This window comes from Lissotriton helveticus, chromosome 6 (genome assembly GCF_964261635.1).
Source record: "Lissotriton helveticus chromosome 6, aLisHel1.1, whole genome shotgun sequence".
In the NCBI taxonomy this organism is placed as follows: Eukaryota; Metazoa; Chordata; class Amphibia; order Caudata; family Salamandridae; genus Lissotriton; species Lissotriton helveticus.
The window spans coordinates 1,815,800,568-1,815,944,746 of record NC_136067.1 but is presented as its reverse complement, the minus strand read 5'-3'; the positions used below and the strand labels follow the sequence as shown (position 1 = coordinate 1,815,944,746).

The following is a 144,179-nucleotide window of genomic DNA, read 5'->3' as shown; positions in this document are numbered from 1 at the left end:
CGACCCGATTGAAACTGTTTTTACAGTGCTATCTAAAGGCACACGACTAAACTGCGAGTTGTAGCTCCCTGCTGTATTATAAAGTACAGCTGCCCAATTTACATGAACGCTGCTGCAGGGGAAAAACTGGAATAATGTAAAGGTAAGGGAGGACTCCGAGCAGGACGCCGCCTTCTCAAGGAGTACTGGAAATACAAAATGGAGACCCCCATGCAAGAATTGCAAATATCGCTTCCGCTTAATCGGCACGAAATTTGCATCCCCATTCGCCGAAAATATTATGGAACGGAGGGGAACATAATTCAGTCCCATCGACTTTCGTGAGACAAGACCTACATTCTTTTCTAATGGTACTGACCTCCAACTGGAACGTCTGTACCTGACGAATCAGTCCTGCCACAAAAAGGTCTGTGAGCAAGAACTCGAAAAGGCTTACAACTACTGACTGTCTTTCGGGTGAAGTTGCCACCCATTGCCATCTGGAGATACCCAAAGTACCAGTCTGTCACTGTCCTTTTCGCTTTGGGATGTATTCTGCAATGACCTAAATCTGAGAATTTCGGCAGAATGCCATAGGTCTTGGACCAAGTCCACTAGGAAGGAGACCTTGTATTCTTATACTTGTTGATAGCTCTCGCAGCCGAGATATTGCGCATGCTGAGCAGTATGTGTCAAGAGGCCTGGGCGGTAAAGAACCCGAATGACTGAAAGGTCGGAAAAAAACTGTTTGATTGACGATGCTAAATGCACCACTACTTTGGCACTCGCCAAAGTAGTGGAACCCTCTGCATGGATAACATCGGAAAAGGCTCTTCGTAGCTCTTTAATTTGAAGCGTGCAATATATAACTGAGTTGCGTAGGAATGAGATAACCCTGGAAATCTAATCCAAGAGACACAAGTGTATCAAGGTTATAACCGGAATAGTCCAGTACATAATTTCGCCAAAGAGGGAATCTGACGTCGGGAAAGGTGTGAGGCCAAGGCCTATGTCTGTGTTAAGATAAACCTATATATATCCCGCTAAACACGAATGGTAGGATGCCTTGTTCCCTTGGGGAAGTAATCACCTATTTAGTAACTTGGTGAGCACTAGAGAGCTGAAGGGGCCTGGGAGAAAAATATATCATCAACCATCAGGCCCGTCATCAGAACGGCCAAATGAAGGGAAGGGAAGGTGCCGACAACTAGATGCTCTCCTGAACGCTATATGTTCGAATTTGTGGAATATGATGTGAATGGAATTGATAAAACTAGTAGGAATCCCTAAACAGCCCGTCAAGGATCGTCATCGTGAAAGACCCTCCTAATTCCAGAGGATGGGACCACAAGCACAACATGTCTACCTATTATAGATGCGACCAATAACGAATCTGTCCCAGAGGGGATCTGTCGCAAATGGCCAGCGTAGTCAGGATGTCAAGTTGTCCATCCTTATGAAAGGAGTTGCGACTCTCGGAAGAGCTGGCGCAGCTGGCGTCATACCGACGCCTATAACCGTTTGTGGCCGACTATTACTAGGATTTTGTCTTTGCATCCTGTCAGGTCTGGGTAAACCCTTTCTGAGACAACTAGAAAAGAAGGAGACTGGCGTAGAAGTCGGGCAATTCTTCAACCGTAACCAGAAAAAACAGGCAGCAACGCCTCTAACTGTAAGCTAATGTGCCCTTGTCTAAACCCCGTCGAACGCGCGCGGATGCCCTAATATCCGTTGTGTTGGTGAGGTAGGAAAAAATACAAAATAAAAAATCATGCCCAAGTATTTGTGGTAGGAGAATGATGATCGGCGTCAATCAAGCCGTGCTACCCTGAGTTAGGGATTGTTATACCTAGGGCCCGGTTGACCACTCAAGGACGTGGAGAACCCGAATGTCAACAGAGTTATTTTAGGAGACTTGTGCGCTCCTCTCGACTAGGTGGCATCCTCCATTTATATCCCAACCAATCATCCTGAAGGGATATCCGTAGTCAATATTGTAGTGCAAAGCACAGCGTAATGGAGGAGTAGAGGGGGAGCCAACCCTGTGCACACTAAAATTGAAAATTAATAATGTATCGGCTCCTCAGCATCCCTCAGCGTCCGAGTCATAGTGAAATATCAGGAGCGTGTGCGCACTCCAAGGGCCAGCCTATTGTTACAGCATGGAAGGCGTACCAGGAAATCTGCACATATAAAGCGCGAGACAGTGTGAACCTCGAAGCAAACAGGGGACGCGTGCGACATGCGTAGACCAAAATCGCCTAAATGAAGCCCAATTGGGTTACGCACACCTGAGCGTTATGACTCCATAACCGAACTCGGCTATTAGGGAAAGCCTTTGGCGGAGAAAGCGCGAGACCGCGCAATGATCAGAACAACCCTATGGAAGTGATAGGAATAATGTTAATTCAGAAACCATAATCATTGAAACACCTAACCTTTGAGCAAAAAATCTAGACACAAACCACAGTGACTCATTTTTTAATGCTGCAACGATAGCACAGTATCGCAGCTCTTGAGGAAGCGTTTGATTCTGTGTGCGGCCGTGCCCAGGCCGTACCATGAAGATCAAGCGCAGGCCCAATCAGGTATGTCGCAGGCATCATCAGCGCGACATCCCACTCCCCGGCAGCGATCTTATTGTGGACTCCAGTGGGTGAAACCAATAGCGCTACCACGCGCACAAAATCCAGTGCAGTATAAATACTGAAAACATTCATCAGAGGAATATCAATCCTAAATTGTAATAAGAATTTAAATATAAAATTTAAATATCATTTCGTAATTGGAAAGAACACAACCCAGAGAACCTGGGGTCGAACCCTGAACCTCTGGGATAGGAGGCAAAAGCCTTGCCCCTAGGCCACATTGACTCCATGCAAACCAATAAGCGGGTAAACCTGAGGAGGCATGTGGACCCTGTCAAGCGGGTGGGAGGCTATCGAGGGCAGTGCAGCATTTTGAGGTCAGCGGGAGCACAATTAAGCCTGATCGGGTCACCCGTGTTAAAGATTCACCGCTGTACCCGCAGTCAAAGAATATAATAAATGGCGGCGTGCGCCTGCTTAAGATCTAAATGAGCCATGAAAGCAGCGCAGTACTCAGCGGCCAGCAGGGAGTGAAGCGAAGCCCAAACGGGCCGTCGGTGCAAATACTAAAGCACTGCTCCGGGCGGGAGCGCATCACCATTACGCCACTCCCAGCGGGAACCTCTAAGATGCCTGCAGACCATCGGGGGAGGTAAAACATGCCAGGAGGGGCCGCACAGTTGATTAAGTACAATGCTTCAGCGGGAGCGCCCCACAGATCACGCCGCTCCCAGCGGGAGACTCTCAAGCCGTTAATAATCGGAAAACAATAGTGCCAGCGAGCGCTAATCGAGAAACATATGGCAATTTAAAAGGAAGACATAATGGCCCCTAGTACAACCAATGCACATACTTAAACACAATTATTCAACATAGCGCGATATAAGCGCAAACATAATCGCAACATCGCTAAAGATAATTCAACAGTCAACTAAGACATAAATCATAACATAATGTTCTGAGCACTTAACTGTCTGCGTGAGCAGCAAAGAAAGAGGAGGAGAAACAGGATACAGTAGCTCTGATAGGGCTATACAGGATGTGATGTATGGACAAGCATCATCGGAAATGTAGTTTTATTTGCATACAAAACGTTTTCATTGGCTGCTGTGAGTAGCAAATAAAAGAAAGAGGAGCATAATCCGAAGCCTTGGGTCCTGTAATAGAATTGGTAGTCGTTGAGGGATTTATTGAGGTGTCTGTTGATAATATTGTCTAACACCTTGGCTGGGAATGGTAGCAGGGAGATCGGTCTGTAGTTGACGAGCATTGAAGGATCCGCTGAGTGTTTCAGCAATGGGAGGCCAGTTGCATGATTCCAAGAATCTGGGAAGGTCACAGAAGAGGTGAAGGCATTCAGAATGGGTGTAAGCGTGGTTCTAATTGGGTGGTTTTTTTTTTTTTTTGGTTTTTTTTTTATCCTCATTTTGCGGATGAAATGTATAAGGAGTATGACGGGAGGCCGCGACTTCCATAATTTGTACCTTCACTCTCCCAACTTTACTGATCCGGCAACGGAGAGTTTACCTTCGTTAGAAATAAGTCAGGCTTAGCACTCCTGCATCCTTTACCATAATCAATAATTCTTTGGAAACGGGGGGGGGGGGAACTAGCCTTCCTGGCTACTCGGCGGGAATGATTCCTGTCTGAATTATTGTCACTGCTTTAATCATAGGATTTGTTGTGTTTACTTGGGTTTGTTCCGTCCCTTACATGTTAAGTGTATAGTGACTTTCCCAGATCCCCTAGAAGTTTGATTTTTTTTGAGGGTTTTCCTTTCCTGTCCAATTTATGTGTTTTTATTATAGAGTTTAGCCATTCCCCGCGTGTTGGTGGTACTGGTTTAACCCAGTTTAGGCATATCTCCCTTCTTGCAAGTAATATTAATACAAACAACAAGTTTTCCTGTTTTCTTGTTAGCTTCTCTTTACTTAACTCAGCCTTGGTGTTATTCCCAAAAATAATTAAAGATGTACTTACTTCTAGGTGTCTTCCCAGTACCCGGCATATCGTCTTACCCACTTCTTGCCAAAAGGAGTCAAGGAGAAGGCAACCTTGGAACATGTGCAAGTCGTTCGCCTTTTCGAGCCCACATTTAGGGCAGTGCTTTACACTGGCTCCTTTAAACTTTGATAGCCTTTTGGGGGTCCAATATGCCCGATGTATTGTGAGTAAGTGGTTTCTCTTTAGGCGAGCTGGTTTGACGGTTGACCAGCATTTTTCTAATGACCTCTAATGACCTCTGCCATAAACCTTGAAGGTCCGGCTCTGCTATGTCACTCTTCCATACTGTTTCTGGGATCAGGAAGTTCTCTTCACCTGCAACGATTAGAGCCCAGTACCACTTTGATATTTCCTTTTTAACTGGGGTTGACTTCATCATTTCTTTCTCCAGCTCTATGCTGCCCATTTTTTTATCCGTTAGTGTGCTTGCCCAGCTAATGAGTTGATAGTATTTGAATTTTGACACTGATGCATTGGTGATTTCTGTTAAATACTCCCATGATTCTATTGCGTTTTCTGTCATCAGTTGGCCCCATTCGTTGATTCCAGCCGCTTTTATTGGTAGTGCCAAGGAGTCTTTTAAGCATTCTGGTGTCCCCGGAGAATCCCATATGGGAGCCATAGAGCTATAGTAGGGAGTGTTCAGGGTGCTTCTGACATGATACCAGAGTTTTGCTACGTTATTTAGGATCTTTAATTTTATTTTCTTGAAAAATTTCGGGTGTCCGAATTTGATTAAAAAATGGTCAGTTTTGTTAGTCATTGTTTGAAGGAAATCGGGGTAAAACTCGTATTTTTTTAGTAAAGGTCTCGCGTTTTTAAACTGAAAAGCCCTATAATATTCTATGAGATCCGGGCTTGCTATTCCCCCTTGTTCTTTTTTCCTCCTTAACTTGTGCCAAGCAATCCTTGACCCTTTGGATGCCCAAATGAAACTCGCGATTTCTCCCTGGATCTTTTTCAAGGAATCTCTCTTGAATTCCAGTGGTATAACATTGAACAGGTAGGTACATTTGGGAAGTATTGACATTTTTATCATATTCGATCTTCCCAGGAAGCTTAAAGGTAGTTCATCCCAAACTTTAAGGATTTTTTTGGTCTCAGTGGCAATCCTACTGAGGTTTATCTGAGGTATTTTTTCCAGATCCTTTGTCAGCGTTATGCCCAGGTATTTTATTTTATCCTTGGAATATGGGATATTCTGATGTACATTCCAGCTCATGGATTCTGTTTTACTTTCATTGGTCAAATATCCAGACACTTTGCCAAAATCCGCAATTGTGTTATCAATTGCCGTGGATGAGTTTAGGTAATTATCCGTAAAGATCATTAGATCGTCCGCGTGTAATGCCACCTTTTTGGCCCAATCACGGTATCTGAAAGGAGTTATTGACCCGTTGCTCCTGAGTGTATTTGGCAGTGGTTCAATATACAAATTGAACAGCAACGGTGACAGGGGGCAACCTTGCCTTGTTCCTCTCTGTATGTTAATATTGTTGGTGAGACCTCCGTTGGCTAGAATCTTTGCTCTTGGTTTTTTGTATATCTCACACACCAGGTGGCTAAAGCACTGTTCGAGGTTGTATTTGGAAATGGCTTTATATAGAAAGGACCAGTTGACTCTGTCGAATGCTTTAGCCGCATCGAAAGTGATTATAGTCAGGGGGATCTTTTTGCAAGTCGCTAAATCTATCGCGGAAAAGAGCTTGTGCGTTATCTCGTAAATTTGCCTTCCCTTTATAAAACCCTTTTGGTCCGGGTGAATTAGATTTGGCATTACCCTGGCCAGTCTCCCTGCAATAATCTGCATAAAGATTTTATAGTCGCAGTTTAGCAACGAAATGGGTCTGTAAGATTCACAGACTGCAGGGTTTTTCCCTGGTTTTAAAATTATACTAACTGTTGCGTCGTTCCATGAGTCGGGAATCTTACTCTATTCCTTAAATATTGTATTTAAAAGCCTTGTTAATGGTGGAGCCAGGACTTCACTCAAAGCGGAATAAAGTTCATTTGGTAAAGCATCAGGGCCAGCCGCCTTCCCTCTTTTCAGCCCCTTTAGTGTTGTTTTGTTTTCACTACTTCAATCGTTATTTCCGCATTTAGCTCATCTTTTTCTTCTTCCGATAACTTGGGTAGTATTAAATGATCCAGATACAGTCCAATTTGTTCTTCTGGAAGGATGGAGTCTTCTTTATATAAATTGGAGAAGAAGTTTTCGAATTCTTTCATTATTATCGACTCTTCAGAGGTTAAGCCGCTCTGATTGTTAAGCTGAATACTCGCTATTTTATTTCTGATTTGTTCAGTTTTTGCTTTCCACGCCAGTAGTTTCCCGCAACCCTCTCCATATTCGTGAATGGCGAGGCTACTGGCTTCCCACTTCATCTTTACTCTGTTTTCTAGGTAATCCTCCAGTTTTTCTCTTAATTCTCGCCTTTCCTCCTCCATTGTATTATTTTTTACCTGTATCGTTTTCTGCATTCCTCTGTGGTAGGAATGATGAGGGAAGGATACTGATCGGGACACTGAGTGGGTGGACTTCATCATGACTGAGGTTTCTTCTGGGGTGACAACGAGCCATTTGGTTAGCATTGGTTCTTTGCATAAGATCGGGAGGCTTTTGGCACCATCTGTCAGGTCCGGTTGTGTGTTCAACTTATATATAGGAAAGCATAGTGAAACTTATAACAGTTTTTTATTCTTTAAAACATTATTTAAAATATTTTAATATAAAATATAAACATGGATTAATTTCAAATATTTAATTTTAACCTAGAACTACTCAAATATGTTAGAGCATAACACTTCACTAAATTAACTGTGTTTTAAATAGTTAGTTCATTTAAATATATTAATTTAATTTATAAATATTACTTATACCATATTTAAGAAAACAGCTTCATTCTTTTTTGATTTCCTATAACACATTTGTTTAATTATGTGCTTCATAAATTTTTATTTTTTTATTTTTAAATAACAGTTTAAAAGTAAGATTTATTTTCTAATTTAAGTTTTATTATTACATTTTCAAAGAAAAAATAATTATTTAATAATTGTCATTTTAATAGTAGCAGACTTCATATGAATTGGCATCATACAACAAAGTAATCTTTTTTACTATGTTTCTCTATATAAACAATAAAAACACAATAAAACAGTAACGATTAGTCCTGAACGTCGGTCAATAAAAGCTTAAATGTTTATGGATTGTCTGTAGTAATTTTAGAGCACTTAGGAGAATAGCTGCTTGGGTTCTCTAACTAAGACATTAGCTCACACTCAGACAATATATAGTTTTGTGGTCTGATAAGAAATACAATATGTATTGATGATTATTGCATTGGGTGAGTAATAATTACACATTGTTTTATTGTTTAAGATGCATCAACTTTTAATGACCATGAGGAACCTTATAGGTGTTTATGACGATTACATTTTTAAAAATCCCCCTATTTTTTTCTGGACTAATCAAACAGTATGTGATAACCATAACAGCTATAGTTTGTGTATCTTATTTTAGTATATGGGAAGTAGTTCTAGGGGGGATATTCTTATACATCTTCTTAATCTCCTTTGTGAATCAGCCCCGAAATGGCCATTTATCTAGTAGTAAAAGTGCAAAGAGGGTACAGTCCTTGCTAGTTGTAATAATTGTTTATGAATCGTCCTTTAATCTTCGCATTTCCCTCCCCAATTTAGGTGTTTTGGGACTAATTCACAAAGACCTGTAAGAGTATGTTAAAAAACTACAGGAGTACGACTTTTCCTACTCCTAAATGATTTCATGAATAGGTCTTCAAAATTATAAGACTTTACAAATATCTTGTCTTTAGCATTTAATATTAACATTGTGAAGAATTGAAAGAATCAGATTATTTTAGAGTAGTGACCAGATATGTGTTTATAAACAGGATATGTTTGTGTTTCAGGAAACCCTAGTGTGAAATTCAAACTATCTGCCAGGGTAGGTGTTATTTATAATTATTGGCAACGAAGTGTAGTGGGTGAGCTATTTTGTATCCTCTCTTGAATAACTAACTAAATGGGGAACTCCATGGCATACTTCTGAAGACATTGACAGATGTAGGATCATGTAATGGCTGTTTACGCTAACTCTTTTATGTAACTCTCTTACCACAGGGCTAAAAATATACTCTTGCTGAACAACATTTTTTTTTTCTGTGAAATACCTATATTTAGCATCCCATGTATTGTTGTAAGTAGGCTTTTTAATGTTATATTTACTTGCAAGATATTTGAGCAAGAAGATGAAAACTCCTCACGCATTTGTTTTTAAAACTCATGGGTGGATATTCTCAAGAACGTGGTATAATTATTACAAAATTAGCTTAACGAAACGTTGCACATCGCAGTCTATCGCGCCACAATAATACCATGTGATAGTCTCACGATAACGCGCCAAATGACGCGTTAAAATTAATGCTATGCCGAAAAAACGTGAAACACGAACGCGAAAAACTTTGTGATGTGGCCAATCGCGATACAAAAATCAGCGATAATCAGCAACAGGCCTGCACTATAAAAGCAGAACAAAAAAGGCAAACAAAATAAACTATGTAACACCATGGATGCACCCGGACCGAGTGCAGAGGACAACTCGAACCCCACAAGCCCCACAGATGACCAGCAAGAAACCTCAGGGTCGGGGAAGGCCAAGGAGAAGAGGAAGAGTAAGACACAGGTCAGTCTGCAGGAAAACAGGATCATCGTTACGGAGGTGATAGAACACTACCAGCAACTGTTCGGCACCTCCAACGTGTCATTGGCAACAAAGACGCAAATATGGCGTACTATCTAGGACAGGGGTCTCCAACCTTTTCTGTAGTGGGAGCTACTTCTGATCAGTGAAAATCGGAGTGAGCTACTAAAGGCTAAGCAACTCGCAAGTCTTCCGAGAGCCCGCTCCACGGCCAGCGTCATTGACTTTAAGGCTGTCACGCACCTCATCATCCACCGCGCTGCATCCCATTACATGTTAACCGCACCTTGGTGTTTATTAGTCAAGACATGGAAACGCTTCCCACACAGGTTCACAAACCTAAGAAAACACTTCCACCCTACACATGCCATAGCTTGCTCCCCATGTAGGTAAGTACTTCAGTGACATACATTGGGTTAGTAAGAACTATGAAAATGCTCCAACAAAATTCCTCTCTTTTTTTCGTTATCAAATAAGCTACAAATTAATACATATGATTTTCCTTCATGTCCGGGCCTATGCAGACTATTAAAACAATAAATATCCGGTATTTGGAAAGGTGGCAACCCTAGTTTCTTTATGTGCTTTATTTCTTTTAAAATGGCAATGCATGCATGCTGGTCATGTTATGGTTCCATATCAGCAAACTAAGTGGATTAATGTACCTGCTGCAGAAATGTGTATGTGTTAATGCGCCTGCTGCAGAGATAGGCATGCAACCTTAAGGTCGCAGGTTCAAACCCAGTGTGAAAGCTCAGGGGTTTAGTGCACTTGCTGCAGAGCTACAGATGTAACCCACAGGTTACCAGTTATTGCCAGAGTATAATAGTTGAATAGGTTAACTCAGGGCATCTCCCTATCTGCAGATCACAGTTTCCTGAATATACATCGGAGATCAATGCACCTCCTTCACTAATCTGTATTAAGGAGTCCCGAACTATTAGGACAAAGACCTGATGAATGTGTGCGATGACTGGATAGGTAAATGCAGAAAGTATTTATTTGGAAAAGCGGTGAATGAGCCCTCCTGTGAAAGTTTAATCTTGTTTAAGTATCGCAAAATAACGTTAATTAAGCTATAATAATCACATCATTCTAGCATTCAGTACATTGGGAGAGACACCAATGCAAGTTCCATGAGTCACATACAGAATTTGTACTAGGCCTTTAGGTACTATAACTGCCATTTTCCCCCCCAGCATCAGGTCAGATGGCGTAACAGGTTAGTGTCCGTGTGTATTACGAAGTTCCCGAAATTCCCCCTTTTCACCCTCTGGGTCACATGATAAGACCAAAAGCTGTGTACACCCAGGGGACTCTTGGAATAAAGAGATGTGCAACTATTTGTGAAACTCAACACTTGCGAGACACTAAACAGTAGATGTCGAATACAGAATTTAAAAAGAAACAAAAAAACACACGCACCTGCTGCCAATGACTTGCACTTCACCCAACACTTAAAGAAGCAAGGCTTACTTTCTTCCTGGGTGACTAACACTAAAGAAAACCATAGAAATGGGAAATACGACTTTCCCCAGAGGCCAAACTGTGCTAAAATACCATATTAAGCTTAAAAGAGCACAAGGTCACATCAATCTCTGAGATTGAACCCTAAATCCAAAAACAGAAACACTGCCAGTAAGCAATAATAAACTATAGGTATAGTAGTTAAATCACTGAACACCCGACCGCTCCAACAAATGAAGTAATAACCCAGAAAATATTGTCAACATATCGCAGGACATAATATATGGAGCACACAGATTCATACAAACGAAGCACAACACTGGAGTGTAAATTCTATGCTTATGGTTGAGCATCGATGTTGAGACCTAATTGATAATGCTCAGTATTTACTGTCAACATACTGGGGCTTGCTAATCTGCTTCTGTGCTCCGCTCCACGCAGGATCAAAAGGCAGCTGCTGTGCTTCTCGAAAGGGGAAGGTACATCGATAGTGCTTCCGCCACCTGCATTACAGCTATTAGGCGTTCGGTCCTGATTATCTGCGCACGTCTTGCAGGCTGTAAAGTGCGGAGCCAGCCTGGAAATGGCAGGGGCCGCGGTTCCTGCTTGTTCCGGAGTACAGGAAGAACGTCATGTTCTTCTGCCCGCCCGCTCCAGCTAAGCTCCGTTTCAGCCAATCTGAGCTGCTGGTTTGGGTGAGGGCGGGCAAGCCCTCACAAAAGGCCGAAAGAGAAGGAAAGGATAATAAATGGATGCCAGAGCTTAGAGTGATACAAAATAATGAAATGACGGCGCGAGCTACTCCTGGAGGGTCGGCGAGCTACCGGTAGCTCGCGATCGACCGGTTGGAGACCCCTGATCTAGGACCATGTGAATGCAGTTGCAGCATTGAGGAGGACAATGGAAGAGGTCCAGAGGCGCTGGAATGATGTGAAGGGCAAAACCAAGAAGAAACTCGATGCCAACATGAAAGCAGCTACGCTTATTGGAGGTGGGGGTCCAGCAGCCCACCAGGAGCTAGATGACATGGAGAGTCCACAGTCATCAGTCAGGATACAGTGCCAGGAGTTGGGAATCTGGACACTGCTCAACATGACCTGACACAACATCAACAGGGTGAAGACCGACCAGGGACTGAGGGAGCGGGGGATGGGCACAATGGCACACATGCACAATTAAGTAGAGCACACTGCACACCCACAATGACTCTGGATCATGTCCCTGATCCCCGTGGCACACTGCAGCACACATACAAACACCAAGTATTCCCCTGTACCCCATGTCCCCAAAGGGGTCCCACACCACACATCACCAATCTCACCACCAACACATGCACACGTGCGAAAACAAGCAAAGATGCAAATTTGTGAGCCACATTGTTAATGCATGTAACACTACATGATGATTAGCATGGCTGCACGCCCCTCATCATGGCATTGTGCATGCCACGACACCAAGGTGGCTGAGTGTGGACCACATCCATAAAGGAGCAGGTCACACTCTGACACATACACGTGCACAAACAACCCCTGACGTCCTGAAAGGGAGGAGGGACCGCCAAATCAGAGCTGCAGGGGCGACTCACCCACAATGCAGCACACACACATAAGAATAAGAGCACCTCAACATTGACAACAATGTGGTACAAACTGCAACACTTTCACAACAGAACACAGGATACACTGGTGCTGCATGTGTGTCCAAAATGCCCAATCACATCTGGCATAGCAGGAAACTGTGAGATGACAAGGTACGAGTACCACCTCACATACCTGATGTAGCACAAATGCCCACTGTCCCGCATCAAATAAGCATCTCCCCACAAACAGTCAAAATGTACATTGTCATGTTAATGTTAATGAGCCACAAACAGTCAAAATATACATTGTCATGTTAATATTAATGAGACTTTTAAAGCGTACGTATACCCTAAAGTGTCTTGGCGCTGAACTGGAATAGAACCTTAAGAAATGGAGAAAGAGGGGGACTAGTATGAAAATAACCAAGTCTTTAATTTTTTCTTGAAGGAAGAGAGAGAATTCAACTCTCTCATGGCAACGGGAAGAGTATTCCATAGTTTCGCTGCACAATAGGCCGTATTCCGACCTCCTCAGCTAGCAGTTAGGATGTTAGGAACCAACATTATTCTGGTATATTTGGTAACTGTCTGCCTGTGTGATACCATGAAAAAAGGTGTTTCAGAGGTACCTGTCCTGTCCCATTCAATGTTTTGTAGGCAAGGCAGAGTACCTTAAACTTGGAACGTTGCACCACAGGCACCCAGTGGAGCTTCCACATCTCTTCTTTAATAGATTGGTGCTTGGGTATATTCAATAGGAGCCTGGCTGCAGCGTTCTGCATCATCTGAATTTTCTTTAGATGTTGTTTCTGTAATCCAAGGTATAAACCGTTACAGTAATCTAACTTAGGCAGCACCAAGGTCATAACTACTGTTTTTCTAAGATCCTGGGGAATATATGGCAAAACTTTCTTGAGTTGTTTTTTCAACAGATAAAAAGAGGCTGAAACTGTGGCATTAGTTTGAAGAGCGTAAGCAAGATTATTATCTATCAGAACTCCAAGGTTTCTAGCCTTCTCCACTGGTTCAGGGGGCTGTCCTAATTCGCAGGCCACCACAGCCCGTCCCATTGTGGCTGAAGATTACCAAAGGTTACCACTTCGGTTTTGTCCGAATTAAGTTTTAAACAGTGTCTTCCCATCCAGAGGCTAATTTCCCTCATGCAGTGTTGAAACTGCGATGCCAGGGATAGAGTGTTTTTATATGCCACGACGACAATCTGCGTATCATCGGCATAAGATGTCAAATTGAAGCCGAATAGCTGTATTAAAGGTGCAAGTTGAAACATAGACATTAAACAACGTGGGACTTAACAACGAGCCCTGAGGGATGCCACATGGTAGAAGGTAGGGAGTTTCCTGATACTGATCAAGGGACACTCTCTGCCTTCTATTCTTCAAAGAAGTTGATATTACAGCCAGGGCATGGTCCTTGATCCCTTTATGTTCAAGGCGTAAAATCAATCTGTCGTAGTGCACGGTATCAAAGGCAGCTGATAAATCGAGGAGAATCAGAACAGTGGCGCCACCCTTGTCCATCACTGTTCTGATCTCCTCGGTGGCCTTGATGAGAGCTGTCTCCGTGCTACACCCTGAACGAAGCCGAACTGGGAAGGGTCGAGTAATTCATTCTCCTGAATGTACTGAGTGAGTTGACTGTTCATTATTTTCTCGACTATTTTAGCGGGGAAAGGAAGCCTTGCGATAGGGCGATAGTTACTGGTTATGGAGTGGTCTAAATTGGCTTTTTTTAAAAGAGGGAGGATGATTGCATCTTTCCCGATTGCTGGGAAATTCCCTGATAAAAACATGGTATTAAAAATATTGGTTAAAATTGGACTTACCTCCCCTGTCATGCTTTTAAGAACTGCCCGGGGGCAAGGGTCTGAAGAGGTTCCGAATTTAGTATCCTGAATACGTTTTCCCACCAACTCATTAGATACTTGTGAGAAGGTCAGCAGCTCATTTTTTTGGGACTCGTTAGTGGAGTACACTTCAATTACCTTATTGGAAGTGGTGGTAAAGATATTATAAATGTCATTGACTTTATTCCTGAAAGCACCGTCTATATCATCACATAAAGCTTGGCTGTACTTTGATAATGAGCTATTGGGAAGAGTTGCAAGATTCTTCACAAACTGAAATAGCTGTTTTCCTGAATTTTTTGATGAGTCTATCTGTTCGATGAAGAAGGTATTTTTCTCCGTTGCTAATAGATTTTTATAATGAGCTAAAGTTTATAGCTCTCTTTTCCCTCGGCTTCATAATTTATTCTCCAACGCCTTTCCAGTCTGCGACATTTTTGTTTCTCCAGTCGCAGAGCTTCCGTGAACCAGGGAGCTGAAGGTTGGCTACGTTTTCCGGTGTTTTTAGCATTTGGCACCGTCGCCGCGAAGGCATTGTTCAGCCAGTCAGTATATTTCCCTACTGCTTGATCCACCTGTTTACTCAGACTCGGACGTGTCTAATTAAGTTGGAGTTCAAGCATATCAGTATCTAGTTTATTCCATGCTTTAAAAGAATTTCCCTGTGCTTTAATAGTGAGGGCTACTGGTATGATTTGGGAGGGGAATTCAAATAAGACCAAAGAGTGATCTGACCAGGCAATAGGAAGGATGTTTTTTGCTATCATTCCAGGAACTGAGGTAAAAATACTATCCAAAGTATGCCCTGCCTGGTGTGTGGGTTTATGTACCAGCTGAGTGAGCCCCGGCGGGCCCAGGGATTCAGTGAACATTAATGTGTCTTTGTCTGACAACAACTCAAGGTGTATATTAAAATCCCCCAGGATTGTAAACCTTTTCATAGTAAGATGAGGTTCTAACAGTGAGTCTAGACTGGTAAGGAAATTAGTCCTTGACCCCGGAGAGCGATATACCAGAATACCAATGAAGGTATTTTTCGGGTTTAATTCTATCGAGAAATTCAACCCTTCATAATAAGGACTGAGCACTGGAGAGAAAGTATTTCTAAGATGTTCACCCCCTCGCTTTAAAGGTATGTCAAATCTCGATGAAACAAAGACCTGGGGCACAGCGACCACAAAATCAGGGTTGGATGATGGACCTGTCCATGTTTCTGTAAGGAATAGATATGAAAATCAAAATTGAAGTGTGGGAAACGCACTCTTTTAGTGTTCAAGTGTCGTATGTTCACGAAGTCGGTGGTGCTGCTGGAGTTAACCCCCTGGGCCCGGGGTAAGATGTATGTATCAAGCGTCACTGCCCTCGAGAGTGACGTCCCTCCAACGCACTCGAAAGGATATGTTCATTGGATTCATTCAATGACAATTTTCTTCAAGTTTTATCCATATGTGGTTTATTTTCTATGGTACATTTATCTGCACATTATTTCATCATAATGTTTCAAAACATGTGTTTTGTTCTGCCCAATGCATTTCGGGCATTCGCCCTTCTTCAGGGACTTGTTCCTGCAATCGATCCTTCACTTTGCGTAACAATCCATGTAACGGTCAGGTCGACTTTCTAGTGTTGGTGAAGGTAAGCCGGATTAAGGTGCTTCGTTCTGCTACGCTATGCGGCAGTGTTCCGAGGATGTTGCAGGATGGTGTCTGCAATTTCCCCTTTGGGTTTTGCGAGTGACCTTACATTAATCAGACCACAGTGACTCTCTATCTGTTTAAAGGTCTGTAGAGGTTTTGGCTTTATAATAGCTGGCAAACCGGATTCTATCTGATGAAGGTCAGGGAGAGCAAAACCCTAGGGACATATAAACTGGAAAGACCCAGGTCCTTTGTCCAATATACATCTGGTGCAGCCTAGATTTAGGTCAAATTTATAAAGATTATGCATCTCCGTGCTAGTGTACTGCACAACCACCGCATTTAAAGGGCCAGGGATTATGGCCCTAGGCCTGGGCCAGGCACGGACGGACGCAGACGGGCTTGCCTGTGGCGCGCCTTTGGCGCAACGCCGGCGCACCCGCTGCGCGCATCAGCTGCGCGTCCTTTGCATGTGCGTTTAAATATGGTGGTGGTGGAAAGACTAGACCGCTCACCACCTGAAGTAGGGATTCCTAACCCAGCTCAGCCCGCCAGAACTGTCTGAGCGATCACCGTGGCCTCTGCGCAAACAGCACACAGCTGCGGCAGACCGGGGCGTGATCGAGTGCAACCCGAAGGTATGTTACATGAGGATACAGTAATTGTATTAAGAGTCCCCTACCCTAATGTGCAAATTACGCAATAGTAAATGTGGCAGCAGCAGCAGTGAATGGCAATTTTAAAAACAAAGTTAAAATAATGAAGACCAGTGCCCTCAATATGCCTGCAGGACTTACTCAGTCTGTATGTAAACTTCACCAATGCGTAAACATACATGGAACACACTGTGAAACTGCATCTCCCCTTTACATTGCAGAGGAACAATCAACAACTCCTGCAGAGCAGACCCTACATCACGTCAGGATGATGGAGATGACCCCCAGGCATCATCGACCTAGATGAACTCCATGGACACCCTCTGCACCCCACCTCCAGTAACAGGTCAGCTCAGCACCCTCGAGGTGAGCCCACCCCCTGCACAGACCACACAGCAGGAAGCACCCACAACCACGCCTTGCTCCAAGCACCTCACCGAAGAACACATGGCGTTCCAACGCCGTGTGTTAGGCTGCCAGAAGGAGTTGGCTGAACAGGTGAGGTGGGGTTTGAACTCATGCCAGTCAAACTAGATGCCATACGTGGGTGTCTAAGTCCCATCAGGGACCACTTACACTCCTTAACGGACACCCACAGTCCGCCCCATGCCCTCCAACAATCCATGGCGGGCGTCGCTGGAGTCATGACTTGGAGACAACAACAACTGCCCAGTCGGAGTGGCTACAGCAATGTCATCTGTGATTTGGGAAACATAAGGAGGGTCATGGAGAACATGGTGTGGATGCAGGCGCAAAGAATGGCTACCACGGCTGCAAATGAGAAAGCTGTAGATGGGATCTTCCATGCCCTGCAGATCCTCATTATGGGAGTGATGCCACAAGACATTGCACAGATGAATGCTGCTGCTACTTCTACATCCACATCTCCGGCCCCGGTCAGTGTCACACAGTGCTGCAGACCAAACACCACCACCCACATGTGAGGCACATGAAACGTCAGAGGCCAAAGATGAGGATGAATCTGCCTTAGTGGTAAGTAGGAAGCAGTAGCATTCATCTCTGCCATATGGCTTCTTTCTGCTTGGTTCTGCCCTCTGCATCATGCCATGGAATAACACCTTCCACTGTCCCCCGAAACACTAACCTTTCACCTTGACATGGACTGCCATATATTGTTTGCAAAACAATGACACTGCAATCAGCCTGCATACTGGACTCTTTCCCTTCCGAGTAACTTGTCAAGCCCTAAAGGACTCTGGCTGGCCCTCCTTGGGGCAACATTCTAAAGTGTTGTCTGCATTGCCCAGTACTAAGACAGCTTCAACACTCCACTGATCATGAATAATACATTCCAATACACACAGATGTGTCATGTCCATGATTAATCAAGTATGTAAGCATGGATGAATTTAGGGGCAGTGATTCCCCCTTACGTCCATGTTGCTCATGTTGTGGGACTTGAGTCACAGGGTGCATACCTGCATCATGGTGGTACATATCTGACCCCAAAAGAAGCCCTGTTGTCAATTGGAGGTCACAAATGACAGCCTATATGTAATGAATTGGGACACATGTGACACGCTGATGAGTGGGATTCCGTACTATCTTTGACACACAGAAATAGCATTTCGAATACGTGACACCCCAACACCCTCTCTGTACAGAGGTGACACACCCACCAGCTATTTTCAATTTTTGCGGTTGTTAGCATTACATGTTGCACTTACACTTGGCAGAGTGATGTGCCTCTACAGAGGAGTGACATGCACTCAGGGAATGTGTGTTTGAATGAATTCATTTGCACATGCTGTGCCTGTGGTCATTTTGTACTGTCCCATGATTGCTAAGGACTGTGACAATGTGACGTGCTCATGTGAAGAAATTGTCAATGACGGTGTTCCTACGGGCTATTCCTGCTGCAGTTGCAGTGGGGCGTGGTCCACCTGCCTCATCTTCCTCATCATCGTCCAGTGCATCTGGCACTTGTAGCCATGGGGCACTGGTGCATACACATATGTTGTGCAACACACAACATGCAACCATCATCTTGCATATTATGTCTGGGCTGTACAGGAGCCTTCCACCTGTGATGTCCAGACACCCGAAACATGACTTAAACAAGCCAAATGCACGTTCCACAATGCCCCTGGTGCGTTTGTGGGCTGCATTGTACTGCCTCTGGGTCTGTGTGTTCGGGGCTCGGGGGTGTCATCATCCAAGGGCAGAGTGCATATCCTTTAGAACCTGTGACAGTGCAGAGAAACATGACTCAATAGTTGGTTCTGCATGATGTGTTGGCAGGCTCACTGGTTCATTGGTGTGTGATATGTGTGACTTAGAGATTCCTGTTTGACATGTACTGCTTGCGGCAAATGAGTGGCATCAACGTGTATTACGTAGCCTCACTGCTGCTCCTCCCTCCCCTGAGTCTATTTACAAGTGTGCGCAGCGCGGTTGCATCACTTGCACTCCTAAGGCACACCATTGTCAAGCCTGTCTGAGCATGTCCACAAGCCTGATAAAGACGCTGTGATTTTATGCGTTGAAAGTAGGCGGCCACGTGTGTGTAGCCCTATGGTAAGGAAAGTGCGGACACAGATGTAGAGTTCATGGCTGGCTGAACTCGCGATGCGATTGAGGGTAGACCGTTGGCTAATGCTGCGGTAATAGCGAAACACACAACAGTTGGCATGTATGATCCTAGAACCCGAGCGGGCTTGTGCTCCCTCATTTACCCCTTCTGCCGAGCCCGCACTCCGAGGGGAATGCTACATTGCAACATTGTCCATTGCGGGACGGGTGGCAACGACACTACAACATTAGCATTAGCTACTTCTTAGGCAAGGCCAAAACTTAACCACGCCCAGATTAATCACACCCCTACACTGGACTGTCGTACATCAGTCCACTCCGCTTACGCTTACAGGGGGGGGTACGACACAGCTACATGTCTCAGGTCTACACAGCTGCCTGAGGTGACATGGTTGCGTCTGCTGTATACAGCACAATGTTACGTTTTCGGGCCCGGGGCCCTCGTGCATACATAATGACCACACGGACACACTTAGATAGTTTGTGGAACTGGGTAAGTTCATGTGCGCCCGTCCCCTGTTATTTTACCAGGGTCACATGTCCAGTGATGCCTGTGCTGGATGGTTGTGGGGTGAGTGTAAGCCAGCCCTCAGGGAGTGGTTTGTGCGGGCAACAACTACAACAGTGATCAGACAATCAGAAGTTCAAAGTTCAAACAGCAAGGGTCCATGACTTGAGCTGCACAGAGTTAGCGGCCCCAGATGCACTGTCTCCAGCACAGGCACACCGCCACGGGACGGTGACTTGCGGTGCACTGAGGCAGGGCCACTAGAGCTGAGTGGGTCCTCTTCGATGTCGAAGGTGAATGTCGCAGAGTGTTTCGGGGGACAGTGGACGGTGTTCTTCCAGGGCATGATGTAGAGGGGAGAACCCAGCAGATACAGGCTATATGGAGGAGATGAATGCTACAGACTCGTCCTTAACACCAAGTCAGTATCAGCTACACGATGATGAAGACAGCCCCCAGGCCATATACTCAGATGCCACCAAAGTTCAACCAGAGCTGAAAGGGAATGCAGTCTGTGATAAGGCCTGTGCAATGATATAAACTCTACCATAAATAAATCAAGGCTCAGTTATAAATGTGTGACCTACTTGATCGCAGTGTAGGCCGAAGGCAGTAGTCAGCACGGGACCACAGACACATGTTGTTGGAATGCTATGCACAGAGTTGGTGGTACCACATAGAAGGGAGTACAGTGATATCAAACGTCCCATTAACATATTAACTCGGCCATCATGATATCAAGACTCAGTTCCAAATGTGTGACCGACTAGACCGCAGTGTGGAGTATGTCAACGAGAAAGGAGTGCTGCAGGCCTGTCTCGCGAAGCCAGCGATGGTCTGAGGAGGCTGCCACGGTCGCGGGCCTCGGGTTTGGAGCTTGCACCGGCATGTGGTGGGCCCTCTTTGACACCCGCCGTGTCGGCAGTTGAGCAGTGAGGCCTGGGTGCGCAGGGGCGGCCAAGATGGGTCTGGGGACCAGCGGCCTGGGGTGCAGCAAGCGCACAGAATCGCCAGCACCACCGCTAATGGCGTCGGCCTTGTGGTGGGGTGAGAGGCGCCGCCCTGGCAGACACGTTGGCCATTCTAGAAGAGAACCACACCTGGAGCAACATGTTTTTATTCACACTAGCCTGGCATACGCCGGGCCAGGCCACTCTGCTCACGCTTGAAGGGAGGACATAACAAGCTACATTTCTGCGTTCTTCCCCACTGGCTGAGGTAACATGGTTGGGTCCACTACACTTCAAACACCAGCAGTGTATGTCAACATGGACATGTCTGTGGTCAGCATACTGCAGTCTGGCCAGCGCACCACGCCACACTTGGCATTGTGTACATTCTCATTCATGGGTCACTTGCCTCCTTTGCACATGCCTAGTTACCACCTCTCACCAAATTCTGCTGTTGTGTGGCTGAGGTGCCATGCCGTTGATGGCTTGTGTACATGGCTAGCCCAGGTTACCACAGCAAGTTGTGCTGTTGTGTCTGCTAGGTGGGCATGTTGTTTGGCGTGTTGTATGTGAGTTTGTAACATGTGCATTCTCAGAGTTGTGAGTTGCATGATTGTGCAGTTGAGGTGTGTGGTGTGTTAATTTAGTACTTACCAAAGAGCAATGCATTCCCATTGGTGCCACCCTCAAAACGCTAACTGATGATGGACTGTCGGAAGATGAAGGAATCATGCACACTGCCTGGATAGTTGGCGATGACATTGGTCAAGTGCCCTAGGTGGTCCACTATTGCCTCCATATCGATGGAATGCATGTGCTTCCTGTTGCTGTAATTGTGTGCATTGACGGCAGGGGGCACGAGGAGTACATGTGTGCAGTCGATTGCCCCCAACACGTGCGGGAAGCCAGCTATGGCATAGAAGACTTGCTTGGTCTCCAGCTGTTGCTTTGCAGCATGGGGGAAGTGAAGGTGCTGGGGTACCAAGCTGATGATGGCATCCAAGACAGGTGTGATGAACTTCGATAGGGCTGGCTGTGAGACTCCTCCGACTCTGGCGGTTGTTGGTTGGAAGGTACCAGAGGCCAACAGGTGCAGCACAGCCAGCATCATTGTCTGCAGAGGGATGTTGGTTGTCTGCTGTGTTGGTACCATCAGCGTGTGGGCAATGATGGTCAGGATGCGGAGGATGGTTTTCCTTTTGAGCCTGTAGTAGGCAATCCTCTGGCGTTAAGTCTGTGAGGCTGGTGCGTTTTCTGAAGGTCCCCCATCTTCGTCTGCGCTTCTCCTGTGGTAATCCAGGGGGTTAGCGGGTGGCGGGGTCCTGGGTGGGGGGTGGCGGGCCTGGAGGCGGTGGGTGTTGTGGCCCTCTTGGGGCCCGATCTGCATGATCAGTAGCTCCATGGCATATGTTGTTCTTCAGGTGTGGCTCTGGCCTGGGCTCCCTTTTATGGTGTAGGTTGTCGTCCGACTTAACACCAGGTAAGAGCAGATGTTAAATCCCTGCTGCTAACGTGCCTTATCGCATGTTTTGTGATCTTATTGTCGATCTGGCTGGCCGTAACCTCCCAAAGGAAGAATAACAAGCATCAGAGGTGGAAGCCCCCTTGCTACCATCTTTTAAACAACCACCCTCGAATTCTTGATGCAGCACCCTCCATGGCCAAATCACCTCATGTTGAACCCAGATTTTGTAGCTCAATTAGTGAAGTCCCCAATTCAATACATTTCACAGGACCTCCGGATGTAGAAGTGGCCCAGCATCAATATTTCCTGTGGAGATAACAACTGGATGCACAGGCAAGAGATAGGTATGGGAGGAAAATCACAGATTGCCCTGCACCCAAGGGTTACGCCATGCTGAGGTAAACATATATTTGAAATAGTCTGATTTCCACCCCTTCTTCACTATATGATTCTCAAAACCAGAACCAGAAGCGAACAGGACTGTGCCAATGTGAAATGAAAGCAAGCTAAAGTTACACTCTAAAAACCACATAAAAGGCCAGGCTGAAGTCAGCCTTATCTTCACATTCGGAATAGCACTCCCACAGCGCCCGCTATGGTGACCCCAAGCGCAGTTATATCAAGAGGTGACCTATTATCAGGCCTCACCCCTTCAAGACTTTGCCACCCCTCATAGCCCACTGAATGAGAAAGGAGCTCACCATATCCCTAGGCAGTCAACTTGGTAAAAAAGGACAGTGCCAACAAGTGACACCTCGCATAAGCAGCCGATCTGCCCTCATGTGTCAGTAGTTTGAGGAAACCCACCCAAGATGTCTGAGAAAATGGCTCCTCTCACCCGCTTGTCCCATAAAACACAAATAACGCTGGATTGCCCTCCAAAGGCTCTTGTGGACTTAGGCGCCATGCTGGCTGCCAAGTCTGGTAGCATACATCCCCAAGCATCCATAGTTGATTGGAGAATGGAGTAGGTACTTCTGCTGCCTCTGAATGGAACTGTCAAAATTCATATAACTTGAAGTGAGACAATGTGTCAGCACCAATGATAGATGCTTAGACTTAAATGTGACATTATTCTTTAAGAGAACAGAATGATCTGTTTCAGCACTCTCAGCAATATTGTGCAACGCACACACTTCTGGTTTATGATCATCTTCACCACTGCCATGCTATCAGACCAGAATACCATTGACTGGTCACAAAGATTACTAGGCTACAACTCAAAGATACTGAAATGTTCAATAATTCCAGAAAGGCCACATTCTTCAACAATCTAGACTCAAACCATCCAGAAGACCATTCTGTGCACACCATTCCTGGCCCAGGATCGCTCCAAAACTTTAACCCCTTCACTGCCGTCGCGAGCACTACCTCTGTAGTGCCGCGCACGTCCGTTGGCCAACGCGGCCCCACCTCATTCAACCGCCGCACCACGGTGGAATTCGCTCCGCGGTTAAGCGGTTATCTAGCATCCGAGAATAGCTTCAACTCTGGATTTAGATGGAGCGAGCCAGTCAACTGATCCAATTAATTATTCTAAAAAGACTCGAGGTTCTCAAATTTTGCTTTACCTCCACTCACAACCTTGTCCGGTGATCCTTTAGCTTAAGCCCGAACATTGCCTGTGCAACAGATCTAGAAAAATGATGGCCTATGAGTGTGATGCGGGATGTGAAATTCAACTGTTGCACTAACACCAGGAGCTGATGCAATGTTCCCTTCCTTACCTCCAAACACACATGTATGTATTCCTTGAAAGCAACCATCTTCTCATGATGAAACCTGCATACTCCTACAACAGAGTCTAAGTCAATCCCTTAAAAAAAGCAGACTCGTGATGGACCTAAATGTCTTTTCTAACACCAGCAGCACCCCAAATTGGTCAAGTAGATTCACAAATGCCATCAGTGATTCCCCAGAATGACCTGATGCTGGGGGCCCCAGAAACAGAAAATTATCAAGGTAGGAAATACCCATGGTAAACCTGTTACCTTCTTGAAAACCCACTCCAAAAGTGTGCTGAATTTCTCAAAATCAGAACATGATAGAGAATAGCCCAGTCCTCTGCTTTGGAATCCTGAAACCAAGTCTAAAAACATCATATAGATATTGTGTTGTTTGGATATTGCTGTATGTGCTCTACAATTGATAAAACCTGCAACTCAACTAGGGAAGGAGCTTTGTGGAAGAGAAGCTGCTCCTCACTGCTCTGGGGGGGCTTATCTCTTACATTTTATTTTTGCGCGTTTAGTATGAAGGAATTACATAGAAGAAACAATTATGCTTGAATTTGCAGCAACCTAAAGGTCTGCTCCATGTCTTTTTGTTGAAAGCCCAACATGCCCGTCTCCTTTCTCCCTCCCGGTGAAGAGTGGAATGACTTGTTGTGGGACACATCTGTTAGTTGCATTCTAATCCGAAAAATAAATTCTGCTAAGTGGCCCTCTTCCTCCTAAAGGCCCTGCCATAATCCTTTCAACAATTGCCATAAAATACCTCATAAGTATGCACCATTTTGTTTGGAAAAAAAGGCTATTTATCTACCAGTACTAACTAGAAAACTGTGAAAGCTCTCATTTAGGGGGTCATTATGATGGCGGATTTTCCACATACTCCGGGCCGGCGGAAGCCACCGCCGGCCCGGAGTATGCGGGAAATCCGCCGAGGAGGCCTGAAAGACCCACCGCCAAATCAGGATGGCTGGTGGGTCTCACAATGTGTCCGCCGCTTTTCCGCCGCAGTCGGAATGCGACCACGGTGGAAAAGCACTAACATGGCTGGCGGTGTCTATCAGACACCGCCAGCCATATTAGGATGTAGGGAAAGTAATGCTTTTCCGCGGCGGCTTTTCCGCCGTGGAAAAGCATACGGACAATCACTTTGGGGGCCCGTTGCGGGCCCCCTGGGTGAAGGTTGCGTGGGGGGTGCACATGGGGGGTACCTATGGTACCCCCCTGCCTTTGCGTGCACGAAGCGGCAGGCACCGCGCGGTGCCTGCCGCTTTGTGCATGCAAATGCACAGCTTTCGTTTTTTACATTGCGGCGGGTGCTGCTTCAAGCTGCACCCGCCACAATGTAAAACATACAGGATGTGACCGCCAGGGTGGCGGTCACATCCTAATTGCCATGGAGGGACCGCCGCTGCCCATGCGGACGGTCCCTCCTACTCAGGGGTGGCGGACGGACGCAAGTCGTCCGCCATCCTAATCGGCCCCTAAGTTTGCCAAAGTTGTATCTACCTTGGGGTTGTGCTCCCTGTTTGAGCACCCCTTAGAATATGAGCACTCCTTACAGTGGTTTGCCTCAACCCCCCAGGTCTGGTCACTTAGTGGACTAATGCGTTCACTGCAGCAGCCTGTGTTTGACCTCATGGCCACACGTTCAAATCCCGGTGGGTCTACTCAGACTTTGATCCTTCTGAGATCGATAAAATAAGTACAGTTTGGTAATAATGAACATCTGTTATTCAGTACCAAAATACCCTTCTAGGTGAATGTGTGCTTTACAAATAAATATGTTATGTTTTCGACCCATTGTGGGCTCCAAAATCGGGTACAAATCTCAGCAAAGAAACCCTTGATAATCTTTTTTATCATTTCCACAGACAAATGCACACCCAACTGGTCCCCCCCCTCAGGCTACACAGAGCCCACATCCATACTAAGTAAGGGAGTTTCAGTTAATTTTGAACATTTATCCTTGGACACAGGCTTCTGAACTTCTGCTATGGAGAGGCCAATATGGACACTAGGAGAAGGCTTGCCGCTTCTACCTCAGAGGCCTTTTGTGCTGCTGGCCCAGATGCAGGCCCAATCCACAGCGTGGAGCCCACCTAGGATGTATTTTGCACCACGGCCCCTGTCCCTGTTCTCTGTTACCAAAAAGAGCCACCAATCTCTAGCTTTGCCAAGCTGTCTTCCTCAGGCATCGCTCCATTGAGGACAGTCAATAGCCCCGACCTTCGACTACCATGGCAGAATGCTCACCAAACTGGATACTAAATCAGGCTAAAATACTAGGGCAATGCTTCTTGTTGCCCACTACCATTATGCACCAAAAATAACATGTACTTTTATATGAATGTCCAAGATCATCATAATCAGGTAAGTATGAATTTTTTTAGTTTTCAAACGTTTTCTGTGTACTTTTTGAGTGCATCCGAATGAGGTCGCACACTGCTCGTCCCATCAGCGTGTGACCCCGGAGCATGATGGTCGATGTAGTAGGTATCAGCGGGTGCGCTTCTACCCGAGTCTTGAGTCTTGAGGGTGTTCACTCATGTGCTTGCCATCCCTGGACACGTGTTTCGCGGTCATTCCCGCTCGTCAGCAGGGATTAGGCGTGAGCATGGGGTTGCTGTGTGGGCTGCCGAAAATATTCGTAGGTCCAGATACCTCTTATGGCACGCAGGTGCGTTATCTCGAGGTCGTCACCTCAACCGGCTCAAGGGAGCCTTTATAAATAGTATTTCCGAATGAGGTCGCACACTGCTCGTTCCATCAGCGTGTGACCCCGGAGCATGATGGTCGATGTAATAGGTATCAGCGGGTGTGCTTCTACCCGAGTCTTGAGTCTTGAGGGTGTTTACTGATGTGCTTGCCATCCCTGGACACGTGTTTCGCGGTCATTACCGCTCGTCAGCAGGGATTAGGCGTGTGCATGGGGTTGCTGCGTGGGCTGCCGAAAATATTCATAGGTCCAGATACCTCTTATGGCACGCAGGTGCGTTATCTCGAGGTCGTCACCTCCACCGGCTCAAGGGAGCCTGTATAAATAGTATTTCCGAATGAGGTCGCACACTGCTCGTCCCATCAGCGTGTGACCCCGGAGCATGATGGTCGATGTAGTAGGTATCAGCGGGTGCGCTTCTACCCGAGTCTTGAGTCTTGAGGGTGTTCACTGATGTGCTTGCCATCCCTGGACACGTGTTTCGCGGTCATTACCGCTCGTCAGCAGGGATTAGGCGTGTGCATGGGGTTGCTGCGTGGGCTGCCGAAAATATTCGTAGGTCCAGATACCTCTTATGGCACGCAGGTGCGTTATCTCGAGGTCGTCACCTCCACCGGCTCAAGGGACCCTGTATAAATAGTATTTCCGAATGAGTTCGCACACTGCTCGTCCCATCAGCGTGTGACCCCGGAGCATGATGGTCGATGTAGTAGGTATCAGCGGGTGCGCTTCTACCCGAGTCTTGAGTCTTGAGGGTGTTCACTGATGTGCTTGCCATCCCTGGACACGTGTTTCGCTGTCATTACAGCTCGTCAGCAGGGATTAGGCGTGTGCATGGGGTTGCTGCGTGGGCTGCCGAAAATATTCGTAGATCCAGATACCTCTTATGGCACGCAGGTGCGTTATCTCGAGGTCGTCACCTCCACCGGCTCAAGGGAGCCTGTATAAATAGTATTTCCGAATGAGGTCGCACACTGCTCGTCCCATCAGCGTGTGACCCCGGAGCATGATGGTCGATGTAGTAGGTATCAGCGGGTGCGCTTCTACCCGAGTCTTGAGTCTTGAGGGTGTTCACTGATGTGCTTGCCATCCCTGGACACGTGTTTCGCGGTCATTACCGCTCGTCAGCAGGGATTAGGCATGTGCATGGGGTTGCTGCGTGGGCTGCCGAAAATATTCGTAGGTCCAGATACCTCTTATGGCACGCAGGTGCGAAATCTCGAGGTCGTCACCCCCACCGGCTCAAGGGAGCCTGTATAAATAGTATTTCCGAATGAGGTCGCACACTGCTCGTCCCATCAGCGTGTGACCCCGGAGCATGATGGTCGATGTAGTAGGTATCAGCGGGTGCGCTTCTACCCGAGTCTTGAGTCTTGAGGGTGTTCACTGATGTGCTTGCCATCCCTGGACACGTGTTTCGCGGTCATTACCGCTCATCAGCAGGGATTAGGCAAGTGCATGGGGTTGCTGCGTGGGCTGCCGAAAATATTCGTAGGTCCAGATACCTCTTATGGCACGCAGGTGCGTTATCTCGAGGTCGTCACCTCCACCGGCTCAAGGGAGCCTGTATAAATAGTATTTCCGAATGAGGTCTCACACTGCTCGTCCCATCAGAGTGTGACCCCGGAGCATGATGGTCGATGTAGTAGGTATCAGCGGGTGCGCTTCTACCCGAGTCTTGAGTCTTGAGGGTGTTCACTGATGTGCTTGCCATCCCTGGACACGTGTTTCGCGGTCATTACCGCTCGTCAGCAGGGATTAGGCGTGTGCATGGGGTTGCTGCGTGGGCTGCCGAAAATATTCGTAGGTCCAGATACCTCTTATGGCACGCAGGTGCGTTATCTCGAGGTCGTCACCTCCACCGGCTCAAGGGAGCCTGTATAAATAGTATTTCCGAATGAGGCCGCACACTGCTCGTCCCATCAGCGTGTGACCCCGGAGCATGATGGTCGATGTAGTAGGTATCAGCGGGTGCGCTTCTACCCGAGTCTTGAGTCTTGAGGGTGTTCACTGATGTGCTTGCCATCCCTGGACACGTGTTTCGCGGTCATTACCGCTCGTCAGCAGGGATTAGGCATGTGCATGGGGTTGCTGCGTGGGCTGCCGAAAATATTCGTAGGTCCAGATACCTCTTATGGCACGCAGGTGCGTTATCTCGAGGTCGTCACCTCCACCGGCTCAAGGGAGCCTGTATAAATAGTATTTCCGAATGAGGTCGCACACTGCTCGTCCCATCAGCGTGTGACCCTGAAGCATGATGGTCGATGTAGTAGGTATCAGCGGGTGCGCTTCTACCCGAGTCTTGAGTCTTGAGGGTGTTCACTGATGCGCTTGCCATCCCTGGACACGTGTTTCGCGGTCATTACCGCTCGTCAGCAGGGATTAGGCGAGTGCATGGGGTTGCTGCGTGGGCTGCCGAAAATATTCGTAGGTCCAGATACCTCTTATGGCACGCAGGTGTGTTATCTCGAGGTCGTCACCTCCACCGGCTCAAGGGAGCCTGTATAAATAGTATTTCCGAATGAGGTCGTACACTGCTCGTCCCATCAGCGTGTGACCCCGGAGCATGATGGTCGATGTAGTAGGTATCAGCGGGTGCGCTTCTACCCGAGTCTTGAGTCTTGAGGGTGTTCACTGATGTGCTTGCCATCCCTGGACACGTGTTTCGCGGTCATTACCGCTCGTCAGCAGGGATTAGGCGTGTGCATGGGGTTGCTGCGTGGGCTGCCGAAAATATTCGTAGGTCCAGATACCTCTTATGGCACGCAGGTGCATTATCTCGAGGTCGTCACCTCCACCGGCTCAAGGGAGCCGGTATAAATAGTATTTCCGAATGAGGTCGCACACTGCTCGTCGCATCAGCGTGTGACCCCGGAGCATGATGGTCGATGTAGTAGGTATCAGCGGGTGCGCTTCTACCCGAGTCTTGAGGGTGTTCACTGATGTGCTTGCCATCCCTGGACACGTGTTTCGCGGTCATTACCGCTCGTCAGCAGGGATTAGGCGTGTGCATGGGGTTGCTGCGTGGGCTGCCGAAAATATTCGTAGGTTCAGATACCTCTTATGGCACGCAGGTGCGTTATCTCGAGGTCGTCACCTCCACCGGCTCAAGGGAGCCTGTATAAATAGTATTTCCGAATGAGGTCGCACACTGCTCGTCCCATCAGCGTGAGACCCCGGAGCATGATGGTCGATGTAGTAGGTATCAGCGGGTGCGCTTCTACCCGAGTCTTGAGTCTTGAGGGTGTTCACTGATGTGCTTGCCATCCCTGGACACGTGTTTCGCGGTCATTACCGCTCATCAGCAGGGATTAGACGTGTGCATGGGGTTGCTGCGTGGGCTGCCGAAAATATTCGTACGTCCAGATACCTCTTATGGCACGTAGGTGCGTTATCTCGAGGTCGTCACCTCCACCGGCTCAAGGGAGCCTGTATAAATAGTATTTCCGAATGAGGTCGCACACTGCTCGTCCCATCAGCATGTGACCCCGGAGCATGATGGTCGATGTAGTAGGTATCAGCGGGTGCGCTTCTACCCGAGTCTTGAGTCTTGAGGGTGTTCACTGATGTGCTTGCCATCCCTGGACACGTGTTTCGCGGTCATTACCGCTCGTCAGCAGGGATTAGGCGTGTGCCTGGGGTTGCTGCGTGGGCTGCCGAAAATATTCGTAGGTCCAGATACCTCTTATGGCACGCAGGTGCGTTATCTCGAGGTTGTCACCTCCACCGGCTCAAGGGAGCCTGTATAAATAGTATTTCCGAATGAGGTCGCAGACTGCTCGTCCCATCAGCGTGTGACCCCGAAGCATGATGGTCGATGTAGTAGGTATCAGCGGGTGCGCTTCTACCGGAATCTTGAGTCTTGAGGGTGTTCACTGATGTACTTGCCATCCCTGGACACGTGTTTCGCGGTCATTACCGCTCGTCAGCAGGGATTAGGCGTGTGCATGGGGTTGCTGCGTGGGCTGCCGAAAATATTCGTAGGTCCAGATACCTCTTATGGCACGCAGGTGCATTATCTCGAGGTCGTCACCTCCACCGGCTCAAGGGAGCCTGTATAAATAGTATTTCCGAATGAGGTCGCACACTGCTCGTCCCATCAGCGTGGGTTTTTGAGTGCAGTAATGTTATTCTATGGAGGAAAACATGTACTGCATTCAGCAACTGAACAGAAACTTACGGGACAGTTCTCTGAGACTTAAGGCGAGTATGGGGCACGGTCCAATGCCACACCAACAGGTTACCTCGGGAGGGTCTGGGGCGCCTGGGTACTTCAATGGAGAACGCTCCGGTCAGAAAGAGACTGCAAGTTGTGACTGGGGAGCCAGTCCGGGAGAACCTACAGGGGGGCTTGACACTTGAGATGCTTGAGCACTTAGAGATACCATTGGTCCACTATTCATCAGGCTATGGCGCTTGGGTGCAGTGGTGTCTTTTGACGTTGGGACACGTGCTTGAGTCACTCACGTTTGGAAGGGGCCTGCAGAAAGAGGATGCAGACGATGACTGGAAGTCCAGTCAAACTAAACCCAAGGGTGGGCTCAGCTCTTGTAGGTCTCAGGACCCCATGGGCACCATCACCTAACCCGGACTCAAATTCTGGAGCACATGTGCAGGGTTGCTTGGAGGTGTCCGGGATGGCGGTGGAGGACTCACTCTTTGTCTTTGGTTTCTGCAGAAGTGGACAAACAGGACACCTGGGCCGCTCTCATTGTTGGTCTCACTGTCCCTGAAGTCCCTCGACATGCAGGCCAGCTTTCCTCTGCTTGGTGTCCGGTGTGGGCACAACAAGCCCTGGTTGCTGCAAAGGGTCCGCTGTACCCACAGGTATTAGTGTTGGGCTGCTCTGGTCAGTCCTGGCATCTCCATACTTGGAGGGAGGATGGATCTGACCTATAGGAGCATGGCTTCCTCTTCCTGGGTGGCTGCTGCATCGGTAGTCCCCATAGGAGGCAGGTCGGTGTACAGGGTGTTGCTTCTTTGGTGCATGCGGCTGCAGGGGAGTAGCTCCTCAACTTCAATGGAGTTTCTTTGGCAATTGGCAAAGCTCTGGCAAACCTCCAGGTTTCTTGGAGTCTGCACAGTGGCAGGACGAGTCGGTTGCTCCACGAGGGTTGGGTGCAGCAGGCAGGCTACCAGGGTTTGAGCCAAGTCAGTCGTGTTCCTCGGTTCTCAAGTTACCAGTCTTCTTTGTCCAATCCTTCTTTTGTGTCCATTGAAATCTGAGGTTCTGGTATCGGGCCCCCTAAATACTCAATTTAGGGGCATTAAAGGGAGTGAGTGGTAGTAGCCAATGGGCTACTTACCCCTGAGTTCACTACAACCCCTGTAATATAATGCACCCTGCCTTAGGGTTGTAAGATTGCTGTACCATGTTGTGTTTTCACTTTTTAGAGCACCTTGTCAGCCTGCAGAGGCAGTCTGTATGAGTTTGGTGCTTGGTCCCTTAGAGTGGCACAAGATATGTTGCAGCTCTTGGGAATCCTCTTTAGTAACTATACCCTAGGGGCTAGAGGTAACACAGACTAGGAACTTACAGCGGAGCTAAAGGCTTGTCACTTGGGGATCATGTGACCAGGTGTCTTGTTTTGGGGAAAGGACAGAGGCACTGGGGGCCTGGTGAGCAGGAACTCAGTGCACTTCAGTCAAATTTTCATCAAATACCAGGCAAAAAGTGTGGGGACTACTGCAACAAAAACTCAGTTTTCTACAGCTATCACATCAAAAGCTACAGAGTACTCAATATAGTAGTTATGTTGCCTATGTGCTATGGGTGACCAGTCAGCCAGCAGAGAAAAAGCCAAAATGTAATTTATACTTACACTACTGCTATAAAAACCTCAGGAAAAAGTCTTGAACCTTAGTCTCAAAGGACTTGTTTATTCAACCAATGGTCTATAAATTACACATCACTGGTCTATACATTACCCATCACATGCGACTATTAACCCGTTAACCGCGGCGTAAAATCCGCCGCGGTGCGGGTGTTTCTGTGCGCGGGCGGGGCCACGTCGGCCAACGGACGTGCGCAGCACTACGAAGGTAGTGCTCGCGACGGCCGTTGGCCGACGCCAGCAACGAACGGGTTAAACTTAAACAAGCAGGAGAACTGTAGAAATTGTCCCAGATATAACCTCTCCTCTTCCATTTGGCTCTGCAAGGATTTAATTGTTCCCCCTTCATAACAGTCTCCTGCTGTCAACAATCCTACATCCATTCGCAGTGCCAATTATGCCAGAGTAGAGTAACCATTGTCTCTGCTAAGTCTGACCAATAATATGGCCTGTGCATGAGACTTGACCAAGTGTGCTTTATTGAGGCTTCTCTTCCAGCATTTCAAGGCGACCTTGAGTTATTTAGGTTGATCTTCAGTGTATAGTCAGCCACCTAGTGGCCAATAGGTCGGTTTATCTTCTAGCACTTGAGTTTGTACCTACCAGGGCTATCTCTTCCGTGCTAGCCCCTCAACCCATCCAGCCACCCACTGTAGTTGTGCAGCGAGATAGCAAAATTCAAAATGTGGGGCGCTCAATACCTTCATTGTTTTAGCACAATTTTAATTTATTCAAAGCTACCCAATAGCAGGGAACTCTACATATTAGCTCAGTTAAGGGTTGTATGATGAAATATCAAAGGCAAAAATATTGAAATATAAAAATATTGCCCAAAAAATATTGAAAATATTGAAGTAAAAAATATTGTATTTCCATATTTTGTGTGCAAAGCGGAAAATACTGACTAAAAAAATATAGAAGGCCAAAAAAGTCACTAAATAGTTACATTTTAAAGGAAGTGTATAAAGCCAAAAAAATATATCTTACATTTACAAAGTCTAAAAAATATAAAACTACATTTCATAACTTAGCAAATAAAAATAAAAAACATAGGCTTTAAAATGCATGTTTAAAGATAGCAAACATAATAAATAAATATTATGAAATAAACATTAATAATGAAATAAAAACACAAATAATAACTAAGAAGCAATCTTGGTTTTACATATTAATGAATTTATTCAGATATTAATTGGTGTTTGGGAGACTTTAAGTGTGCATATTGATTGTCTTCCTTCCTGCCTCAAACCCATGCCAGTGATACGTAGTAATAGTATTTTTTCCATCTCTATTTTTATCACATGGTGTGCACTAGCACTTTAAAAGTTCAGGCATGAGGGGTTAAGATTTGACTGTGATCAAGGGCATCCGTCCGAAACTCGTCAGTTTTTGCTTCTGTCCAGCTTTGCTCAATAAAGTCACCTGCCTCAGATCGGATTCGTTGAGTCATCTGTTCGGCCCTGGGGATCCGGGGCTGCAGTCTGGCTTTTTGTTCTGAAGATATATATATATATATGTATAAAATAAAATAAAATTTAAAATAATATTACTTCAAGACATAAAAGTACATGTGTGAAAGAAATTATTTGAAATAACCCCAAAATGACATCATACAAATAATAAAATACAAATTTAAGAAAATAGACATGTAGGGGTGAGATTTACTATTCTCACTCCAACATAACTGACAGTAGGGAAAGTGTTGGACCTTGAAAGGGTGAGATTTATTATTTCCACTCTAGCGTAAACAACAGTAAGAAATTTATTGGAATTTGGAGGGGTCAGATTTACTATTTCCATTTGAACCTGAGCAACAGTAGGGAAAGTGCTGGACCTTAAAGGAAAAATATACCATTCGAAATCCAACATAAGCAATAGTGGAGAAACTGCTCCAATTCAAAGGGGTCAGATCTAGTATTCCTATTCCAGCCTGAGAACCAGTTGGGAAAGTGTTGAACTGTGGAGGGGAGACATTTACTGTTGCCACTCCAAAGCAAGCAACAGTAGGGAAAGTGTTTGAGACTGGAAACTTAAACTTACTATTCCTCCCCTAAATTGAAAAAATATGTACTTAAAAAAGTAACATCAATATATTTTTAACGTATAAAAAAGGGTTTTTTAACATTACAAAATGTATAAAAATTGTTTTTAAAAACATATTGAAACCAATTAATATACTATTTATTACAATCAAGCAAATAATTTGAATAATTAATAATCTAATTATTCTGTTAACAATTACAGCAATATAAGAACCAATTTGTTTAAAAAGATGTATTAAATAATTTGCCATTAAGATAAGTAACATAATTAATTGTCAAAATTAACAAATTGGAAATAAAAGATAAACATTTACAAAAAAATAATAAACAAATGCCTCACCATATTTCCCTACAAACCCAAAAAACCTCCAATGCATAACTTTAAAAAAGACATTTAATGTAATATATTATCAAAAAAGAGAAATAAACCATTCAAAATATATGCACACAACATTAAATTAATAACAACTTACAAAACAAAAACTAATAAAGCACAACAAAATAATTACAGAACAATATTACATCTATATTCTGTCTCACAATATTTTGACATCACTATATTTTTGGCACAATATGTGTGTCAAAAAATATTTTTGAAACCATATGTTGGCAATACACCAGGTTAAGATGTTATCTGGTTCCTGAAAGGTGGGTCTAGAGATCCAAAATGGCAGAAGAGCACTAGAGTAATATAAGAGCTGCTGAAGCATAGCCAAATGTCCCATAACTGAAAGGAGGAGGGCCTTCCAAAACTCCAAACTATATCTTATTGAGGTAAGTACCCTGCTGAGGATGTCCTCTTTTGTTACTTATTCAGTTGCTATATTTGTATCCCATTTACCTGAAAGGGCTAGGATCCCATGTCAAATTCCACGCCAATGCTGTGGGCGGCTCCACATAAGATTTTGCCAGAGAGGAAACACACATGATTTGGCCCAGTTAACTTCTAAGCCAGACATTTGAACAAAGGGGATGATTATAATGGCGGACTGACTTTAGTCCATCCCCCATCGTTTCGCATTTGGGACCTCCCGCCTACAAGATGGCAGTCCCACAGTATGAATTACAATGTGACTGCTACTGAGGTTGTCGCAATGCCTAAGTTTTGCATTGTGGTGGGTGCTGCTGACTGCAGCACCCACCACAATGCAAAAGAGGGACAATTTACTTTTCCCTGCACTTCGTGGCAGACACCATCCAGTTCCTGCCACATGGTGCAGGGATATGAAGGGGGCAACCATAGGTGCCCCCAAGGTCCTGTGCCTAGGGGCCAGAGTGTGAGGGGGGAGCACTATGGGCCCCCAAAGTCCCTTTCCGCCTGCCTGTTCATGGTAGGTTAACCGCCATGAACAAGCAGGCGGAAAGGAACATTGTAATCCCTACGGCGGTGTCTGGTAGGCATCACCACCATTGTAGGGATTATGAGCTCCTTCGCCGCACCGGCGGGCTCAAGGAGCTCGTTGGATGCGTGGCGGTCAGTCTTTACGACAACCACACATCCGCCTGCCATCATAAAATGGCAGGCGGTAAAGTTGGTTACAATGGCGGGGAGACCGCCACCGACAGCCTGTCGGTGGCGGTCACCCCGCCATTGTATTCACACCCAAAGTCTTCTAAAGTTTGGGTTATTGTATATATCCCCTGAGCACTATTTTTCCTTAACAGTAGTAAGTCATCTGCAGAAAGTAAAATCTTATGGCCTCTGTCATGGAGCTGAACAACCTGGATGGTCTGCTGCAGCTAATCAGTTCTGCCAGGGCTTCCAAAAGCCAGAACAGATATTACAGGACTCAGTGGACATTCTTGTCTGCTGCCCCTGCATATATGGAATGAACGTGATATCCATTGCCCCATTCTAAACCTGGAAATAGGGGAAGTCAGTGGTTGACATGGAAAATAGAAGTGCAGATACTCTGTAGCAGAGTACCTGCTTGTTTCTGAGAGGTGTTGGTTCTCTCCAATTAAAAGTATTACGTCACTCTTGAGAAGTACCGGTACTCTCCCTCTCAAAATAAAACAGTGCCGGTACTTCGTACCAGGCAGTACCGGCCCATTTAAAGTACTGGGGGAAGTATATAATAGTTGGATCCATTTTGTTATGCTGTCACCTAGTGCCATTCTACTCAAGGCTGTTAGGAGGAAATTCCACTGCAAGGAATCAAAAGCCTTCTCCATGTCTAATATTGCCAAAGGATGGATCAGATCAGTAGGACTCTTTGTTCATAAGTTTGTATAAACTTCTTATGTTTAGGGCTGTGCTGCATCACAGGATGCAAGACTTCTGGTCTGGGTGGGTCAGTATGAGAAGCAAACCAGTGCAGTCTCCTAGATATTTATTTCCTAAGCATTTTCTCATCATAATTTAACATGGAGAGGGCCAAATAAGATTATTTCTATCCATGGGATATCGTTCCAGTGCAAGGAGTGGTACTATCATGGCCTCAAGTTGATGGAGGAAGTCAGCTTTTTTCCAGTGCCACTGTACACACTTTAACAACTTTGGGCACAATTATAACTTTGCGCAGTTGCGCCGGCTCTCCGCTGTCACAGCTGCGCCAAAACCGTGCAAGGACCACCCACCTTATAACAAGTTGAACAAGTGTAAGGTGGATGGTCTTTTGCCTTTCCCATGGCGGGGCCTGGTAAACAGGTGACTTCCATGCCGTGCTGGAACTTTGAGGGAATACAGACAGGGGGCACATGTTGTGCCCCCCTGAATGTATCCCTATGACAGAGCGGCATGGGGGCCCTGTAGGCCCCCCTTTGTTCCTGCACCACCAGCCTTTGCATGGTGGGGCTCCCGCCATGAAATGACTTGTGGTGCAGGAACTTGTAATATGCTCAGCAGGATGGTGCAGTCCCTCTGAGCATTTTACATTGTGGCGCAGCTCTGCCTCCACCGGTATAACTTTGAAAGACGTAATCTGGTGGACAGTGGAGAGCGACTTCTGTCCCATCATGAGTGCAGCGTTCGGAAGACCACCTCACTCATAATCAGGCCCTTAAAAACTATTAAATCTGTATAGGTTTGGTAGTATTTGATCAGGAGACCGTTCAATCAAAATGTCTTCCCAGGTAGAGCAGCAAAACAGTTGATGTGGCTGTGTTGCCAATGACATACAGCAGAGAAGACATCAAGAGATATGCAGACACCATAAATCTACCAAAAGTACATTGGCGTGTATTGCCTCTGTGCTATCAAAAGAGGGCGCAACTATTTGTGAACATCAACCACTTTCAAATTTGTTTCCCACGCCTGTGTTTCTCCCACTCCAACCCTTGTGTGGAGATATTTATAAGTATCTTGTTCATTGTGTTGTCTATTGGTGTCTACCATTGATAATTTTTCTTGTGATGAAACATTAAAAGCAGCAGCAGAAGCTAAAGCCTCAGAAAGTGTTATTATAAGGCAAGGTCTGTGACACAGTTTTAACCTGAGTGGTATCATATAAAGTGCATGGGCCATATGCGTGGTATGTTACCATTTTTTGGCCATGGTAAATGGTTGTTTTTCACTGGCACTTTCCTGGAATGTGTTGCTTTCAACTGGAAACAAAGCAACCTTAGTTAGAGACTGGACAAGGGACCAGGCACCGGAGACAGGCAGGCATCGGAGACAGGTTTGGGCTGGATCGGACTGGTCAGGTAAAGTGACCAATGGTGGCCATGTTTTGAATTTCGCCTGGGCGGTCTTCAGGGGCGGCAGGACGGGTTAAATAATGGGCAAGGTTACCTGAGTACACATCGCAGCTGCTTGGTTGCCCCTGGTGGCTGCTGAGGCAGCCCTTGCCCTTTCAAGTACCAGAGTTCTTATTTTCCCCACCCTCCCTTCCCTGTATTAAGTGCACTTGGTGGGTACCTTTGATCATCGTGGTAGTGGGTAGACACAGGGGAGGAGTCGTGTTTGGCCACAAAAGTAGTAGACAACCTGGGCATCAGGAATACAAGTAGGCTAACTGGTTTTAGGTTTAAACCTATAATAACTGATAAAACCCCACCAAAAGGAAAATAGCCATCACCAGTGTAAACATATAGACACTGAAAAAACACCTTTGCAACCACAAACTAAGTGCCATTCAAAGAAAGGAAAAGATTAGTGAAAGAGTCATTTTTATTTCTTCCTGAAGGGGCCCATACAATGTAACTTTGTTATACAAGGAGCATCAAAAAAGACATGCCTAACATTATTCTGCTTGAGTTCTGTTTAGGGATGTTACTATAACATTGTCTCTTCTTCCTTCTGCTTATCTCAGTTTTGTGGTTTTTGGTCTAAAGATGCAGTGTTTAGATGCATGTTTTAGGTCGTATTTAGTTATTTTATAAGCTGTCGAGAATTTGCAAATATTAAAATAATTTTGATATTTTGGCTACATTTGATTTCACTGATAGGTAGAATGGCTGGTTTCATAAGAATCTTTCCTAATTTGTACCATCACATTTACCCACACACAGAAAATGGGTAAAATATTTTGATACATCAGCCCCCTTTTCTAGCGAGTCAGTATTGATTGTAAGTGAATTGCCAAACACCCTAGGCTTTAAACATTCAATGCACGAAGTAGTGACAGGTATATGTAAAATGAATGTTGTCACCAAGAATCTGAGATAGTGGGGAAAACATGACACCAGACGTTTGGGAAACATGGAACGCAGTGTCACTTGGAAGGCTGCTGAAAAAAGTTCCTACCAGGTTCAAAAAAGATTGGAGTGATATTGCTTGTATTTGCCGTAATTCAGCTATGTATATGAAAAAGTTGAATGATGGCCTGTCAAAATCAATACCTGAGGTGAAGTGCTTCCGTGAAAGAGATCCTTGTCACTTGCTAGATGGTATGCTGAAAGCATATTGACAATCTTCAGAAATAATGAAGAATGCTATTGACTTTGTAGTCAATTCTGGTGCAGTAAAAAAATGTGGGGACCTCATATACCCTGGGCACACGCTATCTATACACATGCACTATCAAGGCAGAAGGCAAGCAATAATGAAAATTACATTAAAATTCCATAAACACTTGAAAAACACTGTTTCTGTTGTTTTTAATGGCGCGAAAATGTGTAACCACTGATAACCACAGTTTTTTTAAGGTATTGAAAAAACTGAAAAAACCCCACCAGAATTTACCAAAAATAGAAACTGAAAACAGGAAATCCTAAATATAAGTGTAGGCTAATTCAAGATGGAACTCAAGCTCGAGCTGGGGCAGGGGTACTACAGTCTCTAGTGGAAGGTTGGGGACGCTCACTACAGCAATTGTCCATAGCCGGCCAGGGTACTCCATTACATGACTCTGAGGATACTGGGGAATGGGGGCCGTGTCAGAGGACCAAGTTATGGCCCGGTTGCCAAGGCCCATCTTCCAATGGGTGCAATGGGAAATCCCTGTATTGGGTGGCTCTGGCATGGTTGTTTGGGGGACCAGCTGTTATGCTGACCCAAGCTCCCTCTGTTTTGAAGAGACACATGAGTCTGCCTTGCTGAGGATGACTTATGGAGGGACACGCGTCGTTTTTGTCTTGGATCCAAGTCAATTGAATCAGTCAATGACACATGGGCCTGAGGGCTGGTCACCCATGACTCCTTTCGGGTATTTCATAGGAAATGTAATGTATTAGCTATGCAGTATTTGCTAGGAAATGTAATGTATTGATCACAATGCTGTTCTGTACATATTGTAACTTTATATGAAAAACATTTAAAAAAATGTTATGTTAATGATGTATAATAAATCCTTCCAGAGAATGGTATATTCTCTAACACACAAATGTTGGCTTGCATTGGGACTTTTTGTAGAATCAGCTATATGTTTATGAGTGTGTAAATGTTTGTCTGGTTTGAGATATGACCGGTCTCGCTGCGGTCCCCCACCTGTGCAAAGAAACTACATAGCACAACAGGAAAAAAAATAAAACAAAAACACAGCCTAACACAAGAAAATTGCCTTGTTGAATTGTAGAATGTTTTGTAGTGTATTATTGCATTGCGTTGTATCTGTAGGCTACTGTGGTATTGTTGTGAAGTTGTGTCACAGTGTTGCATTGTGTTTTGATATGTTGTAGTGTGGTGGTTGTGTTACACATTTTATGTTGGTGTGTTGTGATGTTGGGTTAGCGTGTTGGGTTACTTTGTTGTGTTCTTGTCACTGTTGTATTTTGTAGGTGTGATTTTTAATTTGGTTGGTGTGTTTAATTGTCTTGCTGTATAACGTGCCTTGTTTTGTTATGCTTTTGTTGTTGCATTGAGATGTCTTGCATTGCTTTTTTGTTTGTGTGCTGCTATTTTATTTTAGCTGTTGTCTTGCTTCAGTGCTGTTGTGATGGTATACCTCAGCTGCACCATGCTGCTACAATAGGCTCACACATTATTGTGATGCATAAGCATCTCCAGGAACAAGCATTCGTCATTCAGTGGTAAAATGTGTTTGCACCCAGCTACTTGACACCAGAAACATCTTTAAAAAGGCCGATATAAAATGTTTTGTGCATTTACTACGTATCGAGTTAGCAGAAAATTCCCTGGCTACTGTAAAGTTTCTGTCTCTTCCATGCGCGTGCCTGTTTTGTTGACCAATAGCAGGCACCTCTTACCCGATGGAGCAACATTAGTGCTGGGCTGGCTGTTTATTTGTTGTGCACTGCGGCGCCATTTCTGGCGCCTGCCCCGAAAACAACCACTTTGACAAGTGTTACTTGCTGGAGAGCCTCCCGCGGATGCCAGCATGTGAGGGACCATCCCTCACATGCTGGCATCCGCGGGAGGCTGGTGGTTGTGGGGCGGGGGCGGCTTGTGGAGGCAGTTTGAGCAAGGCAGTAAAATCGTTTTGGACTTTTCCGACTGCAAGCTCCTCCCAGGCCCTTTGTAGTATTTTATCGAATTATTCTGGCATGTGATCGCTCTTCTGTGGATGTATGTACATTACTACAAACTATTCATCAGACGTGTGGAGGATGCATGGAATAATGTTATTGGGAGCTGTATGCATGCAGTCGGTGGACCCTTTGACGCATTTATTCCCTCGACTGCGTGGCTCTGTCCCCTCCAGTGTCTACACAAATTGGTGCACTATTTACATACACTATGGGGTATATATGTTCTCCAAAGAACATGCTAACCTTGTCGACAGTGCTACACACATGTCACGCGCACATGGTTATAGACGCACACGTTGTGCTGCGCCTGCGAGAAAATTCGGTCAGATGCTGCTCACTCCATCTTGGATGATGCAATAAAAATATTTTATTATTTTAGCTAAACTATGTTAGGGGCAGAGACTGGACACGTTGCTGTGTCGTTGTGAATTAAAGAGGCATTCCAGTAAGAGACATTACAGCAAGCTTCAAAACCCAACCAGGCCTCATCACAGAAAAAAAACGACTTTCTGAACTGACAGTGGATGCAGGACAGGGTAAAAACAAGTATCTTTCTCTTTCCCTTTATACAGGGATGCCATGCGCACTGGTGCAAACAAGCAAATTGCCCATTTGCCTCCTTTTGGGGCCGCAAACTACCGTAATTCTCCGGGTACAATGCGCCCCTGAAGGCTCTGGACCCGGTGCCACTGCACCTGCTGCACCAATGGTAGCAGGGGACAACTGCATCCTTTCTGAATCACTCACTCACTTCAAGCACGTACTTTGTGTTGCCAGACTCCGTCTGGTAAATCTTGACCTACCAGGAGAGGTTTGTGCGGAGAACCGAGGAAATCCGGCCTCCATGTTGTGGCATGAGCCCTTGTGCTTCCAAATAGAGTTATTTACCAAAGTATTTATTTATTTATTTATTTTAGTGTTTTATAGAGCGCGAACTTGACCCGTTAGGGTATCAGAGCGCTTTACAGGAACAAAACAGTATACAAAAGGTTTAAAGTCACAAAAGTACACAATAGTATAGAAAGGGCAGGGTGCTGGGTACATAAGGGATAGAGGGTACGTATGTACATTATACATTATACATATTACTCGTGGCGATAGTCTCAAAAGTGTACAATAGGGTAGGAGGTGGCAGGGTGCTGGGTACATAAGGGAAGTAGGATGGGATTACCTCTTTATTCGCCCTTCCTGGCTCCAGGTTTACAGGGCCATGCTGCGTCACTTACTCGGTCGGTTGGGCTCTTGTGTTTATAGTGAATAAATATAGTAAAGCCAATAGGCTGATCTCTTTTATTACACTGTGTTCAAGTCCGAGGAAAGTTTATTTTTTATTTTTTTGCTAAACGGAATCTCACAGATTACAGTAGCAGGCAAGGGTTTTGATGTTCATTACCCTCTGACTTGGGGGCGTGGGGGAGATTTTAAGGGTAGGTTAGGAAAGCAATTGTAAATAAAAATGAATTGCTATTTTAATAATAATAACAATAGCAGTAGTTTTGCTTTTGCCAAGCTAATTCTTAATTCTTAGATTTAGAAACACTTTTAGACAAAACCACAATACGTTGTAATTGTCTTGTGAAACCCGAATGCATTGTGTAACAGTGCGCCAACTGTCAGATTCATAAACAAGTGCACGACTAGGTGTGGGTTTCAATCTGGCTTGCCAGCTTCAGTGTGCATCTTGTGTGAGCCTAGACAAACTGCTTTACCGCCCAATTCCCCATTTTCCATACCTGCTTAAAATGGTGAGGGCCTAAAATGAGTAGCAGGCCAATATTATAGAATGCATACATAGTTGGACTTTTGCATTTCGACGAGGACTGTACACCCCGGGAGCGCTAGCCCCACCTGCTGAGCGAGCTGAGCGCGGTTCCACAACCCTGCAGCCACAGTGTATCCATCATGTGTATTTACGCGCCCCCTCCGGGCGATCACCATTGGATACTGCTCGGCTCCCGCGCGCAGCGATGAACTTTAGCCCGGAATTCCCTGCCGGCGGTTTTATGGCTTTCACTTGTTGATGTGCCTTCTTTTGTGGAGTCTCAGGCTGATTGTGTTTGTTAATTAGTTGCTAACAGCGCCATAATGTGCTCTTGATGGATAGCCCGGCCATTAGAGCTGGCTGCTGCAGGAGGCCTGCCTGGTGTATAAGGAGCGTGAGCAGTACGTTCAGTGACTGGTAACGAGAGGAGATTGCGCAGCAGAGGGTCGCTGCGCCTTCTGTGGTATGCAGCAAAGTGCGCAACGCACGGCACTGCGCACTGTCTCCTTCTGCATGAGCGGCGCAATAAAGCCATCCTTCATCTGTGCATGCGCAGCGCAGAGTAGGCACCTCCGCGTTTGCATATGCAGTGCTGCAGAGCGACGCACGATTTTCTTCACTTGCAGCGCTGTATAAGCGAGCCGCGCCCTCCATGCATGAGAGGCGCACTGAAAGCCACCCTTTCCTTTGTACATGTGCAGCGCAGCAAATTAACACTTTTCTCTGTGCACGTGCAGCGCAGCAGACCCGCACTCGTCCTCTGTGCACGCGCAACGCAGCAGTCACCCCGTCCACTGAGCATGCAAAGGGCAGGAGAGCCACCCCCGTCCTCTATGCAGCCTGTGCACACCCTTAAAGGAGCCCAGCTCGGAAATCCTGTGCTAGGCAAGCGCAGCGCTCCAGGAAGCGCAGCCTGGAGCTGTCCTCTGAAAGAGGCCACTTCAGGGCGTGTGCACTGTCCTCCTGCGAGGAGTCGATCTCTGTCACCATGCACCAGGGGAGGACCTCTGTGAGCGTCAGCCCGGGGATGGCCTCCACACAGGGCACTCCATGGCTGGCGATCTCCCGCACCAGGGAGGGGCTCCTAAGCGCCAGCCTGCTCAGTCCTCCCACTTCGGAGCTCAGCCCTGTCCCCGTGCACCAGGAGCGCCAGTCTGGAGCTCTCCTCTGAAAGAGGGGCACTTCAGGGCTCGTGCACTGTCCTCCTGCAAGGAGTCGATCTCTGTCCCCATGCACCAGGAGCGCCAGTCTGGAGTTACACTTCTGGGCAGGTCCACTCACTGCACGAGGGAAGGATTCCGGAGAGCGATTGGCTGGAAAAGCCCTCTGGGTCTGCGCAGCGCTCTGGTCCGTAGTCTCAGAGCCCAGCGGAGGCTGGAAGAATGTGGCGCAGTACAGATGTCCTGAGTCCAGCTGTGCCTCCTGGCACCAGGGCACCGTGGATTTCATCTGTGACATGCCCTGCCCTCCTGAGACAGACGGGGAATGAACTTTTGAGAAACACTGGGGGCGCCCGCAGAACGTGTCACTGTGCAGATCATAGGAGATCTGCAGCGACGAGCAGCGCCTAAAAAAACTCCAACATGTGGAATGAAATGTAAATATTATATGTTTCTAGACGTCATGCTTCAGGAATCCTAGAGAGCAGTGCTGCCACCATTTGAACGCGCATCCCTGTGTAGCGCGCATCCTAGAAAGCAGCTCTGCTGCCAGTGAAGCGCGCACTCCAGAGAGCAGCAGCTGCAGCCAGTGGACCACTGATCCTATGGAGCGGTGCTGCTGGCAGTGGAGTGCGCATCGTAGGAATCGATGCTTCTGTCAGCGGAGCGCGCATCTTAGAGAACAGTGATTCTGCCAGTGGTGAGCATCCTATAGATTGATGCTATTAAAAGTGGAGGGCGCATCCTGGAGAGCAGTGCTGCCGCCAGTGGAGCGCGCATCCTAGAGAGCAGTGCTGCTGCCGCCAGTGAAGCGCGCATCCTAGAAAGTGGTGCTGCCGCCAGTGGAGCGCGCATCCTAGAGAGCAGTGCTGCCGCCAGTGGAGCGCGCATCCTAGAGAGCAGTGCTGCTGCCAGTGGAGCGTGCATCCTAGAAAGTAGTGCTGCCGCCAGTGGGGCGCGCATCCTAGAGAGCAGTGCTGCCGCCAGTGGAGCGCGCATCCTAAAGAGCAGTGCTGCCGCCAGTGGAGCGCGCATCCTAAAGAGCAGTGCTGATGCCAGTGGAGCGCGCCCCTAGCGAGCAGTTATGAGCCCATCCGTTGCTGTGGTGAGCTTCATGCTTAGGAACAGCCATTAATCACTGTAGCATGTTTGGCGCTTTCTGCATAGCAAGTCAGACAGCACGTGTACAGAGCTATGCAGCCATCAAGGGCAGGCATAATGTACGCTGTATGTGAACGCGCAAAAACATATGTGTATAGGTACATGCGTCATACATCTGCAAACGGCAAATACCATGTTTCCACACTACGCAGCTGTAATACACATTTGTCATATATCTGTCTTGCGTGAATCACGAGCAAGCATCTGCAGCTATGATGTTGAATACGGTCTGCAGATATCACGTGCAGGTGATACGCAGGCATCGTGTGAAGGTGATAGGCAGGTATCGTGTGCAGGTGATATGCAGGCATCGTGTGCAGGTGATAGGCAGGTATCGTATCGTGTGCAGGTGATACGCAGGAATGAGGCATCGTGTGCATGTGATAGGCAGGCATCGTGTTCAGGTGATAGGCAGGCATCGTGTGCAGGTGATAGGAAGGCACCGTGTGCAGGTGATAGGAAGGCACCGTGTGCAGGTGATACACAGGCTTCGTGTGCAGGTGATAGGCAGGCTTCGTGTGCAGGTGATAGGCAGGCATCGTGTGCAGGTGATAGGCAGGTATCGTATCGTGTGCAGGTGATACACAGGCTTCGTGTGCAGGTGATAGGCAGGCATCGTGTGCAGGTGATAGGAAGGCATCGTGTGCAGGTGATACACAGGCTTCGTGTGCAGGTGATAGGCAGGCATCGTGTGCAGGTGATAGGCAGGTATGGCAGGTATCGTGTGCAGGTGATACGCAGGCATCGTGTGTAGCTGATAGGCAGGCATCGTGTGCAGGCGATACGCAGACATCATATCCATTCATGATTTCGTGTGTCTGCAGGTTTCATGTTCGGCTTTCGTGTGCATGTATCGCGCCAGTACTGTGCATGGAACATGCATGCACGCATGATCTCCACAGACAAACTACATGTGATATGTATGAATAGAGCGCAGCAATGGAGGTACATTGTGCATGTATCAGGTGCAGCTGTCGCATGCAGCTGTCATCTACAGTCATCATGTAGAAGAATCATATGTGACGAGTGTGAGCATAAGTATGTATGTAGAGGTGGCGCGTGAAAGTATATTGTGCCGAAATCACGAGCAGCCATCATATGGAGATGTCTTATGCAGGTACCTGAACGGCCATGGGTTGCTCACGCGCTTACACCATTACCAACCATCAATGATGGCCATCTTAGTGAATCTACCAGGGACCAGTATAATTTCACGTATGCTCTGCTATGTATACCTATCGTGTGCACACTTACCGTGTCTGTGTATTGTGCCAGGATAATGATATGCAGGTATGATATGGGTATGCGTGAATGATATGTGCAGCTAACGTACTACCCTAGTCTTATGCTTTAACCTGCAGCTCTAAGGAGCTGCCTTATTATGTGGGTATAAAAAATGTACATTGCTGGCACCTATTAGCAGGCGAGTCATTGCTGTCGTGCACAGATGTGTTGTAGAGGTAGAGTGCAACTGTCCAGTGCATTTAATTTGCCTTGAATAGGTTGCTATCTTGAGCAGGCGGTGTGCAGGCGTGATGTGCAAGGGTTGCCCATGTGCCTGTTCTGTGCTCAGCACTCGCCAGCTGCACTCTCAGTCTCAGGCAAGTCCCACATCTGCAGATGCCTCCCCTCGCCTGTCCGTCACTGCTGGCTCCTGTGAGGTATCCCGCTGACCCTTCTGTTTGCAGCTCCTCCCCTCTGTCACAGCTTGCCCAGGGAGCCTGCTACAGGCGTCTGCTCAGGGCGGCCCGCCTCTGGGGCATGTAGTCCCCTCCCCTGCACGCTGCCCACTCTAGAGCCGGGGATCCAGCTGCTGCGGACTCCCCGTCCCGTCGGCCCCCGCGGCAGCGCCCCGGAGCCCGGGCTGTCACTCAGCGCGCGTCAGCAGGGGTGTCAGCCCCGGGGCTGCTCCGGGTGATATATGCGGCGCTGCGGGCGCGGGGAGGCGGCTGGCCGGCGCTGGCCCTCTGCGGTGCGGGCCATGTGCTGAGGGCGAGCGGGCGGCTCCTGGCAGGGATGCGGCAGCGGCGGCGGCGGCTGGCCGTGGCTCTCGGGCTCTGCGCGTCCTTCTTCGTCGCCACCGTGCTCAACGTGCTGCTGGTGCCCGGCTCGGAGCGGCGGCGGCCCCCGGAGGAGCCCCCCGAGGACCCGGAGCCCCGGGAGCTGGCCTGGCAGCTGCGGGAGCGGCAGCGGGAGGTGCTGCGCCTCCGGGCGCGGCAGGTGAGCGCCCTGGAGCGGCGGCTGATGGACCTGGAGCCCCCCGGGCAGAGGCTGCTGGCCCTGGAGCCCCCCGGGCTGGGCTGCGCCGAGCTGGGCGGCGCGCCCGGGGCGCAGTACCTGGGCTCGGGATACACCAAGGCGGTGCACCGGCTGGCGCTGAACCGCAGCCTCGCCGTGGCGCTCAAGACCGTGGACCTGGGCGGCCACGACATGGAGAGCTGCGTGCGGCAGTACGGGGCGGCCCGGGACTGCTACCGGCTGGCCGCCTACAAGATCCTCAAGGAGATGGTGCTGCTGCAGCGGCTCCGGCACCCCAACGTGCTGCAGGTAACGGGGGCTCCCGGGCCAGGCAGGGAGAGGGTGCCGGGTGGAGGGATGGATGGCCGGCTGGGTGCATTCATGGGTAGATTGGTCTGATGTAAGTGGATGGATAGGTTTGGTAGAGTTGAAGAAGATGGGTGGCAAGTTCGATGAGTGGATGACTAGGTATGTGGGTGGACAGATGAACGGATGGATGGATAGGTTGAATGGGAGGGTGCATTGATGGGTGGGTGTATGGATGCTTTGAATGCGAGGTGTATGGATTGGGTGGATTCATTTAAAGCTCTGAACGCATCACTAGAAAGTTTGGTAGGGCAGAAGTAGATTTTCCCATTTCAGTTTATGTTATTTATTAAGGGCACATCAAACCGTTACTTGTAAATGGTAAGTTTCAGTGGCATTAAGTTGCACTGCTTGAAGGGCGCGGATCTTGTAGCGTCTGATGTTACTGCGCAGCCTCCAGGCGCTGCGGTGACAGGCAAGCCTCGGAGTGCCACAAAGCCACGTTGATTGGCAAGGGTTTTCATCTAGATTTCTGGGATTCTGGGCTTGGGAAAAGAAGTCCACTTCCTCTCTAGCATTATTAGTTTGTGTGTAGAATGGCCGAGTGGCCGTGGCTCGTGGGAGGTCAGAGGTCGCTCAAGGCTTCATTGAGGGTATCACAGCTTCAGTCAACAGCTTTCTAAGCTTAGTACATATTTTCCAAAATTAGTGTAAATTGTTGCAGTGGTGCTAGCTCACAGTTCTCTCGCCCATACCTGCCTCGTATTCCTGCGGCTGGCACACGGTGCTGTCTCTCGGCTGGTCTGGTGCTGGGCACCCGAAGCACGCCTGGTTGTTGGTACTCGGCTTCTGCAAGAGTGGTTTCTTCCGGCTGCAGAAGAAGAACCCGCCGGGGAGCCCCATGCCCTGGACACCCCGGCGTTAGAGGGAGCTGCTTCCTGTCCTCCATGTGACCAATGGACTGTTGTTCTCGCAGTGAAAGATGTGTCTATATATATATTCGAGTGGCGTGGGTCAGTGGGTGGATAAAAAAATTACTTGGTAAGTCGGCGGATGCGCTCGTTCCCGGGGAAGAGGGCAGCATCTGGACTCCGAGTGCAGCCCCCACCTGGTCCTGAGACTGCATCTTTATCCTGGTCCTGTGAGGGCTGCCCCAAACTGGCTCGTGAGTGCAGCTCGTGCTTGGTCCCGGGGATGCAGCTGCTATTGGGAGTGCAGTTTCAGCCTGACCCAGTAACTGCAACTCCAGTCTGGTCCTGGGAGTGCAACTCCACGTTTGTCCTGTGAGTGCGCATCCAGCCTGGACCTGTGAACGCTGCCCCGCCTGGTCATGTGAGTGCAGTTGCACCTTGGTACTGTGAGTGCAGTTCTACAATGGCACTGTGAGTGCACTTCCAGCCTGGTCCTGTGAGTGCAAATCCTCTCTGATCCTGCGAGTGCAGCATCGCCCTGGTCTTGTGAGTGCAGCATCGCCCTGGTCTTGTGAGTGCAGCACCGCCCGGGTCTTGTGAGTGCAGCACGCGCCAGGTCCGGTGAGTGCAGTCCCAGTCAGGTCATGCCAGTGCAGCCCCTGCAAGGTCCAGTGAGTGCGCATCCAGCCTTGTCCTGGGAGTGCCGCTCCACCCTGGTCCTGTGAGTGCAAATCCATCTTGCCTCATCCTGTCAGTGCTGCTGCAGCCTCATCCTGTCTGTGCTGCTGCAGCCTAGTTCCTGTCAGTGCTGCTGCAGCCTCATCCTGTCCGTGCTGCTGCAGCCTCATCCTGTCAGTGCTGCTGCAGCCTCATCCTGTCAGTGCTGCTGCATGCCTCATCCTGTCAGTGCTGCTGCAGCCTCATCCTGTCAGTGCTGGTGCAGCCTCATCCTGTCAGTGGCATCCTGTCCGTGCTGCTGCAGCCTGGTCCTGTCAGTGCTGCTGCAGCCTCATCCTGTCAGTGCTGCTGCAGCCTCGTCCTGTCAGCCTGGTCCTGTCAGTGCAGCTCCGGCGGGAGGTGGACACAGGCAGCCACTTCACAGAGACAAGGCTGATCTGTGTGTCCAGAGAGCAGCGCGCGCCCAGCGGCTTCCTGTCCTGCGCTGCACCATTAATAGCTGCTCCTAAATATTCAGCAAAACATAACATGCCTGTCCGACACGGTTCCGTTTATTCTAGCATTTAAAATGGCCTCCTTCCTCTTCACTGTTCACACAAGAAACTCTCCCGTCAGCACAAACACACGCATAGAATGGTTACACAAAACACACTATCTGCTAATAGGGCGGGGGTGCGCGTGCACACGCACACACACACCCATATCCCAGGAAACGAATGTTCTCCTTTCCTTCTCTCTCCTACGCAAAAGCACACATATGCCTATTAGGACAATCACACATGGGCAGTGCTTCAAATGGGCAGGTATTACAGTCTGGCACAGAGTACCTGCACTTCTCAGCACCGCTTCCATACATCCAATGGAGGAGTAGGTGCACGTCTCAGCACCGCTGTCATACATTTAAATGGGGATTACCTGCACTTCTCAGGAGCAAACAGGTCTCTAAACATTGAATGTCTGCACTTCTACATTTCCATTGCACAAGACTGACAGGCTCGCCCGTAGGGTGGCCTCCGTACCCGCTCTCACGTACAGAAGGGCCATAGACCGTCTCTCACGCACATAGACCGTCTCGTACACACACTTCTTCAGTAGGGTGGTTAGGTCAGGCACACACATGCGCCTGGAATGGTGGTCACAGCGCTAACACTGCAGCTTGCAGCGCAGAGAAGCGCGCTCGAGGCAGAGCTACTGTACTCCGTACCAATAAAAGGTGTCAGGAGCTCTCGGGCGCTAAGTGCTTTATGGGGGCCTTGGATAAACAGGCCCTGCGGGAGGTGAACGCGTTTACAGCCCTCTGCGGCACACGATCCACACTCGCCGGCCGGGGCTGCCGCTGCTGAGGCCCCCACACCTCACACTCGGGCACACGCAGGGCTGCGACGGACGGACAGGTGGAGGAGGGAAGTGTGTTTCATCGTCAAACGGTCCTGATCACCAGCCAGACACGCACGCTGCCCCGGCACAATGCCACCGTGTGTGTGTCGTATCTAGACAAGCGCTGTGACATCCTTTAATCGAAAATATAGTCCCTCTGAGGGGATAATGTTTTTCCGATGTGCTCACTGTTTGAAACTGAACTGTTCGAGCCCCTCTTCCTCATAAGGGCGGGGGTCGTCCTGCACCCCATTTCACACACACCTCCCCCATCACCGAGGAGCTGTAGGATCTCCTTCATTCGGTGATGTCTGCTGAGTTTGTGGGGCTGAAGACTCCTCTGCCGCCACAAGCAGCAGGCAGGACAGAGGGTGTCGGGGTTCAAACTGCTCGTGGATACACTAACCCCCCGGAGGCACTGATATTAGACGGTGTTTGTGGGTGGAGTCCGGAGTTATGAAACTACGACGAGACATAGGTTTATACATCTTCACCTCAAAGGGGTCCCGTTAAATTCGCCGGAATGTGCTCGCCTCGGGACACTTAGAGTCGAGGCCCTTCTTCTGGGGTGTTACCGTGGGTCGCGCCACTGAGGCCTCAGTTCCTGAGCCTGGAGCCAGAGAGGCACGGCCGCTATGGTCCCTCCCTCCTCCCGGCATGTACCGGACGCCGGCTGCTGAGGCCTCTTCCAAGCCTGCAGCCTGCGGGGCACGACCATGGTGCCCCTGCTCCCGGCGGGCACACGGTATGGCGCCCATAAAGCCATGCGCTCGGATTTGTACACGGCAGTGCACGGCCACGGAGGCCCCTGCGCCCGGCGGGCACAGCCATGAGGCCTGCACCCGGGCGTATACACGGCGCTGCCCGGCCACGGACGCCCTGCTCCCGGCTTGTACAAGGGGTTGCACTGTTAGCGTGGTCCCTAATCTACAGCGCACACCTTTAGAATGGCCACTGCAGTCTGCACCCTGAAACTTCGAATAAATCACGCCTGTGCCCAAAGAAACATGCATCTGGGCGAGTCTCACCTTCAGACCACAACGCTGCATGTCTGTGAGTAATGTCACATTGGCTAGCTTACGTTTTTACGATGTGGATGCGCACAATTATAAATGCAATTCAAGGAGAAAGGGTCGTATTTAATTCAAAATGGATACAAACATCTGCCCCTCTCTGCCATGCGAGTCTTTTCAGCTGACACATACTTGCACCCATCGCTCACCAGGCTCTTACAATCTGTGGCATCCCATATCCTCCCCTCCCCCATGCCAGGACCTGTCCGCAGGCCGGCCCTCCCCGAGGTGCAGATAAAAGACCAGCGTGAACTCGCGGCCCGAAGCCGAGCTCCCTCGGGGGCCATTTGCATTGGGTTTCAGAGTTAAGAGGTCTTTATAGGATTTCTAGCGGTTTGGAAAATGCCAGCGCCTGCTTTAAAGCTTACAGTTTACATAAAGAAACCGCCTGGGCCGTGAGTGCCGCGCGCCAGTGCACGTGAAAGAGCACACACGTGCGGCCACACATGCCTCTCAATGTGGCACATTCACCCGCGCACATTGCTGCCGCGAGCACGCCTGTTAACACGCACAGTCATGCGTCGTCTTAATGCTGCGCGCCTGTGGTGTGACACAGCACCAAGGGAGGTCACACCACACACAGCCAGATTATGGCTCTTAATGCTGCTCGACTGTGGTGTCGTTGAGGACTACACGGCTCTCACAAAACGCACACACACCTCACAAAGATTCGCGCACGTGGAGTGACGGAGCACGCAACTGCGCAAACACCCCACACACAATGATGCGTTCGTGTGGTGTGACGTGTGATTGATCACTCTACCGCTCACACACCTCTTAGTGGTGAGCGCCCTGGGTGTGACTGAGCCCTCTAACACTCTGAAACCTAAAAGTGGGGAGCGCCCTGGGTGTGATTGCGCACGCTACCCTTCTTGCAAGCGCCCGGGCCGGGTGTGACTGAGCACGCTAGCGCTCACACACCTCTTATCGATAGGCGCCAGGGGTGGGACTGAGCATCCGCTGCCCACACACATCTCTAAATGATAGGCCCCTGTGTCAGAGGCGTTTCAAGGCATGGGCAAAGTGGGCAATTGCCCAGGCCCACTCCTTCCACGCCTTCCCCCCATGACAAAAGTAACTTTCTCTCTCTTTAACCACTGACTATTCTATGCCTCTCTCAAAGAAGGGCCCCCCTCTGACTCGTCTTCCCCTCCATAGAACTCGGATACCCCCAGTTTGGCCCGCATCCCCACACCACCCAAAGGAGTCACTAACAGAATTTACAGAGAGAAATTTGGTTCTGGTGGAGCAGATTTTATTACAGGAAGGTTACGAAACAAGCTCAAAATTGTCAAACCACACTGGTGCAAAAACAGTCATAAAATTGAAAGTGATACAGGCATGTGGAAAAGAAAACCTCACACGAAAGAGCATTGGAATATGTGAAGCAGCATCAACACCAGGGCCGTTCCATCGGACCGCACAGGTGCAACACCTGCATCCGTGGCCCCCTGCCACTGTGCCCTTGTCCTCATTATGGGCCCTGCCCATAAACACCAAGCTCCCCAAGGGGGTGCGGGGAGGTGGGCAGAAGCAGGGGCTCACCCCTGGTGACCTGTGCTCCTTAGCCCCAAAACTGGTGTTTGCGTCCCCTGGTTGGATCAGGGCTGCTGGACCTTACCCCTTAGTGCTTTCCTGGGCATCCTGCTTTGGTGGGGCCCCTTGATAACTAGGGGTGACTTTAGGATTCTAGACCCCCTCTAAGCCTAATTATACAGTCGGTGGGAGGGAAAATCACCGCAGGTCTGCACGCCGCTGCCCCTATGCTCAGGTCCAAAAAGAGGCCAAGGAAGGCCACGGGCAGGCAATCGTTATACCCCATGGCCACTGCGACAGGTGGAAATGACGCAACACTCCTGCGACACGGTACATTTTTCTGTCGCCCCACCCAACGTCTCGCGAGGTGAAATGACAGGAAACTGCCCTTGGCTGGCACCGCCTTTGGTCAGCACATCTGCAAGGAGGGAGGGGAGGCCATTCTGACCAGTGGCATCTGAAGGAGTTTTAGGGTCCTGTGAAATACATGTTATAATTGTTTTTAGAGGCCCTGTTAAAATGTATTATGATCTTTAGGATTGTTTGGCATCGTGGGCTTGAGTTAGTATGGAACTGATACAAATAAATCAAATTATTTCCATACTGTGGCCCCCAAAATGTATCTTGCGTGCCCCACAAAATCCTTAAGATGCGTGATTTGACTGAGCTGTGAGCTCTAAAGCACACACACAACACACGCCTCTTAATGCTGCCTGCCTGGGGTGTGACTGACCACGCTAAGGTAGGGTGACCAGGCCTCCTGGATTTGCCGGGACAGTCCCGGGGTTTCACCAGCGGTCCCGGCAGAGTTCCGTAATTTTGGGTCATATTGCGGTTTTTAGAGGGGGTCGACTGAAAAGAGTGAAAGACACTTTTAAGGTGTTAAAGCTTTGCTAGTTAGCAACTGTTATAAGTAAGCTATTTAATTAACAGGTATGATGCCGGTTTTATGAATTTTTTTTTTCTTCTCATTGCCTCTTCTCTATTCCTTTGGTCAGTTTATATGTATGTAATGGACAGCGTCAGCCCTCACTTGAGGCACGCACCGCCCCCCACTCACTGCCGACATGTTCGTGTTGGGGCTGTTTTTTTTGTACATTAAATGTGTGTTCTACACGGCACCCATTTTCAGCGAAGGGTGCACGCGTCCGCGCCACTAGTCGGCAGAGGGATTAGTCATGCGCCTAGAAGACAGTTAAGTACCTCAACCAGGAGCTGTGGGGTCCCACGGAGACACGTAAAATGCGCGTCCTGGTGTAAATATGCCATTTATGTATTTGTTTATTTAACGTTTATGCAGCACTACTGCACCAGAACGTACCATTGTATTTTGCCCAATAAACAACAACTCGGTGTAAATAGCGCCAAGACTTCCAGCAGGAGCGAACGTGCCTTCTACATATACACGTTTTATTATTTTACATAGAGCAGCCATTAGAGACAGATGAACGCCGGCAAATGCCCTCGTTTGGTCGCGCAATACTAGGCTGCATGCGGGGCCCACGTGGCTTCTGTACTTCAGATCGGGCATACACTCCAAACACCGCACTCCTAAAATGGCGCGGCTACTGAAGGGGCGCGCGGACGTTCATTGGGACACATGGGTGGGAGGTCAGGGTGTCAAATGACTCTCCCTGCTCGGTAGCGCAGCATCGAAGCGCTAGAGAGCAAGTCATTTGTGGAATTCACTCAATAACAAAAATATCAGATAACGTGATTCTTCGTGCTGAGGTCGGGCGGAGGGGAAATGTTTCATAAATAGTAAATGACACAGACACAAGGGATGAATGATGGTGCGCCACACTGTGCCTGTTATTAATTAAAAACTAAAAGAATAATAACGGCTTTATGAATGCCGTTGTATTACACACTGTAATGAAAGAATGTAGGTAGTCTGTGCTCTGATGTTGTGCTGCGGGGCCTTCCAGAGCCAGAATGTCCTGTCACTGGTCTGAGCAGTATGCCCAGCCCTCTCCAAACACATGATTGGACATTTGTTTAGTGTGGCTGTCGGAGTAGGCTCCAGTCGTAAGTCGTGACTGGTCCTGGTTGCTTAGGTTCCCACTAAGGATAACGTTTCCTGTGCCCGCCCGTACGGAGTGAGATAACATGCTCCCCCCCCCCCCCCCCCCCCCCGCCCCCCCAGTCGTCTGCTTAGCGTCAGTGCGAGCTTTGCAGTGTAGGCGACCTTCAACCCACTAGATGTGCGCGAAGATTAGTTGAAATGCAGAGCAGGGCTGAGAAGTATATACCACCCCTCCTTGCGATGCCTTTGTGTCAGGTATGCCTTCCCCATAGCCCAATATACCATTTTCTGAGGAATCAGCGACGCAAATGTGTAAGGTTACAGAGACCTACTCAAAGACTGCAGAGAATTGTTGAAATGCAGAGCTCGGCTGAGAAGCAGCTCTCAGCCCTGCTTGCTGCGCCTTGTTGCTAATATGCCTTATCATACCATAATGTACCCCAGGAAGCAATGATGCAACTGTGTAAAGTCACAAGAACTGCGCAAAGAGTTGTTGAAATGCGGAGCACGGCTGAGAAGTTATTCTCGGTCCCATCTCTGCTCCTGGTTGCAGCTTTGCCTTCCGCACTCCTCAATATACCCCCTCCACAGGAAGCGGAGATAGCACTGGGCAGGGTCAGAGAGACCTGCGCAGCCATGTTAGAGTTGGTGATATGAGGAGCATGGTTGATAGGCACCTGCCAGTCCTCCTCCGACGCGCCTGGCGCAGACGTGCTGCCTCCCCTCGGCTGCCTCCGGAGCAGGGTGCCTCGGCTGCACTGGAGGCGAAGGGCCCGGTCTGAAGGAGGGGTCTTTGTAATCCGCAGACAGTGCTCGGGTTTCAGGCATTCCTCCCATTGTGGCGGGCAGGTGCAAGTCTATTAACATTGAAATGCGTTGGGTTGGAGGTCTTCATTAAAGCTGATTTAATAATGAGGGGTATTTGGAGAGGAGGGTTTGGGTCACTGATTTATTGTGACACAGGATTTGGCAGCCCTCGCTAATTGCTTTGGTCTTGGTCCCTGCCACAGTAGCAGGGGCCTGGAGCCCCCGTCGCTGTGCGCTCAGGAGGCGTGCGTGTGTGCGAGTGCCCTCACTTTGTGTCTAAGTGAACACTCACACATTCAGTACGTGAACACGCGTAAACACACACCTGACACATAAAACACACAAACTGCACACAACACACACAAATAACGGAATAACATATCTACTGCTCAAATTACTTCATATTTATACTATACTAATTTTCAAAACGAATCCTTTATGGGTTCCGGAGTGGCGTGCTACTCGCCAGAAAAGCGCTTTAACACCCATCAGGGGTAACAAGTGCTATATAAATGCACACCTTTCTTCCCCTTGTATCCCTCCGCTATCCTTCTCACTCCAAGTAACAGACTAATATCCACCACTGAAATTACCTCATATTTCACCATATTAATTCACCACTAATCCTTTATGGGCTTCCTGAATAGCGTGCGTCAACAAGCGAGCTATAAATAAATACAAACCTTTGTCCTCCTCTATCATCCTGCTATCATTCCAAATCCAAATAACTGACAAACCTATCCACCACTTAAAATGTACTTGCATGTTTCACTATACTAATTCAACACTAAACCTCTATGGGTCCCGGAGTAGCGTGCTACTGGCCGAAAAAGCGCTTCGACACCTCATATGGGGTAGTAAGCGCTATATAAATGCAATTACAATACAATTACAATACACTACGTTTAACATATATACACACATAAACACCATCTACACACAATACACGTGACAGAGAGCACGCACGCGCACATTCCACACTCTTAAACACACAAACCAAGCACAACGCCAATAAATTACACAACACACTAAATACGGACATGATTCACATAGTATACATGCCAGCTAAAAGACTTTACTTCAAATGCTTCTAATTGTCACCCCTGCACACTTTTAAGAGAAGACCTACATAATCTAGACACACGCTTGTGCCTAGTACAGTCGCTGGCCAGAGGTGGCCCTTCCACCCACAATAACTAATACCTACTCGCTATTTTCATTTTTGGGGAAAAGGACGTTTCGGCAGTGCAGAGCGCCCCCTTCCGGGAGGTTCGGCAAGCACCAAGCAGGGGCTCCTCACCGCATCCCTGGCTCTTCTAACATCCCCGGTCCCGCGGAAGTGTCAACTTTGGCAACTAACATGGCGGCGCGGCAGGTCCCAGGCGCGGTCTGTCAGCCAATGGGAAGCAGACCTGGTGGACGCTAACCCCCGCACGTAGAAGTGGGGCGCTTACGTGACCCGGAGACGTGATTTTGGTGACGTCACGTGTCATCTGTCGCTGGGAGGCGGAGAGTTGAACCAAGATAGCGGAGTTTTTGGCATCCTTTTCCACATGTGATCGCTGTCCGTGGCCTAGTGTGGACATGCCTATGTTGGCCGCAGTGGCAAGGGCCTCACGCAGAGGTATTACACTGCTGCTCAACAACAGAGCACAGTAAGGGCACGGTTTCTGCTGCCTTTGTAGTAGGCAATGGAACGCATGTGAGATATGTTTAGCGACGTTCCCAGATGCATGTTCTCTACGTGGCCTGGTGCAATAATCGTCCTATGTTACAAAAGCAGCAAACAGTTCCCTGTATTTGCACGAGTGCAAAGATTCTGAAAAACATTTGTGAGTCGTGGCACGCTCCAGCTGCCCATACATCGGTCATGGGCCTTTCATGCAAAATGCTGGAGGGGAATGATAGTATCCACACAAACGTAAATTACGCGGTCACCACCAAAAAGAAGGGGTGGGGGTTACAGAATGGCGTCAGCATTGACAGGCGCCTCTTTCTCAATTAAGAATAGTTTATGTATATTCACTAGCCTGCTCCAGAATGGCGACTGGTGTCTCGTGGTCTTCACGCTACGTTTAGCATGAAATTTCCCAAAATATGGGTTCAGAGCCCTACCCCGAAAACATAAATATTGCTCGCGCAGTGACACAGACATGTGTCAACGAGAAGTGCTGCAATGTCATACTAACACCAGGTTGCGCGCTATACAATGCCAAACAATAACTAAAACAAAAAATATATGACTTTTTGACTTTGTGCTGGACGTATTGCTTTGCGGTATTATCTGTATCCAAGGAAGAGGGAGCCCTTTGCTACCCATATGATCTCGAGCAAGTGTGCTTATCCCTTGTTTTTTACGATTGACATGTTCAGTGACTTATGCACTGTATGTGGGCAAAAAAACTGCTCCACATAATGAGGCTGCATTGGCCACCACACTGCTCTTACAGACTTTCCCGGAAGGAAGTTGTTCCGAGACAATGCAGAAGGGCTGAGGATGTACACTATTCTCATTGTTGAAGTGCAGGAAACATATTTTGTCATATGAGTTATTTAGGCAGCGTTTCTGCCGGATAAGAGACGAGGGTTGTGAAACAGTGGCAAAGCGAGGCAGGGGCTCAGGGCCTGCTATCCTTGAGCCCCAGGGGAGCCTGTGAGTGACAGGCGCCTGCTCCACTGAAAGGCCAGTAGCACAATGGGTTTGTACAAGGGACAATGGTGGAAAATGCAGCAGCAGCGGTCCTTTTCGACATTCCTCTGCCTCTGAAAGGGACATTTGGAACCTCGGCCGGCCGCCCGCGGGTGCACCCCTGGATGTGATAAAGAAGGGGGGCTCATTAGGGGCCGGGCACCCCAGGGGGCATGGGTAGACTCTGCCTGCACTGCAGCTCCTGTGCGGGAAGGGGAAGAGTCGACTCAGCGTCCGCAGCTCTCCGCTCGTGGGGTGGGGAGTTACACGCCACCCCCACCACAGAGTGTCGTTTTTGGAGCCCCTGCAGGTCGCTCTCATTAAAGCGCGCAGGTCCCAGGGTTGAGGGCGCGTGGCAGAGGCCTGTGCCACCGGCAGCAATCGCTAACGTGTGAAGGAGCTGCAGGGCACTTCCTGCCTGTGCCCTGCAATCATTTACCTGGGCAGCCATGTTTTCACAGCCTTCAAACGAGCGGCCTTAAACACCCTCAGTGCTAATGTTTAACAGAGGGCGACCCCCGCTCCACCCCACCCTCCTGCACCGGAGAAATGGCGGCCACGTGTAGGAGAGACAATCCCCTCTACCCAACAACTCTTTACTCTCAGCAGAGGCACCCCGGCTTCACCCTCTGGGCCCACACTCGTCTTTCTGTGCCCACAGTAGCTCTAGCCCACCCCGGGCTCTCTGTACCCACACCAACCCATCCTGGTTGATCTGCATCCACAGCAGCAATTCCCGGATTCATTGTACCCACAGCAACCCATTCCAGGCACTCTGTACCCACAACGGCCCATTCAAGGCTCTCTTAACCCACAACAGTTTATTCGGAATTAGCTGAACCCAACCCGCATTCTGGGCACTCTGTACCCACAGCAGCCTATCCAGGGCTCTCTATATCCACAGCATCCCGTCCAGGACTCTCTGTGCCCGCAACAGCCAACCCATGGCTCTCTATACCAACAGCAGCCTATCAAGGGGTCTCTGTACCCACAGCAGCAAATCCAGGGCTCTTTGTGCTCAGACCAGCCACCCACGGCTCTCTGTTCCCACAGCAGCCCGCCTCGGGTTCTCTGCCAACATCGGCCCATCCCAGGCTCTCTGTACCCACAGCTTGCACCCTAAGCTGCAAATCCCCGAGGCTGCCCACTCCGGGCTCTCTGTACCCACAGCAGCAAATCTAGGGCTCTCTGTACCCACAGCTTGCACCCTAAGCTGCATGTCGCCGAGGCTGCCCACCCCGGGCTCTCTGCACACATATTAGTTCCTCTTGGCTCTGTGTACCCACAGTGCCCCATCTCGAGCTCTCTGTCCCCACATAAACCCACCATGGGCTCTGTGTCCCCACAGAGGCCGAACCCGATGTCTCTGTCCCTTTATCTACATCCCCCCCCCCAAACCCGGGCTCGTCTCCACAGCCCCCACCGCAAGCCCCGGGTACCAGCAGATTCCCTCTCTCACGGGCGGTGCCCGCGGCGCCCAATCTCCCAGGCCTCGCCAGGGATCCGTTTTATTTAACCCTACATTTAACCCCGTCTTTAAACTATTAAACCAAATGAGATCCTTTCACGGGCAATGTGTGCCGCTAATTCACATAGGAAATGGAGGTTACTTGTGTGAACGCGTGTTGGAGGGTGTGTGTGAGGGGGTGGGGAAGCCACTGCAGCCCTCGGAGCCTGTAAAATAACCTTAAAAAAAAAGATTTATATGGCTTAAAGGCATCAATCGAGCAGGGAGCACGGCGCATTTCTTTCTCGTAGCACTGTTCACTTGTTGAGTGACAGTATAAAAGTCGCTGAAGTCCACTAAATGTAACGTTTTGTTGAGTCAAAGCCCACGACGCGTTTTGTAAATGCCCCGTCTGGGTTCCTTTTTTAAAATGTTTTATTTCGTTTTCTAAAGCCGCTTTCCCCGAGGCCGCTAAAGGCCGGGATCTGTTGTTTGCCAATACTTCCCTGCTGATGACAGCTTAATAAGGTCTATTATTGTGTGTTTTTGTTCAGGAGGCTTGTCAGCTTTTGTGTGCGGTCTGACCCCGGCCCCGTCCCCTTTCTGTGCATGAAAGGGGGCAGATGTGTCTCTGTAATTTGTAGTAGTATGTGTGTGTGAGGGGGGCTCTGTGGGGGCGGCGGCGCGACGTGGGCGCTGTAGAGGCGCACAGAAGAAAATAACTCGCTTCACATTGATTGATTGAGACCAGGAAAATGAAAGCCGGGAGCGGGGTCTGGACCCTGCCTGGATTTTCAGAGGCTCCATGCAACGTCACTGCGATGTGGGGCACAGCGCTTCGAGGCGAAAGCGCGAGCCTTCCAGGCTCTGCGCACCCGCGAGCCAGGAGAATAGAGGGCCAATAATGCAAGGACAGATCACGGGGAGAAACCTGTAGCAGCATCCACTAGATCGGTGCTCTGGAAAATGCATTAAAAGTTATAACTAACTACACTTAATTAGCTTGCACTTCAGCAGGGTCTCTGGGTGGGGCGCACCTACATTTTGCCAATTCTGACTGTTTGTGTTGTCACACATTTGACCCTGCTTCAATACCACAACAGTCGACATTTTATTATTATTATTCCCCTTGTAGTAATCAGTCGATATTCATGGAATCCGCAGGTTTTTGACGCAAAGTGCTTCCAACCCCTTCAGGCGCTAGGTCCATACCATAAGAATATACAAACAATTAAAAAAAATGTGCCCACGCACGCTCAAGCGTTCAAAAACTCATATTTCACATCGATGACACTATACAATTGAACCATGTTGCATCATATCCTTGGTGTAAATTCTTGTTTTATTTTAATTCGACGTTCTGCACGCATGTTCCTTGGGTCCGACTCCCATCTCCCCAGCTAATTAGTCAATAAGCATGACAATGCATTTAAATAGTTCTTTAATCAACATTCTCTCCTTGAAAACCCCTCTTTGTTAGCGGAACAATGCAGAAAGCAGCTGCAAAACCCGCCAAAACTACAGAGAAGCCCTTAACAAGTCAACGCATCTTTGCTGATGTCCCAGCATTTGATAAAACATAATTTAACATTTTTCTATTTTTCACTCCAAAAAAACAGATATGTCGGGTTATTAACCTACCGATTTTAATAGACATGTCCCACCTCGATAAAAGTTATATAAAGCTACTTTACAAGTTAACGGTGCCTAAAATGTGTAATATAAAAGTGCTGATTATAACGTGCATTATTGTCGAGGAAATCTGTTCCGAAGTCCTGGAGGCATGTACAATAATTGACCTAGTGGTGGTATCATGTACCCAGAAACCCTTTATAAGTATTATTGTTCCATAACACAGAATAGTGCACACCCTCCCTGCAAATATACTGTCCAGTTACCCAAGCGTGTAATAGAACTAATGGCAGGACAGGACGTTTGATGGAATGTGCTTTTACAATTTTGAATTCATGAAACGAAGTAACTGTCCTGTTCCGAGTTATTCAGCAAACCTCTTTTTGTTTTAAATATAATTGTACAATTTGCATAAAATAAAATAGTTCTTGTAACCGCTTGTAAATTTATTGTGCGGTGCAGTGGTGACCCAGGCAGTAAACACCCAATATAAAGCAGCAGTTTTATTAGCCAGAGTCGACGCTTACAACACCGACTGGAGCTTTGCTGTAGCTGGTTCTAATTCCGTTTCTCATATTGTGCTGGATTTCGCTGATATTTGGAATTTCGGTGCTATAAATAAAAGAGGATGTAAATCGACGCTGGTCTTGGCGGATGCGTTCATCTGTTGGGAATATTATTTTACTTCCCGGATGAAAATGCAGAAAAAGCCCAAATGAAAAGTCTCCTGTTGCTGAACATTTGAATGCAATATTGTGTAATAGAATGTAAAGCTTGCGTATAGGGTATCTAATTAAACTTACGGCGCCGCATCCACAGATGTGCATAATTTGAGCCGGTGGTTTCCGGTGCTCAGCACCGGCGCTTAATCATCAACCCTGGCACTTTTCATAACCACCAGTTAGGGACACATTTATATTCATTTGTGGCAGGCAAAGGGAGATGAAATGATTTGCCCAGGATCACAGAATGTTGAGCCCATGCCGAGACTCGAACCTGGATCCCCAGTTCCAAAGTCGGTGGCTCTGGCCATTACGCCACACCCTCTTCACTATTTCATGATTGGTAGTTTGGTTCTGTTTTAGAGGGGGCTAGCAGGAGAAATGGGCTGGTGCAAGCTGCCTCTAGACAAGAGCCCGGCACTTATTTTTCTACAAATTAACTATTGATCCACAGTGTACGCGCGCACAGAACAGGAGCCTGGGTCACAGGGCGCCTACACTCTCCCTTCCTTGTGCATTGTTCGTGATTCGCTGTCCTACGTCATCGCTCCCTTAGAACCAACGACACTGCTCAACAACCAGTAACACACTATCCTTCAGCGTGGGCGACGTGACCCGACCTTCGCCCCGGGGGCACCAGAGCCGCTGACCAGCACTCTTCTCAGTCCAGGCGCTGACGAGAGCCAGTGGCATTTTAATAGCCCAAGACTGGTGAATGTCCAACCCTTGATGTTACATCGACATATTTTGCTGTGTTTGCTCCCTCCTTTTTTTTTTGAGAATGTTTGTTCTGGAATGCGCACACGTTTCCCATTGACGTTTTGAGCCCAAATAATTTTTCATTTTACCTTAGGCAAGGAAGCGAGTTTTCCAATATCAAGTGTTATGCCTATGAATATGTCTTTTATTCACGTTTGCCCGGGCAGAAATATTGAAAACACATACATTTGGTTTGCATGATGGTCCAGTGAGCCGCAGTTCCAAAGGATGGCAAGGAAGTCTGAGCCACCCATCCGAGGTGGGAAATTGAGTGCTACACATTGGGTAAAAGTAATGTCTCTTAATTAAAGTGCTTAGACTAAAGCCTGTTACAGCGCTCAGAAACCGGATACAATATGAAGCGCTATGTAAAAACACATTCTTGTCTAGCAAATTCCGTCCCTTAATTCCGAGCCACTGAGTCCTTGTAGTGTTTAGTTCACCATAGATGTTATGAAATGTATTGGCATGCAAATGGCACATGATTGTACATTTCCAATTTTGTTATTTTATTTTTCTCGACCATTTCCAAGCATTGCCGCTTCCCATGCCGCACTGCCTGAGATCCTCTGTCACTTACTCTCTAACAGGGGACGAGTGCCCGCCCTCTGTTTGGTGCTGCATGAACCGGATTTATTCGGTGCCATGTTGTGCTAGATGCCACTATGCCCGCCCCACCGCCCCTGTTGCTGCCGTCCCGCTCTAAGCTTCCCAGCACAGCACAGCCCGTCCTTTCAGAAGTTAACCCCGCACCAACCTTCCCTTTTTAGTCCCCGGCCCTTCTTGTGAACATGACCCGGGGCCATGTCCTGACACCTCCCGCCTCTCAGACGCCTATTTTCGGGCGCTGGACAGAGGCGTCTGTGGTGCCAAGCGCCAGCGCCTGACATGTCATCCGAACTCCCTGCACTGCCCCGGGCGCCCCCAGTGCCCCATACCTCTCCTGGAGCAGTGTGTGTTTATTCCACAGACACACATTGCAGTTTACACCATGCACTTCACTCGAGCTGGTACTTTTTTTCAGACAACATGAATCCAGAGGGGTTGGGAGCTTAGCAGTTCCCAGCAGCAGTACTTTGTCAATGCAGGGACCTCAATTTGTTCCCTGTAGAGCTTTGCGTTGTGACGTAGTGGTGTTAGTTATGTATCCACAGTGCGTTTTACTTTACTTTTTTAACTTTCAGATATCTGTTTTCCTTAATCGTTGGTTAGTGTAATTTTCTGAATTGCAAATCCTACTACATTTCAAAGAATGCAAGCACCAGAATGTAAAACATATGACTCTGTAAGGTGCACAGAACCTGGAAGTTTTTCTTAGGCCCAACAGCTTCCAGTGTTTCAGTCACTTCGTTTCTCCCAACTCCTTCTCTGGGGGATTAATATTCACACTTGCTTGCCCAAAAACGCACGCGGGTAACCAGACGTTTTGCAACAAAAGCTGAGCAGTCAAGGTCGGCCACCTCTGATGGTGGCCAGAAAGATACTCGCTTTCTATAGTATATCCCTAGTGTAGCTGTGCTGTGTTACCTATGTAATGCATCTTTTGTACAGTGCAGGATCTGCCATTTCCATAGTGTCTTTGATCCAGCTCTTTTGCTTTGCAGCTTTTCGTAGGCTCAGTGTGGGGTGCCTTAGGTGGGATCCCAGTAGAGGTGTTAGGCAGCACAACCATCCCAACGGTCATGTATGTTTGTCCAGGTGGTGATTTTTTCCATATTGAGGAAGAGTTGTACTCTTTGCACACTCTTTGCACAGACTGGGTCTTGCGTCCTTCATCAGCATTCATGTATATAGTAGACAGTTGTGTTCAACCCACGCCATTCTGGCAACAGTGCCTAAAATTAAGAGAATTAGAGCCGGAGGCCGCTCTTTCTCCTTTAATGTGGCCAAGATGTGGAATGCTCTTCCCCAATATCTAAGGTCCAACTCGAAACTGACCTCTTTTCGTAAGCAATTGAAAACGTTCCTGTTTAACAAGTAGAACTCCCTCCGGGCCTATACTGTCTCATCTAAATAGCACCTCAGTCTCAGCGCTTGGACGCCTCAGGGCAGCTATGTGCGCTTTATAAAAACCATTTTGCTTTCATTCATTCATGTGGACATGTGGTCCTATGTGGGGTGGTTGTATGTGCTCAGTAAAGAACATGCAAGCCTTGTTTCGAGGTTGAGTATTGCGATCTTCTCCAAGAGCCATGTATGTGCGGACAGGTTAGTCATGTGAGCTCAGTAACAAACAGTGGAGCCTTATACAGAGTTTAAGTCATGTGACATTCTCCAACAGCCATGTATATTTGTTAGTTTGTGTGTTGCTTACCAAAAAGTTGTGTACTATATGGAGGGTGGGTCTTGCAACATTCCCCAATGACCTTTTAGGTGTGGACAGGTGGCTGTGTGCACTCAGTAAAGAATGTGCAAGCCTTCTGGAGAGGTTGAGTCTTGCGACCATACTCAAAAGCCATATATGTGTGTGGACATGTATTCACATTTGCTCAGTAACAAATAGTATAGCCCTCTATAGAGACTGAGTATTGAAACCTTTTCCAACACCCAAGGTTGTGTAGTTAGCTAGCCTTGTGTGCTCAGTAATGAAGAGGCACACCCTGCTCATAGGTTGGGTCTTGTGACCTTCCCAAACACCTGTTTATGTGTGCACATGTGCACCGGTGATCAAGTCCCGTATAGTGATTGGTTCGTGTGGACTTCTCCATGGACTGTGGTTGTGTTGTGGTTGTCCTCAGTAAAGAGGAGTTGAGCTTCACATAGAGGTTGAGTCTATCATCCCTCCTCACTTGCTATGTGTGCACTGATAGGTGGTCATGTGTGCTGAGAAAGAACGTTTTGAGCCTTGGTGACCTTCCCCAACACCCATGTATATGTGGACGCCTCGCTCTGGGTGGTCAGCAGCGACGATCATGCCCTGTGAAGAAGGTGCATCTTACAACTTTCCCTAATACCCGTTTATGCATGGATAGGTGTTCGCATGTTCTTGGAATGAAGAGTCTAGAACTGTTTAGAGGCTGTGCCTTGTGATTTTCCTCAACCCCGCATGCATGGGGACTGGTGGTCTTGTGAGATCAGTAACAAAGTGTGGAGCTCTGTAGAGAGGTTGGGTCTTGCAACACTTAGGCATGTAGTAGGCCTAGATCCCAGTGTTTAAGGGACAGTACTAAAAGGAGATGTTGTGAACAGTACACATATGAGGCACAGTTCCAAATGACCGTGCTTGTGGGCTTTAGATTTCTTGATGTGGAATCAGAAATAGTGTATTATGTCTAATAATAGTTCATTGTTTCCTTCAGCTTTATGGTTATTGCTACAAGGATAGTAGTGACATCCCAGACACACTGACCGCCATCACGGAGCTGGGTGCGCCTTTGGAAATGATCCAACTTCTGCAGACGTCGTGGGAGGACAGATTCCGAGTAAGTAACACAACACTGTGATTGGCAGGTGCAATCTATTTCTACCAACGACTGACTCTCATGGTTATTGCTGATATATCTCCTGAATTAAAGGCATTTTATGTGTACACTTTTACTTGCTAAAGGCTAGACCAAGAAGTTCCCCAATCGAGGCAAGCAGATGTAGTTTCTACTAAGTGCTATATTTACCTATATAAGTAGATCAGAGTCATAGGTGATCAAAGTTTGTATTACACGATCAAAGGTTTGGTACTGCTCAATTATTGGTCTTCGTATAGTGGACAGTCTTCCAGTTGCTCTTTTCCTATGCCTGGTGCAGTTTTTGTCTTGTGGGTGTTGGTGCTGGAAAAGGATGTGCCTTTTTCTCTGGTATACCATATATAAGTGCATACCCTGTTTGCCGTTCATTATTACAAAGCCATGCAGTACCAGTAACTTGAGAACATTTTGTACTCTAGTTATTACTATACTTAGCTTTTCCTCATGAGTGATTGAACACTAGTGTAAAAAATGTTTGCAAAAGTCTTGCTTTTTATACAAAAGCCTAACTGTAGTAGAAGGTCCAAAAGAGGTCGCACACTGCTCGTCCCATCAGCGTGTGACCCCGGAGCATGATGGTCGATGTGGTCGGTATCAGCGGGTGCGCTTCTACCCGAGTTTAGAGTCTTGAGGGTGTTCACTGGTGTGCTTGCCATCCCTGGACACGTGTTTCGCGTTCATTAACGCTTATCAGCAGGGATTAGGCGTGTGCACGGGGTTGCTGCGTGGGATGCCGAAAATATTCATAGGTCCAGATACCTCTTAAGGCACGCAGGTGCGTTGTCTCGGGGTCGTCACCTCCACCGGCTCAAGGGAGCAATGGGGGAACTATGGGTTGGGTGGTTGATAAATAATGCAGAAAAGGGGAAAAAGCTGGCTGGGGAGGGGAAGCAATGGAAAAACTGTTGGGAGGAATACAGAGAGTGTGGGGAACAGGTATTTGACAGTTGATGCAGAACATGAGGGAGAAAGCAGGAACATGTCCTTTAACCCCTTCTGTGCGGCCGCGATTCCCCCCGTGTGCGGCCGCCGCCCGAACAGGGCGGGCCGTGACGAACAGGGCGGGGCCGTGACGAACCCCAGCCGTCATCAGCACACGAGCACCGCGGAGCGTGACGGCTGGGGTTCGTCACCAGCATGGAAGGGGTTAAAGGGAAAAAAAGTAGTTCCAGCAGTGGAAGGATACACATTCTACAATCAAAAGTATTTTAAAGAAGTTATGCTGAAGGAAAGGGACAAACACAAAAAAAAAGGAAGGAGAGCAATCAAATTAGAAGCAAGCAAATTATACTGACAAGAAACCGGACCCAAAGCACTTTATAAATATTAGTATAGTACAGATCCTGGATATTCAATTTCTCATAGATTAAAGTTGGCGAGCCAAGGCAGGTTCGAGTATGTCCCCATAATGGAATGAACCACTGACGAGGAAGGAGAGACACCACTCTCCCTCTCCCCTCAATAATTTTGTAAAGGAAAAAAATGAAAAAACAGCAAAATCCTGAAAAATAAAGGGGAGCTGCTGTAACAGTGAATAGGTGAACCAAATATGAAACATGAGTTTAAGTTGCATTGTTCATAAAATGCAAACACTAATGTGAAAACGTGTAGTAGAATTTTGCATTGTCATACTGCAACCCAAGAGCTATACCCATTCCATCATAAATTACCTTGTAATGTCTCTATATCCCCGTAACTGCTGAGGCTTTTCTACACCTATGCTGAGCCCTTTCTTGGCTATTTTGGCTTGGGCTTCCATAACTTTTTTTTTCTACTTAGTGTATCCACACCAAATTAGCATCATTTTTTCCAAACATTATGGGAATTCTAAAGGTGCCCAGGGTATGTGGATTCCCATAAAGGAGACTGAGGAAATAGGAAAATATAGGTACAGATATATATATTTTTTAAATTGGGAAAAAAAGTGCTTGGCAAACAGGTGTCTGGAGTTTTTTGTTACCAAAAAATGGCACCAATAAAAAGTTTGATGTGCTAAAATCACCATCTTCCCAGTTTTTACAATTTTCTAAGAGGTAGCCTAGTTTTCCTAATAGGTGGGCTTCCGACCTCCTTTCAGTTTGTGATGGAAACTGGCAGCAAACCCACTGGAGATGCAGGAAAGCTATACATTTCTGAAAAGTAGAGACAATTCTGAATTCAGCAAGTTGTCTTTTGTGTAGTCCATCAAGGTTTTGAAATCGAGTAGGAAAATATAGGCATTTGGGACAATATTTTCATCTGTAACCTCTTGATTTCCTTAAACAATATACAATTTCTTCTGCTAGATCCTTCTAGTCATGGGGATATCTAGGGTTTGTAGGTTCTCCAAGAACCTGAGGTACATAGAGCCAACAGCTGAGCTGCACCTTGCATGGTTTTCATTGTGTACCAAATATAGAGAAGCCATATGTTAAAATGTAAAGAGTGAAAAATGAGTATGATGGAGACCTATGTATTTTCTGAAATATACACCAGATACTTAGTTTAGGAGCAGTGGTTATTTGTATATCTCTGAGTTTATGGATACCTACACTAGCATGTGATTCAGGGGGCATGTTGCAAAATGTCTTCTTTCTAGCAAACTGGCTTACATTAGGAAGGCACAAATGCAGAGAAATTAAATTGTTAATAACAAAACGCTCTACTATTCTGTGTTCCCACATGTCTCCCGATGAAAGTGCTACCTCATTTGTGTGGCATGGCCTAGTGCCCGTAACACAGTACACCCCAAAACACCACCTCATGTTGTACCCATTAGTATCCATGCTTTTTTACAACATGGTGAGCTGCAGACTTTGGATCCTAGCTCAGTGGCCTCTCAGGAAAAGATACCATACCAAGACTTTTCTGAAGAGTAGACATTTGGGATTGTCCAGAGTGGTGTGGCTTGTGTGGTTCTAGCAGCGTATTTTTTAACCTAGACGCCATTGCAAACCTTAAACTGTGCTTATAAAACACACATTTTCTCAAATTTCTGTGAGGGCAAGTGCTCGCATTTGAAGGGAGCCCCACATTTCCTACCACCCAGTATTCCCCAAAGTCTCCCAATACAAATGGTACCTCACATGTGTGGGTGGGCCTAGTGCCCGTGACTGGAAAACGGGCAAAAATCAACATGGGTAGATCACATTTTTCTAACTAAAAAGACTTTTTTCAGCAATGTTGGTGCCTGTGTAATTTGGACTCTAGCTCAGCTGCCACCCAAGGAAACCTAAACCAGCGCATTTCTGCTAACTCAACACCGGGGGAGGCCAAAGGTTGCATGGCTTGCTTGGCTGTCACTGCTATTTTTTTACCCAGAGGCGCTTGCAAGTTTAAAACTTTATCAGAACCCATATTTTCCTCACATTTTTGTGAGGGAAAGGTCTGGAATCCGTGGGGAGCCATAAATATCCTACCATCCAGCATTTCCCCCCAAGTTACCCATTAAAAATGGTACTTAAATTGTGTGGGTGGGTCTAGTGCCTGTGACAGGAAAAGGCCATAAACACAACATTGACAGATCAAGCCCCCCCCCCCCAAAAAAAAACGTCCTCTTTTGCAATGTTGGTGGCTGCAGGATTTGGGCCATAGCCCAGCCCCCACACCCAGAGAAACCTACCAGACCTGCACATTTCTGAAATCTAGACACTCGTGGATATCCAGGATGGTGAGACTTGTGTGGGCCTCGCCAGGTTTTTATCCCCAGAAGCTCTTGCAAATCTCAAACCTTGTCTAAAACCACACATTTTTCTCATATTTCTGTGACGGAAAGCCTGAGTTTCGCAAGGCATTGTGGGTAAGAAACAATCCTTCGATTCACGCTAGTACACCACATTGGACTCCCCCCCAATGTCTAGTTTTCAGAAATGTCTGGTTTTGGTAGGTTTACCTGGGTGGCCGTCCAGCCCGGGTTCAAATACCGTTGCTGCCCCTATTGCTGATCTCTGCATGTTTCATTTTGGGGCCTTTTATGTTGCCAGTATTAGGACCAGTCACATACGTAGGGTACCATTTTTATTGGAGCAAGTGGGGGCATGCTAAATAGTAGAAAATATGTGATTCTCCACAGATTCTGCAACTTTCCCTCACAGAAATGTAAGGAAAATGCAAAATGTTATGCAACGCTTAAGATTTGCAGTGCATTGTGGGTAAGAAAACATTGTGGTAGCTATGCAAGGCAAACCACTGTGGAAATCCCCATCTAATTTCCATTGGGGCAGAAAATCTGGTGGGCCCCGGGGTGGGGGGAGTATTGGCCCATTCCTTTATTCTATCCCTGTTTCGTTGAGAGCCCTTCTTGAGGATCACTCTCTTGCTGCGCCCCCCAAGCAGGGATCCACTAGGGAAAGACATTGTTGAAAAGGGGAGATTCTAACCTTTCCAATGATATCCTCCCATGCCGATCAGCGCTCAGGTAGCTGAGATATACCCCTGAGTTCCAGTCCAGTGAAAGTGAAATGAGCCTATTGTCTCATTTCACTTTTACAGAAAAGACTCGCTGATCGTCATTTCCTCTAGAAAAAAATAGACTCTGACTGCGGGGCAATCTCTTCCTCAGTAGCCCAAACTAAATGTTTTAATTAATAAAATACTTTGAAATTAAAAAAGAAAATCCTCCTCTGTGAGCACCAGAGAGTCCTTCACAGCCCTCCCCATCATCGGGCAATAGCCGACAGACACACTGGGGATGGAGTGAGGGCATCAGGCGCTGGCCAATGGCTTCACGTAAGAGGTTAATTTGTTTCTTGTATCTTCTGAAGCTTGGGACTTATTCTGTAATAGTTGTGAAATGTCTCAGCTCAATGATATTAACATGTAAATGGAGCGCCTTGTTTCCTTACATTTCCACAACCTATATACATTTTTTAATTGCACGGTGCCTGCCACCTTTGTACATGCAAAGGCAAAATGCAAATGCAAAACATGTATTTTTACATTGTGGCGGGTGCTGCCACCCGCCACAATGTAAACATACAGAATGCGCCCGCCACTGTGGCGGGCACATCCTAAGTCGTTTTGCGGGACCGCCGCACCTATGGCGGGCGGTCCCTTTTCGAACAGCGATGGCGGGCGGAATCGGCCCCTTAAATTTCAAAACAGATGTATTGTAATTTTCAAAATGTGTTTATTAGTTATTAAAACATTGCAAATTATTGTACATAGTGCAGAATGAATAAAGGGATAAGGGGTCACATATACGTAGGTTTCATTTTGCGAGTTCCTAATAGCGAATTTTTGCGATTCGCTATTAGGAAATTGCAAGCACCTATGTACTAATGTGTGTTTGGCGCATTTAGCAATTCCTAATGGGGTCGCATACCTACCTCATTAATATTCATGAGGTAGGTCGCAATTTGGGACCCATAGGAAATTGCTAAAAACACGGGATGGTGGCCTGCTGGTGACAGCAGACCACCATGTCTGCATTTGCTTTTAAATAAAGCATCCCTTTTTCTAGAAATGCAGCCCGTTTTCTTTAAAGGAAAACGGGATGCATTTAAAAAAGAAAAATGAAAACGTTTCAGTTTCCTTTTTTTAAGAGTAGGCAGTGGTCTTTGGGACCACTGCCCACTGCCTGCCCTTAAAAAAGTTTTCGCACCCAAGATGTCCCCTCGGTACCCCTTCCCATATGCGAATGGTTTACCACTAACTTGAAGTTGGCGGTAAAATGATAATGTTTTTTTAACACATTCCTGTTGCAAAACATTCTTACATACCCTTGCGAGTCGCTATTAGAAAGGTATGGCCTTAACACATCCGTTCCTAACACCGACTCACTAATTTATTTTGTGATTTGGGAATAGGTTACTGAATCGCAAAATGGGTTTGGAACATAGTAAAATGCATTTTGTCCAGTCAGAAACAGCCGGTTTGTGACCAGAAAAAACCTACGCACTTGTGGCCCAAGATCTTTTGTAGCTCCTCATTCCTCATGTTCTTTCAGCAATGGCTGACCACAAATTCTTCTTCCACATCAAGGAGGGCAACGAGGCGAAATATTTCCGGGCGCGCCCAGTCTTCACTTTTTGTGGAGCAAATGTAGAATTGATGTATGTACTCTGCCTGTTTTTAAGATTGGCATTATACATGAATGTGTCAAGTTCACCCAGTAATTAGGGTCTAATTGAAGCAAGGAGGTGGGAAGGACACAGGAATCATGAACGCCGGAGGATCTGCCACGGCTTGCAAGGCAAAAGTAAGAGGCAATAAATTACATGGTTCAGCGATTAAACTCCACCATAGCTAATGATTATTGTTTACCACTAATTCTAGTTGTAGATGTTATCGCTACTAAATTGTAAAAAATGTCCACAACAATGCTCATTCTTTATTTTAATGGTAATTTTGGTTGTGTGGATAAGATGTCTAAAGTCTTAAATATCACATGGTGAGAAAACGTGCATTATTCTCTCACTGTGTGTATTTTAAGTACATAATCAAGAATTAGGTTCTGTAAATAGTAGCACCCTCTTAAAGTACCCATTTACCGAATAAGGCATGCTCTATCACTGCCTCTGCTCATCTCTTAAAAAATGTAGGCCTTTCTATGTGTTAGGTGCAAAAAAAAATAGATGATGGACAGAATACTGAATTAATCAAACATTCACCCCCTGTCACAGATCGGGCTTTAAATCCATTGTTTTTTTGCACGCCATACCATTCCAGTTTAGACCAGCCAAATACAAATCAGTCTTTACCCTGTTTCCCATGGGAACGGTCCAGCCCGAACTGCTAGTTGTGGTCTTCCCTTGACCAGAAACAAGCATCCTGGGGCCAGTTTTGGGGTAACACAGCTTAAATCTTGTGGCTTAGCGAGCACGGGACCCACATATGGGCATACCCTTCCCACTTAGGTGACAAATGCAAAAAGAACAGATGATGGATGGAATGCTGAATTAATCAAAAACGTATCCCAAGTCCCAGATCTGGGTAAATCCATTGCTTTTTGTGAACGCCACGCCATTCCAGTTTAGACCCAGCCATATGGAATTCAGTCTTCACCCTGTTCCCCATGGGAACAGTCCACCTCGAACTGCTCGGACAGGTCTTCCCTACACAAGCCTCCTGGTTCCGGTTTCGGGGTAACATCCCTCACCAGCTAGACTAGCTTGAATATGGCGGAGTAGCGAGCACAGGACCCACGTCTGGGCATACCTATCCCTTTCTTTCCAGTCCAGGGAGGACCTGGCTTGGCAGATCCGGCTGGATTGTTCTCATAAGTAAAAGGGTCAAGACTGATTTGCATATGGTTGGGTCTAAACTGGGGGGGCATGGTGAGCAAAGGAACAATGGATTTAACCCAGATCTCTTGACTGAGGGTGAATGTTTGATTTGCTCTGCATTCCATCCATCATCTATCTTTTTTTGCTTTCTCACCCTAAGTAGGCCGGGTTAAGATGTAGGACCCGGGCTCACTGTACCGCTGGATTCAAGCTAGCCTGGCTGATATGGGGTGATGCCCCAAAACCGGTGCCAGGATGCTTGTTTCCGGTCCAGTGAGGACCTAGCTTGGCAGTTCGGGCTAGACTGTTCCCATGAGGAACAGGGTCAAGACTGATTTGCATATGGCTATGTCTAAACTGGGGTGGCATGGTGAGCTAAAGAACAATGGATTTGACCCAGATCTCTTGACTGGGGGTGAATGTTTGACTTGCTCTGCATTACATCCATCATCATGTGTCTTTTGCTTTCTATGTGTTAAGGTCAGATTAAACTCCAGCATCAAGATGGACTTGTGCTCCCCAGCAGTGGTGAGCATGAGGGCGTGCTACTTCTGGATTCCTGTACTCAGGGTTCCTATTGATTGTAAATTGGAAAAGCAGTGCCCTTAATGCATAAAGGGATTAAACCAATGTAATGTTCTTCATTTCCCTGCCTCACCCTCTGTTGTGTCCTCCCATTCCCCCAAGGCTTGACTAAAAGTACCTTTTATATCGAACACTCATTGTATACAGGTTAATCATTATTCATCAACTGTTCAATTCCACAAAATGTGATTCATGTCTGAGGCTGTAGTTAGCAAACACACATCTATTGTCCATTCACAACATACTGCCCCTTTTCTTCTAGATGTAGTTCTTCCTTAGCATGAATATTGAGCATTAATGCCTAAGATATAGCGTTCCTGCAGGCGTGCACGCTGATTCAAAATCTACCATGTGTATTTATTCTACAAGGCCATGGAGGTACGTAGAGGAGGGTCTTGTTTGTCACCGTATTCCCCTCTATATTTTGATTGGTTAACAAACCTACTAATTTGACTTCTCATTTCAAAGAAACCTATCTACGTATGGAGATTGACTATTTATTCCTGTGAATGTGTAGTTGCTGACTTGCTGTAGATATTGTTGCACTGTATTGGACCTGTGCACATGAAGCTAATTCATTACAGGATATTATATTCCAGAGAACTGACTGCTCTGCCTTCACCAGGCATTACTTGTAGATTGAAGATGCCTTTCAGGTTGACATGTAAGGTTTCTGGATTGCTTCCATTGAAGTGATAGCATTATATCACAAGTGCATTGCTTTCCATTTTTATTTAAACAGTATTACACAAAAAAAACTTGCGGGCCCAATTAGGAGGATGCCTCATCTCTCCATTCCATGAGGAGCAGGGTCAGTCCTGATTTCATAAGTCAGGCCTATGTCTAGAGTGGCTTGGAGGGTGAAAAACGATGGGTTGGAATGCCACCCTCAGCTATGTCAGTGGTTAGACAATTTGCAACTGTTCCTCTCTTCAACTTTTGTGAGTACACTGGAGTTATGTGACCTAGCGGGGTCCAATTTATGCAGCAGGGTTAAATACATTAATTTACAAAAGCAAGCAAATTATACAGTGCAATGTTATACATTTTTTGATAGTATTACTTCATTATCTTATCATTTTTACTCACCTTAACAGTGCCTGGACAAATGTTTCACCTCTTTAGTAATATTTTAACAACCAAACAAAGCAATAAGCAACTGAAAGATGACCAGTCAACCTTTGGGTAGGGTCTTCCACTGTGCGACAACACGTCACTGCTTTTTTAATTAATTTTTGATCTGATAGAGCGAAAAAGCCCGCCATCTTGCCCTACAGTGCCTAGCGCTGTGGTGAGTTTTTATAGCAGCTAGGGCCGGTGGGGTCGTGACCAAAAGTCAACTCAATGAAAACATCAGGATAAGAACGGCTTGGACTTTTTCTTCCTGCCCTCCTCGCCCAGACCTGACCCCCACCAACCTGCAGCAACCTAGGAGCCACTGCGGGCAGGGCATCATGTTTTTCCCATCCCTTAGTTCATGAGATTATATTGGGTATAGATTGGTTATGATACGTCCTTTGTTATAATGTTAATCTATGGGGTTGTAATGCTGGTACAAACTACTGTTGTAGCTAATTCACCTTCTTTTCTGGTTATTTTCTTTGTTTGTTATACCTTTTGTTGTATTGGGGCAGAGTGAATTAATGTTTAGCAGGATACTTTGGGTCCCTTTGGCATCTCACAAGGCACAGTGTCATATGCGCCTCAAAGAAGATGTTTGCAGCAATTGTTAAAAAGCTGCCTTTTGTGGGGGGCTAGGCCGGTCTCTACTGCAGCTGCTTACCCACTTTTTATGCATGCACACTTGCACAATGGGCAGTGGCCCTTTGTGGTGGTTTGGAGGATGTGGCCTGCTATAGGGGATCTAGGCATGGCTCGATAGCCCAGTTATCTGGCAAATGTTGGGGGCACCCCAGGTAGAAACCCAGCCCACCTCTTGCTCTGTGGTGAGCGTACCTCCTGCACAAGTAAAGAGTGAAGGGCTTATGAGAAATTGTGACTTTTGTAGTCTGAAGAGGCCCTTTAGAGGGCCCGGAAAGGTCAGAGGTGGAGAGGGTCCGGGTTAAAGGGCAAACCATGAGTTCACAGAATGTTTCTTGATTCAATGGTAGGGATCGGATTGTAGGTGACTCAATGTCTGGCAAACGTTGTGGGAAAATAATTCTGTTACAACCTTGTAAAATATGAGTGCTGTGCTATTTTCTTCCACATTGAATGTTATGCTTTATGTAATAAATACGTCCTGAGTGTGTGGTGATATCTCTAATCAAACTACAAATCTGATTCTTGGTGTCAGGCTGGTATTGGAGGGGTTGTTGGGTTGGAAAGAAGGGAGTGTGTCTGAGGTCATCCACAAGTCCCTTGCATAAATGTAATAGAACGCAAGTAATGCCTACTGTGTTGTACCGCTCTGGTGGTTCAACCCTAGGGCCGAGGAGTAGTAGTGGATACAATAGTGAGTACGTTTAATAAGTGTCCCCTGTACAAATGAAAGCACACTAATGCAAGCTCCTTCCCCGCAGATCTGCCTGAGCCTGGTGCGCCTCCTGCATTTCCTGGCGCACTCCCCGCTCGGGTCCGTGACGCTGCTGGACTTCCGGCCCCGGCAGTTCGTGATTGTAGACGGGGAGCTGAAAGTAACCGACCTGGATGACGCCAGCATTGAAGAGACTGCTTGTTCTAGCCACAGTGACTGCTTCATGGAGTTTCCAGCCAGGAATTTCACACTCCCATGCTCCGCCGAAGGCAGATGTCAAAACATGAACGAGAAGAGGAACCTCTACAATGCCTACAGGTACATCACTGCCCCTCTCTATCTAACTCTAGGCATGCACACGATGAGCCGAGTGAGTCATCGGTAAAAAATAACATTTGTTATTTTAATCAGCAAATATTTTTTCAAACAGCATGCCAGTTATTTCACGGTCAATATCTTAATAACCAGTTACATGAAATCCAAATATTAACTTATGCATTTTCTTCCGTTGCGTTCGAGGGCCCCTGCTGAAAGTGTTGGTTTTATAAACCTCTTAGTCCTGAACAGATCGTATTATTGCAAATGCAAATGAGACACTTGACATCTCAGAAGGGGCTAGAGGGGTGGGCCTAGTAATTGAGTGTGGCTAAGTTGATTGAAAGTATATTAAAAAACAAAACCTAGCCTAGAAAAAAGTTGCATCCATTTTATTAAAGCATGGATACCCATAGAAAGACGGCCTTTAACCTTTTGATCTTCATTCTGAGTGCTTGGTTGGCAGCATTGATATTTCCAGTCCTACCTCTTTTCCAGTCACCATTTTCTGCTTTTTTCCTGGAGTTGTACTCTGAGATTAAGTGAACAAACACTTTAGTGTACACATTACGGTACATTTACCACCTTGTGGTCCTTCTACGTGCTCTCCATGATGTGAATGGCTCACCCCAATGAATGCTAGAACCAGCTCTCACAATGCCCAAAGCCACTTTCCATGTTGCCCTAAAGCGACTGCCTGCAGTGCCTTACAGATATATTGCAAGGTGTGATAAATCCATATCCGTTCAAAAAAGGCGGTGGGTGCTCAGCCTGTTGTAAGTTTGGTTTAATTTGATTAAAACAGTAAATGATTAACGTTTAGCAAGTTTGGGTGCTCCTTTAAAGTGATGTGTCCGTCCCTGCACGTCGATGTGAGATTCAATTTGTATAGTGCTACCAACGATTTGGGAGCCTCCTTATATAGGGCACACCTTAGGTTCCAATGATTGGACTCCACTCAATTATGTATGAATTCATTTATTGCTTCATAATGAATTTATTCGAAAGTATTTTCAACTTTGTTGTTTTTAAATCATACTTCCCACATGTTTGTAACAAGTTCAAATTACTTTGCTTTTTATATGTAGCTCCAATGCATTTCGGGCATATTTGCCCTTCTTCCGGGAGCTCTGTGGACACAAGGATATAACATAAATGTATAACATAAGTTCATAGTATCACAACATCATACTGTGTGTACGTTGATTCTATACTGCCGTGGTGTGTATCGTATCTAGCCAAAACACTCGTTATGTGAACAACCTTAACCCGAGGGTTTAATATAAGAGAAAAACGCTTACATATCCAACAGTGCTTAACCCATCTGCATTCCTCAAAGGCACCTCCCCTGCAGTGGGGACTTCTACGGATCAGGAGTGGTGGGGCATGACAAATATAGAACACTTACCTGTGAATGGGCGCCTCCTCTCTGCAATCCTCTTCTCTTCCCGGCAGCACGGAATGGAAGCACACATGTTCCCAGACTCTCCTAAGCCATTCACAAATCTGATGTCACCAGCATGACAGTAGCTTTGTGATTGGTCTGAACGGTCTGTTTGGTTGCACAGGCAGTGCCTGGGAGCCTGGGACAATTCTCCGCCCGGCTGTGCAACACTGTTGGGTGGAGAAATGCTAAGTGCGCATGTCAGTTTGGCCTGCCTAAGACAACAGCCAAAGTGATATACGCACTTACGGTGCACATATTTCCTCGTCCCCCTGTTCTGACTGCCCAGCCCGCCCGCCTTAACCTGGCTCTGAGTCTGCTTTGAAAATGACAAAAACATGGTGTTATTATCATTTTATTTTTCCCTTTTTTGCACTGCTCAACAAGCAGTGGGGCGACGCCTTAGCGGAGGAGCTGCCACTTCTCTCCTGTTCCCCAAAGTCACCCCAAGAGTGACTTTTAATCCCTTCTTTAAGGCCCTAATACCACATAATAGGATGCCCACATCTTTTTCATACAGTGCCACAATTCCAACCTTCTGTAGTTCCCCAATAAACATCCCATATTTGCCTAAATCTATAACCCAATGTTCCTTAAAGCTATCTGCCATAATGCCCTGAATCACATGATGTCAAATGATGCCCTAAATTCTCATCCCACACTGCCCAGAAGCTATTATCTTTAGTTGCCTTAAGAAACCTGAGAGAGAGCCTCACTTTTTAATGTTTACTATTTGTTCAATGGTTAGCACTCCTACAAAATGTATGCTTACATTTTATTACTCCCCACCCAGCTTTCGTTTCTCATTCTGTTCCTCTTTCTTTGCCAGAAACATTTTAGTGGACTGCCTAACATTTCATATTTGTGGACATTTCATGGGGTATCTCATGTGAACTATCTTCCAAAGGTTTGGCTCAACAGGATCTTGCTGTGGGTCCCAGTGCTTAATCTGTAAAATATTAAGTTCTTTGGCCAAAGTTTTTCTTAAAACCTAATTGCCTGTGCTTGTGAAGGCTAGGGCTGCCTAGCCTTGTTTCTACCTCACGCTGCTTTCTTCCAAAACACTACACTTTCTGTCTCTTTATCTCACTGTTTCCCTCTATTCCTCTTTTCTCATCTTTCTGTCTCTCCATGTTGCTCCCTTTTTTTACCTGTCTCTCTCTTGCTCAGGGTCAAAGTCTGATGATTAAAGTAACTCTCAGTAAACAAAAATGAGTTACTGGTGCCTTCACAATTGTCACCACCTGCACACACTAACCACTGGCAATGCATTTTGCTAGTATAGTACTGGGTGGTGCAGAGCTTAATTTGTGCCCGTGGTTTCATGTGCTCGGCACCAGCACTTAAGTGCCAGCACCGGGGCCAGTGATAGTCTGCCACAAGGTGGCGCTGTCTGGCTACTTTAGAGCTGAACACAACAACAGTTAATTATTAATTCTATAGGCAATACAATGAATATTACTTGCCACCCAAGCCATTCTTATAGCTTTGGGGGCCTGAATTAGTCCGAATTGTCACACTTGTAGGAGTGTGCATGTCAGTACTTGTGTTGGTACTATCATTGGTGGTGCAGGAAGGGGCAATGTGTGGTACAAGGTGCCGTGGCCTCCTGACAAGAGCCCTGCCACTTATTGTTTTGCAAATTAAGCACTGGGGTGGTGGGTACATTCACCCTGGAGCAGTAGGCTAAAGTCACACAGGTGGGGAAAGAAGGCGCAACATGGCTCTTTTCTCACCCAGCCATGGGAAGGTGGATTACTTTTTTTAATCTGTCAGCAATACAGATTGGCTGCGCAAAGGTCGCATTTACTGTCACATTTAATGTCCCTTTTGAACTTTACAATATGAAGGGAAGCTAATTTAGGGCATCATATTAGCCAGATGGAGAGTCATTGGAGAGTAGATTAAGACTTTCATAGGGAGAGCGGATCAAGGGTTTCATAGGGAGAGCTGACTGTGGAAAGTGATCTTACAGTGCTAAGAGATGCCTTTGAGGATCCATGAAAGGTGATATCATACTGCCTTTGGGGCAGTGTGGCAAGTGGATGCCATTTTGGGAAAAGGTTTTTGAATAATAGGAAGATGCATTCAGGGTATCGCAAAGGATGGACTAAGAACAGTGTTATTAGGTGGGGTTAAGTTATCATATGTAAGACTTTAGCGCTCTTCAGCGCTCTTCAGCAGGTGGCTTTAGGTTATGGTGGGAGGAAGTGTTAAAGGCTTTGTGTGAAATCACTTAAGACATCTGTGGAAGGTGGTGTTAGCTATGTTAGTGTTTGGCTTATTGTATGGAGAGGCTTTAGCACCGCAGTAAAGGGCATTAGGGTATTTTGGGAGGATACATATAGCACAATGGGAAATCATTTTAGATGGCTGTGGAAGGTGATGGCGGGGATGTTAGCGTAAGGGTACCTTGGGAAGTGCTTGATGAAGCGTGCTCCATTTATTTACATTTTCTCAAAATAACCTTGCGTGCTCTTATACAGCAAATAGCATCAGTGCATGCTTTACTTTGTATGTAAATGGACAATTATAAGTAATAAATTATTCAAAGAACCCGAAAACTTGTATCAGTATACTGCACTCTCTTGTGAATGGCATTCACCATTGAGCATAGAATCTACCAGGCATTACACTGTTTGCTGACATTCCTTGATGCAGTCCATTTTTAGATTTGACATGAATTGATGTGTCATAAACCATCAAATATAAAAATCTTTGCCAGAAACCGGTCCTAGGAAGCTTGTTTCCGGTCCAGGGAAGGCATGGCTAGGCAGTTCGGGCTGGACTGTTCCCATGAGGCACAGGGTCAGACTGATTTGCATATGGCCATGTCTGAACTGGGGTGGCAGAGTGGGCTAAAGAACAGTGATGGATCATACCCAGATCTGTTGACTGGGTGTGAGTGTTTGATTGGTTCAGATGCTCCATCCATCACCACCACCTTTTGTACCGATAAAAATCTTTGCTGACATATTATATTTTATTCATACTCAGAATGGATTTGGTACAGCTTCCTTTATTTATTGTCTTCTTTGCCTCAAAAACCTTCAGCCATTGGTTTGAAATCTTGTCAATCACATTTTAGCTCAGCCCACAGGAGTATTTATGTCTCAACTTCTTTCCATTGCCTCTTAGTGTGTAGCTTACTTCTACATTATAATACTTGTGGCACTATTATACCTCTGAAAAGTACTCTCTCTCGTCACACATTTAGTTTTAATTTCATCCATTAACTATATACTGAAAGCACTTCTTTCTTAATTGTTGTACGCTGTAGCAGGCATTAATTATTGCTTTTGTCAAAGCTCAAGTGCTAGGATCAACATGTTGGCTTTGCCAGTGTTATTAACTAAAGAAGTGAGCCAGTCCTTCACTCTCGGGTGTCAGCCAGTTTTGTAAATGATGCACGGGTACTTTAGACCTTCGCTGGCTGTCCACGCTTATGCATCAGTCCTGCTCTTTCTGCACATTTTCACTCTCTACGATAAGGCACACTATTTGGTTTTGCATAAAACTGGACACAGGAGACACGTGTTGTAGGTTAACTTGTTCCCCATGCCCAACTTTACTCTAGTTCAGTAGATGTGAAAAATTCAGGCATTTTTACATAGAAGTTTTGCGCCACTAATCGCACATCTGGTCATCACTCTCACATACCAAGGTTTTAGGGGATTTATAATACAGCACACTCAGGCTTTGAACAATGGGATTGTTATGTTATGTTATGTTATGTTAAATTTAATTTCTATAGCGCACGGCTACTCAAGAAGAGTGTCCCGGCGCTTTATTCTGGCAGCTCAGAGAAAAAAACATAACAGCATAAAAACATTCATAAACAGGGAACAAAAAAGACACACTAAAGGTTAAAAAGCCAGGTTTTAAGGCCCTTCCTGAACAATAGAAGATTAGATGTACCGTGCAAGGCCAGAGGCAATGTATTCCAGAGCTGTGGGGCCCTCAATCGGAAGGAGCGCCCCCCGATACGGGCCTTCATCACTCGGGGAACCACGGCCAAAAACAAAGATTCAGACCGCAAAGATCGGGCCGGGCGGTAGAAGACAAGCCTGCGCTGCAAGTACTTTGCTCCAAAGCCAAAAAGCGCTTTATGAGCCAGGGTCAACGCTTTGAACATAATCGGCTTCCGGATGGGCAGCCAATGAAGCGACTGCACCAAACCGGACACTCTGGCTCGCCTATGAAGGCCAAAGATAGCGCGAGCCGCAGAGTTCTGCACAACCTGCAGCCGCTGTACAAGATAGTCCGGAAGACCCAGATAGAGGACGTTGGCATAGTCCAATCTGGAGCCAATTAAGGCTTGCACGGTGATCTTTCTATGCTCTTCTGTGAGCAGAGGCAAAAACTTCCGGAGCATCTTAAGAATGCCGAAGCAAGTACCCGTCAAACCAAGAATCTGGGATCTCAGCGTCAGATCATTGTCAATCTTGACTCCCAGATTTTTTGCCACCTGGGATGCCTGTGCAGGGGGGGGACATATCCGCCGGCCACCAAGCCTGCCAATCAGGATCTAAGGAACAGCCAAAGAACAGCACCTCCGATTTATTGGAATTACATTTGAGGCTGTTCTGCTGAAACCAATTGAAGACCATCCCAAGACAGCCCCGAATGCTCTCTCCGTCAAAAACCTGATCTTTCCTACACGTGAAGAGCAGCTGGGTATCATCAGCGTAGGAAACGATCTGGGCCCCAAAGGACTCCACCAGTGCCGCCAAAGGGGTCATAAAGATGTTAAAAAGAGTCGAGAGGATTCAATAATTCTCAGTGCACTGAGTCCAAGAGTGCACAGTTTGTCACTGTCGCCAGCTGTAGCACATAAAGTGAACTCCTAAATGTATTTTTGTTGGACCACACCCCTTGTACGAAGGATTCAACTAATGCTAATGCTTGGTACAATCAATCATCCACCACTTTGTGTTATATGGTTCTAGAGGTTCCTCTGCAAATAGAGTTTAAACCAATCAAATTGGTACCCACATCTTTGAAGAAATGTTTACCATTATATTGCACAAATCTGTTTCTACCCTCTGCCTGCTCAGAAAACTAGAATGTGTCCATTTGCCAAAAGGCAGTGGTTTGTCCGCCCTGCTTCTAATGCTGTCTCAAAGATAGCCAAGGACATCCTGCTAGCTTTATAGGCTGCAGGAACAATTCTTTCTTAGTATGTTCATCCTGTTCCATTTCTTAAGCTGTATTCATATTACTAAGCCCTTCTTGCATTAAAATTAGGAAACTCATGTTGGATGCTGGCCAGGAAATGATACAATAAGCTACCAAATAATAGAATCAGAACTACATTTGTTTTATTGCTGAATAGTAAGCACAACAGAAAAGTATTTTCATATTTTTTCTGGTTCCTGCAATGGTTGTGAATGACCATTTCCTCATTGAAATGATCAAAAGACATAATTTTACTCTTAGGGTTGTATGTTAGAATATCAATAACAAAAATATGGTCTGACATAAATATGGAGTCCTAAACATTATTTACAATAATATTGCTACGTTTGGTGCAGAATTTTTTGTTAGTTATATTAGATAATATTTTCGGAAATTATATTTAGGACACTATATGTTTGTCGGACGATATTTAGGCCACAATATTCTGGTACCACACCAACTCGGGTGACCATACTCAGTCAGTTTCTCCTATTTATTAGTCTGAGATGCACGTAACCCCATAAACATATATATTAAAACACACACACATATATATATAATATATAGACTATATATAGATCAAGCTCCGTCCGCTGAGCGAAATGCGTCATGGAGGACAGCCGTCCTAAGATAATGCAATAAACTCACTACTGCTCACACAATTTTGTGTGTTGGTGTCATTGAACGAAAATTTCTGGGGGAAGAGGTTCGCACCTGCTTGGTTCTGCTGTGACATCGGTGGTCAGGATTTGTTTTCGATATACATATATATATATATATATATATAAGCAATCCAATCCAATCCAAAGTAAACACGCACACTTAAAAGTCCATGAGCTTAGAGCAGACGGTTTTAATCCTCAAAACGTTACGCGTTTCGCCAAACTAATGACTTGATCACACGCAGAGTTAACAAAGTTACGTGCATAAATAAACATTGGAAATAAACAAAGGACTCTGGTTACATATGAGTGGATGGCCCAGGAAACCTGCCGGCCATTTTGAACAAGATAATATTATGCCGTGACCACACGTCCTGGTACAAAAATCATGATCGAATGCACAGGTAAGTGCATCCTGAAGCTTGAAAACATGCTTAAAGTAAAAGTAATTCAATAAATAGTCATGACCCATGTCTGTAAGGAATCGTTATACATTGTCTGCTCAGATTGATAATTGGTAATTAGTTAGACACGCTAGTCGTTAACTCACAATCCAAGGTCTATACATATATGGCACGGTCAAATAAAGGTGCTGGTCATGTTCCCTTGGCCCGAGCGGGTTGATGAAGAATGGAAGCTAGCATATGCGTTTGCCAAGTGGCAAATATTAGACATTCCACCTCCTTTACTCGTACCTACAGGCAACTAAAGAGTGTTATAGGTGGTAACTAAGTAACACTCAATATGGGATACAGAAATGGGCTTGCAAATGCCGGAAGGCATTTAATCTAGTCAAAGCATGCGCTATGAGAAACCAGAAGCTGCCTATATATGCCCATTTTCTGCTAACATTTGTGCAGATCCATTCCATGGTACCAGAGTTATTAGTAAACCAGAATGTTTTGACTCCATCTCTATCTTGCCAACCCATTTAATCGACACAAATTATTAAATACCTGTACTTGGTATAATTACCTGCTATATGTGGTGCAGATTAATTAAACAGTGCCACCGTGATAAGCAACTGGAAATAATATTGCCCCCTTCTTTACCTTTAGCTCCACCTTGATGGATTGGTACAAAATTAGAAACACTATTAGAAACCAAGCGTCTGCCAAATTGTCCATAAATATGTCTCATAGTGTCACTGTGTTCAGCAAATGAGCGCTTCTTTTGCCCCCCTCTCTTAACTGGGCTCCCCTTTGATGGATCTGAATGGCCTTTTAAATACCAAGTAACGCCAGATGTGCAAAATTTCTGCCGAATTTGTGCAGTACTTTCTGAAAAACATGCACTGGGTGTAACTTGCTAATTGCTTGCCACATTTGAAGCAGAATTATCAAACAGCACCACACTTATAAGCAAATGAAAACTATATTGCCTCCCCCATTAGCTTTGCCCCTTAGATTGGCCAAAAACCTAGCATACCTATAGAAAAACAATCCTTCCAAGTTTCTGTCAAACAGTCTGGAAATTATTATCATTTTATTTTTAGTATTCACGTTGCGGCCCGGTTAGTCCGAGGCGGGCAAGGCTGGGCTTCTCTCGTCACAGGGAGGAGGAGTGGCTGATGCTGCACCTAAAGTACACATGACTGTTTGACCGGCCATCTGGGGCCAGCCAAACAGTCACGTGCAGTTTGCATGTTCCTCACCCAGGCTTTATTACAGCCAGGGTGGAGAAGATGCCCAGGTTCCTAACTCCCCCTCTGAGTGCCGGACCACGACGCTCATAGCAGCGAAGTGATTGGCTAGGGTAGTCTGGAACCCTGGGTGCTTCCTGTTCCTGCGAGGAGAGGCGACGGCTGGCGACGGTGACCAGTAGGTACGTTTTTTTAACATTTCCTAACCACACCACCTTCCCCCGCCACCTTCCCCTGCCAGTCGCCACTTCACATACTGTCAACGCTATTTCCAGTTGGAACACTTTTCTCGCCCCCCCTTTTCTTACTGTTCCTCCCATAGACCTACATTAATTTGAAATTGGCAAGTTTAATCTCAATTCAATACTTGTCTGACAATATCGATGCATATTTGCTAAATGGCACATAAGTTATACCAAATGGTTTTTCAACTACCAAGATATGCAAATGTGTTCTCCATTTCAAGCCGACTCAGCAAATCTTTCAAACTCTGATTTCTCAAGAACTAATGAACTTTCGGAATAAAGGTTTACTTTCATGCCAAGTTTGACATAAATCCCATCACCAGTTTTTGCTGTCCCCGGAAGCAAAATTTTGTATGGGATGCACAACTGGAAAACACAATTTTTGATGTTCCTTTTAAGCTATCGCCCTTCATTCGCAATGCAGAGTAAAATTTGATGGAGATCCTTCCTGGGGATCAACGTTATAGACAAATTACTAGTCAATAAATGGCTGTCAACAGAGTGTGGAATGAACCATAAATGCACAGTATTGGCTGCCACTGTTTGATATATATCCCTGCTTATGTTTGAATTTTAAAGGTATGATCCCTCTGAGTTGGAGATAGTTAAGGTTTTGGCTGCAGCGGTTTACCTGCTCTGGCCTGTTTGAAGCCAATCTATCCCTATCGTTTCCTAGTACTGACAGTCTGCAACGTGGTAGTGATGAGAACTACATTTCATCGGATACCACGGGTCCCACTTAGCGTCTCCAATGCGTACCTATCATTCTCTGCTGAGTGGGCATGATGGCAGTAGATTTGGTCACCACTTTCATACGCTACATAAGTGATTCCACACAAGAAAAGCTAGTAGATATGTTATCGCATCTCAGAAAGTGAAGGTCAAGCAAGCTAAATAACATAAAATGCTGTGGGCTCTTCGACTGGGTGTATACAGAGGTTATATTTTTTAGCACAAGTAAAAGTATACAAGAAAACTCCAAATAATAATGAAAAATGCGTGCTTGGATTTTTAGAGACGATGGGTATAGTATCAGAATAGCGTGGTCTAAATATCGTCTGATAAAAATATTGTGTTCAAAATATAGTGTGCAAAAACACTGCTTTATCTAATTTGACATTAGAAAAGCTACACACAATGCAACAATAGTTCTATAAATTCTATTTAGGACACAATATTTTTCTCAGGTGGATTTTTTGACATACGGCCAAGGAGATGGGGTTTGGCTTCCTTCACAGACACAAAGCTGATAGAACTTTGATGGTGATTTAGTGCTCGGATTATTTTTTCCTCACGTGGCTACCAAGGCAACCTGAGTTCATCTTTCCTGCCTCTTACGCGGTCCTTCCAGTGCTGCTGCAGTTTTTCGAAAAGAACACATTGGACACAAGTCTGTTCCCATGATGTTATCCGCTATTCTGTGCCTTAACCTTCAGTGTATTTCAAGAAGATGGGAACCCGATGAAGCAATGTTATTCTTCTTTTCAATGTCAAATATTATTCCTCTAGAAGACCAACCATGGAACAGAAAACTAAATTAAGAACACACCAGATGTTTGGAACAGAGCCTATCCACAGAGGAAGTGTTGTTTTCCGCCCATCAGATTTTTATAAATTTTCCAGTAGTATTTGTCATGTTTAGTGATGTTTTCTCTTCATGTAGAAATTTCTCTTCTGTAATCTGTAATGTATTTTTGCTCATCATTATGTTTAGTTATTTTTGCATGTGTTCTGCATCATCTCTGTATGCAGCCTAAAATATGACTGTGGTATAGTGAGACAAGTTTGTGGTATACAGCAGAAACCACAATCATCGGACAGCACAGGACCAACCAATTTTTTTTTTTTTTTACCGCAAATAAGCGTATCTTACATCTGGAGTTAGAAACTGACATTCAAGTTGTGAGTTAAGCACGAGTATTCACAGAAAGTGTGTATTTTTAGCACATACTAAAAGATCATTTTTTTTTAAAAACACCTTTGTTGCATGAAGTTCAATGAACACAATCGAGGGGGGTTTTTAAGGTCATGTAAAATGTGTTGCTGAGCTCTGCACTGCATATAATGAAGGCAACAGGGTCCGTATTTTTTTATTTCTTTTGAGGGGCCTTTGTCAGAAAAGGAATATGCTGATCCCTCTCATTTGTTTACGATGGAACATTTCAGAAAGCAACATCATTGGACGTGACATCAAATCAAAAGTAATCCTCTGACTTCATTGAAGAGACTTTGAAAGAAGTTCCCTGGTGTGGATATAAATAATAACCCTAATGAAATAAGTAGATATATTTTAAAGCTGTTTTAAGTGGAAATGCAGTCCATTATTCATACGCGGTGGAAAAGCTAGACCCAAGCCTCACCAAAACTGATATCTTTACTCCCCTGTTCCCTAATTGTTTCTAGATTAGTGCATGATTAAAATTCGAAGATAGGTCTCGAAGCAATATAGCAGGTGTTTAGCGGCTCCCCAATCCTCTCTTCATGCCACAAAGACTAAACATAAAGCATTTGATCTGTGGCTGGCATAGCAGATCAGTACAAAGGGATTCCTGCTGGATCAGGTGAGGGACCTGCAAATGCTACAACAAAAACCAGAAAGCACAGGTGGCAAAAGATAAGAGGATGAGATGGCACATACGTCATGCACAGAGGGAATGGCTGACTTTTTGGCTCACACACACACAGACGTGCAAAGAGCTTTTTTGTGTAAAATTTATAAAGGCGAGATGGCTAAAAAGGGACAAAAATGCGTGACCTTGGATAAAACACGGCAAAAGTATATTGAGCCAGTAAATTAAAGCGACTAATCAAGAGTGACTTATTATGATAGACGGTGTAATTGACACATTTAACCACATCGCTGCGGCGGCTATTCCGCAGCAGCGCTAAGGGGGCGGTGCGGCGGGCGCATGCTGGTGACGGAACCGCTCCGTCACCAGCCGCGGTTGCGTCATGGCCCCGCCCGCTCAATAGAAAGCCCAGCGCAGGCGCGGAATCCGCGCCGCGCAGGTGCGGCGGCCGGGCCATGACGGAACCGCTCCGTCATCAGCACAGCGCCACCGCAGCTGATGACGGAGCGGTTCCATCATCAGCATCGAAAGGCTTAAGAAAAGGAAATCCTGCATAGTGAAATAGGTAGGCTGAGGAGGGGCTTCTGACTTGCAAAATAAAGCTAAAAAATCCTAGAGAGTAAAATTCTTAAAATGTTTGTCACAGGTTCCTAATATGAGGAGGAATTACTTCCCAAAATGAGAAGGGTCCCGAATCATGTTGCTAGACTCATATTTATCTAAGATATAATAGTACATTGTGCCTGTGCTTGCGTTAATCCACTGCCTTCTGGTTAAAGAGAGAACTAAATACAAGGCCCTTGCAAGACTATCTTTAATTATCCTCAAGTCGTCTACGGTCATTCCATGGGCTGCTTAGTCAAGCACTTTACTTTTTTCAAACGCTCTCCCATGGGCCTTGCAGTGCTGGAGTCTGGACTATGACTGGACCATGACTGGACCTTCTTTGCAAAAACCAGGGGAGGGTCCACAGGAACATGATTTTTTTCAGTCTTTCGGTCGTTTGTATGCAGACTTTTTTGTAAATTGGTCTTTATGCACAGCCTTCTCTACTGTATGTCTTTTTGCTGCAATATTTTGTCAAATAACCCCTTTTCGCGCCCCTCATTCAAATGACAGTGGATGGAGTGAGAGGTGATTCACCCTCCAAGTCCACATGCTGTGTAAGAAACTCCCCTTTTCACATCACGCAGATTACATGCCAGTCAAGCTCACTTTTATAGCTCAGCCGTTAATGACTTCACTCCATCCTACGTGCCTCCACCGCCCCTTCCCCGCATCATCACTGGGCCTGTTGTGATCTGGAGGTGGAGATGGTTGGTTATAACAGCCTGATGGTGGTCGCCTGGGCAAGAGACTTATGTAGAAACTGTGAGTGGAAAGGGGACAGACTATGGCTCGGCCTTTAACATAAGGGAACATCAGGTGCTAACATCCACAGGAGCTCTAGAAAAAGGCGGCAATATTGTTCTGTATTTTTTAAAATAGAGTGCCACTCACAAAAGCTCCTTAAAACCTGAATTCTAAATTGTTGCTTAAGTCCTGAGATTTCTAACAATTTGCTAACTGTCTCATTTCTCAGGATCGAAATATCCGCCTGCCGATTCTGTAAGCAATATGCAGAGACAGCATGGTGGTGTAGCACCCGCTAACTTTGCATTAGGTGGACTGCTTCCATCTGCTCCCGTGAAGCGGGTGGCATGTTGAACAATTGGACCGTACAAGTAGTTACTGACCATTCCTTACATACATTGTTTTTGGTTTCTTCTATCATTTCTGTCCATGCTGTCTCATCCACTCTGCCCTGCTCAGTCTATAAATCTATCTGCTCCGTCCCACATTTGTACGGGACTGCTGGCCTGAAGCTCCAGAAATAGATATTTAATAAAATCTGTCCAGAAAGCAGACAGGCTCGCAAACAACCACCCTACACTGGGCTTCCAGCAGGCTGCTGTATTAATGGAACATTTACTGGTGACCACAAGGCTGCCTTGTGTATGCTTGCTTGGTCCAGCTAAGCCAGACAGCTGTGGGAATGGCTTCATCCATGTATTTATTTGATTAGAGAATATGAAGATATTTGCTGAGAAGACTGGGAACATAGCAAATATTGGAACTGTATTTTTAGCTGTCCCGTGGTTACTAGAGACATTCCCTGCTTCAATAAAGGATGTATTTTTTTCGGCAGGTTTTTCTTCACGTACCTTCTGCCACACAGTGCACCTTCGTTACTGAGACCATTGTTGGATGCAGTAGTGAACGCAACAGGTATTGTAGTATTTCTGATTAGCTTTGCAGTGATATGTGTCCAAGAGGGTTGAATAAGGAGTTCTCCAAAATATACTGCTATGGTTTGAGAATCCATACATTAAATTGCTTTGCAACCATTAAATTTTCATATGTTCTATGTATATTGAAGACCAGCAGTTTTACAAGTAAACCTCTACATAAAGGAATTATTCATAAAAGTGTGTTTCTTTTAATCAGAGGCTTAACACAAAATTACTATCCAAGTTAAAGTATGCTGGCAAAGAAAAACATATTTGCACAATTCATATATATTTATTTAAACAAAACTAGTGACATTGACTGCATGAATTGTAAAAACCAGTGAGGTTTTCAGGATATTCTCAATGAATATGTATGAGGACGTTTTTATATTCAATATCAGTGGAAAGTTTTTTGATCACTTTTTCTATCTGATGTGGCAACAGTCATGGTCTTCTAATATGATTATTTTTCTGACTTTCTGAGATTTTCTCCAGTAAAATGTCTCATTCTTTATATAGCTGCATTAGAAGTCCTCAGCACCAGTGTACACTCCGGCATGCACACTAATCTATTTCCTACTACTCACGTCCACTACAGCCAGCAAACATTGTATTACCGCTCTTTTCAAACCACCCACGCTCATAGCAGCCCCAGTCCTGGCATATGTGTGCTAACGCTTGCTGCTATACTACATTGACTCACTATTTGCCCCTCTTTTTTTGTATTTTGTAATTCTTTATTTGTGTGTTCGTGTTGTATATGCGTATAGTTTTTGAATGGTGGCAATTTTTGTTAGTACACACACATTGGTATTTCATTGTCACTGAACTACTTGCATGTCTGGATATTTGCATGATAAATTATTTGCATGTCTTCTCTGAGTTAGTTTGGTTTGTGTGCCATCTGTTGTGTCTGTGATTATTTTCTACAAGTTACGTTTGATTTCCACCTGTTGTATCTGTGATTTTTTCTACAAGTTAAGTTGTGTTTGGTTTCTACCTAAAGCCCGTAGACACACATACCGACTTCCATATACTAGTAACAGATTGAGTAGATAGTGCCATAGGAGAAGAAGGAACCAAACATATGCTATGGATTCTGACCATGGTGCAGTAGTATCAGAGAGTAAAGTCAGACATTGACAGGGCTGTGCACAGTTGGTCAGAGGACAGGAGAGAGGGTTGACTGAGCAAAGAATATTTGGTGATCAATGGGTCATGGAAAGCCCTGGCACTGGGCTACCAGGTCCTGAATATTGATATAGTTCAGGATGAACTGCAAACATCCACCTGTTCTCCTTCCATTCACATTCCCGGGAACCATTCACACACATAGATCACTGCATGCAACTTACTCAGGCAACTTAGATCAAAAGCATTTAAATAGGAGATTCAGTCGTTACAATATGTTTGCGTTGGAGTAGAGGTGTTATTTTTGAATTTTTTTAAATGATTTCTATGGCACTTTTTTAGGAGAGCTTCGTTGGGGGATCGATGAAACCATTGGTCAGCTAGAAAAAGTTTTGTACCTGTACAAAAGTGGCCTTTATTTGGGAAACACGACCCGAACTCCGAAAGCAGGTAAGCTAATTCAAAACATCATTTAAAAGGCCTTTTCTAAGGCACGCTAATATAGTTAGAGAACCTAAAATGTTTTCCCAAACCAATACATATTTGGACTTATTGTACTTGATTTTTTATGATGTATGAGGTGCTCTGTCTTCTGCTAAAAGAAACATCATATTAGAATCCTGATTCACAGACCCCACGATCCAGTTATCATTTTAGGTGTTAACATTTTCTTTAAAAATCAGGTGCAGTGTTGTCAATTTTTCATTTGTAGATGTTTCCTTCTAAGATTCTCAAGCCCACAAGTTACCATGTAAAGGAATAACACTTTAAAGTCGAGGAAGTTTAGAAAATACATTCATGTATTTTTGTTGTTGTTATTCATCGGCTTAAATACTATTATGCTACACTGATCCATTCACTTGCTATGTTTGAGTATGCATTTCTTTGTTACTGGTTACTTGTTGCTGGTTAACCCTCCATGGAATAGTGTCTTTAAAATATGTAAAAATTGCAAGGAGCAAGGAAGTTGATCATGGTCTGAACCATGTTTTGCCAAATCTTATGCATCTTATGGCATGTAAAGCAGGTTTTTGAAAGGTAAATCAGTGAAATTAAAATGGTTTGTAAGTTCATTGCCATCACACCTGAAACATGTTATATGGAGGCACTTCACTCTACTTTAAGAGCATTTCAGGTGCTTTTAATGTGGCGTGAGTTGGAGCTGTGGTCCCGCATGTCTTGTATATATGTCTGTGGTTGAAGGTTTAAGACCTGCTCTGGAGACAGTAGTGTCGTTATTACACTGCTTGCTTCACAAGAACCCGGAAACTTCGCTTTGCACTCAGAACAATGTTGGGCAAAATCTCGTTATCTCTGTTGGACTCTAAAGTAATCTGGAATTCGGAGACACCATAGTTCTCTACATAAAAGAATCTTAACATCTAAAATGGACACGGCTACAAACACGTGTTATTGGTAACACAGGTTACTCGGTGCTGTTTGAGTGTGATTCAGGGACCTGGTTCAGTGGCATAGCCTGTGTGCCCTATACCTGAGTGCCTGGAAGGAAAGGCCCCTCTCCCACTGCTTTTTAAATTATGGAATACACCAATTATCAGGATTCATTGGGCCCCGGTGCCACTGCACCTAATGCGCCGGTGGGAGCTACGCACCTGGCCCAAGTTGTACGAGCCCTGTCTTTTGTGTGACGTGGATTAAAAAACGAGGAATATTATTAAAAGTTCAGCAGCCTCACAGCACCATGATTTGAAAAGACAAGCGATTGCTGATTAGTTGAAAACATCCAACCTTTGGAAAGAGGCAGAGGAGACAGTGTGCTTCTCGTCAGACATGGAACGTAGACAGAGATATATTTCTTTACAATGTCCGCGCCCAGAGATTAAACAATTATAGACGGTCCCTCCGGGTCTGGCAGGGCAATGGGTGCAGGTGCTCGGCCGCCATCGCTAATTCTCAGATTGTCGTCACATTCTGAGCTGAGTGACGCCTGTCAGCACAGGGGAATTATTTTCAGCAGTCCGATCAAAAACACAAACAGCCCTTTGTTGAAGAAGTGCGAGAGGTTGAGCCTGGCTGCGACGGCAGTTGATTCCAGTAGCAGCTGCCAGGTCTGCCCAACAATTCCTGATTTAACATTTATTTCAGATGAAATTGACTTGTAGAAACAGCGCATTGTGTGACTGCGAATGTAAAAGTCTTGTGTTCACAGTGATTAAATAGTCGGGCGGTGTCTGGCCTCTGGTAAATTAGTGTAGATTGCACTGCAGTTTCTCAACTGCTAAATCTCTCTTCTGTTGATTTGATATATTTAAGCAACCTGATAAGGCCGCACAGTGCTCGCAGACAAGTGCTTCCAGCGGCCATTTTAGGCGCTCGTGAACATGGTCATGTCGTGCGTATCAGCTTTCCTAGTGTACCGCCAGCTCCCGCCTCAAGAACTGGAAGGGCACACACAGGTCAGGTTTGGGAATATCGGTTCCATATTGCACATGTGCGGCGCTAATTTGCATTTAATTGGTACAAGTTGCATCAAGATGAGGGTCAGTTTACGTGCAGCCATCATGTAAAAAAAAAGTTTTGCAGTTACTGGCTCCATGATTACAGAGTGAACACTTCAATGTAGGTGCATGCACAACAATTTTTGCCCATTTGCAGACATTTTAAAATGATGTAAAACTGGGAATTATTAAACATTATTCAAAGAGCCACAGTATAAATTCTCAGGCCACCGCAAAAAATTTGCCTGTTGATGTGAGGAGCGCAAATCAAATGTTTATTAGTTGTTAGGTCTGGCGGTAGCGAAGGCCTTTTGATTTTAGTATATAGGTGCTTCCCATCAGCCTATTTCATTAATTGGTCTCTTATTTTGCCATTCTCATTTTTGTTACACACACTTCACCATTGGGGCAGCTGGCATATGGCCCATATCAGCCATTGACTAACTTCAGTGAAAGTAACACCATACTGCCCTTTCACATGGAGCACATCTGCACTCAAAGTAACATGGAGGGGACATATTGATGGCCTCCGCCAAAGCACAACCTCTCTCCAAATCCACCACCCAATCCCAATGACAGCCTGAATCATATATTTGTTACTGGTTAAAGATGTAAAATCTCACGACGTATTTATTAAGTACATTTCAAAGGGTATGCCCAGACGTGGGTCCCGTGCTCACTACGCCACTGGAGTCAAGCTATCCTGGCTGAAAAACGGTCCTAGGATGCTTGATTCCGGTCCAGGAAAGACATGGTTTGGCAGTTCGGGCTGGACAGTTCCCATGAGACACAGGGTCAAGACTGATTTGCATATGGCCATGTCTGAACTGGGGTGGCTTGGTGAGCAAAACAACGATGGATTAAACCCAGATCTGTGACTAGGGGTGAATGTTTTGCGATTGTGCAACATTCCGTCCATCATCTTGTGTGTTTTGCGGTATTTATTAAGTAAGCATAAATTTCCATGTTAGCATCATAACACAACACTAATTTTTACAGGCTGTAACATAGTTTTACTTGCAATACATAGTCCGCTAGACATTGAGTCGCCTACAACCTAACAGCTCCCAGTGCATCAAAAAACATTCTGGTGAACTCATGGTTTGCACTTAAACACGAACCCCCAACACCTCTGACCTTCCTGGGACCCTGTAAGGGCCATCCTTAGAGCATAAGCTGGTGAGTTGCTCTTATGTGAATCCTTGCTTTCTGAACTCATACAGGAGGCCTGCTCACTCCAGAGCAACCCTACCTGAGGCAATCCCCACATCTGTCAGATAGCTAGTCTGGGCAACCGGTACATTACTTGGTACCCTCGAGCAGACTCTACCCCCCAGGAACCCCCAAAGGGTCAGTATCCCATGGCTCCACCTGAGCATGTGTGTGGGGTGAGGAAAAGAATGTGAAAACAACTATCCCAACACCCACAAATGTATAGAATCTTTAATAGTTGATGCAAGCAGCCCCTTTGAGGTCCACGTAACACTGGTGTTCTTTGTACTTATCTTCATGTGAGATACCATGGGCACCTGATGTGTCCTCGCCAACCATAAACTCACCCTGATACAATATGGCAAAAGGCATATAATAATAACATAACACAACATAAAACTTAGCATCCACCTGCTACCGATAAGCGTTAGAGGCAGCTTCTGCTCGCAACAACATTATACTCTCACAGAAAAATGTGACGTAACACAACTCGACCCACCTATGCTAGAACCAAACTACCAACTACAGGAATGGGTGAATGGCGAAAGAAGAGATGCCCACCGTAGCGGCTTCTGGGCGTTGCAAGTCTTGCGGCAGCTGGCGGCAATGGTCTTTACAACGAGTAGAGCTGAAACAACGAGTCTGTTCCCTACCTCGTCTCATTTTTTTAACATGGGTTCGACCAGCATCCATACCCACCCTCATCTCCAACTGCTGACCAGCCAGCCAGCCTCCAGGCGATAGAAGATGGGCCAGGCACAATGTAGGGGTTTTTCTTGCTGGCCCGCCATCTTGCATGGCCACGCCCCGTCCTACATAATGTCGGCTGTCCCATCCTGGGGGACAGCCTTAGGGCATATTTTCAGTTCTTGGGACCCCCTAGGGCAACGTGTCATTTTCAAGAACAAAAAAATATTTTTGCTTTAAGCCAAGTTTGTTTCCATTGATAAGATCCCAGCTGCTCCCTCAACTATAATTTTTTTTTTAAATGAATGTAAATCAAAACTAGCATTGGCAAAGCAAAAAGGCTGTCAGACAATGTCAGGCCTATTGGCTTTGCCGGTGCTTGTTTTTTACATGTTAGTAAAAGCAATAAGTGGGTAGGTAAAATGTTTTGGCAAAGTTTTTGACATGAAATCGGCTTTATTCATAAGTTCACCCTATTTAAAAAAAAAGGCACAGTATATTGTATGCTCGATTTGCCAGTCTGTGCAACTTAATTAAATGCATATTTGCTTTTATGGAAGCATTTGTTGGCCAAAGGCAGCCATGTTGGAACTGGTGATAAAGAAGGACCTGTGATGTTGAAGACAACAGGGAGATGGGTGGTGCTTATCTGCTGACATTATTTATTCTTCTGCAATTTCCATTTTAAAGATAATTATTTGCATACTTTCTTGAATAAACAATAGTGCTGAAATCCCTGCTTCTTGATGCCTCCTGAAAGTTATTTCTTTCATGCTGTGCACTCTTTGAATTAAAAAAAATGCCTATTTGTGTCCCTGAGGATGCAGTAGGAAGGGAGCGAATCCGATACTATTTCAAAAATATCCAATTGCCCACAAACTTTATATTGAAAAAACTTCCTCTGCATATGCACAGGAGAGGATTGTTGATTATCTACTCTATCTGCAATAAATGCAGAGACAAAAGATGTTAATTATTGTTGTGCTTTGCTGATTGTACTATCCACTGGTAACTGCTCATTAGCCCAAGTGTACGAATTTGGATTGATTAGGTTATGCACAGTAATTCCATACTAATAAACTCAATGTCATAATACAATATTTTTGCATTTTCATATATCTGAAAGTTTTGTACAAACCGCGTTGCAAACAATGTCTGTCATTTAGGTTTGATGTATAATGGTGCAGTTAATAGCCTGGATATTTGTGCTCTTTCAACTGATTATACATCCATAGCTTTAGGAGACATTTTCTTGAATTTGTGATATATTACTAGATTTCCTTGATTATTGGTTGTTCTTTTCTGGTGGAGACTTTATCAATAAAGCTTATACAAGCTGTTGAACCAAACACACCATCTCTCCCTATCTGCTTTAAGTCTTTTTTCACAATTTGACTGAATTTAGATTGCAAGCAAAAAACAATAGTTGAAGACTGCATTGTCTCCCTTCCGATTGGCTAAGCTAATCTCAGAATTCTATAAAGGGCGGTAACGTATAAATACAGATATATTTTATTTACTATTTACATACTCAGTTCGTTTACATAGTGTAGGCTTGTTGTATTAACACCAATTGTAACCTCTAGAATTATGGGATCCATACAGAAGATTTTCACCACACTAGGAGGGGTGACTGTTTACTCAAAGGACAACCAAGTAGGAATTTGGAGGGTGGCCTATGAGACAAGGGCCACGGTTCCTCCTTGCAAAGATTTGGTCACGTAGCTGTCTTGGTGCGGTAAGAACTCTGTAATGAATAGACTTTTCCTCAAGTTCCTGCTGCAGGTTTGGTTTAAAAACTGGGCTGGCTCCTCAAGTGTGTCTGCAAGTCATACCATGGTTTTAGAACCATTACTTTGACCGTTTGTCTGTCTTGCTTTCTGATTGAATATCAGCTGTGTGATTAAAATGGTATTTTACAGCCATATGTTCTGGCTAGAGGTGCATTAGGGTGCAATTTTCAAAATCTATGATTATGGCGCAGACTGCTTTGAATGTTGTCCTTGCAGTCACTGGGATGCAGGCCTTGTAGAGTCCCCTACCCATTGGCTAGATTGGTGAGTGGAGAGTGGCAGGGAAATCTGAGGCTGTCTACCTATGTGATTCAAGTGGGCACGCTGGGACCATCACACTTGGGACTAGACACAAGTTTCTACAGGCTGCCGTGTCATTGTGAAAGCTGCCAGCGGGTTTGAGCACCCTAGCATTGCTCTTACACATTATCATAAAAAATAGATCATGTACCTCTGAAAGCAGTTTGCTTTCAATTTGTTTTTACTTTTGTCACAAGGCACACAACATTCTTCCCATTGTTATGCAATTGTCAGATATTACCATAGGGTGATATTAAATGGATGTTTCTAATACCCTTGCACCACAGGCTCACTCATTCACTGATTTCAACTTTGTACTGTTATTGATTCTGCTTGACTTTGGAAATCAAAAAAGTCTACTATTTCACCAACACCAGATTCCATACTTAAATGTTGTCTATACTTATTACATTCTGGGTCATCTTTCGACCATTCCGGCAATATATTAGCTAGGGCTCCTATTTCGTATATTTCGGTTATAAAATACAGAAAACATTTTAGACTTATGGACCCTATTATGGAATATCACACCACAGTGTTTTACTTAATGTTGAAAAACTAAACACAGCCTTTTCCAATCTGTGAATGTCTGTGGGTCTATGGCACTTTTTAACCAGATTGTCACATATGTTTTTTTCAAAGGCGAATTTCTGTGCATCTCCTCTTCTCCTAGCCTCCTACGTACGTTCAACAGTCCCATGTTCTCAAGTCGTTGTGTTTTTAGAGTAGGATTTGGGCATAGAACAAGGAAGTAGGGAATGTAAAAAATGTCTACCAGTTTTTTATTCTAGTTTAGAGAATCCACATTTTCAAGCATTTGGCTATTGAAGTAATTACATTTTCTGTCATTTGGAAATGGGCATGTGTTGACTGGTTTGATTCTTGAATGTCTTGCGGCCAGTGGTGTGTAAAGCTTTTATTAAGCAAGTGAAGTGTTATGGATATTCAAACTGCCCTACTTGTAGTTCATGGTGTTTTCTGATTTTACTATGTGTGTGTCCTTACATAGTTTTCCCTCTCACTCTCCAGTATTTCCTCCTGAGTGCTGTTTGGGTTTGAAGATGGATGAGGCGTTTTCTTGGGGGAACATCCATTACGACACGGTGTTTACACCGCACTACCATTACAACGCTGGTTTTACAACGCAAGTCGTTACCACGACTTGAGCTGGAGGGCACTCTAGGCTAAGGAATAGTAGATTTACTATTGCAACACCTTCCCTACTGTACTTAGGCTGGTGTTGGAATAGTAAATCTTACTATTCCTAAGTCCAGCACCCTACAGCGCAAGTCGTGGTAACGACTTGCGTTGTTAAACCAGCGTTGTAATGGTAGTGCGGTGTAAACACTGCGTTGTATTTACATACAACCGTTTTCTTGCAAGTTAGCTTTGAATCCATTTCCATCACGACGATGTAGGTAGATGAACTTTGGATTCTGTTTTTTTGTGTCCCGTACAATTGGATTCCACCCATTCAACTGTAGTGTGCTTTCATTAAAATTAAAATATAAAGACGAAATCTTGTTGCTCCAGTCGATCATTTTTAAATAATCAGGGAGAGTATTGTTTTAATTGTGTCTGTAGCCCTTATACTGAAGCGTCAATTCCTTTTTGTGGCTTTGATAAGAGTAGTTATTGGAACTTCACCAAAATGTTTTAGGCACCAGTACCTCGTCATAATCTTCAAATGAAGGACCCTTCTTTGAAATAATAAAAGAAAACTCTCTCCTCGAATATGTCCTTTTCTCATTTTTTTATAATTATGCCGGAAATGCCTTAAAGTAGTATGATTCATTCTTAACCAGCCTTCTGTTTCTCAAAGCCAAAAGGGATTGTCGTGGTTCCTTCATGTTAATGCCATAGGTTTGTCTTTGTCAGAATTTCCATCACTGACATGGTATCGAATGCAGCATGGCTCATTCATACACAATTCTACATCCCAGTGCCTTGAAGATCTAATATTTTCTATCAGTTCTGTTTCAAGAAGGTTTCCAAGGTTGGTGGGAATCCGAGCTGGATCTGGCTATCTCGGTTTTGGACTTCGGTTTTAATGGTAGTCCTTTTGTTGGTGGAGGAACTGGTAATCCTTTCTTGGAGGATTCTACCCTTTTGGAGACTGCTCTGGTGGATTGAACCCTGTCATATTTTGCCTGAAGTAGTAGTGATTCCGTCAAAGGCTTTGCCACTAGAGGAATACTCTCCAACAGAGGATTTACCTCTTCCTCTACAAATTAGAGTAATTTCTTTCCCAGCCAACTCTAAAAAGGCCCTTGGGGCCTTGTTTAAGCACAGGTGCACTAGCATCCTGCCACTGGGACAGGAGGACTACCCAGCTTAGAATTCCCCATAGAAATCGCACAGGATATTTACTAAAAGGACTTTTGCTAACAGAGCAAATGCATTTTTGCCAAAACTGTGCAGTGCTGACTGGCCCGCCATTTCTAGGCAGCACAATTGGTCAATGTCTTGTTTAATAGAACCTACGCATGAGTGAATGTTGTTTCTGATAAATCAAAAAAATCAATGTCCCTTATGAGGTTGAGTTTTTTCTGAACACTTTGAAGAATGTTAGCTTTTTTTCATGCCTGTGAATACTACCATGGTTTGTGTAGTGGCCCCAGCAAGAAAATTAAGTACTGAAGGACTGTTCGGAATAGGGCAGGTCTTCAAAGGCCTGGAACTGACATGGTGCTTTCCTGTTGGGCAATTCTTTCCAACAGCGAAGCCAGCGGAGGCTCCATTTCAGATAGGTAGTTATTTACCTACCTCTAAATGGGGTGCAGGAACCTAGAGGAGGGTGGTCAGGAAATCAAATTTCCTATTACCATCTACGCTTAGGTGTCATCCGTGGTCTCTGCCCACAAAGACCCCACCTCGAATGCATGTGATTCAGAATATTACTGCATGGCTACTTGCACTGGCTCAGGAACCTGAATCTATAGCCGGTGTCTTCAGAAGCACTGTTGCTTGTGTATGGGAGGGCCTGTGGTGGGCTGAACCAAATTTTAGAGCCTTCCTCCATTCTAAACAGAAATAGTTGCCCTTAAGGCTCTATGCTCTGGCTGGTAATGCCCTGTGGACATAGCAACAAATAACACCACTGGGTTTGGGCTCCCAACAGTAAGGCCAAGCCACTGACCTATATTTAACTGAACAAACGCCAATACTGTTCTTTTCTTTATAGTATAATCGATACTCCCATGTTGATAAACCAAACAACATGTGCTGAAGACTACTAGTTCTGTCTGAATCAATCTCTTTTTAATTATTTTTTTATGTCAACAGAGAAGAAATTTTTCAATTCTGCAAAACATTTAAATTTTTTTCCTCATGATTGCAACAAAAATATCACATTAAAACATGCAACTAACCATAATTCTAGTTTCCCCATACAAACTCACAATCTCTCTCAATCACCTTTTCCGACACTCAAACACTCATACACTACATTCACAACTATCATTATCTATTTACAATTCAATTTTAGATCAATCTTTTTTGATTTACTACAATGCCATAGAAACCAATATCAGCACTTTATCTTTTTACGCATCGTTCAAATTTAGTTCAAATATTCTTATGGCTAGAAAGACTGGTCTACGCGTTTCGAACTCTTGTTGGATGTAGAGTTCTCTTCAGGACCAAAAAGCTTCTTTTGCACAAGCTTTGACCAAACCCGACGTTGAAAAATCAGTCTTTTAACACCCACGTCTTCTTCAGACTCCTCACCTTTGCCTGCAGAACTTTTTCTCGTTCAGTACGTTCTCTGCAGGTCTTAATCTTTACTTCTATTGTATATTGGCAGTTGGGCACTCGAGGGAAACTTGTGAGCGCTTAGGATTAGCCCCAATAGTCTGTTCAGGCACGCTTCATGTCGCAATCATTCTGTGGACATAGCAAGGCATCCAGTCTCACTGGAGTAGCCTGTTTTTTGGTTAGAAATCTATTTATTGACTTTTCCAAATAAAAAAACATGAATAACAAAGCTGTCACAAGCATACACATACGGTCAACATCAATGTGCCAAGATTGCTTTAGAGAGAGGGTCATCAGGGCATTAAAACAAATATGTATTTACTCAGGTTAATAAGGTAAGCCCATCTTCAAGGTTACACCGATGCCGGAACAGCGGGAGAGCACACAAGTTACAGAGACAGCCCAACAACAGAGGAGGAAATATCTAACCCTGATAACAAAAATTAAATAGGAAGATCTACAGCTCGGGCGAAGAGTAAGGGCGATAGCTGACAACCCTCTCTAGTGCCCCTCGCCAGGTGGTTCGGGTGTGCGGATTGTCCATTAACGCAGATGGTGGCTGTGAGTGTGACATAAGCTGCCATGGTTTTAGTTATCAGGCCAGGCCCCATTCCAACCTTACTAAAGAAAGGCCATGGTGGGTGTTATGCCTGTGTCTACCATAAATGTGTTGAGCAGCCAGTGTTTTTACCGTGACTACCTTGCTGGAGCAAAACTAAGAACATCAAACTCTGATAAGTGTCCAATACTTAAGGCATGAGAATTCTCAAATGACGCATACAAAAAACTGATGATGGCATGCGTGAAATAATATCAGTTAGTGGTAATTACTTAGGGTCATAGCTTGGTTCCAGTGGCACAGTGAACATGGGAGCCAAGTTTATCCATACCCTTGACACTTGAAGCGGTAATTCATACAGTTTGTGCTGGACTGTTCCTGTTGGAGCAGGCTCAAGACTGGTGTTGATGTGGCTGCTTCCCAACTGAGGTGGCATGGTGCACAAAGGAACAATGGGTTGGAGTTCTACACCGCGCGATTGCCACTGGTTACACTAATTGCAAGCCTTCCTCCCATCATCTTTTGTGAGTTTAATCCTGCAATGGAATTATCTCTGTCATAGGAGACAGGAGAAGATAATTTCACCAGAGGAGCCTCCACCATCATAGTTTCAGCTAAGGGAGAATGGATCTTGGCTCTTTCATTAAGGCCTCAACCATAGGATGTGGGTAAAATTCTGCCTGGCAGCTGCCTTGGTGGGCCCCGATCCTAGTAGTTTTCCGCCCTCTATAAAACTCACATTGATTTTTTCATACTCTTATTTTAATTTCTTAGTAAGTTTTCTTTGATAGTCTTTTCCAGCAAAAAATGTATTCTTTGTCTCGAAGACATTTTGCTTCTATGTATTTTTGTTGTACTTTTATCAATCTTAAATGCAAAATAGTACAAGATCCAGAGTACTGCAACAATTAAGAAAGCTTCTTTTAGCGGGGACAAACAGAGTTAAACTTTACGCAAATCTCTCGGGCTCGAGTACCTCTTACTTTTTGGAAGGGAAGGACCTCCATCCAGCTCTTTACAGCGGGAAGTGAGAAAAGTGACATTACCAATCAGCAGCAAAGTGTTCTGAAGCCTGTTGTCAATCTGGACTCTCGCAGAAATAAAGTTTAACAAGGTGAACTCTGATCGGGTTACACAGAGCGTGGAGCCCTAAGCTTCCATAATGTTCCAGCTGTAAAACATTTTACAGCGCTGTAAATTAGGTCCCACTCTGCTTCAGTAACTCCAGTGCACAGTACATAAGGTGCACAGCGGGTGTTTGATTCAGTCTTAACGCGCCGCCCTCGGTCTGCTGGCTATGATGAATACTGGTCGGTGCAATGGTAAATATTCAGGGCCACAGTCTGACGATTAACCTTGTTTGTGATGCATTGTGAAGGCAGTGTTTGGGCCGAGGCAATACACTGCAAGCACCCACCCCTCGAGATAGCCAGCAAGGTCACGGTCTGGCCAGATGGCAGTGACCTTATTGCTGCATTCGGGGCACCTTTGTAGGCTGGAGCCGCCGCATTTGAAGTCTGAGTCACGGTTTTTATTGGCCATTTAGAGCCCATCCCACTGAGACAAATCAAGTGCAGCCAGAATTTTGCCCCAGTTCTTTGTTCCCTCCGTGCAGGAGGCTAGAGGGGTGCACCAAATGCTCTTTACATTTATAATGCATAAAATGTCTGCACAGTAAATCACCACACCCAGGCACACTTTGGAAAGTGTATATTTTCCGATATTTTAAGGGCGGTATTTCTCCTTTAGTGGCAGATACAGATAACAATCTTTTGGGAGTATTATTTCTACTCTAACTCTGTGTAAGACACTTAAGTAACAACATATCCAATGTGACGCACAGTGTGGCTGATAAGGCTATGCAATGAAACCCTTCTTAGTGACTAGTGGCTGTTCCCATTACTTGCAAAGCTTAGAAACGGCAGATGTGTGGAATAATGCACTACATAAAACAAAGTATCATTTAATAAAAATCATATATGCAATTAGCAAATCGCTTTGCCCAATAGTCTACATCTTGTCTACTTTTTGCTTTTTAGTAAAACATTCACTTTCATCTTCCCTCCACCCCAATAGTACATTTATACATGTCCTTTATGGGCTTGACTGCCAAATATATTGTTACAAATTCTTTAAAATATAAATGGAGTGGGGTCTGTCTCCAATCAGAGAAGTTACACTGTCCCACTTCATACTATTGCCTATTTGGTGTATCACTCCACCTATCAGTAAGTGCTTCCTTTGGGATGCACGAGGGACTATATTACATCTGAAGGTGCACTTAATTTTCAGGCTATATGTCCCATTCAATTCTTTATCTCCTACGTGCATTCAGTATTGAAAGAAATCCATTGTGCTACTTTTTCTTTGCGCTGATAAAGGCGATAATGCATGCAATATATGTAAACAGCATTGCATGCATTGGCACATAGAAGCCAGACCTGTTTATTTTGCCAATGCTTGTTACTGTACATGCTGGGTTCTTGTGTTGCTATAACCACTCTACTGGCTGGCTTTTATGCTGCATATGTGTGTAAATCAAGAACCGGGTATTCCCAAGTTTATGTCTTACTTATTCCTGCAATATGATGGAAGGGCACTGACCACAGATCAGTTGCTTCTTATTTCCATTTATACCTGCACTTCTTTGGCAATCAGTCAGTCAGTAAATTTGTAGAACGCTACTTGTCACTCGTGAGGGTATCCAGGCGCTAGCTGGTTATTATGGTATAGTTATTTATTTAACACACATTCTGCCACTGGTATAGCATTGCAGCGCCACCCTGTTAGGTAGCTATTCTTCTGGATTTGTGTTGATTCCTCGCAGACTGGTGTCTGTGACAATGTGATAAGTAGAAGGCAGTTTAAGGATTTTTGGTATTGAAAATTTCATAATTATTTCCTTACAAATAAATTCGCATCACAATGTTTTGGGGAAGGATGCATCACTCTTGTTTTCATGCAAATCCCACTGCCCCTTATCTTCTAACATATATTACAGAGAACTTTACCTTTAGAGAAGTATATGTGTTTTGATAGACTGTAACCTTACAAATAAACGTAATTACCTTTCTAAGTTTATTGCTTCAGTCAGAATTATCCCATTAATCAGAATTCAGGTCTCTCTGTGGGGGCTGTTTGTAAATCTAAGCCCCCGTCACACCTCTTCTTCAGAGACTTTGCTCAGTGGCGGCTCTCATGGGATGAACCAGTCAGTGCGGAATGGTTGTGAAGTCCCAGGTACCTACGCAGTGACATTACACTGAGATACACAAGAGTTATGACGCTGCACCAGCTCGTAGGCTAAAGGAGAAGAAAAATGCTATATTTAAAATTGTCTGAGACTGAGTGTGAGAAAACCAGATCTTTCTCTAAAAATTATAGATCAGAATTCAAAGCCTTTCCGGGTGTTTAATGTGTGGGGACTTTCGAATTTCAATATCTTCTTTGAAGGCTGAAGTTCCCCTTTAAGCGAAATGTTCAGACCAGAGTATAAACTCTTTAACCCTCTTTGGCATTTATAAGACTAAATTATTACAAGGTCTGAGCAAGCAGATTATTTCAAAGGTTAGAAACAAAATCCTTTTATAACATATCCAGTTAATCAAAAACAAGTTTTTTCATGCACATTATCATAAAATAATTGATGAAAACCCATTACCATTCCTAAGGAGTGCGTCTATGAGGAGACAAGGATGTAATTAGCTGAGTAATTAGCTGAGAATCAAAGCGACCAGTGCTTTGACTGAGAGAATAAAGGGTATCATTAAAAAATATAATCATCTGAGCATAAGGTAGCTGTTCAGAAGCAGTTTTCAACACTGAGAGGCTCGGCTATATTTCTGATGGGAATATCGCTTACAGTGTTATTATACTCTTTAAACTAAGGCACATCATCCGGTGTACACCAAATTCGCTTTTGTCTGAGATAGCTGGTTTTCTTAAGGAAACAATACACCCCCCACTAAATAGTATGTGAAAGGTGCACATTGTTACATTGCCCCTTCTGGAAGCTGAGATTTAGAGCTTGAAATATTCATATGCCTGCACTTTGTGAACATCCTTTTGTAGCATAAATTTGCCTTTGTGGAGAAATGTCCAATACATTTCTTCCAAGCATTTATTTTCTGGATAATTTAAAGTAGCAATACACGCCACTGAGGATGTGCCAGATTACATCAGGCTGTGTGGTTGGAAGGATTGAGCCAGGTTAACTGACCTCCACACTGTCCTTTCACCAGGTCAGTACTAAGCGCCCAGTAACAACCAGGGAATTATCCCCGCTTGCCTTTTTCGGTCATTCATAATGGTTGTTGGTCACAATATCAAGGCCTAAATACTTGACATTCCCTTTTTCGGTCATTCATAATGGTTGTTGGTCACAATATCAAGGCCTAAATACTTGACATTCAAACATATCTCATCCACAATAACGACTACCACTGTCTTGTTAAGACAAGTATACTAGGAAGTATAGATTTACTAATCCCAACAGGAGTTCACTCGTTATTATGCAAAGGTCACTCCTTAAGTGTAGAACTGACTGATACACTTCTCTAGAAATACAGAACTAGACGGTCACTTTGTTTTTATGTATCCAGTACAAAATGTCTGCCCAATAAGTGTCTCGTCGATTAAATATCCAACTCTTTTCAAAACTCTGTGTTAAGATCAGAATAGCTGAGAAACATTTATTTCCAGCAAGATCCTCCATAGCCTTTATACAATCGTGTTTCCATACCATAAAGGTTTGTCCTGTACAGGGCCAGACTGGGAACGGAAACCGGCCCTGGCAATTGAATCAGATGCACTCGGGGGGGGGTTACACGTGGAAAACACTGCAGCTGCTTTTGTTACAGGGGGCTGATATTGCAGATATGCTTCAAAACCACACCCGGTAACAAAAACAGCCCTCAGGTGTCCAAAACGAGCCCCCACCGTGTTGCCCACCGGGGAAACGCACGGTGCCTGCTTCAGCCAGTCCGGCCCTGGTTCTGTACCTCTGTGGATGAAGTCTTGTGATATCAGTCCATCATAATATACTCTAAGCAAATTCTTAACAGAGAGTCTCGTCTAGTAGAGACCCCAAAAAAACTGATGGTGTGATTGCCTCCTTATCTTTTTGCATTGTTCTTCTATCTACTGTGGGGCCAAGCAGACATGGTAGACACAAATTGAACTCCTTTTCTAGCTCTATGTGTGAAAGTCTACTCACTCATAGCCATGTGCCTCTCTGTTGACGTGAAGCCTGTATAACATATTATCAAAGGATGTAGAGAGAAGCAATCTATTGGGCCTATTGGTATTACTTTTTCCTGTTCAATAGGACTGTGGAGTCTATTGAACTTGAGTAGCAGAGATCTTTACTGCAATCTCACCCTTTAAAAATATAGCCAACCGCGGCCGGTATGGGTAAGAGCGGTGGGACAGGTGAGGGGTGGGGCGGGGGGTACGTCGACAGACAATGGGATAGGGAAAATTAAATGAAAATGGCTTACCATGCCATGCGTTCGCCGCATTGTCGATGCTGTGAGCGCAAGGTAAGTGGTTTAATTATTTTTTTTATTTAATTTGCCCTATCTCACCATCTGTAAACTTCCCACCGCCCTACTGCTCTCACCTGTACTGGCCACGCATGGATACAGCTCTAACAAGGCGCGCAGGTATTTTATTGCACTTGTAGCAATTTTAGCATTTTTGATTGTGTCAAACTTTTTTATTTATGTTTGTGCATTTTAATGTGTTTATATATAACTGCTGCATGGCGTTTGCGTTATAAAAAAAAAAGTACAACGTTTGCTACCCCGTGAATCGTGAAACCCTGAGAAAAGACAACAAGCAGAGATTCCCTGGCTATTAATGAGCGCTAACAGCTATGCCATGAAATGGCGGTTTGACGCCAGCGCCCTTTCCTCATTGTAACCTTTGGAGTGAAGACAGGAAGGGGGTAATGTGATTACATTTGCACAGCATCGACGAGTCTGGATCACTGAACCGTGACGCAATGGCAGGTGATAACTGGAAAAGAAGCCCGGGCAGCCTTCCAAGAGGGAGCTAGCTGCCACTGGTAGTAAAACATGCAATCTGGGCGGCTGGGACTGAAATAACTGGTCATTAGGACTGATTAGAATCAGAGTTAGGCGGGCTCTAACACTGCAGCACCACGGCTCTCTTCGTCTGCTTTTCAGACACCGGGTTATTCAGAGGACACGCTCCGTCATATCTGTTCTACATTTGTACATCGCATGAACTTGGCTGAATTGCTTTGTTTTTTTTTGATTGTTGTCATTTTACAAGACAGTTTGCTTCTGCAACTGTGTCTTTGTGTACAGGATATTTTGGGCCATACAAAAAGAAGTTGGTAATTTCAGTTTAGAGTGATAAACAGTTTCTTTTGGTTTGTACAACCCATAAACCACAGTGGGCCCGTGTTAAAGTTCACAAAGGAATATAACAAAAATTAAAGTAGCAATTAGGATCAAAATCAACTAACCTTTTTTTCGTGAAAGTAATATGCAGAAAGTAAGCCAGTTTTCAGAAAACACTACTAAATTTTGAAGAGGGCAAACAATCTATATATCAGCATTTCTCTGTTGTTGATTGTTTATAGACGCATTAATATATTGGGCTTGTCCAATCCAGAACGTTCTATGTTTGCCAGTCTCCTGCTGAGTATTACAGACCCCTAACCAAAGCATGATTCTTGCTCATTTACAATTATGTTCAACAGAATGAGCCTGTACTCGTTTGAATTTATTTTTTTTGTTTCTTGTTATTGAAGGTAATGTTTTAATGAACATAAGAATGCATGTCTAAAACATATTGTAAAAAACTTAAGGCATTCATATATGTTTTATTCCTGATGTTTCTTCACATGGTATGCACTAACTGGCACATGTTTCGTTCATATACTTAGGTTAATGAAGGGTAAAAGTAGTAGATGAGACTACACATGCATTCATTTTACAAAGGAAAGTATCAATAGTCGTTTTATAGCAATGTTAATTGTGTTGTCGTTTATAGCAAATTAGCATCTTTCTTCTGCATATTTACTAATTTTCTTACATACCCTGAATCGGTTCAATTCAGTTCAAATAACTTTATTTCGGCCACCAGGGCCATAAAAGTACAAACAGATAAAAGCATTAAATGAATAAATAAACAATGCACTATGGAAAAGACCAAAGGCACAGTTCATAAAAACATTGCTGCAAGCCAAGAATTAAAATTGTCTACAGTCTAAAAAGATAGCCATACATTGATTTTACAAGGAGAGAGTGCACATAAGTGATACAGCAAAAAATATGGTGCCTGTTAGGTGGTACAAACAACATCAAGTGACTACAGGGAGAGGAGAGCCTTCCTTCTAAGTGTGCACATGGTGCCCAAGAAGGTGGCAACAAAAATGGCAAAAACTGGTTCATTATCTGCCCTATGAATAGGCTGTTCTGTCTTTTGTGAATTAACAAACTCTCTGTGCGATTTCATTAAATTGTGAACCATATATTGTGTATTGATTCATTGTGAGTACATAACATTGAATCTACACACTGGGACCCTCTACGTCTGTACTACTATGAATATGGAGGGCAACACAGTGACTGCACACGCCTAGCCACCTACATATAGGAGCTAACCAGGTACTTCGGGTGAAGCGTAAGCTGGACAGACAAATAAAAGCGCTGAACATTCTCCTTTGGGGAGTTACAAGCCGAACACCAAGCAGCTCTCCTGCTCATCCAGTTGGAAGTGAATGCTTTCAGTGGTAGGGTGCCTACTCAAAACTGAAAATATAACTTCCTGTTCAAAGTGACAGACACCTGATCCCAGAAGGGCTCAAACCTGAAAATGGGCTTGAAGTTGATAATGTCATTAGTAAGCTTAGAGCAAGAGGCTTTTCAGGATTCATTGGCTGTTAAATTTGGCCAGTAGTGCTGTTTCCGAGAGTCCTTGGACGGGTACTTAGAAGTATCCAGATGGTCCCATAACTCGAGCAACCCAATAGAGTAAAATGCCTCCTTAATACTGGAGAGCCAGGAGACCTTGCTAAAGCGACCAGCTTTCATAACATCATTGAGGCCTTCAGCATAGTGGACAAGTTTGGGTGTGGCTTATAAGCGCCTCCAGTACGCTAATGAACGCAGCCAAATTTAGCCCGCCAACCCTCTTACACCCAACTCAAGTCGATACAGTGGAATACTAGAAGGGAGACAGGCAAGATTTCTGAGGAACTTATTTTCAGCTCTAGTTAGTTCTTCAGAATTAGAAAAGCCCCACCGTTCTGGCCTTTAACCCGTTGGCTGCTGCCGTCGGCCAACGGTCGTTGCGATCATAACCTTGGTAGTGCTCGCACATCCGTTGGCCGACGCGGCCACACCCGTTTCTTTGAACGTTCAGCACTGGCGCAGAACGTTTGAAGCAACAAACGGGTTAAATGTCAGAGCCCAGTGTTTTGGACTCATCAATTTTGAGTACAGGTGTAATGGGTTTAGTATATGAAGTAAAATATTCCTTTAGTAATGCACCCGAAGTCTGCTTACGTTTTGAGGCTGCCTTGTTAAAATGTTCGATCTCATTAATAAATAGCAAAAACAGTGTGGGTGCCAATACGCAGCTCTGGCATACGCCTTTATGAACTGGTACTCGATCAGTCAACTGGCCCTGATCCCCACACCTGATGTGGTCATAGTTATCCTCATTTAGACGAACTACTAGCAATAAAATATGTGGTGGTATTTCAGGTCAGCAAGGACTTTCCATAGGCCAGGCCGGGGCACTAAGTCAAAAGCTGATTTTAAGTCAACAAAGGCAACAAATCATATAATTTCCCTACTATCAAACCTTACTTATGTGGTGGTCAGGAGAAGGTGTTTAGCCCTGTTAAATTCACAACCATACAAATCTATAATTGTGCAGAAAACATGAAACGCATGAGCATGTGGGAGAATTGCCACACAGCCAGAGGACTTAGCACTAAAATATCTATTGAGTAACATCAATGAAAAGTTGAAAACAATTAAAATACTCTAAACAAGAAAAAGGTAAGCATAGGACAGGAGCAAACTGGTGATATTCTTTGGATATTTGTTTTGAGTGTGTGCAGTCTCTAGGGTTTTGGAATGTCGGGAGGTACGGTTTGAATTATTCATTTGAACCCTGAATGTGATGGTTTGCCTGTGTATTTTTGCTTGCGTTGTATATTATTGTTTCCGGCTCGGACTGGAGCACATGTTTGAATTGTGATATAAAAGATAGCTGATATAGAGCTCCAGTGTATAACACTGGCAGGTTTTTTCAGAAGTAGATTTTAAGGCCTGTAGAAACTGGCACAGTTCTTACTTACACTTCTCACAAGGCCAAAGGCAATCCACACTGTCGCATAATGCATTGCACATCTTCGCAGCAGCTGACTTTTCATGTAGACTGTAGAATGGTGGGTCGCTTAGCCGTGAAATGAAGCGCAATTGCCCATATCACAACAAGTTAAGAAAATCAGCACTCATATAATCACTCATAAAAACTGGTGCAGATGTGCTACATTTTGAAATTCACAAAACTAGCCAGCAAGATTCTTTGTAAACTACACCAGTCGCAGATTTCCTGGGGTTTTATTGGCAGTGTCTTGTGGAATCTTTGGACGTTGCTATTTCCAGTGTGGGGAATTGAACATACAGTACAAGGCAACGCTTGGGAAAGGCAACCTACCTTGCAATTGTTCACTTGTTTCTTTTCCTTCTTGGAGATAGAGAAATCGCTAACCCTAGAGCACAACTAAGTTTGGGGCTATTCTCTTTCAAGTCCCACTCTGGAAGGGCAGTTCTGTTTAGACAGAATATCCGAAACAGAATATTGTGGGACAAAATATTTTGTCAAGAATATCGGGACAAAAATATTGTGAAGGTCAGTTTCTATATGTAAGCCAAGTTTTACTATATGAGGAAAAGTGTGGGTTATCGCGGTTCTTCATATATATAACTCCACATATATGTACCGTGACGATATATATATATATTTTGAAGGTACGCAGATGTGGAGTTAAGAATGGTAAATCTATACTTACCTTTTTGTACTTACCTTCCCAGTATTTTGGTCCTTGATATTTTTGACACAATATTTTGTCCAAACGATAGTTCTGTTTCAGACATTCTGTCAGTGATACAGGATAGTTTCACCAGATCTTTGCTGAAAGAAATCTCCAACCACTGCCAGGGGAAATGTTTGGAGCGGAGTTTGTGAATGTCCACAAACAGAGAATTTTGTGGGCATTCACAAACTCTTAAGGACAGCCTTGCGTTGTTCCATCCACTACCCACTAGGGTGACCAGACGTCCCGGATTTCCCTGGACGGTCCCGGTTTCTGGAGAAGTGTTCCGGTGTCCTGAAACTTTTCTCCACATTGAAGAAATGTCCCAGTTTTTGGGTAGTGCCCGGGTCATTTAAAGAAATGTCCCTGTTTTTAAGGACTGATCAGGTGATCCTGCACGTTAATCCCATTGTTGTGCAGGCTCACATGTCAACCGACCCTCTTAGGGGAAAGAAGTTCACTTCTTTAATCTCTCCTGCTGTGCTGCTTTGCCTCATTTAAGCAGCACAGCAGAATTTAATGAGGTGTGAAGCAGGGCTGCAGATGCCATAGGGCACGGACCGGCCCACCGGCAGCAGGACCCTAGCGCTCTTCGCAGAACGAGAGGTAATGTGAATTTTTTTTTTTAAAGAACACACACACACACACATATATATATATATGTATATATATATATATATATATATATATATACATACACACACATATATATATATATGTATATGTTATAGATATTTGTATATAAGAAGCCCTAAGACCTAATTAGACATTTAGTCCTATTTCTATGTCTGTGCCCGTTCCGGTTTTTCATTTGGGAAATCTGGTCACCCCAACTACCCACCCCTGGTGTGCGAGTTTTTATAATGCTTAATTTTTCTCAGTACTGACTACAGGCAGGCCGCAAGAAATGCATTTTCTCTATCTAGGTGCCATTTTGTGGAATGATTTTCGATCATATAATGATGTTTGCAGCTTAATTAAACTTTCTTGATTGGACCCCAAATATTTTGCTGCCTTTAAAGTGAAAGGCAAGTTTGTGATGGTTTTGAACAACATTAGTTCAGAAGTCGAGCAATGACCTTTTAAGTTGTGCTTCACTGCTGCCAGCTTTCAAATGCCACACACTATTTATTTTTAAGCGGGCTGACATTGATGGCATTACTAAGCACCGTGTTCCACGGAAGCGTTTGAAGTATTCAGCTATTTAAAGTTCAGTTGTGTGTACAAGAGGTTACACCGAAAAACATGTTCATAAGACCAGACGGCTTAATATAGTCATAAAAAGCATGAACGTCGTGCAGACACCGAGTATCGAGAGAGAGAGCGATTGGGAGAGAAAGAAAGGGCGATGGAGAAAGAAAAAAGCGAGGAAGAGAAATAAAGAGCAAAACAGCAAGAATGGAAACGAGTCTGTGAGGAAGTAAAAGTGATGAGGTGAAACTGAAAGATCAATGGAGAGAAAATGAGTGTGTAAGCAAGACAGGACAAGAGTGTAAGTACGCAAGCCGTTAAGAGCAGGTGGGGAAAGGAGCTCCAAAGAAAGAGAGAAAGCTAAAGAAGCATAAACTATGAAGTGATAAAGGGTCCCAGAGACAGACCAAGAGTAGGAGCAGCAAGAACAAGTGGGAAAGAGGAAGGCCTAAGTGGAAAAAAACAGAGCACGAGTGTGTGGGTAAGAGATGGGAATGTGCGGGTGAGGGAGGAAGAGTGTGTAAGTGAGGAAGAACAAGCATTTGCAATGCAATGCGAGACCTATTGCACTGCATATGGTAGGCATCACAGACAACTGGAGGGAGGGTGGGCGGGGGAGTGAAGGCATGGACAAAGGGAGGGAGGGCGGGAGGGGGGTTACGGCAACAACAACGGGAAGGCGGAAGGGGACGAGAATGCACTGACAACAGGAAGGCGGGCAGGTGTGAGAAGGCACGGACAACTGGAGGGAGGGTGAAGGCACGGACAACGGGAGGGAGGGTGGGCTGGGGGAGAAGGCACGACAACAGGAGAGAGGGGGGGTAACGAAGACAGTTAAGCATGTCGTGCCTGCAGTGGGAGAACCTCATTAAAGAAAATAGTGCTCACAGTCTAAATAACAAGTACCAACCGAATAAAGGGGCCAGTCGCCATGGGAGGTGACAAATGAAGAGGAGGCGGTACTAAGGAGGGACTAACAAGCCTTTTGACGAATCAGAAGCCAGCGTTTGGGACAGACAGTGACACAAGCCAATGCAAATATGGGCAGAGAGTGAGTGGGACTTCTATTCCCTACTCCTCTACAATAAGTCACGCAGAGCAGCACATGCGCTCTGGCTCTATGCTCGACCTAAAAGCAGGAGAAACAATGAAAGGCCACAAGCATAATGGAAACAATTGGAATCAGACTATGAGGCATGTGCTGCTGAGACATTCTTCATCCACAGTTTTGCGGTTGAGTAGTTTGCCTATGAACAAATGCTTCAAACATGGATGTTAAATGTTAAATGTCGTATACTTGTAAAGCGCACAGTTGCCCCAGCAAAGGGGCGTCCCGGCGCTGTATACCGCTGGGGAACCCGTCCTGGCTTTCCCTGTAGGATGGTCCCTACTGGGAATCCCCAAGGTGGAGCCAGGCATCCCCGGCGTTGATGGGGCCATTGTGGAGATTAGGCAAACTAATGCCCAAAGTTGCCGAGTGGGACCCCAGGTTAGAGTAGGCACCGAGGCCAGAATTGTCGAGTCCGCTGACCCTGGTCCACGACCCTGCCGCGTCGGGAATTGAACCCTGGTCCCAGGCCGACTTCTGCTCCCGGGTCTGCCGCCTCTAACCAGTGAGCCGGATGTGAATTCAGCTACGACTCTGCACATCACCACGGATTTTGCACTCATATTTGAGCAGTTGTGGTACCCGGTGTCAGTAGCCCCTCCACTCTTAGACCCTGCTTATAAAGTTGGGGTACCCGAAGATGCAGTAAATTCTTCTTATTTTGTTTTTTCCTCTGGAAAGGGAGGATGGCCATGTGACATTGTAATTATACCTGCTGCCAGGAGAGATTTCTTGTAGGGGTTCAGTATTTACCGATTTACTCACAGTTCAAACCCTCCTGTTTGCACACGGACCAAAATGTACCCCACACCTCGTAGTCAGACCTCAGTGGAGTTTCTTCAACGAAATGCTCTCCCCTTATTTGAATGCATAATATACTTGAAAGATATCCCAGCCGAAAAATAATAAAAAATTATGTTACTGCAAAACACAAATATGGCTAGCTAAAGTTAGAAATAAAAATGACTAAGGAAATGTATGTCAAGTGAGCTGTCCCAGTTTTAATGAGACATGAAAATGTTTAATTATATCTGTGTAGTATATGTTGGGCGATTGTTGAAAACTTGTCCAGGCATATCAAGAATGGCATGAAATCTTTAAACAATTTTGGCAACAAGCAAATTGTAGCATACAGGGTTTTTAAAGTCGAATTACTTGCATTTTAAGAATAAAATGTATAGATCTTCATCACATTTGAAATGGAGAGTGCGGTTGTGTGCGTTACCTCTGAAGCCAACCAAGTCTGATATCATTTCAACCAGGGACAAATCGAGAAGAAGACGGCACATTTCATGAAGAGGGGAGGGACGCCTCTTTCCTGCTGGGCATTCTCAAATGTATTAGCAGTTTTCACGAGGCTTCTTCCCAAATCCACTGCTTTCCTTGTGAAATATACTGTCTCAAGTTACTCCGATCCCTCTTTCTTATATTGTAACCTCTTGCTATAGAGAACTGTCTAGTTAAAGAACTTTACTCTTTACGGGGCACTGATTGCATTTATTAACATTAACCCCTTCGCTGCGGCGGCTATTCCGCCGCAGGGCTAAGGGGAAGGCGGGGCCGCGCGGCGGTCCCGTGCTCGTGACGGAACCGCTCCGTCACGGCCCTCTGGTGAGCTGTGCTTGTGACGGAAGGGTTCCGTCACGGACCCGCCCGCCCATTAGAACGTCAGCGTAGGCGCGGAATTCGCGCCGCGCAGGCGCGGCGAGCGGGCCTTGACAGAACCGTTCCGTCACCAGCAGAGCCCACCCGAGGCTCGTGACGGAACGGTTCCGTCACGAGCATGGGAGGGGTTAATATCCATTCCAACTCTGTTATTCCTTATTCCCTCTAGTATACACACGAGCACATTCTCGTGTCTGTCTTCATTTCTGTCTAGATGGATTTGGGACTTACCGCTCGCTACTGACAACTGCAGTGATCCGAAGGTCACAAGTTGGAATCTGTTCTGTTTAAAGGCAGATTCGTCCTTCCACCTTTCCGAGTTTGCATGCAAAGGGCCAGTGGAAGAGAAAGAGAGTAACAAATGGAGGCAGAAAGTGACAGTAACAGGGAGAGAGAGAGGGAGAGAGAAGGGGAGGATAAAGAGCACCAGAGAGTGAGAAACTTAGACATATGCCAAGAGTGACTAAGAGGCCAGAAAGAGTGCAACAACGTTTAAGAGAATGCTGGTGACAAAGGTAAAGAGGCTGATAAGACGAGAGACCAAGAGAAACGGACAGAGGCCATGTGATACTGAGAGTAAAAGTAAAAGATAGGTACAGAAAAAGAAAGTGAGAGAGGGAACACACGCGAAAAGGAGAACCAGAGAAAGAGAGTGGAAGGAAAAGAGGCTGATAAGAGACCGTGAGATTGAGAGACAGATAGAGAAAGCAAGCGAGAGGGCTAAAGATGGAAAAAGAAAAAATACGGAGCCAGAAAGTTAGATTATTTAAAAGGACTGGAAGACAGGGGGTGAAAGAACAAGGTTGGTGAAAAGAGAGAGATTTTATCACGAGAAGTTGCATGGAATTTCAAGACAGAGCGGGTGATAAGAGACACAGAGAGGTAAATAGAGAAAGAGATAGAGGGATGCAAAGAGAACATGAAATCACACGTGGCAGCGGCTAAAGAAAGAGAAAAGGAGATAGGCATAATGTAACAAGAGACAAAGTAAGGCCTTGTGAGACAGAGATTAAGCGACAGGTTAAGTAAGAGAGGCATATAATGGCAGAGGAAGAGAGAGGCTGGATCTTGAAAGAGAAATAGAGGAATAGAGACCACCTGGGTGCAAAAGAAAGCAAGTGTGAAAAAGAGTCGGAGCATGAGAAAATAATAGAGAGAAAAACAAGTAAATACAAAGTAAATAAAAAAGCAAAACAATCCGGTAGAGACAGAGCGTGAGAATGAGAGTGGAAGAGACGGAGAGAGTCTGAGAGGCAGCCAGTTTTACACAACAGGCCGCAGTACCCTGAAAAGTTTCTAGGGGGGGAAGCAGACTGAGGCGCCTCGTGTGTCCGGCTCCCAGGGGCCCTCGCACGCAACCGTCCCCTCCCCAACCCCCGGCGTGTTCATCTGACCAGAGGGAAGCGGGCTTTGCCTCATTAGAACCTTGTTTTTTCATCCATGCTCGGTTGGCGCGGGGACAGCGTGGCGTGCTCTTCGGAGCAGGGCGCGAGCCTGGAACACTTGATCTCATCACGTCTCGCGCTGACGGTGCTGCTCACATTGTACACAGCCGGGCATCTCGGCGGGTCATTAGATGCTGTTGATTTAATGCCACATTCCAGCAGGGCAGGGAGGAAGAGAAACAGCATTAATGCAGGCAACAGGCTGCACAGACCGGCTCTGTGCTCGAGGAAGCATAAGGCGAACAAAGCAGAATGGAAAGATCTCACGACACGAATCAGATGAACATTAATATCAGTATAATTATTAGCTTTATTCGTATTCATATTATTTAATAAGTAATAACAACAATGATAATAATACTATTAATAATAATATTCCACGAATTGTACAAAACCCCAGCTTTGGCACCTTCCAAACGCTAGTTTGTTGAAACTTTAGGTGGTGGACATGTGGGATTGTAAGAAAAATACAGGCACCCTCGAACACAAAGACATGACGTTCTTTCCTGATATATAAAACCTCCAAGAGGGATGTAATACGTAGAACAAAATAGCCAGAATACTAACTGCTGTATTCCACCACCATTCACCATATATATTGATGTTCAGGAATCCATGCTTTTCTTCTGCTTTAAGCTGACAATGATCCCCTTTGATGCTAAGATGTCACTGTCCCCCATTCTAGAGTACAGACGGATGCCGGAAGCCTCTATTTCTGATGAGGATTACAAATGTTGGCCTTCTTACCACCACAAAGGTTGTCTTCTGTCGGTGTTTGATGTTGCGGAAGCCATCGAGGTCTGTGAGAATCACTCCCAGTGCAGCGCCTTTGTGTGGACCAATCAGACGACATGGACAGGTAATTACCCTGGCAGCGAAGGCGCGCTTGAATAGAACAGCGCTGTGCCCCTTACCGCAGTGAAACATTACTGAATGCCTTCTTTCAAATTAATGAGCAACGGGCACTGCAAGCAGCTGCTTAAGGCAGCTCAGATGTGTACTGGTGTAAAAGAGAGAGTTTTTTTCTGAATAAGGGTTTGAGATCAAAGTAAGTGAGGACATTTCAAAATAGCACAGAGAAAGAAAATTTGATGTAATATCTAAATTGCGAGCCGGCCTGTGATGCCCTATCTCTGCATTTTAATTGAAGCACAAAGCTAAGCATTATTGCCTAGTGCTCAGAATATTAGAAGCAATTGCTGCTCTCTTCTCAGCCAATAAACTGATGTCAATTGTCTGTCATTTAGCCATGAGCCTGAGCCTAAAGGCGAGTATGGTTTTAATAAGGGGAAAAATAAATAACAGTTGTAGGAGCCCATGGTAATAGGGCCTATAGCAACACTCCCCCAATCTCATACAATCCAGACAAAAACACATGGCCACTATTCCTGACTCGATGATGATACAACTGTGTAATTCCTTCCATTATTACCTTTTCAAATTCTTAATTTACTGCTCCTTTCCCTGCGAATAATTAGAATTTCAGAAACGCATACTTTTTCAGGTGTGTGTGTACTTCCACCATTGTTCTGTTTTATGCAAAATAGTTCATAGCATGCTTCCTATCCACGGACAATGTTTGTTGTTCAATATATGTTAATCAGTTAAAACACTACTCCAATCTGAAGAAGGGCGTGAAGAGAACAGTGTATTAAATATCATGGTATTTCAATGTAGTCAATGGATCCACAAAATATTAACTGAAGGTCCTTTTACATTCATAACAGCTGGAAGTCGTATCTGTAGTTCACTGGATTTCCATATGTTCCTGTATCTACACACTTGCATTGCAAGAAGTCAATATGACAAACACGTAATTTTATAAAGAAGCCAAATATGAATGTTGAGATAGACATGACTTCAGGTTAACTTTGTGAATAATACGTTCCTCCAAACACACAAAATATTCAGACCTTTACAGATCTGTCAAAAGTTCAGTATCCCTTTTCTCCTACATCTTATGAGCACTGCACCATATCTTTTTATTGGACTCAAAAAAGTATCTGCTAATTTCCTTCATAAGCATATCAGTGTGTTCTGCAATATTAATCTGCCATTTCCAGGGCCTGCTAATTGCTCCAAAAACTTATAAATTGCTAAGATGACAGACTCATAGACGGCACATTCTGGTGCTGGAACTAGTGCCTATGTTGAAGAACACATCTTTCAGTAGTTTGGTTTTTATAGGGTGTGTAGGGGGAGGGTGGTTAACAGCTACAGGAGCGATGGCATATGTTCAGTGATTTCCTGGTGTCCTTCACGGTGTTTGCTGTTGTGATTATGCATAGATCCCACCCAGCTGTTAGCGAAGTATGTAGAAGACCACTTCAACGGCTAGGATCAGGCAGTAGTATCTAGACACCAGCAAACACCAGCATATGACACCGTACTGAAAGATTGTCTCAAATTAACCCTGACGTGTGGATGGATTGATGGAGTAATTGAAATCCCAAAGGAAGTGCCCCTGAGTCCCGTAACTAACACTGCCATATTGCAAAGCTGGAATTGTCTTTAATTATGGAGCACCCAAGGTTTTTTAAACAAGCTCTTCAAAGGTCCTATTTACTTCACTTTATCTTACATGCCATCTGCTGTTAGCTATTTTAGTATATTCACACTTTACAGTAGGCCGTACTGTTGCACGGGGGTCAAACATGTAAAGCTTCATGGTAACTGAAGGGACATTTTTGCATTCTTCACTAGCCACTGAACATGAGCAGCCCAGTTCTCAAAAGTTAGGGCAAAAGCTTAAACATTGCCCTTGCAGGATTAATCTTGGGGCAAATGTATTACTTAAATGGCATTCCCCATGGTGCCCTTGGAAAGCAGTGAAGGCTCACGTTTCCTATGGTACTCACATGCTTACAGTATACTCATGTAGAACATTTACCAAGTGAAACAAACCCACATTTGCACACATACATTTTTCTGGTGTTTTCCTCAGAAAAATGTTTTCCTCGTGGAGAACCCCCTAACCAACAACCTATCGGTTTGTGGGTGTTCATCTACGTTCGCAGATAGGACCCCACATTAACAACCATCAACCTCATTGCGGCTTTAAATTAGCAATATTGGGAATTTTCAATATTCACATATCCCATTTGAGTATCAACCTGTCAATCATTAGTTTGTGAATTGGTTTTGGCATTTTGCAATAGTAAATGGATTTATTTGAATATTGAGTTAAAGTAACACATGGAAATGCAATTGTGTATCAGGCCCAAGGAGGGCGTGCATACAATGAAGTCACCACTCACCATAGATTATTATTTCATTTATTGATTTGGACTACATACTACAGTTTTAGCTCTAAATGGTAGAAAAAGTCATTCCAGTCTAGAGTGCCTTAATGCGGATATTCTTGCACTGCACTCTCTTCCTTTGAGGGCTATCTTTTATGTATTTGGTTGGAATAGTGTTGGATCTGTTTCAGCGTAACAGATGACAAATATTAGTATTTCCATTAGTCACACCTATTAATACAAAGGCTAGGCTTTAATATCTGAGGCATGTGAACCATGGTGTTAGCAATAAATGCAGTTAGGAAAGCAAAGGGAGAAGTAGGCATGGCAAAATTAACTGACTACAAAATTAAAAAAGCTTAGTGGGATCAATTTGCAAAGCATTTACTGCGAGCAGTCGGATCTTACTCTATACTTAGGTGCGACGTTCTGGGAGTAATGGGAAACGTTTGTGATTCACTGCGCTTTTGGTATGAGTGAGCATTGCTTCCTTCTGAAAATACGCCCGAGAAAGGCTTTGTGAATCCGGCGTGGAAGTTCATATGTAACTCGCACTTTGGTCAGGAGAAGACATCACAGCTAACAATAAGAGCTGAAGAACAGTTTTACATAGCCCAATTCTGAATTATGCAGACTTTGTGAACTTTATTCGCAAGTATAATTTCTTGCAAAATGAATATTTTGTGGAGACAGTTGTGCCACTAAAACTTATACCGCAGAAACCCCCTGCAAAAAAAAGGTAGAACTGTCCAATTAAAAGTATGATTTGTTATTTCACATGCAGAATCTTCGTTTGGTGAGTTTTTTTCATTGACTTTTTTTTTACAAAAAGTAACCCACATTTTTAAATTTGCAATGTTTGTAAAGTTTTGAACAGCAAATTAGGTTATCTTTAACTTTAGTTGGAGAGAAGTGCCTCCCTGATCTCAGTGCAAACCTTTTGTTAAGTCCATGTCCTTTTTAACCATAGTCTTTGCTTAGTAACTAGGGGGCCAATTTAGCAAAGTTTCATGCAACTCAACGCAGCAAGATACCTTGCTGCGCGAAAGATGAGGGCAGGATTGTACCATATTTAACATTATATGACGCATGAGGACTCACAATGCGCTGCCTCGCGCAAACGCATGCACAAAGGTGCCTGCCTTGTAAGCAGGATTCTTTTACTCTTCCTGTGCAAAACAATCCTCAGAGGTATTTTACTCTTTCTAAGTGTCCTGCAGAATGCAGAACACTTAGAAAGAGGAAACAACGAAAAGAAATAAAGATATTTCTTCTTTTTGCAACTCTGGTGGGAAGGCATACAAATCTGACGCATTCCCACATATACCAGTGTTGGTAAATCTGGGAGTGCGTCAGAATACTTGAGTGGATGTGTAGGAACACCTGCACTCACCCCATGTAATGCCATACCATGCAGTGTAAAAGCAAGGCAGCGACTTGCGCTGCCTTAGATTACACCAGATTTACCAAGCCACGCAGGGTGGCCTTGCATGGATAGGTAAATCTGAATCTTGGTTATGCATCGTCGTGCGCCACCTTGCATGGTGCAAGGGATGATGCAAAAAGTTGATAAATTTGGGCCTTTATATCTAATGAATTCTAATAACCCAGATGTACATTTTATGAGGCCACATAAACTACTCAGTTAAGAACTGTGATAACACAGAACATAATAAAACAAAATCCTATCCTTTAAGAATGGCTCTTCTATTTCCCAGAAAATGTGGATTTCAGTCCGTAACTGACTGCAGACTGAACTGAAATCTTCTTACTCAGCAGCACACAAAAAGCGAAGAGGATGAGTCAAGTGGCAAAACATTATCATGATATTTTCGGGCCTGTGGGCCAGACTGGCATTTAGTTCCATCTATATCAGGGGTACTCATAGTACGGCCCGCGGGCCGCTGGCGGCCCGGCAAGCCTTCCCTGGCGGCCCGCGGACCTTGCAGAGATCGTACCCGAGTTTTTAAAATTTTTTTTATAAGGCCGTCTGCAACCAGAGCTCGTCTCAGAGACTCTGCTGCCTGTGGGGGCCGGGCGATTTCCGCCGTAGTCCGAGTGGGGCTGCAGGGGAGCTGAGAGGTGAAAATAGCCTCGTTAACACGCTAATGGTCTTTTAAAGACCTGTGAAATGGTTGGGTGCGGCTGTGTGCGCCCGCCTGGAAGCTGTCACAGGGAGGGGGTGTGGGGGGGGGGGGGGTGTGAGGCCGTCTTGCCTAGCTGCTGTTACTGGCTGTGGCACATCATGGGGGGCCCGGGAATATTATCCGAATGTGGCCGTAGTGCCTCGGGTCACTGGAGGAAAAGGAAGTGAGATAAGGTCACTCAGAGTCGAGTCCTGCGATGCTGACTGTCTGCGCAATAAAATCCCCAGCGTTGCCGGACCGGCGGGAGGCCAGATTGACCAGTGACTGATTAATTAATCACTCGCCGACAGGATAGTCATAGCCACCACGGATCACAGGCATCGTTGACATCGAGGTGATCACGGGCGGCTGCGCAAAACGCGCGGGTGGTCTGGATTGGAATTACACTGCAGAGTATCATGCAGTGTGCTGTTTGATTTGCTGGTCCCTGTGCGGCTCACGCTGCGGCCGCCGCAAAGACAGCATTCTGAACTCAACTCAAGTTCAGTAAGTACTTTGTCCAACACAGTGTGCGCCAGGCAAAGCAGTGTCTAACTTTGGTGAACACAGTTTATTATTGTAACTTGTGTCCGCGAGTTTTGGTGTAGCCATTAATGGAGTAAAAGCCCTGGGCTGCAGAGCTTCTCACACCGGCCGAACAGTACGTAGCGGCGCAAGCAGAAAGTTCATTATACTCTTGACCTGTTCCTATGCTGGAGAAGCCTGAGTGAACATAGCAGCCCTGTGCTGCCCAGGGGTGCTGCGTGAGGGCCGACAGAGCCCTGGACTCGAGCCTTCCACTGAGGGCTCAGCACGCCGTGTCAGGGAGGTGAGAGATCATAGACTCTCTTATGTTATGATGGGGCGGCCCTCCTTCCCTTGCTGCCCTTTCCCCAGCACAGAATGCATCCTCACACTGCTGCGTTACTGTGCCGCTGACGCCCTGTTGTTAAGGGGGCCTGATTTGCCGGTTGGAATCCCTGGGTGCAGTGCACAGAATATGTGATAATGTGGGGCCTTCCACTTCGGTTGTAGTGACAGGCACCGCCAGCTACCTAGGCCAGCAGTGTTTACTATCAGCCACAAAGGCATTAGCTGCACTTCCTGCTGGTGTCTCTCCGAGCATCAGAACTCCTCCATAGGCTCTCTTCTTCCCATTGTAGGTCACCATCATGTTGAATGAAGCAGATTCAATGTGTTGTCTGAGGGGTGTGCATCTGCTGAAGAGCGATAGTTCAAGTGGATCGATCCTGCTTCAACTTTCATACTCTGCCAAATACGAGTTTCTCAACTGGTCCTCTAGTTAGATCCGACTTTAATTAGTTTCAATATTGTGCGTTTCACTTCAAACTTTGAGGCAGAACACTGCATCCTTATTTTACAAGGCCTATATTTCACTAGTAATGGTAGCTACATAACACCTCAACCCCATACCCTAACCGCAATGTTTGGCTGTGCTGTCGTTTTCCACAGAAACTATGTCTCCTCTTGTCTTAGCAATTGTCCAGTATCGTGATAAGGACAGTTACACGCTACGCATATGAAACTGGCTGCACAGGACATGCACAGCCCTGCCCAGTGCTACTTGTTAGACTCAGAGTACCTTTTGGAATATAACATTACAGAGCTCTGGCTGCCAACTATAACCTATGTGGGAAAGTGAGGCAGACGGAGGGAGACAGAGGGACGGAGGGAGACAGAGGGACGGAGGGAGACAGAGGGACGGAGGGAGACAGAGGGACGGAGGGAGACAGAGAGGGAGGGAGACAGAGGGAGGGAGGGATACAGAGGGAGGGAGGGAGACAGGGAGACGGAGGGAGGGAGACAGAGGGAGGGAGGGAGACAGAGAGAGGGAGGGAGACAGAGAGAGGGAGGGAGACAGGGAGACGGAGGGAGGGAGACAGAGGGAGGGAGGGAGACAGAGGGAGGGAGGGAGACAGGGAGGGAGACAGAGGGAGGGCGGGAGACAGAGAGAGGGCGGGAGACAGAGAGAGGGCGGGAGACAGAGGGAGGGAGGGAGACAGAGGGAGGGAGGGAGACAGAGAGGGAGGGAGACAGAGAGGGAGGGAGGGAGGGAGACAGAGAGAGGGAGGGAGACAGAGAGAGGGAGGGAGACAGAGAGAGGAAGGGAGGGAGGGAGACAGAGGGAGGGAGACAGAGGAAGGGAGGGAGGGAGACAGAGGGAGGGAGGGAGAGAGTCAGAGTGAGTGAGACAGAGGGAGAGATGGACAGAGAGGGTGTGAGAGGGAGTGAGAGAGTTAGAGGGAGACAGAAAGTCGGAGAGTCAGAGGGAGACAGAGAGACAGACAGAGAGATGGAGAGGGAGAGAGAGAGGGAGAGAGGGAGGGAGGGAGAGAGAGGGAGAGAGAGGGGAAGAGAGGGGGAGAGGGAGAGAGATGTGTGTCTATGCCGGGTCTGGTGGCTCAGTGGACGAAGGCGTCCGCTGCAGGGACCTATGATCAACCTCATGGTCAGTTTGTTTTGTTGCTCTAGCCCCGCCCCTTCCCCACTGACCCCGCCCCCACCGGTGCGGCCCTCGGACACAAACCACACTGTAAATTTGGCCCCCGAGAGAAAGTTTGTGAGTACCCATGATCTATATGATGTTGTAAGCTCCATCTTGTGGTGCATAATACTACAAGGACTTTCTTTTATCTTCCTGTCCACCAGAAAGTCATCTGAGCCACATTGACATAAACGCCTTGGCTTAGTGGTTCCAAACATCTAAATAAAGCTGTGCGTTGACCACAAGCAAGCAAGGCAGATCAACGGGGGTTGTGGTTTACGCGTTACAGCGCTCTACTAAGATAAATTCATTTACACTGGTTCGGTTAAAATGGTAATGTGAGAGCCCCATAAAGATGAGGGTGGAACAAAGTCTGATGATGATTAAGAAGAGCCTTGTCATGATGTAAATACATTGTTTCATGGATGGTTCCTGCACCATACAAGTGTTGACACCAATGGGTTTGTTTCCTCGTCTCCAGACTTCCATGATAGTGCTGTCAGAAGTATCCAAGAAGAGTATTTCTAGTCTTATGATGAATTCATGTAGTGAAGATGCTTTTTGCCTTTATTAACCTCTCTGCTTGGATATTTCCAGGTCGGCATCTTGTCTTCTTCAAGATGGGGTCCAGTCAACTGATGAAGGATCCTGCAAAGATGACATATGTGAAAGTGACTGGCTGATGGTTCTCTGGATGCACAGGCTCAATTCTGTTAGCAAAACAGATACAAAGTGCTGTGTACAGCTGCGGAAGGAGAGATAATTGCACTATGAATCATTCTCTACCCTCTCCTGTGCTAACTACACGTTTAACAATGACTTAAACTACCAGGAGGAATGTGCAATAACGCCACAATGGTGAAATATGACATTTTGTTGGAAGAAACAAAGGATACACTGTGTTGTTTTTATGTCGGGTGAAACGCTGTAGGCGCGCGTGGCTTTTGTTTTGTGTGAAAAGATCAGGCATGCTTGCAGGCAAAATTATTTAGTGATGTGGCTCATTCATGAGCAAGAACAAACCATCTAATTTGAAGAACAAAAATCTCATGTAAAAATGGACTACCAAAGTGTTTACTTCCTGTGACCTGCAGCAACATCCATTTTTATTTATAAACATGTACATTCGCGTCACTGATACCCTTTGGTTATGGCTTATGAATGTAGCATACCTAAATCATATTTAACATTTCCCAGCCAAGTTTAATTTATTCATCAATTTCTGAAAAATGCTTTTGTCGTTGCCAATATTATTTTGAAATGATCAAGCTCTGCAAACGTGAACAAGAAAGATAGTTTGTAAGTTTCTTTTTTTTTTTGCATTCAGATTCTTAGTTCTCCAGCTGTTGACAAGTTGTAGTAGGCAAACAATTTTATGTTGGCAAAGGAACAGGAGCCTTAATTACTGACAAAATGCAAGTGAGTGGATATTTATAGGCATGGTGTGTCTAGAGGGCTTGCTTTCAGTGAAAGCAGTAAACTAATAAAAATGCTAAACGTGACCATTGTCATAATGTTTTGTACAGTCGTTTGTACATTCGGATTTTTTGTTACTTTCGTGTTTTCTAAAATTATTTTTGTAAAAAAATAAATAAATGTTTCTGAAATCGTTTGACGCCTGGCTGGTTCTTCTGGTCGCGGCAGCTTTCCCAGCTCCATTGTGTCTGCGCCAACAGGAGGCGATGACCTTTTCGTCGGAGACAAGAGGCTTTGGCGGTTCCTTTGTTTCGTTTCCAACTGCTCAGTTGTGTGATTACAGGCCCTGCGTGCTGTGCACCAGCTTTTCATAGCTAAAGGGGCAGGAATCCGGTGGTGCCTTGCAGTGCATGTTGTGCAAAGAGAAGAATGAATTGCTCGGACGCTGTCACACCTACACCAAAGATTCATGCACAATCCGCTGTATTACTACATGGTATTCTTCTACAGTTGGTCATGTGTGTTACTTTCCCTCACTGGGTGCTGCTTTTCTGTATGGTGGTGTGGATTTTGGGATCTAGCTGAGCAGCATAAGGTGATCTGCATGGGCAAAAAGGGAAGCTTGTAGGGGCCTTTCTACCTTTCCCTCATGCTGGCAGCCGTATTTACACCCATGCTACCACTGCAGTATGTATTGGCATAAAGGTTCAAAAATATGTTTACATTGTTTTAAAATAGTCCCATCAATATATCTGCCAGAAAATAAAAGTAACAAGAAATATAAAACTATACATGGGCCGAGTACACTTCGTATTTAAAAGTATCCTTCCACTGTGGTGTGCACGGAGAATCGGTGTGGAGACATTTAGGCCTTAAGAATAAGTCTGTAAAGGGTAATTGAATTGGGAATGTATACCCTAAATTTGGTTGTTGATGCATCCGTATTTGTTTCGTAATGTCTAAACTATGCAAACGATGATAGGACCCGGACCCCCCAGCATGTCCCCGCCCCCGCCCCTCAACTCTGAACCCACATGCATATCAAAGACAGAGATTTGTGTGGGTTTACAAACGGCCATGTTTAATCATCATACCACATAAACATGACAAAGAAGGTAAAATGCATAACTTATCAAAACATAAAACACTTTTAATAATTGACCTTCCGATTTGTCACAACCCCCCAGCACTAAGGGGGGGCATCCTGCGCAAGGTGCAACCCACCTGCGCCCTAGAGTGGTGGGCCCCACCTCTGTTCCTTGTCCGCCAATCCGGGGCCCACCCCTCGACCACCAGGCTGCCCAGGAACCCAGGAGGCTCGAAACCTGTCACCCTAGCCTCCCCAGCCGGTGGTCACCTTTCTCCAAGCGGAGAGCTTACCGTCTCTCCCCCTCAGTGCTGGCCTAGGGAGTACTTAGGGCGGACTCCCATCCATCGTGTGAGTAAATGTCAGTGTTCGCAGGTCTCTTTACAACCACAAGGGTGACCCAGGGCCTTAGGTCTGTCACCCTCCCCATCTGCGTTCAGTACAAAAGACCACAATCCATTGATCCAGGCATCAGTGCCCAAGTCCGACAGATGTACGCCATCCTGGTGGTACATTGCTTCTCCAGAAATCATCCTGTGTGGAATCAAACACAAGCGGCCCTTCACTGAGCACAACTTGGCTAACTCCCCGTTGAGTCTCCTAACTGAAACGTTCAGTGATCTAGCCCGCACTCCGGGGTCCCAGGTCCTGCGTGGAATCATGCACGACCATGCAATTTTTGCCAAACGAAAGATCCGCCCTAACCATGCGAACTCGGTCAGCAATGCCTCCTTGACCGCCAGGCGCCCCCGGTCGACCATGTCATTTCCTCCTAGGTGGATGATTACCAAATCCGGGGTCTTCCGCCCTTCCTGCTCTCTTAGCTCCTCCACGAGCCGTCGTAGGTGGCGAATTCGCAAGCCCCCAATGCCCCTCCACAGGAATTCCGTCCCGCCTAACCCCGCCGGCTTCACAACTCGCCTCTGCTGCAACCGCACCGTGGTGCGCCGCACGAACGAGTGCCCCAGTACCCACACCACCTTCGCGGGCATCTTACTGGATAGGATGGAAATGGAAAAGTTAAAAACCAGCTTCAACAACATATACACCGTCAGTCACAAAAAGTCTGGTCTGATGTACCCTCTGAAACAGTTGGACGACCAGCGCCCCACCCTTTTCACGGTGCCAGTGGGCAAGCCCGCCCCTGCCGCCAAGGTGGCAGCCCCAATCCTGAATGAGTGAGAGGGGTACCCTGCTCCTTCTAGACCTAACTCCCCTAAAGCCAGACCCAGGACCGCCCTAAATTGATATTGGGAAAGACAATGGCCCTGTTCATGTATGAACAAGGCTACCCCCCATGAGTAGGGCGCAACGCTAAATATGCCCGCAACTGGGCCACGGGACAAGCTATAACTCCCGGGGCAGGGTTCAACTGGATGGTAGACCACTTCCCACCCTGGTCAGTTTTGGACCTCCTGAGGATCACTTCTAGGCCCCCCGGGGAAAAGGAGGTGTCCCGGAACTGCAGTCCCCTCCCTTGGTCAGACCTAGAGGACCCCACCAGTTCGCTCAGTCTAAAGGCCCCGTAAAAGGCCAACGAGAAGGCAGCCCCAAATAGCGCACATTCAAAGTGGGAACTACAGACTTTAGGTAGGGCTCCTAAGATGTTAGATAAGGTTGCTACATCCAGAGGCCTCCGGTAATCTCGCCTCGGCCCCTCCAACCTGGCCCAGCCTGTCAGGGCCTTCCTCACCACAAAGGAGGCACTAGGGTCATTCTATCCCGCTAGTCTAGCAAAGAAACCTACAGCTGAAACATGTGCCCTCGCATAAGACACCGGCCTGCCCTGTTCCCTTAAGAGCTGAAGGAAGCCATATATCGCCTCCTGAGAGAACAAATCCGGGATGCCTGCTCACAGTACAAGCGCTCGTGACGCCCCGCCGCTCCCGCTCCCTGCAGCCACGAATGGGCCCTCCCAGTCACACGCACCCCCTTACCTGACCTGCCGGGTCACCGATGGAAGGATGTCACCAGCCTTTGTCTCCACGCTCCGCAATCTCTGCCGGCTCGCCTCCACCACCGACCGCGCCTCCTCACACGACCCGGACCGATGAAAACGGGGGCTAAACTAGTTTAAAACTTAAGCTAGGGATAGAGGGGGAGGCGCCGATCGCAGGCGAGCACAGCAGTCCGATAGGGAGAAGGGGGACAAAGAGACTGGGGTCACTGACCCGGGCCCCTCAATAGGCCCCAGTCTCCGCCCCCCTCTCCCCCACCGGAAGTGCGACACACCGTGACCCGGAAGGAGTCGGGCGGCCGGAGGCCTCGCGGCGATCCGCCCGCCCAATGACTGATGAGGGTCGGAGGGCGGGAACCGGGGGGGCCAGGTCCTAGGAGCGCGCTCCCTCAATGTCGCGCTGGGCATTACGTTCCTTGCTTGCACTGATTGTGACTCAAAGATACATCGGGTGACACCCACCATCTACTTTACTTGCACCACAGTCATAGTTAACTTACCTGCCAGAAAGCAAAAGAGAAAATATTTTAAGAGGTTTCATTGAGAGTTTAGTAATATACAATCTTGTTTTAATCCTTCTAACCAACATGAGCAAGAAATATTTGTTATGACTGAAGCCATTACATTCCATATCCCTGTGGTGCCATGACATACCACACATGGGCAGCATTTAGAGGTTGCCAAGGCCAGCAGCTGCTACCCATGGCCATTTAAGTTGCTACCCCTGTTTTCGCTGTGTCTCTTGTAGCAGGAGGCTGTAAGCATGTTTTTTTATTCAATCATGGTACTACCACCGCCCTCATGCTTCAGACAAACAGTCCCACCAGTTATTTTACTTTTCCTTTTTCACTTTCCCCTTCTCCCATCTCTATGTGTATGCCCAACTTTTATTTTGGCCACCCTTGTGTGTCTTTCCCTCTCCCTACTGAGCATACATCTTCCCTTCCTCAAGTTAGCAGTCTACTTTGGGACAGTGATGCTTCATGGCTATTGGGTTGAGCCTTGCCCTGCCCAGTGCTAGGCCTCCCTTTTCTTGTTATTCCCAGGGCAGACCTTTAATGATGCAAGGCTCCTCTGGGCCTACAATCATCTGCATTGTCATACTTATGATGACCATTATTGATTTGTGAGCCTGCAAGGGGCACTGCACTGAGGAGTCATTATGTGCTACGACGACTGCCAGTGAGCTGGAGTGTTGGGAGATTGGCCACCCACATGTTCTGTTTGCTGCATGCACAGCAGTAGCGGCTCCTTGAGGGAGTGCGGTGGAGCGGGGCAGGTCAGGGGCAGGGCGGGGGTAGGTAGTAAACTCTGGCATATGACCAAAGGGAGTTAAGTAAAGAAATTAATAAATAAAACGAATTACATTGCGCGGGCTGCAACGCCAAATGGCACCAAAGTCGTGGGGCACTGGAGCTCGAGTCCAAGTATTATTTCAGCTATGGGGCTTGTGAAAGTGCACCAAAGCCTAGAATCTGCATCGGGACAGAGGTGCCAGGTTCAAGCATTCTTGTAATCTTTTTCTCATTGCGATGTGTTCAGTTGCTAGTTCACAGTGCGACCACAGGCGAGGTGGGGGCTGCAGGGATGCTTTAACATAGAGCCCACCCCCAACAAGGCATTAACTGTGGTAGAGAGTAACATTTCCAGCAAGTTCTAATATATTATGGCTGTGTGTATGTTAGCCTTTTCACTGTTTCATTAAGAAGCCTTTGTTTGCACCCAAGAATAAAGGCTGAATATCACAAACTGTAACTTGATTGCTTACATTTCTTTTAAATAGTTGCCATATAGCACATTGGCCAGTGTGACTCCATTAGCCAGTCCTGGCTTTTCAAGAACCACAATACTGCATTGTGGGACTTGAAGTTTTCTTTAAGGATTGTAAACTCGGGTATACATGTCAACAAGCAGTGTTTCTGGCTAAAAAGAAAGGACTGCTTCAGGAGTCACATTTAAGAGCTCGTAGACTTTGTGTTATAAAGTGTACTTGTCCTTTTCTAATACTGCTACTGCAATGGTGGATATGGTGTGGTCTTTGGGTATGTGCAGGTGGTGTACTGCTGCCTAGTGTAATGGGTGGCTGGGGTGTGTTTATGTTTTGCTGGCCATGGCTTACCGGAAGTAATTCTTGACTTATGAGACGTGTACCCATGGCATACGTGTGGGAATGTTACTCATGGCAAAGTCCAGGCCCTGGAGTACTGAAGACAATTCTTAGTATGTGGGGGCACCAAATGTAAAATGTTGGTGCTGACATATTGGAGGTAAGTTTTGGCATGAAATGGCACCCATGGCAAAATGGTGGTCATGGTATATGGGGGAAATCTATGGCAAAATTCTGGCACTGGCATATTTTATGTACTTCTCAACATAAGGGGAGCACCCATAGCATGTGGTATACACCCAAAATGCTGGTACTGGCAGATGTGAGGTAATTCTTATCTTACAAGGGACACCATGGCAAAATTCTGGAGCTAATTGCTGTTTTTTGAGGTGAACCCAAGGCAAATTCTGAAAAAAATGTGGCAAGCTCCTCAGCAAGGTCATGTTTCCTTGACACACAATGAAAGTAATGGGATTTTTTATGTGTGCCCTCGCACAGCTCATGACTATTGAGCACATTTATGCAAAAATAGTAATACAAAATGCACTATTTGACCACACTTTTTCAAAACGTTCTTTCGGGGCAACCCACAAACCCTCCTAAAAAATCCTAGCTCACCCACTTTTTTCTGTCACAGGATCTCAAGGTGAGTATTACTCCCCTCCACTTTCAGAGATCACCAGCTGTGAGCAGAAGTAGCAGAGTGCAGAGTGGGCAGTGAATGAGCAGAGGGGGCAGTGTGTGTTTGCGTAAGAGGCATGAGGAGGCATTTGGCAATGAAATTAAAAACATTGTTCAATGCTAAAACGGGTAAATTGTGTTACATTTAACAAGTAGATTAGCACCTGTACTCCCATTTTACCTACATTCCTCCCCAATTTATATTAAAAACTGGGTTAGTTGACACAGGCACCTACCAATAATGTTGTGAACCAGGCTCTCATAGTTACATGTAATTACAAAAAGGAGTTGTTAGATCGCAGTTCAGTGTGTATCTGGAGTCATTACTTCAAGGTAAGTGCATCATGAGTACTTTTACATCGTTGTTTTTAACATCGGGAGTGCCTTTATGTTGCCTATTTAAATGAAAGTGTATTTTTAATTTATTAAAAAAGTACTGTCTATATATAACATAGTGGCTATTGTCGCTCCATAGTTATAATTAGGACCTAGTTACCACAGGAATTGATTTTTTGTTTTGCTAATAACTTTGGTTTCCAAAAAAGGTTCATCCATCTCAGCTCCTTCCTGGAAAGTTTCAGGGAGGTCCGTCAAACAGAGGCCAAGGATACGAAATAACTATAACGTGCACACTCTTCATGCACTGCTTATAACCACACATATGACCTCACAAGTTGCATCATGACTTGTTCTATTATAATATCATTCATAACATCACTGATGACATCTGAAATGACATTATTAATGACATCACTGTTCATGGTGAGTCCGCAAGTTATAGTTACTTCATTATTTAACTAGAAGTGATGAATTTCAGTGTTTCCTATAGTTTAAAGTGTTTTATAAATATATATGTGTGTGTGTAACTATGCGCATATATAAGTATATATACATGTGTGTGTGTGTGTGTGTTTATATAAATATATATATATATTTATATATATATATGTGTGTGTGTGTAAAAACCAAAGGTTCAAGTGACGATATAGTTAGGTAAAATTTTCAGTAACAATGTAACGTCTTAAACTCTAAACACCACAGAAATTTACCACTTATAATCATCTAAAGTAACTATAACTCATCCCCTAAGGTAACTTTTTAACATAAACTCATATTTTATTACCATACATAAACGCCATGCGCGGCAGAGGTTTGGCCGCAGGGCCAAACACCCACAGGCAGCCAACCCACCTAAAGGCAGTCAACCCCCCGCAGGCAGCCAGCCCCATACTGCGCACCGCCTTTCGTTGTGCGCTGCGTAGGGTTGGCTGCCTCTGAGTGTCTGCTTCCAGGTAGTTTGGTGCAGGGCCTGGCTTGCAGACAGGTCCTGCAGTCAACCCCATTCCGTGCATGACTAAAGGCTGTGTGCTGGGTGGGGTTGGCTGCCTGTAGGGAGGCTGGTTGCTTGCAGTCAGGCCCTGCATCCAACTCACCACATGCAGCCAACCCCCCTCTACGCACAGCTTATGGACGTGCACAGTGGGGTTTGGCCACAGGGCTTGGCCTGTGGCCAGGCCCTGTGACCAACGCCTCAGCTCGCTGCCAACTGGCATGTGCAGCGTTGGGTTGGTTTTCATGCCCCGGGTACCCCACAACTCTATATACATATTAAGGCGAGGTGGGTGTGCAGCCCCCCTCCCTAAATCTTAATTGGCCCAGGGGACCCCATTTCCTGGGACCAAGTTCAAATAAAAAGTGGAGGGGTGCATGGCACTCGACTCTGAGCCACAATAGGCCCCGGAGACCCCAACCCCAGGACTGAATTTCATTAGAAAGGGAAGGGGCTGCGTGGCCCCTCTCCTCAGGCCTATAGTGGCCCCCAAGTATGAGGTAAACCTTATTAGACCCTGGGACCCTATCCCCTGAGGATGAAACATATGAAAAGGGGGAGGAGGACTGTGTGCCCCCCTTCCCGAGCCTTAGAATGGTGCAGGGAGGGGGGACACGCCCCACTCCCCAAAATAAATACATTATTTCCCCCCCCGGCCCTGGCCCACCCTATTTTTTTTTCTGGATCAAGCATTGAGCCCATGTGTGCAGTGTGGGGTTGGCTGCCTTTGGGCCTGCAGGCCACAGGGCAGGCCTTGTGGTCAACACCACACCATGCACAATCAAAGACTGTGCACAATTTGGGGGTTGGCTGGCCAGGCCCTGTGGCCAACCCCCCGCCGTACATGACCGGAGGCCCTGCGCAGTGTGGGGTTGACACAGACCAGGCCTTGCTGCCAAACCCCCACTGAGTGAGGGGTTAGCTGCATGTTGGGGGTTGACTTCAGGGCGTGGCTGCAGTGGCTATGTGTGGCAGGGGTTGCATTTACGTAGGATAATTAAATATTTTCATAAAAATAAACCTACAAATTCACTGAAAAAAATCAAAGGTTAAAGTGCATATTGAACATTGTGTGCATGGAGAGTTTCCCATATATCTGTAACTGATTGTTAATACGAACTAGGCTACCCATGAGGTGTATGGTATAGGGTTGATGATGCACATAACACATGCTTGCTACACCTAACTAAATTGTATCCGTGATGGCATGATGCTTCACATTATTCTGAGCTATTTTGTACTCACTTTCAGGCCTCTGATGCCATACTAGTTTGCAGAGTAATGTGTACAAAAGAAGCTGGGATGGTCATTTGAGATGTCATCAGTGATGTCATAGAACTTGTCATGAGTGAAGTATTATGTGAGGTCATAAACAGTGCATGGTGGGGACACAAGTTATAGTTAGCCCTGCCAACGATAACGGATGAATTTATGTGTTTTTTTAGTTCCAAATATTAGTGCTGTCCCTGACATATTCACTTAACAATAACCTACTTCACCTTTGCTTTTTTCTGTGAATTTCTAAGTTTTTTTTTTAAATGAAAATAAATATTTTCATCACATCTAACTATGACAGAAAACAGAACAACACTGCCTCATGCATTTCCAAACCATGAATGGGACTCTCTCAAGTGGCCGTGGAAGGGGCCTCAGACAGACAAAGAAGTTGTAGATATTTGGGACAGGTGACTCCATGGAACTCTGACGTTAATAGTTTCAAAAAAGGGTTCCATAGCTTGGGAAAAGAATCACCCTGGTTCGATAAAGTGAGGGTTATGCGTTCCATCCCCAGAATATACCACATTCGGTGCAGCCAGACTTGGTATGTTGGAGTGTGCCCCCATAATTATGTTAAACTTTATTAAGGGTGGCACTTTTTGTCCTTGAGAAAAGATACCCAGGCCTTAGAGCAGGAGCAGATGCTTCGAACATCCTAGCATGCATAGGATGTCTACACAAATGAAAGTGAAGTCCTAAAAATGGTGTTTAATAATTTTGCACCGTCCAGTCATGTTACAATATACTACTGGCTACTCTGAGGTTTGTCTGGTTCCAAATACTCATCTTTTCATTTCAGTCCAACCTTATCTCTGGAGTCATTTTTTTGCCTGCCTTTGGACAACCCTCTTTAGCCGCCTTTTCGCTGCCTGCAAGAGTAAATCTGTGTGTCTTCTTGTTTGGTAGTTGGTGATCCTGCGTGCCCACACTGACCCTTACTGCATTTCACAACTACTGCAATAAATCAGCTCCACTTAAACCACACTCCTCAATCCAGTTCTGAATTTGCTTCATCTTGCCATCCTTAAAGACCTCTTCTGTTAGCACCAGTGGCAATGTTCTCTCTTGAATGAAAACTTCCTTCCATAAATTTGAGTTGATTCTTCTATGAATGATTAATCTCTTGGTACATTCACAACTTCTTTAACCGATTGTTCATCTCTTTTATTCAATACATGTATATCTAAAGTGACCACACACTGCGTGCCTTTAGTTTCGCTATCCAGAAAAAACAGAAATTCTACAGTAAGGTTTTGATGGGACTATCATATTAAAAATATTATAGATTCAACATTTTCACAGCACTGCATTATCCAACGCCTACTCAGTTAAACAGTCTCCGAATTAATAGACACTGCTCACACTCATGCTCGCAAACTGGACTTGCTCTTCCTCTTTGAAACATATTCTCTGTGTCTTTTCACTGTTGTACTTGTTTATCTCAATTGTTTATTCAGTGTTTAAAAAAACACAAAACGAGCAAACCACACTGATGGTGTCCTTGATCTCATACCAAAAAAACTGTCTGTTCTTCATAACTCTTGGTCCCTCTCTTTTTTCTCTCTTGAATATTTCTCCCAAACATTATTTTTTTAGGAAAATCAGTTTAATAACATCTACCGTCCCTCGTGTTACAACCCCGTCTTTTTTACCTCAATGAACTACAGATTCTGTGGAGCCACAGAAATAATCCAGTGATCAACGCTTTGAGATGCCTTTTGGATCTACTTGACCTAACTCATGTTTTTGCCCAGCCCACCCATGGCAAAGGCTCTATTAAGACTGGGAGGGCTCCAGCAGCAAAGCAATACCTTTCAAAACAGCCCAGTTCCAAACCAAGTGCAGCAGACAATCAAAACCAAAGAAAATGCTAGAAGAATGTTCGTTCCTTCATCTAGAGCAATTTTTTATGTGTTCTTTTATTTCTACAGCCATGAAATCCTCAAAATCACCAGCAACTTAAAATCAAGTATACTGTCGTCATATGTATATGTGGTGCGACCTCAGTAATGATGCTCATGTCTTGTATTGTTTTCTGGAAAATCTTTAATAAACCAATTTCACGCAAAAACAAATCAATTACACTGAAACCTGTGAAGCAAAAACTATCATCTCGATGTCACATGACTGACCCCAATCAGCAACCACATCCCTGGAAACTTGGAGAATACAAGCCCAGCTCTGTCTCTCTGTCATAATTTTGAAATCAAATGACATCTTTTAACATCCTCATCCTGAACACAGAAGCACAATACTATAAGAAGTACATTAATACCTAAATTTTAACAGTGAAATTATTCAACCCCTCTAAAAGCACTTTCGTGCCTAAATCAAGAATACTTTTACCCGACAATGTGCAACAACATTTTAAAAAATAATTTAGACAACAACTGATGTCAAAGAATGAGTGTAGACATCTCAGCATACTAGTTTGGTCCAATTGCAAATCTTTGGCATGCTTTTTACTGTTGAACTTCTTGTATATGGCGGATGTTTTTTAGGCTTGCCTGCTAATGCAACTTGATAATGAGCAGCTTTTCATATGGTTGATTATGATTTCTTACTACTTGATCCCCACATTCATGTCTCATTAGAAGAAGTCATATTTGTTCTCTTTCTTTTTACCAAGCTGCTCACAGTTCACTAAGGTGGAATCCCCCACACGCTTTGCCTAACACCAACTTTACAGACTGCAACCACAATTTACCAACAATCACCTGCTATCAACGTCTTCTGCCAACTAAACTCTAGCACTTCATCCCTGACATACACTTGAGATCAATTGTCCTGGACATGTTCTTAGCATAGATTAAGGGATGATGTGCTATCCTAGTTTGCTCTTCTCAGGATTCCACCTAATATCTGGCAAAAAGAAATGACACCACATTATCCTGATTCAAAGTAACTTTCGTTGGATTCTCCTAGTGGCTTCAATCTCATTAAAGGCGATGTCCAACATATAAAAATATTTCTCTTGTTCAGCCCTCCTACCTGCAATACAAACTTAATTGTGCAATGGCTTCCAAAATGTAAGAAACAAGACCTCAATCTATATGGAAATTTCACACGTCAAAATATCTAATATACTCTTTGTAAATTCAGTTTTAGATCCAGTGCTTTAGTCTTCTTACACAAAGTGTGACTCGTTTCTACTCTTTTTGACTAAAGACCCTCTTGTTCTCTATCTACCTCACGACATGCACACAAATAATACCCCTTCCGCCACAAGCCCCACAAATATGTTTATTTTCTGTATTTTTATTGTTTGAGGAGAAGGTCCGTGCTCTCCATGCACTGTTACGAAATAAATAAAAATTACTATTTCCCAAGTTGGTGATAGCATCTGTGTATGTATGATGATGATGAATAGGGCCGGACTGGGAACCCAAAGCATCCCTGGCAATTTTCTCTGACTAGTCTCTGGAACTAGAAACGCTTGCTTGCTGCTTTTGTTCCTGGGGGCAGATATTGGAGCACAGCTGCAAAACTGGACCCCAATAAAAAAAATTGCCCCTCTGCTGTTAAACCAGCCCAACCCTTCCAGCCTCCTGGGGAAACGCCCAATGCCCGGTACGGCCAGTCCGGCCCTGATGATGAAGTCTTCCTTTCCATTGAAAAGGCATTTTAGGTCTCATCTACTGAAAGCCTTAGTAGTCAATAGGCCTGCAATTCAGTAGCATTAGAAGAAGAGCACAGGAACATGCCGATACCACACAATTAGGGTTAGGAATCTGTTCCTATTTATTGTACTGCACTAATTCCCAAAGTCTGTGTAGGAAAATGTTGTCCCATGAGCCACTTGTGGGAGCCTCCTAAAATATCAAGTCTCTATCCCTCTGTCCGCTTGACTCAGAGCAAAGGAGTCTCCTAACATTTCAGGTCTCTATCCCTCTGCTCTCTTGACTCACAGCAAGGGAGCCTCATAACATATCAGGTCTCTATCCCTCTGCTCGCTTGACTCAGAGCAAGGGAGCCTACTAACATATCAGGTCTCTATCACTCTGCTCGCTTGACTTAGCAAGGGAGCCTCCTAACATATCAGGTCTCTATCCTTCTGCCCGCTTGACTCCGAGCAAGGGAGCCTCATAACATATCAGGTCTCTATCCCTCTGCTCACTTGACTTGGAGCACGGGAGCCTCCTAACTATCCGGTCTCTATCCCTCGGCTCGCTTGACTAAGAGCAATGGAGCCTCCTAACATATCAGGTCTCTATCGCTCTGCTAGCTTGACTTCAATCAAGGGAGCCTCTTTACAAATCGGGGCTCTATCTCTCAGTCTGCTTGACTCAGAGCAAGGAAACCTCCTAACATATCAGGTCTCTATCCCTCTGCTTGCTTGACTCACAGCAAGGGGGCCTCCTAACAAATCAGGGCTCTATCCCTCTGCCCACGTGACTCAGAGCAAGGGAGCCTCCTAACTATCCGGTCTCTATCCCTCGGCTCGCTTGACTCAGAGCAATGGAGCCTCCTAACATATCAGGTCTCTATCGCTCTGCTAGCTTGACTTCGATCAAGGGAGCCTCCTTACATATCGGGGCTCTATCCCTCAGTCTGCTTGGAGGTCAGTAAATTTGAGTTCAGGTGCTGCACTCGCGGCCTAGCCTGCCTTTAGCGACTAGTCCGAATGGTGAATCAGCACGAGTGGGAGAAGAAGAAAGTACATTGTCCAGACCACTGTAGCATCATACTGAATTGAATTCATCCCCATGTGTTAACAATGAATGCCACTTACGGTTAGCCAGCAGTCATTTTTAGGTCGAGCTGTGTTAGCAGTGCGAAGCACTGCACAGCGAACCATCTATTGTTGCCGAGTTGCCGGGAATGTGAGACAGGGGATGTGCACGCGCAAGCCCTCGGCGATTTCACCTCGTGGGCGCGCACGCCCAGCCCAGCGCCGTGCACATATCCTGTCTCACATGCTGCTGGGCGGTCGGGCAGGGCCGTTTCAGATTTCAGCGTGTGTGCGCACTTTTGTCCTTCGCATCGCGTGTACAGGCGATCTGCCGCCTCCTTTTCGGGCACCCGACTCCCGCTCACGTGCACATTAAGTGCTTCCCCCACCCCTGTCCACTGACCGCGAAAATACCCAGATTTTAAGCTGCTTTTGCCACCAGTTACAGCGAAAGATGCGATGGCAGATGAAACAGCACATGAATAAAAGCATAGATATTTAGTTACAGACCATTGAGTACTTTTCAGGTCACAAGGGTCCCCCACCCACCCCACTCACAGCCTCACACACACACACACACACACAGCCACGCACGCACCCCCCCTCCACCCCACTCACACGCTCACGCGCGCACACACAACCATGCACGCACACCCCCCCACCCACCCCGCTCACAAGCTCACGTGCACACACACACCCACGCACGCACCGCCCTCCCCCCACCCCGCTCACGTGCACACACACAGCCACACACGCATCCCCCCACCCACCCAACTCACTCACCAGCTCACGTGCACACACACAGCCATGCATGCACACCTCCCTCCCCCCCGCACCCATTCCACTCACACGCTCACTCGCACACACACAACACAAGGAACTGCAACAAGAGGCAGAGCAGCAGTGAGGGCGTGCATATTGGGCACACTGGTCTGGCATATATACCCATACCACAAGCGTAAGATCATATGCATAAGACAAAGAGCTAACGCGAGAGACAGAGCACAGGTGACGGAAGCACATTGTCACGCATATATACCCATATAACAAATTTAAAGTAAAATGCACAGGGCAAGGAGGTGCAGCGATAGGCACAGCAGGGGTGAGGGCGCGCACTTTGAGCACAGTGGGCCTGCATATATGCCCATAAGACAAACGTGAAGTCAAATGCACGGGACAAGAAGCTGCAGCAAGACGCAAAGCAGGGGTGAGGGCGAGCACAGTAGGCTTATTCCCATAGAACAAACGTAAAGTGAAATGCACAGGACAGAGAGCTGCAGCGAGAGGCAGAGCAGAGGTGGAGGCGAACACACTGGGCCTGCATATATGCCCATAACACAAACTCAACGTCAGATGCACAATATAGGAAGGTGCAGTGAAAAGCAGAGCAAGGATGAGGGCTAGCATACTGTGCCCGCATATTATAATTGCATGATATTAGAGGCATTACCTAAGCAACAATGCTAGCATTGGTGTACAGTACGACAGATTCAACTTCTGCTTCTCATATAATTTTAAATGCCTTTACGTGTGTTGATACTTCACATGCATTGTCCTGCCTGCAACTAAACAGCCAATAAGAGCTATTCTTACAAACATTAGCAGTGTGAGTGTTAAAAGCCTCAACAAAGGACTTCCTACGCTGCTTTTAAACAACGTGTTTTTGGTGCAACATGGCGCCATGCACGTTTATGTATTTCATGCTTTAAGCTACAGTGCGAATGTTAAAAGCTTCACAAAACAGCTCCTTCACGAAACGCCTTCTAAAGCAGTCTTACTGCCATTATGTCTGCTTTTTTTATAAAACGTGCACCTTATGACGTGTACAACAGCCCGTTTGCAACGGAAAATAACTTTATTAAAGATATTTGACAACTCTCGTAAGCGAGTAATGTTATGTTTAATACATGTTTCTGCAGCGATAGGCACAGCAGGGGTGAGGGCGTGCACATTGAGCACAGTGGGCTTGCATATATGCCCATCAGACAAACGTGAAGTCAAATGCATGGGACAAGAAGCTGCAGCAAGACGCAAAGCAAAGCAGGGTTGAGGGCGAGCACAGTAGGCTTATGCCCATAGAACAAACGTAAAGTGAAATGCACAAGACAGAGAGCTGCAGCGAGAGCCAGAGCAGAGGTGAAGGCGAACACACTGGGCCTGCATATATGCCCATAGCACAAACTCAACGTCAGATGCACAATATAGGAAGGTGCAGCGAAAAGCAGAGCAAGGATGTGGGCGAGCATACTGTGCCTGCATATTATAATTGCATGATATTAGAGGCATTACCTAAGCAACAATGCTAGCATTGGTGTACAGTACGACAGATTCAACTTCTGCTTCTCATATAATTTAAAATGCCTTTACGTGTGTTGATACTTCACATGCAAAGTCCTGCCTGCAACTAAACAAACAACCAATAAGAGCTATTCTTACAAACATTAGCAGTGTGTGTGTTAAAAGCCTCAACAAAGGACTTCCTACAATACATCTACATCATATAAATACAACACATATTGCAGTACAAATGCTATAGGCGTTACATTTCCACAAGTTATAGCTATTGCCATTGTAAACAACACGCTAATAATTTAACTGTTTGCAAAACCAGCACATAAATTAATATTTTGTTATTTACTATACCAATAACTCTATTTATTCTAATGCGAGACCTATTGCATTGCAAATGCTTGTTTTTACTGCTATTCATATAATATAGAACTGAATGAACACAGTCTAACTTTATCATACAGCTACTATGAAGACAACAGATACCTTTACAATTTTAAATGTAACACCCTACAAGCTCTTACAATATCTGGATTTATTTTACAACTCTCATTTATAAAAAAAGACCCAAAATATAATGTTTCAAAAATCATATA

The 144,179-nt window shown here is 45.6% G+C and overlaps 1 protein-coding gene across 1 annotated transcript; it reads left to right on the top strand.

The window, feature by feature from the left end:
- Positions 1 to 47,175: 47,175 nt before the first annotated feature.
- On the top strand, positions 47,176 to 128,378 carry PKDCC (protein kinase domain containing, cytoplasmic). The gene is made up of 7 exons (XM_078649707.1): positions 47,176 to 47,795; positions 66,749 to 66,871; positions 77,223 to 77,494; positions 91,421 to 91,500; positions 92,976 to 93,083; positions 119,578 to 119,751; positions 127,364 to 128,378. The coding sequence occupies exons 1-7, from the start codon at positions 47,265 to 47,267 to the stop codon at positions 127,447 to 127,449; spliced, it is 1,374 nt and encodes a 457-aa protein (XP_078505833.1). The 5' UTR covers positions 47,176 to 47,264; the 3' UTR covers positions 127,450 to 128,378.
- The last annotated feature ends 15,801 nt before the right edge of the window (positions 128,379 to 144,179 follow it).

Bases quoted from the DNA above. Each gene is read 5' to 3' on its own strand.
- PKDCC (XM_078649707.1), top strand. From the start codon at position 47,265: ATGCGGCAGCGGCGGCGGCGGCTGGCCGTGGCTCTCGGGCTCTGCGCG. The intron at 66,872-77,222 runs GTAAGTAACACA...CCTTCCCCGCAG, and splicing joins CGTGGGAGGACAGATTCCGA to ATCTGCCTGAGCCTGGTGCG. The intron at 119,752-127,363 runs GTAATTACCCTG...GGATATTTCCAG, and splicing joins CAATCAGACGACATGGACAG to GTCGGCATCTTGTCTTCTTC.